This window comes from Canis lupus, chromosome 4, assembly GCF_011100685.1.
Source record: "Canis lupus familiaris isolate Mischka breed German Shepherd chromosome 4, alternate assembly UU_Cfam_GSD_1.0, whole genome shotgun sequence".
NCBI lineage: Eukaryota > Metazoa > Chordata > Mammalia > Carnivora > Canidae > Canis > Canis lupus.
In genome coordinates, this window is record NC_049225.1 from 5,355,072 (window position 1) to 5,498,839 (window position 143,768).

Below are 143,768 nucleotides of genomic sequence, written 5' to 3' on the forward strand. Positions count from 1 at the left end.
TCTGTGCTATGGGTATTATTGAAAATGTGTGTATCATGATCTCTGCCCTCAAGGAGCTCACAATCCAGGTGGGAGTCATGACAAAAAATAATAGAGAGCCACAAAGACAATACAGTATCAAGACCCAAATTTTAAACTGCAGGTTGGAATCCACTGGTGGGTGGGCTGTAAAATTAGTTTACGGGATCACAATCAGCAATAAAAAAATAAAAAGAAAATAGAAAAATAGGAAAGATGAACATGTATATGATGTAGTAGGCTTAAGAAGTTTTTGGCAAAGATTTGGTTCTGTTTTACATATAAATGGTTTCTCATCTAGGTCATGGCCAAATATATTTGGACACTTCTGAAAAGCTATGTGTGAGATGAATAGAGGCAAGTGTCTGAAGGAATGCCACATGAAGAGCAGAAGTTCTTTTTTTTTTAAGATTTATTCATTTATTTCAGAAAGAGAGAGAGAGAGAGAGAGGGAGGGAGGGAGGGAGAGAGAGAGAACACAAATGGGAGGGGCAGATGGAGAGAATCTCAAGCAGACTGGCCTGAGCACAGAGCCTGATGCAGGGCTTGATCTCATGACCTGAGCTGAAACCAAGAGTCAGATGCTTAATCAACTGCACCTTCAAGGTGCCTCAAGAAGTAGTTCTTAACTTGTGTTCAAGTCATGGACTCTTGAGAAACCCTTTGAAAATGATTGGCAACCGCTCCAGAAAACATGCATATGCCTGGCATTTTGCATGTGATCTCAGTGATACATGAACTCTGCAGCCTTTCACACACCTTGGTTAGAGCCCTTTGATTTGAAGATTAAAGCTGGGAAGGAAGGAGAAGAGAGGGGCCGGAGAGATGGTGGGTCTTTGTTTCCCAGGAGAGAAGATCATCTATCTCTCACGGGAAGTCAGTGAAGGCTTCCAAGGAGGAGAAGCTCACGATCCAATTCATGTTTTAGGAAGACTGTTCTGGAAGCATTAGAGACTATTGAAATAATTATATGAGAGGTTAGAGAGGCAGATAGGTAGGAGAACACAACTGTAGAAGTTTTTAGGATAAAAAAAATCATTGGACTTGGTATTTGTTTGGATATGGGGAGAAGGAGTGTGGGGAGGCCTTGGGTTTCAATCTTTGAGCAGACAGCAATGCTAAATGCTGGGTCAGGAAGAAATATAAATTAAAATAAATATATATTAAAATAATATATTAATAAATACATATAAATATAAATAAAAAGGAAAGTTAGTTTGGGGAAGGAGTATGAGTTTACTTCTGTAGTTAAGGGACATGCACATGTATATCCGGGGACCTAATATAGTCTCACAACATTTTCTCTATGAAACTAAAGAGGTGAAAGGTGCCAAGGAGGGCCATGTGGGGTGGGGCTGCGGGGTGGCAGACCTGGAAGAGGAAGGGGCTTCAGACCTTGGGTAAGTGTGTTCTTTGGTGAGACAGTTTGGCAATCCTGGGGCAACAAGAGTGTCCCAAAGGCTCTGAAACCCCCACGGACGACAGAAATAGTGGGCAAGGTGCATTTGATGAACTAAAGCAGCAAGTGAATGACACTGAGGATGAAGCTGGGCCTCTGGAGGCAAAGGGGCCTGTGCCAGTGGACTGGGTTTGGAAATATAGGGGAAGGGGCTTGTCCAGCCCAATAAGGAAGGCCTACCAGGTTGTGGCAAGGGTGTGTGCATGTGTGGCAATGTCTAGCTCCATCTGGAACTAAAGTTGGTGAGTCTGTACAGCCTCATAAGCATCTACGAGGAAGCAGGGCTCTGACCCTGCCTTCCCACCCAGTGTCCTCACTGCATTTTACTGTGCCTCTGGCCTGCTTCAGATTGCTCCAGCCACTGAGCTCCTGCAGGGTACTTAGGGCTATTTAGGTCTTGGCACTAATGCTTCGAATCTAGTGCAAGTGCTGCCCATCCAGGCCTGACTTCTGCTGACCTCCACCCCATTCATTCCCCATTTGCCCTTGAACCCTGGACTGAGTGCCTGCCAGCCTGTCTGGGCTATTGCCCTGTCTCATCTAGTCCTGTGGCCCTGTGCCTGCCAGATTCCACTGACCCTGCTGGTGGGAAACATAGCAGGATCCCCCAGTCTCTTCCAGGCCCAGGAACCTGATCCAACGTGTTTGTGTCTGGTATGGAGGAAGGTGATATAGTCAGGAATTTCATGCTCCTTCACTCTTGATAGGTGCTGCTGGGAATCTGGGTTAGAGTCAAATTTGTATTGGATGCTCTGGGTGAACTTCTTAACTATTTGTTTGTAGCATTGCTAAATATTTCCAGATGTCAGCATAGCACATATACCATGATGCTATGATTAAAGCACTCAGTGCTAAAACTTATTTCTTTTTAAATAAGAAAAATGCATAAGGAGAAACTAAATCTCTTTCTGTCTGGAACACACCATAAAGACCCTGCATTATTTACCAACCACAAGAGTTTTTCCTTGGCTGGTACATGTGTCTCTCCTAGCACTTTTTCCAGCTGCTCAAACATACTTTGGCAAAGTTACTCACTAGCTCCAAATACCAGGGTTACCCCATTCTCATTTAGCAGTTCAGGGATTTGGCACTCAGGGGAAAAGCGAAGGTAATTTCAGAATTCTACTAACTCCCCAAAAAGAACTAGGTAATGGTCCTGAACTTATGGGGTTGTTGTGAAGATGGCAGGGCACAGTGCATGGAAAATATCTAGTACATACTTGATATCTACCGTGGTCTCAGGCAAGGCCAGCTCTCTTTTCCTGAGGAGAGTCATGTAATACCCGACCAAAAGATTTTCACATCAGCTGGATTGGGGACATTGAAGCCTCTGATGTGGGTTTATCTGTAGTTGAGATGTTGATTGGAAGTCTCGAGAATGTCATGGAAGAAAAGAAGCAGGTAAGTAGAATGGTAGTTCCAGAGCTGAAGGTTTGAATCCTAGACTTACCTCTTCTTCCCTGAGTGACCTTAGGCAAGGCATTTACTGTTGAACAACACAAGGGGTGGGGCACTGACCCCCCTTGCAGTTGAATATCTACATATAATTTATGATTCCCCCCAAAATTCACTACTCATGGCCTACTATTGGCCAGAAATCTTACCAATGACATGAACAGTTGATTAACGCCTGTTTTGTATGCGATATGTATTACATACTATATTCTTCCAATAAAGTAAGCTAGAGAAAAGAAAATATTATTAAGAAAATCATAAGGAAGGGCACCTGGGTGGCTCAATCAGTTAAGTGTCAGCCTTCAGCTCAAGTCATGATCTCAGAATCTTAGGATTGAGCCCTGTGTTGAGCTCCCTGCTCAGTGGGGAGTCTGCTTCTCCTTCTCCCTCTGCCCCCCACCTGTGTATGCTCTGTCTCTCTGTCTCTGTCTCTCTTATTAAAAAAGTAAAATAAAATCTTTTTTTTTAAGATTTTATTTATTTATTCAGAGACAGAGACTGAGAGAGAGGCACAGATACAGGCAGAGGGAGAAGCAGGCTCCACGCAGGGAGCCCAATGTGGGACTCGATCCTGCGTCTCCAGGATCATGCCCTGGGCTGAAGACGGTGCTAAACCGCTGAGCCACCAGGGCTCCCCAAAATAAAATCTTAAAAAAAAATAGAGACACACAGAGAGAAGCAGAGACATAGGCAGAGGGAGAAGCAGGCTCCCCGTGGGGAGCCCAATGTGGGACTCGATCCCAGGACCCTGGGATCATAACCTGAGCCAAAGGCAGATGCTCAACCACTGAACCACCCAGGTGCCCCTAAAATAAAATCTTAAAAAAAGAAAATCATAGGGAAAAGAAAATACATTTACAGTTCTGTAGTGTAAGAAATCCACATACAAGCGGACCCCCACAATTCAAGCCCTTGTTTGAGGGACAACCACAGTTTTGCTGAGTCTCAGTGTTTTTGTTTGAAATGTGATAATGCATTTCTCAGAGGGCCGTGGGGCAAAGAAAGAACACTGGCCAATGGTTAATTATTAAGCAGCAATTATTATTATTATTACTGTGACTTCTCTCATTTTTTGCAGCAACTTGTCACCAGAGCGTCACATTCTCAAATGTCTTCTTTGATGTTACAAAGTTGTTTTCCTGTAGGTGCTGATAATATATTCATTCATTCATCTAACAAATACTTATTGAGTACCTGCATTACCTGCTGTGTCCTATGTGCTGGGGTCCCGCAGTCAACAAAGGTCTTACCCTTCTCCATATCATATTCCAGTGAGAGAAGACAGACTGTAAACATATGGTAGGTACATGCTACCTGTACAGGTGATTAATGACATGTTCATCAGGGAGATTCTGCATCTGACTTCACCAAACTTAGGGAGCCAGTGACATAGGAAATCCATGGTCTTTATATCTTCTCAGGCCTTTCCTGGTTGGGATGACTTTGCTGGTGCTCACACTTGGGGACCTTCTTCTAGTCCTGTATTTCCTATTTGGTCCTTGCTTTCTCAGTCTCAGCATCTCTGTTGCTCTGTAGCTCCCCAACTTTGGCTTTGCTCCCTTTTCAGGTGATGAGTTTTCTTGGAGCTTGAAGGGAAAATCCAGCTTCTCTTGAGTAATATAACCCAGGAGACTATATTGTGCTTCTGGCTGTACAGAGCTCATTCTAGAGAGTTCTAATTCTCATTTTTAGGCCAGAGCATCTCCTTTATGTTTTACTCATCCTTCAAACTTGTCAGATGCTCTCACACTGTGGGGTTTTTGTTGATGAGGTTCTTGCAGCCTGGTGTCTCTTGTCCCCACATACTAAATCCTATCCATACTATCCATACTAAATCCTATCCACTCATCCGGGTTCAGCTCAGATAATCCCTTTGTGACAGAGAATGTGAGCAATTTTCCAACATCCATTCTCTTCTGTTTCTGGTGGTCATAGAACCCCTAAGCATAAGCTGGACTCACGGCTAAAAGTTAAACATTCACCGCCTACTTTAAAGCTCAGTGCAGCTGTGTGACCTGGGACTGGCTCCTTCTACCCTTCTTGCTGGCGAGAATGGGGAACTTGGTGTTAGGACTTGGAATCTTGACAGAGCAACAAGCTGGAAGGAAGATGCCTAGGTACTTGACAGGATGCAGCTGCCCCATCAGTCCTGGATTATTAGTGTTCACGCAATAATCAGAGGGAAAACCGAAGTTCTTTCTATCTTTGTGTCTTTCTCAAGCTATTGTTATTTTGGTTTTCATTAGTAAAACAGAAACTGATATCCACAAAACTCGTCTTCTTCTGTGAGGTATTCCCAACATGCCTCTACTTTTGTATCCCCAAAGTGTGAGATTTTGCCTCAGAATTGTCCTTTGGATGTTTGGGAACCCAGTGATTTATATGACTTATAGTCCTTGATGATGCAAGACCCCAGAGAACAGGAACCTGTCTTATTAAATGTAGACACAACCCCCCGCCCCCCATAATCAGCACAGCATTTGGCCTGTGTTCTTCATGTATTTAATGAATGCTCAGTACATTTTTTGGTGAATGGAGAATGATTCCCTGCTTCTCTGGGCTAAAAAATACTCTCTCTCTCTCTCTTTTTGAAAAGATTTTATTTATTTATTTGACAGAGAGAACAAGAGAGCACAAACAGGGAGAGTGACAGAGGTAGAGGGAGCAGGGAGCCTCATATGGGGCTCCATCCAAGGACCCTGGGATCATGACCTGAGCTGAAGGCAGATACTTAACCAACTGGGCTACCCAGGCACCCCTACTCTCTCTTTCTAAAGCATCTTTGCCCAATAGAAATATAATCCATGTATGTAATTTTGAATTTTCTAGTAACTACATTCAAACCAAATCTGGTGGCATCGCAATTCTGAATTTCAAGCTGTATTACACAGTTGTAATCATCAAGACAGTCTGGTACTGACACAAAAACAGACACATAGATCAATGCAAGAGAATAGAGACCCCCAAAAGGGACCCTCAACTCTGTGGTCAACTAATCTTAGATAAAGCAGGAAAGAATATCCAATGGAAAAAAGATAGTCTCTTCAACAAATGGTATTGGGGAAATTGGACAGCCACATGTAGAAGAATGGAATTGGACCATTCTCTTATACCATCCATAAAGATAAACTCAAAATGGATGAAATACCTAAATGTGAGACAGGAATCCATCAAAATCCTAGAGGAGAACACAGGCAGTAACCGCTGTGACCTTAGCTGCAGCAACTTCTTGCTAGACACGTCTCCAAAGTCAAGAGAAACAAAAGCAAAAATGAACTATTGGGACCTCATCAAGATAAAAAGCTTTTGCACAACAAAGGAAACAGTTGATAAAACCAAAAGACAACCTACAGAACGGGAGAAGATATTTGCAAATGTATTATCAGATAAAGGCTAGTATCCAAGATCTATAAAGAACTTACCAAACTCAACACCAAAAAACAAATAATCCTGTCAAGAAATAGGCAGAAGACAGGAACAGACATTTCTCCAAAGAAGACATACAAATGGCCAACAGATACATGAAAAAATGCTCAACATCATTAGGCATCAGGGAAATACAAATCAAAACCACAATGAGATACCACCTCACGCTAGTCAGAATGGCTAAAATTGATTGTCAATTTGTCAGGAAACAACAAATGTGGGTGAGGATGCAGAGAAAGGCGAACCCTCTTCCACTATTGGTGAGAATGCAAGCTGGTGCAGTCACTCTGGAAAAGAGTATGGAAGTTCCTCAAAAAGTTGACAATAAAGCTACCCTATGACCCAGAAATTGCACTACTAGCTATTTACTCAAAGGATAAAAACATTGTGATCTGAAGGGGCATGTGCACCTCAATGTTTATAGCAGCAATGTTCGCAATTGCCAAACTATGGAAAAAACCCAGATGTTTGTCCACAGATGAACGGATAAAGATTATTACCAAGAATGTTTTACATTCTTTTTTTCATACTAAGCCTTTGGAATCTGGTGCATATTTTATACTTTTAGCACATCTCAATTCAAACCAGCCACATTTCAAGTGCTCAGTGGCCACCAGTGGTGAGTGGCTACCATAGCAGGCAGCATAGATCTAAGGGACCCTGAGCCAGACCTAGAAAGGTGGGGACAGTTTGGATGGACTGGAAGGGCATGGGGGGAATGCCATGAAGCAGAAACAAGGAGTCTTTTTCTAGAGGTTTCATAGAACTTGCTCAACACAGGGCTCTGAGATATATGGGGGCACTCAGCGAATCTTAGTAACTGTCAAGTGGCTTTGATGTAGAATGATTAAGACAGGAAGAGAAAGAACCACTGGCAAAACTAAAGAAGAAATGAAATCAGTAGAAGAGGGTGTTTGGAAAAAGCTCTGGGGGTCACTGAAGCCAAACTCTGGGCATATCTAATGATATAATGAATAAGGAAGGACACAGTCTTGGCTGAGAGACATGGTGATGTGGGGCCGTGTTTTCACCATTGCTGCCTGAGTGACCCTAGATGAGCCATTTCAACTCTCTGAGACTCAGTTTTCTCAGGATGCCCACTTGGAAGCACCAGTCTGGTAGGCACAGAGCAATCTCTTCAAAGGAGCCAAATTCCTGGTGGCAGGAAGCTCACCAGACAGCCTCTAGGGCCACCAGGGAAGGCAGGGCTTTTTTCTTGAGTTATTGAAGAAACAAGTGGTTTCCATCCAAGGTATCTGGCCAAGGAAAGACTGATTTTGCGAACAGTGGAAACGGACAGGTGGAACAGGGAGGGAGCAGCCACCACACAGGGTGGGGTGGGGAGGTGCAGACACAGGCAGTTGCCCATAGGGAAGGAAGGAAAAGATGATGCTTTTCCTTTTTCTTATGGAAGCCCCTTCATGGAGCTCTGGAATTATGAGTAGATGGGGCACAAAATACCTCAACAGCCCAGACTGGGAGAAATGGGACCATCATACAGATCATTTAAGGAGGAAGCAGAAAAAGTCCCCAAGAACTCCTTTAAGGTCTCAGCTTTCTAGTATCTCAGACTACAGTGTTATTTTGGCCTGCATTTATCCAGTCACGGCACTAGTTTTTTACAGAACTTTCCACGAACAGATCTGGTCATCAAGGATGTAGACCATTCCCACCAAGAGCATTGTGGGAGGAGGCTGTGGCTCAAGGCTGATTTGGAGTTGATTTTAGGAGGGGGAACATGTCCACAGTCCCAAAGCTCAAGGTTCGAGTCACCAGAATGTATGGATGTCCAGGGAACAATGGAAGTTGTGGTCATGGTGATGGTCTGGGAAATTTGAGTGCTGTATCCACCAGAGAATCTTAGAAACTTATGACTTTGTATTTGGGAAGCTTCCAGTGTTTCTGGAAATGGCTGTGCTTTTGGGTGAGAGCAGCTGAGCAAATAAAAGTGTTAGGTCAGGACCAACATGCTGACACAAAATCACCAGGCCAGCGCTGTGAGTAAGAGGCTGGCCAACCCCAAGGCCAAGTGTATCCTTGATGGAAAACTAAAATTCTCCAGGAGGAAGTCTGTAGTTGGATGAAGTTCCTTCTTGTCTCCCTAGCTTGTAGAAGCAGCCAGATTCCCCTCCCCCCGCTGGTTTTCTGCATGGAATGTTAGTTCTTTAAGAGCTGGCCTGAGCTGCATGTGCTTCAATGTTTCCTCAAGGTGATATTTTCCTTGGATGGTCCCATATGGGATGGAAGGAGAAAGTTTCAGGTGGCACCTGGTACGATCAAGGTGCTCAACCAACGTTTATGTAAAGGATGCATTCATGTGTTCACCTCTGAACAATGAGGGTACAGTGACACGTAGCACCTCCCACTTCTTTCTGCCTTCATTCCTCATGCCTGGTGGCACCGGGGAGCTGGGATCCTGCCTTTCCTACCAGAGACTTCATGCTGCTTTGCTACTCTAATCTTTCTTACTGGGGACAAAATCCAATAAACCTGATGAACATAATCATTCTCGAGTGTTAGGGATTTACTGCTCTCCCTCCATCCTGAGTAGCCAGTGCTAAAGGTTCAGAGCTCAACCAGCTGGATATGAATCAGGATTCTGCCTATTATTGGCGGTGAGGCTGTGGCCAGTTCACTTCACCTCTCTACGCCCTAGTTTTCTTATCTAAAAAACCAGGGATGCTAATAATTTTTATAGCTACTTCCCAGGGTCCATAGAATTACATGAGATGAGGAACATGAAGCTCCTAGCACAATGGTCACACTGCACGCCTTCCAGGGCTGGATACCCGGGCAAGACTCTGAAACTTGTAGACTTTCTCTTCTGCCTCCTAGAATATGTAACCTTTATGTTAAATGACTGGTGCTGGAGAGGAGGAAAGAGAGGGGAGGTTGGGATTTGTTATAGAAAAACTCTCCACCATCCATTTTAGTGACGTCAGTTCAAAACAGGGAGTTGACTGGACAGTTTTCATAAATACAGGGCTCGGGCTTGTATTTTAGACAAGAAGGAGAATGCACACCAGTGACGCGGCCATCCGCAATGGTGCTCTAGTGGGGAGTGGTGGTGGTGGTGGTGATGGTAGAGTCATCTTCTTCTGGTGGAAGCTGAACAGGGCACATGATCTGCCGAGAATTTAAGATGGAAAATAAAATTAAGGCAAAACCGAGTCTACTTTTTATGATCGCCGTGTGTGGGCAATTCTAAACAATCTCAGATAAAATAATCTTCCCCACAAAAAAAAATAATGCTGTTCTAAGTTCTTAACAATTGGCACAGTGGCTGTTGAGTTTTAATAACATATCCATAAGCTTTTGGGCAAACTTTTATTACTTATCCTTTCCTAAATCATTGTATTCTCTGTGAAAGGTAACTTAGAGAACTCTCAGTTAGGCAGTTGGCCTCCTTATCACATGTTTACCCAGCTATGTAGTTTATTTCAGGAGTAAATTCACGATGTTCTGGAAGCATTGAAGCTCACTTACAGTGCTGTCCCTCTCTCCAACCCCTGAGGCGCAACCTCTTTTTAAAAATGGTATATCCAGGGGCGCCTGAGTGGCTCAATCAGTTGAGTGTCTGACTCTTAATTTTGGCTCAGGTCATGATCTCAGGGTCATGAGATCAAGCCCCACATAGGTCTCAGCTTGAGATTCTCTCTCCCTCTCTCCCTCCCTCAAAAAATGGTATATTAATTTAATGGATTATTATGTAATTATGAATGAGAAAAAGGTAGATCTATGCAAAAAACAATCTCCAATATATGGTGTTCAACGATGTAAAATATGCAGAACATTTAAAAATATTTGAAAAGGGGACATGTATGTATGTATGTATGTATGTTTTATATATGAATAGAATGTCTTTCAAGGGACAAATAAGAAATGCTGAATTCAAAAAGAGGAAAGGTAGTACAGTGATCGTAAGGGCAAAGACACATATTTGAGCTACCTCAATTCTGTTGTTCTGTATGTGACTGCTTGGAGATTTCATTTATGCTAAAAATTCAGCACAGTGAAGCAGAGTGTAACGTTTGTCGTCACTGAGTGCAAATGTTCACACATGAAATATTTTACTGAGTCCAAGCAATATTTTTCACAGCGGCATTTATTTCTCTTTTTAAATTGTTAATTGTTCACTCTAAAGCTAACAAACTCATCAAGAGGGTAATGGCTATTACTGTTTATTATGGGATTCTTAGATGAATAATTTGGTGGCAGAGAGAGGGGGGTTTTAAAAAATGATTCATTCTGGGTGCCTGATGCACTGCATGCCTGACTTTTAATCAGGATGTAAAAATGCTTTTTGGGCATTATTTTTATTTTATCTGCACAAGATTTGCTCAGAAGAGCAATTTAATCAACAGTTGTAACTGGTCACCTTTGGGGCCACTCCAAAGACTTGGCTTGGATTTAGGAGCACCCACCTCACTAATCCGATCTTTTTCTTTCTTTACAATAGCTTCCTACTTTCTGATACTATGATTGCTATAAAAATTCCTTTTATTCCAGGGTTGAAAGGCCAAACATATAGGTGCTCATGGGGTCATGTCTCAGGATGGAGGAGCCCCAGCGAGAAAGCGCCACCAACAGGCAGGGGACCCTCATTCTTTTGGTCAAGGAAGAATTTGCAGAGCTCTGCGGAAAATCTGAGAACCTACAGGAGGGCATGGAGTGCCTTCCTGGTGGGTAAAGGAAGTCAAAAGAGGAGGCCAGGAATAAAGCCTCTCCTGGCCTCTCTTATGTCTTCCTACCATGGATCCTGTTTTCCCACAAGGGACAGCACTGCGTTTGGCCATGCACCTGTACAGAAAGGCAGTGGCACCTCACACAATTCAGGGCAGGTCCTTCCTTCTTTGTCTCCTCCTCTCTCTGAGCCTTGCATCCTAGAATGGTAAGGGACCTCCTTCCCTCTACTTTCTGGACTGAGGCACGTGCCAGGTGGATTTCAGTGGTGCCAATATGTCGTGACCCGCCCACCTCCTCAGGGATCAAGAAGGAGCCTGTGCAAACACAGATCCTAAGCCAACCAATCACCTTCTGCTTTCAGTGGCAGCCTCCCATTGACTACAGCGGGCCACACAAATACTATTTTGTATGTGTGCCCTTTTGTGCAAAGATCTCAAGAAGCACTGCCTTGGGGCCAAGACAATGTTGTTCTTGGCTGTTTAGGAGAAATGGATCTGTTCTGTGCAGATAAGAAAAAGTTGGTCTGATCTATTTCATTGCCTGGTGAATATACCTGATAGTTCCATTGCTTCCAGATTAATTTGAGTGAGCAATCAGCAACCTGTGGACAATGTGTGGCTAGCTGAAAATGCATCCTCCTGTGATGTGAAGCTCAGCTACTCTTCTCTGGCTTGGGTTGTCGTGCTGTTTTCTGCTGCCACCCACAGCCTCTTAACATTCTCTCTTTGTGAAGTGCTCAGAGATACAGCAGAGCTGTACACGTGGCAGTTCTTTTTCTTCTTGAAACGAAGGGAAGGCTCTATGGCTCCCATGCCCTGTGATGCATGCCATCTGAGAGATATCATAATAAGATGGTAGGGACCCCCATCTCTGGAAAGATGGCACCAACTGTACCTGTGGGTGACGGTGACAGTTTACATACAGTGGGTGTGATGTGTGAATGAAAATGTAAGCTGACAATCCTTTTGGGGTATTCACAGTCTTCATTCATATTCTGCTGAGGTTTCGTGTTCTCTTCCCACATGTAATGAATGAAGTGCTGGCAGCACAGAGGGGTCGAAGCCGGAGCACAAGCTGTGGTCCGTACAGCGCATTCAGTCAACAAATATGTATGGGATATCTCTGCATCAGGCCCTGGGCTGTGTGCTGGATTTGCTTTATTCAGTAAGACAGTAAGAAAGGCTATTTGTAAAGGCCAAAAGAAATTCCTGTGAACAAAAGCTGGAAGTATTTTGAAGTTACCTAAGGTGGTTATTTGAAGGGAAATGTATGATAGTGTCTTCCATGTTTCTAAGTGTGGGTGGCCTCATTCTCTCCAAACTCGTGGGCTTGCCTCTGACATTGGCAGAGCTCAGGGCAGGAGTACAATTGGGGCCACCATGTGTCACAGTATTTAGGAATATCAATCAAACCTATTAATGTTTAAATAAAATGTGCTCTGTCATCTTACTTAAAAAAAAAAAAACACATTCTTAAAGACAAAATTGAAAAATGTGTAAAGCTATAATTTTTACATGACCAAAAGTTGGCAGATATAAAAAATGGCTTAGTTAATTATTATTGCACGTGTTTAAGTGTTTGAATGACTAACAACATGAACGTATATAATTTCTTTTAAAGATGTATCTGTTTTAGAAATACAGCGTGTGTGCGTAGAGAGAGGGAAGGGAGAGAGAATCTCAAGCAGACTCCAAGAAGCCTGAAGGGGGGACCCAGGATCATGACCTGAGCCAAAACCAAGAGCTGGATGCTTAAGCAACTGAGCCACCCAGGCACCCCAATGAAGGCATATAATCTGCAATTTTTTCATATTTATCTCCTTAAATTTTTGGCTTCATTTCAGCATGATCATGAATTCCGTCATCATGTGAATACGTTCACCTAAGTTTATTCTATCCACAGCAGTGAGCTAAAGGGTTTTAAAAAAATGTAAGTGTATTTATTTACTTGTTAAAGATTTTATTTATTTATTTGTGAGAAAGAGCACACAAGACAGAGAGCATGGGCAGGGAGGAGAGGGAGAAGCAGACTCCTCATTAAGCAGGGAGCCTGATGCGGGGCTCTATCCCAGGACCCTGGGATCAAGATCTGAGCTGAAGGTAGACGCTTAACTGACTGAGCCACCCAGGTGCCCCTGTAAGTGTATTTAAAATATGCAGCATGTGAGTATATTTCATTAAAAGTGTGAAGTACATGTAAAAATACTAAAATTAATTTTTGTATGTATTTTCAAAGAGAGTTACTTTTTCTTACAAAATATTAAACTTAAAATGGGAAAGAGAAAATACAGATTATAATTAATAAATGTAAAAATGTTAAAACAAAATTATTTCAAGAAAGCTGAATTTTATTTTATTTTTAAAGATTTTATTTATTTATTTGGAGAGGCAAGTATAAGCAGGGGGACAGGCAGAGGGAGAGGGAGAAGCAGACTCCCCGCTGAGCAGGGAGCCCAAAGTGGGGCTTGATCTCAGGACCTGGAGATCATGACCCGAGCTGAAGTCAGATGCTTAACTGACTGACCCATCCAAGTGCCCCAAGAAAACTGAAACTTAAGTTTAATTTTCTAAAACTTAAATCTCATTAAATATTCATGTTGACAATGCTTCATATTTTTAGCATTCAACTCTCATCCAGTGGCTTACATAAATGATCTGTATTATGCTTCACACATGTTATATAGATACTGATTTGAGAATAACAGGAATTGTGAAGTATCTTGCCATGTTGCTTAGCTGCTGTATGCAATTGTTGCAAATACCATGTTAATTCTTGAGTACCTCCAGGACCAGGAACTGAAGCAAGGAAAAGGAAGAGGAATGCTCCTGGGAAATGAAGTGTCTGAGGGGAAAGGGCCAACACATTAATTTGCTTGTCTTTCATCTCTCTTGCATGCATCTGCTGGTCAAATCCTCTCTGCACTCTGAAATACCATCCTGCCTCATATAGGGGATCCCAGTGCAATCCACAGACTTGCATGGAACATGGAGGCACTGGGTTTTTCTTTTTTCCCAAGGACATAGGGCAAAAGATACAGAGAAGCTTTAGAGAAGCTGTGTTGGTCACAGGAGTGGATGTTAGGGCAGTGAGTGAGGCTTTGCCAGCCCTGAGTACTGGATCCCCAGTGGCTAAGGGGACCATGTGAGCATTAGCAACATTTTTCTTATGACTGTGGAGCTGTCTAAGCCATCGGTCCCGGGGCAGGATCTCAGGAAGGATTTCCCACTTCAGTGACTCTTCTTAACCTTCTGGTGGCTCTGTCTGCCCACTTCCTGGGGTGGAAGGGTGGGTGCTTTCAAGAGGCCTAGCCTGCCACATGGCTCATTTCTGTTCTGGTTGCTTCCTGGAACAGCGTGTCATTGGAGGTGAAGTAGAGGTTGTAAAACTGGCCGGGAATAAGAGGATCCTTTTGTGGTTTGCATGAAGTTGCAGTATGTGTAGGCCTTGTGCAGAGGCATGCTGTCTCCCTGGGACACTTCTGCCCCACTGCTGTCTCAAGGCAGGGCTGCACTTTGTGGGTTTCCTTGACTGTAGCAGAATATCTGCTCTCACCCTGGTTTAAAGAGAGAGAGAGAGAGAGAGAGAGAGAGAGAATGAGATGCAGGCAGAATGAGAAGGAGAGAGAGAACCCCAGGAAGACTCCATTCAGATCTTGGAGCCTAGTATGGGGCCCAGTCCCAGGACCCTGAGATCATGACCTAAGCTGAAGCTGAGAGTCAGACACTTGACCAACAGAGCCACCCAGGTGCCCCTCTCACCTCAGTTTAGGCCCTCATCCCCAGGTTAGCCCAGCTCTGGCCAGCAGTCAGAAGGGGGTGCTTGGTGCGGACTCCCAATGATGCTTCTGGGGTGAAATTCACAGCTACGGTGATGGTACTGTGTTTTCTTCTGTCTTGTTGCTGATTTCAAAGCTGAACTGGAAAAGTCTGTGTGTATGTGAAAAAGAAGTTACATTCTACTGAAATACAGGGAAATAATAACAGGACTATAGTCACAGCCAAAGGCGTGTATTGGGGGCCTTCATTGTAGCCAGAGGTCCTGCAGAAAGAAGACAGGTTGGAGACGCAGGCTTAACTGGTCAGCTGGGACTATCATGAGAAGGTGGCAGCCTAGGCACATCTAAAACCACCAGGGCCTCTTTTCACACTCAGCCTGCCCCTCACCCTGCCCTAGAACCCGCTCGGTGAGGCTTCCTATTGGCTCTGTCTGGGGCACGGCTGACCTGGCCTTCACCTCTGTGTTCCTGACCTCACTTCCCATTCACTATATATTCTTTCCTCCGGGTCCTGGACTCCATCAGTTCATCCCCACCTGATAACTTCACCTAGACTCCTGAGTCCTCTCCTGGCAGATTATGGTTGTCCCCACAGCCTCCCTGGTTTCCACCCCTCTACCCCCCACTAATCCCCAAGGACATAGGGCAAAGGATAGGGAGAAGACGTTTGAAATCCTTGCTTGTGAGGGTCTGACAGATCGAGACCAACATTCCCACCTAGAGAAAGAGCATGTAAGCAAAGTCTTTTCAAAAGGAAATGCATCGGTTGATGGTAAGGCCCACATGACACTTGGGGCGGGTGTCCACACCACTGAGGCTCACCAGGGAGAGGAGCGGCAGGATGCCATGACCAGCCCCATAGACCCCTGCTGGCCACTGTCCCTCTGATCACTTGGCTGTCTCACACTGCAAGAAGGTTCCAAGACTCTCACAGTGAAAACTCACTACTGTAATGATTCCCCCTTTTTATCTTTCTCCTCCACAAATTGAGCTTTATGCTTAGTGAAATTAGGTATGTCTAACAACACAGTCAGAATATATTTAGGTTGTGCTGTAGTGCAGTTGTTCTCAAGGATGTCCCATTTCTCTGGTTTCACAGATGTTTTGGTTGGGTTTTATTTTTAGACTGCCTTCGCCAAAAACATCTTCTCTGCGAAACAGTAGATTCACTTCAATATTTCACCGTGGACAGTTGCTTGACTTTGTTCAGCACCCCATGCTGGAGCTCAATCTCCCTGGGCCCTGCATGCTTTCCTCCCATTAGCATCAGTGGGAGCCTAGCAGACAGATTGAGGCCAAAGGAAGGTGGGCCCCTACGGCTGCGCTGCGGGGCTGTGAGCATCACAGAGCAGAAAGTTGGTGCATGGAGAGTCGTAAATGGTGTATCGCAAGCCAAATGCTGCCTTAGACTGCATTTACATCCAGACGTACCACCTCTTGTTATCACTCTAGGCAAGACATAATGCTCAGCGATAGGAGATAGCAGCCACAGTGAGCATCAGTCTTCTTCTTCTACCTGCTGTTGCTGGGTGTTTAATTGGGCAGGAATTCTGATCAGGTTGGTATAGGGAAGTGTGACAATGTCTTGTGTTGTGGGCTGATGGACGTAGGGAGGCTCTCTCTCTGCGCCGAAGCTGAATGGTGTTTGGATTTCTGCTGCTTGGCTAGAGTATTCCTCCAGGAACTGGTTGAGGTCCCTGGGCCAAGCCCAATGCACCCTCAAGGGCCTCTCTGGTGAGGGCCTTCCAAAGATGATATCCTGGAGTGGGGGGTGCCACTTCGAGACCCATCTGTGAAAATATGTGGCTTAGACAACAAAGCAGAAACTGATCTGGAGCCCGGTGGGTGTGCAGGGCCTGGCAGCCTGCTCTCCGGGAATAAGCCATCACCTGGTGGGAACCTGACAACCAAATGCACAGTTGTGTTGGCTATTGGGGTGCAGGCGTGATTCTACATTGTTGCTCTACCCAAATCAGGGTTTTGTGACTTTGTGTGTGGGGGTCTCTCTCCTGTGATGAGTTCTGTAGAGCTGAGATCCCAGCTCAGATTCCACTGTGGCCCCCTCTCCTGGCTAGAAGGCAGACAGGCAGAGAAGGGAGGGAGGGTGGGAGAGAGACAAGGAGAGAGGGAGGGGGACCGTTTGCCTGTGGCCTGGCCACATCTCCCTGAAAGTCCCGTGGATTAGGTAGGAGCTTTTATCTTGCCTAATTCCCCATTGGCAGGGAAGAGAGTCAGAGTGTTAAAATGCTCTCTCATGTTAGGGGACAGCCCTTTGGGGGAAGAGGCGAAAATGGAAATTCAGGCTAGAGACTCCATAGAGAGCTTTTCTGGAGTTTCTTAATGGGTGGCGCCTCATGTTTAGGCTGGTTATCCCTGGGCACCGGTGTGGTGGAAATCTAATGAGTTTTAATGCAATTATTTAATGAAGGAGCCAGACTAGAAGGATTTTAGGGCCTACTCTACACCTGAAATTCTGTATGCTCAGTCAAGGGGCGAGTGCAAGCTCTGTCTTCCAGGATGCCTGGGAGTTTAAGTCCCAGCTCCCAGTGTTTCTGCTTGTTGTGCAGCCTGGGGCAAGTTACTTAACCTCTCTGAATTTCAGTTTCTTTATCCCTAAAATGGTCTGAGAAGTAGTCTGGTTCATAGTAGATGCTAGTAAATGCTGGTTGCTTTTCCTTCTTGGAGTTGGGAAAGGCCTTCTCTCAAGCACACTCTACCACAGACCCCAGTCTCTTTCCCACACCAGGAGGGAGGCTTTCCAGATAACTCAGATAGAAGGTGCCGTCTCTCTCTGAGAACAGGTGTTCTTTCTCTGCTGGGCCAGCTCAGAGTCCATGGCTTCTGTAGGTGCCTTATGGACCCCAAGTGCCCAGGACCCTCACACCCCCAAAGGGGCTGGCTCATTTGTGGCTGGTGGAGCAGAGTTTTCTATTGGCTTGCATGCACGTGGCTTTGTCGGCGCACATCACCGTCCACCGCTTGGCACCATGCCCCTGCTTTGCGTGTAGCCTCCTCCTGCCCACCGGATGCCTGCCCCAGGCTCACCAGCTGAGATGGGAAAGGAGCTGGAGAGAAGGAGAGCTTCCAGCCTCTCTGACCTCAGTTAAAATCTCGACTGTGGTGGTGGTTAGCTGTGCAATGTTAGGCATGTCCCTGAACTCCCAAGCCCCAGCATTCTAGTCTGTAAAGGAGGATATTAATTCCTTCTTGGCAGGAGTGTTGTAAATATCAAAGGCAGTGAAGTATCTGGCACATGGGAGGCATTTGATAATAATATCCTTGTTATTCAGAGTGATGTTCTCATGCCCTTAAATCATTCTCTTTAAATAATTAGAACAGCGGTTCTCAAAGTTGTGGCTCCTGGGACAGAGGCCTCAGCATCTCCTGGAGCTTGCTGGAGATGCAGATCCGGGCCCCAGCCGGGACTCCTGGCTCAGAAGCCCCGGGGCAGCCTCAGCAATCTGTGCTCACGTGGCCTCCAGGGGATTCTGATGCATGCCCAAGCGGGAGAACCTCTGAATTTGAAATGTTTTTCAAAACCACGTCTTTTGTGGTCATTCCTTTTGCCTGCTGTTGCTTGCTTGCTCCTGGATGTAGCTCGGGAGGGTTTATAAACGCCAGGACCGTGGAGGCTGGTACAGATAGATACCTGTGGCCTGGGGCTGGGTACAAGCCTGCCCGAATGCAAGAGGAGGGCTCCAGAACCTTCGAGCCCAGCCTCCTGCCGGCACAGACCAGGGCCCCTGCGCAGCGTTCCGGGCATTGTTTTCCTCCACCCCCTTGCGCCGGGAGGGCTGCTCTTCTTCCTTCCTGGGGAGCAGAAGCCAGCAGCCCCGTGCTGGTCTGTTCTCCTCCGGCCCAGCAGAGTCACTTGCTGTCATCTTGGCTCTGCTTCCCAGGGGAAGGGCCGGCGGGCCGAGGCTGGATGGACCTGTGATCACCCAGGTGCGCTGCGGGGACCCACTTCTTGAATGGATGCTGCCAATGCGCCCAGACCGGTACTTCGCCGGAGCCCAGACAGCGTTATTAGTACCGTATGGCGGCTCTAATTTTAGGGGAAACCTGATGCCTTGGTGTTGCTGTGTTCTGTCAAGCAGTCTTCCAGAGGATGTGCTGATGTCTTTCATGTGGTTTGTTATCCTGCTCACTGAATTATTGAATGGGGGCACAATCCGAGCAGCTAACACAAATAGCGCTCGGCTCTGAGTTCTGGGACCCGCCGTCATTCCTGGGGTCTTCCAGGGGCCAGGCATTCCACCAGGGGCCACGAGGCGGTGGCCGTCTGGGATGGCTTCTGTTCTGAGAATGGAACGTTTCCAACAGCTACTCAGAGTTTTTCAAGTACCCAGAGACTTGGTATCATAAATGGACCAGCCTCGGGGTGAGTCCTCAGGGTTTCACTTCCCTTTGCAGACGCAGTGTGGTTTTGCAATGAGGCAGATCTGGGTTTGATTCTGGTTCTGCCACTCACTAGCTGTGTGACCTGAGGAAAGTTACTCAACAACTCTGAGCCTCAATTCCCTTATCTCTCCAATGGCGGTAAGATCCCCTGCAGGGCTGTTGGGGATATCGCAAGAGATCTAGAGTAAAGTGCCTGTACACGGTAGGCAACCCATAAACTATTATTATTATTACTGTTGTTGTTGTTATTATTATTACTACTATGGGTTTTGCCTCTGGGTGAAGCCTTGGAAAAGACAATCTATTTTGTCCTATGGAAAAATAACTTTGGAGGAACTGTTTCAAAATTTTAATGGAAGAAAGATGAAAAAGCTTTCAGAGGTTGAAAACAGAGGTCCTTCTAGTAATGTTCGAGCTTCTTGTTTCATTGTCCCTCACAACGTGGGCCTCTGGTGAGTCCCACAGGACACTCCTGGGCCCCAGGTGAGGGATGTATGCCCTGAGCCATGGTCCAGCCTGCCAGCCGACTGTGGCGCTCAGGATGCTGGCGCGCGTAGGTGCCTGCTTTCCCCTATGAAACATCTGTCTGGACCCACTTGACTGACAACATGGAAAGCTCTGGCTAGCTGAGCAAAGGGTTCGAGGAAGTGGTTCTTGACTTCTCCCTGTGATCTCACAGTCGGGTCACCTGAACTCTGTGGGGTGGATGTAGCTGTCCAGATGAAGGGACAGGTGAGAATCTGTCTAGAGAGTTCCATGCAGGAGGAAGCCACTGGAACAGAGCCACACTGCGGAGGCCGTGGCTCCCACACAGGACTGCCACAACTGGGTGTGTGTTATTCCCTGGGGCGCTCAGCAAAGCAGGTGTTTTGAAGGCAGAGTTAGTAATTAGGTAAATTCATTCAAATAGGCTATTCTTAAATATGGAGCAGAAGAGCAAAATAGACTCGTAAAACCTTTTAGATTCTTTTCAGCATGGTGACAGTTTTTTTTTTTTTTTTTTTTTTTTTTTTTTTTACATTGACACTTTTTTTGCATGATTTTTATTGTGGTAAAATACACTTAATAAAAACTTTACCATTCGAGCCTTTTTTAAGTGTGCAGTTCAGTGGCACTGGGGACGCTCACGCTGCTGTGCAGCCCTCGGCACCATCTGTCTCCCGAACTTCTTTATCTCCCCAAACTGAGACTCTGCCCCTTCCTCCCAATCCCTTGGTAAGCACCATATATTCCACTAAAACTTTTGTAAAGATAAAGACCAAAGGAAGCTTCTAGAAGGTAGTAGAAGGAGCTTCAAATCACCACCTCTGTCAACAAGTCTATTTCGGAACTCTGTCTCCTTCATATAGGAACTCTGACCTCTCAGATGCAGACACAAAACAAAGACTTGAACGTGCACGGAAACGGTGCATATGCCTTTGCTTTGCCCTTGCTGAAAAGAGCAATAGAATGTTTATAGAAGAACACTTGCAAAGAAGAAAGACTTGGAACGAAGCACCATCTTCCTGAGTCGCTGACAGCTGTTCTTCAGTGGAAATCTCAGTGGAAACAAAGAAATCTCACAGCATTGTTTTCAAGTGAACATGTGAAGTGGCTTCCTTCCAAAGCTTGGGCTGATTTAGGTACCTGGGATCTGTGGCCAAAGCCTCCTGCGCGGCCTCCAGTTCTTCCCTGTGCTGATGTTGACGCAGCTGCGGAAAGGTCTGGTGTGCATCCTGACTCTGCGATCACTTCCACTCGCCGAGAGTCACGGGTTTCTAGGCTAGGTCACTGGCTCTTCCTGAAGTGTTGGTGGCTCTGTGTGCAGGCGTCGGGTGTCTTGAGGAAAAGCGAGCTGCTCATTGTTGAGAAGGTTCTCGGGCTTTCTCGGAATCCAGGGGCAACGGCAGGCGACCCAGATTTCAGTGGAAAACCACCGCAGTAGGGAGGGAGGAGGAATCTGGGGGCATTTAAGAGAAGTTGATGTTTTCCCCAACTCCACATCATTGATTTTCCTCTTTGTGAGATTTCTGGCACGTGAGATGGCCCCTTTTGGGCCCTGGGCACCCTGTTGTGGACCTGCTCACCTTGCCTGGATGCTGACTCATCATATGCCCTGCTGAGTCATTTCATGTCTCGTTTTTATCCATGAGTAAAATGGGGTTAATAACACCTGTCCTGGTTTTAAAGTCAAATGAAAAAACATATGTGAAAGTGATGTGAAAATCATGAAGTGCTTTCCAAGTGAGGTGCAGCGGGCCTGGTGGTGAGAAGGGTGTGTGGTGTTAGAGGTGTGGGCAGGGGGCTGTCGAGCCCCTCAGCCCTCTGGCTGTGCATATCTCCTTGGTGAGGGCTCCTGTAATATCCTCACTCTGGTCATCTCGGCTCATATGCCGCTTCCTCCAGGGTGTCTTCCTTAGCCCCCCTGGCACCTGGACTCCCACACTGGCCACATTGCTTTTAGGTTGCTTGTTTCGCTGTCCCCCTGGCAGACTGCAGAGTCCATGAGGGCGGGTGTTCATGCGGATCTCCACAGTAGCACCAATTCCTTGAACACTGGTTGTTCCAGCTGTGTGAACTCACTTTTCCTGTCTGGCGAGTGGGCCTTTACATTCTGCTCTCGAGGTCAGTGTGAGGACCGATGCAGCAGCTGTGCAGCCTGGGAGGTGACAGCCTCCTGGAGGGACTGCCATTATTGTGTTCAATGTTATTTCCCCCATTCCTAACTTATTGCTGTCGTCGGGTGTGTTCTCTGCAAGTCTTTCCACTGCAGCTTCATCCCAGATGCATCCTTGATCACAGTCATGTGCCCAGCCCGAGGAACCTTGGAGCTACGTTTTTTGAACCCATGTTTACTTATGTCACCACATTGATCAATGGGTTTGTGGCATTCTTTTTTGGGACAAGGACATTTGACCGATGGGTTTGGATGTAGAATTTGGGGTGGGTGAATGGCGTGTAATCCTGTGTTTGAGTAAGCATGTTTACACAGAGAGTTTTGTCCCGCAGATAGGGGACTGAGTGCATGACCTACCTGAGGATCGCTGTGAGAAAGTGTCAGGCCAGCCTGGAGGGATCTCAGGAGGTGTGGGGCTTTTGACTTGAGCCGGGGGCTTAAGGGCCCGAGTTCTAGGGGAGGAGTGCTGCTGTTTGGGTAAGGGTGGGCTGGCTCATGCTGTGGGTCCCTCTCTGGGGCAAGGGAAGGCCACAGAGCAAGGGGCATTCTGAAACATTGAGAGGAGGCTTGGGGCCAGCTAGACCTAGGGAAGACTTGGGAAAGAGCTGGGCAAGCAAGCAGCAGGAGATGGTTCTGGAAGCATCACCTGGAGTCACTGTGCCTGTGTGTGTGTGTGTGTGTGTGTGTGTGTGTGTGTGTGTGATTTGGGTGGTGTGGACGGGGAGGGAGCCTTCTACTCAAGACAGTAGCAGAACCCACGGTCCCCAGGAACCCATTGAGAGTCCCAGTTTGGGCAGGTGTTAGTAGGAACTGCGTGAGGATGTGGCGACAGGTGCTTGAAAACTGTGCAGCCCACCCTTCCTCCCAATACTCAAATCCCCCTTCAAATGGCCCAACTGAACAGTGAAAGACCCCATGTCTGGTACTCCTTGGGACAAGATAGCCCTATTCGATCCATTCTTTATCTTTCCAGTGGATTTTATTTGAGACACAACTTACACACAGTACAATGTGCAAATACACACAGCTCAGTCATGGCACAGCTCCATAAGCCATGTTTGCACGCACCCGTGTAACCCCTCCCAGATGGAGATAGAGAGGATTTTCACTGTCGTAGCAAGTTTCTTCAAACTCCTTTCCAGGAAATCTCCACTACCCACTCGAGGGCTGTCACTTCTCTGACTTTGACCATCTTAGACTAGTTTTGCCTGTTCTTGAAATCTGTGCAATTGGGATTCTGTACTCACACTTGTTTGTGCCCAGCTGGTTCATCTGTTCAGATGGCACAGCTCCTCACTTCATTATATTGAGCCTCCTCTGGCGCACGCACCTCTGCCCTGCTCCTGCCTCAACTCACTTCCCAGAGAGCTTCCTCCCTGGCACCCCCTCTCCCCGTGCTCCCCACGCCAGCCCTTTAGTCCTTACCCACCTGTATGGTGGATGTGGCAGCAGCCCTGGTGCCCCTGACCCCTGGGAGGGCTCAGTATTGGTGCACTGCTGATGGCAGCATAGTGACAAGCTCTCCCGCTGAGCACGGCTCGGACAGTTAGGAGAGTTGGCTTTTCTTAGCTCCAGAAAGGGGAAGGCCATGGGCTGGAGTTTGGAGAGGCAAGTTGGCAATGAATGTGAACACTAGCTCTATGACCTTGAGAAAGGCATTTGACCTTCCTGGGTCTCACTTTTCTCTTTTTCCAAATGAAAGGGTCGTTTGGATTAGAGGCTCTCTGAAGTTCCTTATGATCCCGAGTCCATGATCCTGAGTCCTCCCTACACAGGTTCATCCATACATCCTCTGTGAGTATGTGGTTCCCGAGGGAAGTGTCAGCTGAGTGTGTGTGTGTGTGTGTGTGTGTGTGTTTATCCCATCTTGGAGTTCAACGTTCCTGCAGACCTAATTTATTTTACAGTCTGGGTTTGAAAAAAAGACATTCCAACAGCAGGGATTCTAGGCTGGTGGAGGGCTGGCCTCCTTGTACTGATTGATGAGGGGCTTTTTTTCCTCCCAGCTGACCTTGGGGGCTTGCCCCTACCCTCAGGCAAAGGGCTATCTGGTGGTCCTCTTTATAGAGGTTCCAGAAATGGATGAAAGAACAGCTCTGTTTGGAAAGTATTTTGATGTCTTGGTTCAGTAGTTTTTAGAAGGTCTTTAGACTCCAAAAAAATCTGTATTTTGGGATTCAGTTCAAAATGGGGCCCTTGAACTCCATGGTGAGGCAGTCTAAGGGTGATTCAACCATCCGCTGTGGGCCAGCTCCCGGGCTGCTGTGCTCTGTTTCCCATCTGTAAAATGGGTGAATAATCCTTGCTTTATCTTGAGGTATTGTTGTCATTATCCAATAAAACACAGGCCAGAGAAAAGGCATTGTTCCAGTAATTGGAGGCCAAGGGTTTGGGTTTGGCCAAGGGTTCCGCTGGGATGTGAACTGATTCTGGTTGTTATTTCCTGGTTTGATCAGAGCCCAGTTCTTCCTAGCTGTCTTTCTGCCTTTTCCTATCTCTGCTCTATTCTCCCAAACACCACCTCTTTCTCTTACCCCTGGGGCTACAGGGTGCCCTCTCATGAGCCCTCCTCTCTCTCTGGAGAGAGAGAAATGCCCAAGTCCAGACTAGGGGTCTGACTGTGGTTAGCACTTCTTGGTACCAGCGTGTCACTGCCCCAGGAAGTCACGGGTGTGTGGGGGCCTGCTTACCTGGACACAAAGGCTTTTATTGCTACCAGCTGGCTCGGGGTATTTGGAACCGTGGCGTACTATGGTGAGGTAGGACTTTGATTTCTTAAGTGAGAGATGAATGTATTGCAGCCCGGAGAGGGTGAATCTCCTGCCTTGGGGCCCCTGGACAGTGTGCCACTGATTTACCTTTGCTCTTTCAACCTGCTGTATCTGATTGTTCTGCACTCATTTATGTGGGTTTGCTTTGTCTTAGGCTCTTTGAGGACCTGGACTAAGCCCCACACAGGTTCTCAATATTTATTTCTGACCAGATTGGACTGTTAATAAATATTTGTTTCAGTTAATGGAAGTCTGAAGGAATAGATACATCATGGGACGTGTTCTTGCATGTGAATTATTTGTGATTACGCCGAGCCAGTGGTCCCAAGGCTTGGAATCCTCTCAAAAGCAACCCCCTCCACCCCCCACCTTTCTCAGTAGTGCCTTCTGCTGTTATTTGTAGCTGAGAAGGTCCTGGCCAAGATGAGGTGGAGGCAAAGGGGTTCATCTCCAACTTCAGTCTTCTTCCTTTGCCTCTTGTACCCGAACACCCTTGAAACGTTACCTGCAAATTCCTGGAACTTTAAATCAAAATGTCAACCTCCTCTTCATTTCCACTTACTGTGCCGGCCCCTGCAGGACAGAGTGTGCCACCCTCACAGTGGGTGATAGCCTTCCTAACACGTCTTCTGTGGGTGGCTTCACCCGGGCAGCATCTGCTGTGCTCACAGATAATGAGTGCTGGGATCTTACCCTTCCATTATGTCATTTGGTTCCCAGCTTCTGAAACTCAGAATCAGGGCATAACCACAGCATGAGGGGCATTTTTGTGAGTTCTTGGTGAACGTACAGAACCCGATGCCTAGGAGCCTCGTCATGCTGGGTCATTGGTGGAAGCTGAAAGCAAAAGCATATCTGCAGAGGAGCTAGGGCTGTGGGTGACATCCTTTTTCCAGAATACTGAATGCAGAGGGACCCCACTTTCTGTATCCAGCGTGTGGTGGTGTCTGTGTTTCTCTGCTGCGTCTGTGTGAGCAGGGCAGCTTGGCCTGACAGTTCTTGGTGTTGGGCAGCGAGATGGTGTTTTGGGCCCCCCGCCTCCCAATACTCCCGGCAGCTGCATGGCACCAAACCACCGGACTTGTTCATAACTTGAGCCCCATTAACTCCATCTTCATAGATCTAGATTCAACATGCTGCTGTTTGTTTGCTTAAAATAAAGGTACAGTCCTGAACCCAGAGGGAACTGACAAGGGTTATTTCAGAGCCTCCTTTAAAAGATCTAGGGTTACTCTTCAGGTGATAGTGAAGTAAGTGATAAGCATTCCCCCTAAACTAGTTTCCAAAAATAGTGGAGGTTTTTTGGCCAAGATTGCCTCACGGCTGAGGTCCACTGGAGATTTAGACGTGGTGCTTTCCCCACAGAGGAGCAGTCTAACAACTTCCATGGCTCACCAAGGCTCCCTGCCTTCCCTGGCTGCCTCAGGGCCCAGGCTAGAAGGGGGTACATCTCCAGGAACAGTAATAACATTGAACATTCCCGGTAAAGCTGGAGCCCTCCATCTCCTCTGTGCTCCTGGACATCCAAGAGGTCACAGGCAGTGAGAAAGAGAAAGGATCCCTAACTTCAATCAGAGTCCACCTACCCTGCTCTCTGTCTGGGCTGCTGACCCTCAGGAGAGGGCTCCCTGCGTGGTGGCCTGGGGTCCTCAGTGCCATGGAGCCAGTGAAGGCGGTTGGTCATGGGCAGGCTCCACCTTCTCTTCTACATCCCACTTAGCCTGTCCCTTTTCAGGGGCTCCATGTCCCACATCCATGGGACATGGCCCCATGTCCAGAAATGTTGAGTCTGGGGGAGCTCAGGATGTTGAACCAGCTGCTCCAGTCTCCCTCTGCTTCTTAGGAGGGCCTCTCTTGGTCTATTCATCTCCTTTTATTTATAGCTAATAGGATCCTCTTAGGACATTTGCCATTCCATGCATCTCATTCAGTTTGGGCTGCAATAACAAATTATGATAGACTGGGTGGCTTAAAACAACAGATAATTATTTCTTATGGTTCTGAAAGTTGGGAAGTCCAAGATCAAGGCACCAGCAGATTCAGTATCTGGTGAGGACCTGTTTCTGGGTTCACAGATGGCCATCTTCTCGCTGTGTCTTCATATGGCAGAGAAAGGAAGCAAACTCTTGTGTCTTGGGGCATTAATCTTATGCAGGAGGGCTCCACCCTCATGACCTAGACACCTTGCAAAGGCTCCATCTGCTAATACCATCACACTGGGAATTAGGGTTTCAATATATGACCTTTGTGGTTCATAACATCATGGGGCAGGTACATAGGTGTGGAGTCTCTTCCCAAAGCCCCCTATCTCAGAGAGGGTGATTTGGGGCACAGAGTGGCCAGCAATTATTAGGGATTGCCTTTAAGGGAGCCTCTCATGAGGCTCTGACTCTTGAGAGCATAGTCAAGAACACCAGTTCAGTCAAGGAACAGCTAAGTACAATCCCAATGGCATTGCCTGGCCCATTGACTGTTTTGACGGCTGGCCTCACGCTGGTCCAGCCCTGGGTGTGTGGATGTGTGTGTGTCCATGAGGTACCTAATGGATATTCTCTTTAGTCTTTTTTGTGACCATCCTTGGGTTAGAGGTCTCCTGGAAGGCTTGCCTGGTTCCTGGAATAGTCTAGGTGTGCATCTGTACATTTCCCCATATGTTCAAAAGGCACTTACTAAGTAATTGTGGTGTGCTACACTTTGGGAAACAAGACGAAAAATAAATGTGGTCCCAGCCTTCATATAGCATATATAGTCTTAAAGAGATATAGGCAAGGAAACAGGTGTCTTAGCCAGCTAGCACTATGTAACAAATAATTGCAAAAATATCAGTAGCATCTAACAATGACCATTTATCTTCATGGATTTGTGGGTTAACTGGGTTGGTTCCACTTCAGGCTGTAGGCTCTGTGAGGGTTGGTTGGGCTGATTTTATTCCATGGTGGTTCATCCCAGGTCTCAGGCTGAGGGGTCACAATGACCTGTCAGTAGGCTTTTCTTTTGATAATGACAGAGCAACGAAAGAACAAGTGGAAATACACAGAGCTCTCAAGACCCAGGCCTGGAATTGGCACAATGGCCTTTCTGTCCATATACCCATGGCCAACACAAGTCACATGGCCAAGCCTGAAGCCAACGGGTGGGGAAGGGTACTCCTCAATGGCAAGGCTACAGGCATAGGGAGGGAGGAACAGGGCCAATGATGTAATCCACCACACCATGGGCAACTCTCACAGGCACAGACCGTTGGGGGAGCATGATGCGGCCTGGGAGACAGAGCTTAGGATGCTAGCCCAGGGCAGCAGGAGGCCCCAGTTCAGGGTAAGCATGAGTTACTTTAGTATTCTGGGCAGGAGTAGCAGCTTCTCCGTGCAGGGTCTGTGAAGATGCTGGTTCCCTGCTTTGGGCCCTCTGGGCGCCCATGGCATGCCAACTCCAGCATCCAGAGTGTGCACGGGCATGAGCTTGACCATTCTTCAGGGCTCTGGGATGCTGCATGGAGTGGACCACTGAGGCCCTGCCTGTCCTTTTCTTGCTCAGGGAAGGGTGGGCCCATCTCTATGGCCGAGGCCAGCCCACCATTTGATGTCTATGCTTTGGGCATAGCTCAGGACCTGGCAGGGCACAGCCAGCCATGCATCCAAGGAGGTACTTCCCTCAAGTCCTTTGCCAGCATCAGGCCTCTCTGAGTGTGGCACTAAAGGCTTCCCTCCCTTCTGCACGTCTCCCCTTCGGGCCCGGGGAGCCAGGCATCCAGCATTCTCTGGAATCAGCGGTGTCTCTGCCAGCCTCCTGGCTCAGGCCATGCTCATCTCTGCCCTGTCTATTCTGAGAGCCTCCTTGCTGGTCCCTCTGCTTCCACCCTTGTCCCTCCTCTGCACCCACGTGAACTTCCTAACATGTAACTCAGAACACGTTGTTCCCTGCTTCACCCCTTCCATGGCTTCCCATCGTGCCAAGAGTAAAAAAACCCAGTTGTTAGGGTGGCCTCTGGGAAGTCGAAGCTCTTTGAAACCAACATTAAGGCATCATTTGCCTTTCTTGCTCTTGCTCTCCCATGGAGTTTGCGGTGGATTTTCTCACAGGCTTCAGGATTGGGCAAAATAGTGATTTCAGAAGCAGAAATGAAAATTTGGTCCTAAAGCTAGGCACTTAAGAGATTCACAACAACTGTAAAATAATGCCACTATTTCCACTAATTTGTTATAGGGTCATCTTTCATAAAAGTATGGTATTTGTGTTAGCATGTAAGAAGTTTATTTTTGTTATTTTTTAAAAAAGATTTTATTTATTTATTCATGAGAGACCCAGAGAGAGAGGCAGAGACATAGGCAGAGGGAGAAGCAGGTTCCCTGCGGGGAGCCCAGTGTGGGACTTGATCCCAGGACCCTGGGATCACATTCTGAACCTAAGGCCAACGCTCAACCACTAAGCCACCCAGGTGTACCTATTATTGTTGTTTTTAAGCAAAATAATAGATAGTAAATTAAATTAAGTTTAAATAAATTAAGGTTTTTTCAATTTCTAAGACAGTAAATTTGACAGACATAACCCACGTAAGTGGAAGCCCTTTGGGGATTTCCATAATAGAAATTTTTGAGGGCTTTAAAAGGTTCCTAAGACTGAACAGTTTGAAAACCATGGATATAGACTATTTCTGGAATCTACTTGATCCAGAATCCCCATCCCTCACCCCTTTCAGGTCAGATGGCAACTGTCAAAACCTGTTGGTAGTCATATTCCATTTGAGCTACATGGGGACCACTGATGTTCTGGGAGAGGAGGCGCATAATGTGATAGTGGGTAAGGTTTAGGACAGAGTTGGCTAACCTCAGTTCACACCTAGTAGCCATGTGACTCTGGGCACATGACCCAACCTTCTGGGCTGGTCTCCTTATCGGTATAGTGACAATGATAACAGTACTACTACCGGTAGTACCTATACTCTAGGTCTGTTGAGAAGATTATATAGAATCATGAATGCAGGGTACTGGATACATAGCAAGCACCCAGTAAGCACTGGCTAATGTCACTGCTATGTAATAATATTGCTGCTAGAGTTGTATCTGAATTAAAAACAACAGCAACAATAACAAAAGGAATACTGATTCAAAGTCCATGAGGAATGGAGGAAGAATCTACTCTGTAGAGTAGAGGAAAGGGCTGCTCACAATGGTGGGTTTTCACAGGGGGGCCCATGGATGGCAATGAGGGGTTTGCCTTAGCCAGTCTGTGGCAGGTGGGATCTCAAAGGAGAGTGATTTTCGGACTCTTGCTTGCCCAGCCCTGGCCTTTGAGGGACAGGAGCATGTGATGGGCCTGGTCCCCTGGATAGCACACTCTGGCAGCTGCATCCAAAAGGCCAAATAGAAAGCAAATTGTGCCTCTGTCATGGATGGAGCAAATCTGTTGCCTCTTCCTTTGTTGGCTACTCCCTGCTGTCTGCTTTGGAGCAACTGCTTCTTTGGCTGGTGGAGTGAAACTGAGGCAGGTTTGACCTTGATATATTTATAGCCAGGAAGTAGGAAAGTATCATGAGTAAAACCAGAGCTGGGAAATCAAATGAAATCCCCTGGGGAGCGGTAGAGTTTGTATGAAGTGTGAGTGTGTGTGTGTGTATGTGTGTGTGTACAATTTGGCTAAAGGCTTGATTATTTCTAGAAGGATGCCTGATTGGCTAGGTCAACTGAAAGACCAACATCTCTTCCCTTTATTGGAACTTGGTTTCACCAACTGTAAAATGGGACCAGTGCTTGCGTCCTTGATGTACCTCCAAGGCACCCAGCAGTGGGAGGAACAGAATTATAGACTGTTGCCAGCATGAGGTGTTCTAGAAGGCATTTGCTCCCTCTCCAGCCCAATGAGAAAAACCACAGAAGTGCTGGCTGAGGAGAGAAAAAAAAAAGTCCAAATATCGGCAGTTCAACTCTCTGTGGCGTCCTAACACTTCCACCAAGTTTCTCTTGTCATGCTGTGGTAACCGCGGAGGACAATCAGCCTGAGGGATGAGGAGCTTCAATCTGCCTGGCACACGACGACCTTGGCTCCCAGGTGCCTCTCCTCAGAGGGAAGCCACTCCGAGGCCTTAGGAGCCACCACCAGGGGCAGCCCTAGGTGAGCAGGGCTGATATGGTGGAGCTATGTCTTCAGATAAAGGGTTGGGCAATAGAATTGTGGAAAAGGAGGAACGGGGTTCTCCCAGGGGTGCCCAACAGAGTGGAATCCCTCCTCAATGATGACAGTGGACACACCTGGGCCCTGTGCCTTCTGATCTTCTTCTGTTAGATTGACAGCTGTGTTCCCCTTGGCAACAGTGAAATAGAGGGTCACATCCACGTTAGATGATATCTAAAGCGAGGGAGCCACCTTGTAATGGTCTCGGTGCTGAGGTCATGCAGCTTGGTGAGATGGCAGATGTGCGGAGGTGCCCCGTGGCCTGGAGGTAGGGTGACTGTACACCTTCTCATACAAGGAGGGACCCGTTTTTGAGAATGAAAGGAAGTGCTACTAGTAATTACTTTGGGTAGTAGGAATGAACTGGGACCATGTGGGTAAAGGAGACACGTGGTCAGCCTCGGAGGTCGTGAGCGGCTCGTAGAGGAGCTTAGCCCATGGGATTTCCCATGGAAGTATGACCAGGCCACTTCACGAGGGCTTAGTGCACAGGGAGAAAGAGCCCCACCATTTCTGCCTGAAGAGGGGCTGGCCAGCAGGAGGTTGCCGTGAGAAAGGGACTAACGGTTGTTACCCTGCGGGTAGAGGGGCCCTGTCTGGAGGTCCAGTGTGAAGACCCAAACTGGGGTTATCCTAATGCTGCTGTGCATTCTCCTGGGGTTTTACACTTTCCAAAGCTCTTTCACAGGGTCCACAGGATAATCGGGAAACCCCACCCAACCATCCGAAGGGGCCTGGGGCAGATTATCATAGATGGGCCCAAAGCCCTCAGCCTGTGGGGAGTGGATTCGATTCCCAGCATCTGTCTGAGGGAATGTTCCATCCGTGCTACCTAACCAGAAACATGGCTAAGGTCCGAGTTTCTTACAGCGTATTTCTACCCAATTAGTGACCTTCAAGGCAGTGCGGGGAATTAGGAAGGAGAAACCCACTGTGCTGTGGAACAGAGAAGCTTCTCTGGATGGAGAAGGGGAGCTCAAGAGCCTATCTGGATGGAAGGCTAACGGTCCACTCAGGTCCCTGTGTTTCTGTAGTTTTACAGGAGCAGCTGTGCCCAAGGCATGGGGACAGGCTGGATGACAGATGCAGTAGCAACAGGGCCCTCCAAGGAAAGTGACTCACTGCTCCTGGGGTTTCATGGAATGACAGAAAGATGGAGCGAAACTGGCCTTGAGACTCACGTCCTCCAACTCCCTTATCTGAAAGATGGAGAACCTGATGTCCATAGTGGGAGGAGGAGGCAACGTGTGCTACTCCACGCCAAGCGTCTAGCTCACATGCATCTCAGGTAGTCTGCAAAACCCTCCGGGATAGGAAATATAATCTGAGGTTAGCTCTGTCATCTAAACGAGTAGGTGGGGAGGTAGGATCCAAACCCAGTTCTCAGGCTGACTCTGAAACCCACACTCTTCTCACCACACAGTGCCCCCTCTCCCCAGGGCTTTGTCAGGAGGAGGTCAAGCCAAGCTGAAAGTATGCTGACCCCCATCTAAGTCTTTTTTAGGTCAACTCTCATTGTAAATATTTTTTCTTTGATTTTGCAACCCACGGCAGTTAGAGACCAGGGCTGCAAAGGGAAGATAAGCTTGCAAGAGAGGAACCTCCCATCTGGCCCTAGTGAACCAAGGGCAGTTTCTGAGTCACTCTCAGGCTGTCAAATGGAATGACCCCATGAGGTGAACACTGAGGCCACTCTGTAGATATGACTGGGGTTCATTTTTCCATGATCTCAGCAGAACCAGATAAGCCAGAAGCAGATCAGGCTTAGAGATGAGGGAGGACATCGTGTCAGTTCCTGAAAACCTATCCTGCTCCAGCAGAGGGATCCAGGTGGGGAGTGGGAAGAGCTGAGTGGGGTGGAGAGGGTAGGTGGAGGGGAGAGGCAGGTGGATGCACTCCTGGACAGGTGTGCTCTTATGTGGTCACCTCCAATCTGCTCTCTCCAGAGATGCTGGCCAATCCACAGAATGAGGGGCCACAGGAACTGTATTCCCAAGAAGGCAGTGAGTCTCACGCGGGGCTGGTGGTCTCTGTAGAGGGAGCCTGGATCCAGCAGGAGGGGCCATTATGTAAGCAGTGACGAGTGCCAGGGACTGTCCTCGAGGCAAGGGTCAACCCGTTAAGAACAAACAGGTTGTTTTGGAAAATCATCTGGCACCCTCCCCCTCAGCCTGCATTCAAGGGGCAGCATTTTCCGTGTCTTTTGCCTTATTTGTTGATCAGCACTTACCACATCCTTGAGAAACAGGTCAACACGCAGGTGGCCCTTTTTATTTTTATTATTTTTATTTTTTTGTATATTTTTTTATTGGAGTTTGATTTGCCAGCATATAGCATAACACCCGGTGCTCATCCTGTCAAGTGCCCCCCTCAGTGCCCATCACCCAGTCACCCCTTTTTACCCACTGGGCCGATGTTTGGAACTCTGATCCGCATAAGGGCAACCTAGCCACCACCGGCCCTTCCTGCCCCAGGGCCTCTGCTGGGCTGATCCCACACCTCCACCCCATCCCCAAATAATGGTCCTATCCTTTTCCACCCATGAGATCCTGCTCACCTTTCAAGACTCCGCTGAAAATGCCTTTTCTGCTGTCTGCTCCCTTTTCCCTACCCTGATTTTTAACCTTTCTGCATTATGAACGTTTCAAACATTCCCCAAACTGGAGAGCAGAGTACGATGGGCACCACCCGTGTGTCACCTGGAATCAAGACTCTACCACACTCACTTCATCTCTCTGTCTTTGTGAATTTTTTATAGCGGCATGTAATTTCACTTCTGCACACTAGATTTTGCTCTCTAAGCAGTATGGGCATTTTCAGACATAATGATATGGTTATGGGTCTAGAAATTACCAACAGTTCCTTTCCTTGCCATCATCCAATACCCGATCCATACTGAGATTCCAATTGTCCCAATTTTTTTTTTTTTTTTTGCTAACAGTCGATTCTTTTGAATCAAGTCTACCATTTGCTTCGGTGGAGTTTTTGAAGGAATGGGGCCAATTGTTCTGCAGAACTCCCACACGTGGCTTCTGCCTCCTCTTCCCATTTATGCTTGTCTTACAGCCTTTATTATAGGTGCCCTCAATTATGCCACTGCTGCCCTGGCCCTTAGACTCTCCGCAGCACGAGCTTTTTGAGAGCAGGCATGATGTATGCGCTTCATCTCTGTGCCCTCATGCCCAACGTGGTGCTTTGTGCATAATAAGCATGCCATTGATTCTCACACATGTCACCATATCAGAGCGACTTTTCTCTTTGCCACTTAAAACTTCAGTCTTGAGACTTAGAAACCCCCACGCCTGGGAGTGACCGTTGGATCCAGAGAGGTTTGTACCCAGAGCAGAGGGCAGACAGGATTACCTTTACGACTCAGCATGACTCTGCAATTTTGGGATCCAGAATCTGGCAGGTGCTGGACATTGACTTCGTCCTCCAAACTTTGTTCTGGGATTTATCAACATTCTCGTATTTAAATTCCACAAGCTGGTGTGATCTGAGGAGGAAAATTAGGGCATGATTTCTTGCCATCACTTTTTACAGCTTGGCAAGGGACAGAAAGGTTATCCTTCTCTCTCCGTGGGGCTGGGTCATTTTAAGTAAGGTTGCCCAGAGCCGAGGGCCTGGTGCATTTGGGTGATGGCACCTCCTGCCCCTCACCTTGCTTTTTGACCTAATTCCCTGATCTCACAACCTTTGACTTGTTTATTTCTAGAGGGTATAATCTGTATGTCGTATCGAGAGCTAATGAGAAAATAGGGCTTGGATTATGGAATTCAGCTTTATGATTCATTGGTTCAGCAAGCTTTTTTTTTCTGAGAGTCTACCATGTGCCAGGCCTTACCTGCCTCGGTTCTGGGAGTCCAAAGGTGACCAAGGCCCATTTTACCAGCTAGGAGTTCACTGTTTAATGGAATAGGTCATTAGTGCCTTGATAGAAAGAAGTCTGGGCCTTATGAAGACAGAGAAGGACAGCCATTATCAGACTGCTGGAATATGGGAGGGCTTGCTGGAGGAGGCAGCTTCTCAGCTGGGCCTTAAAGGATACATAGGAATTTGCTGGAAAAAGAGGAAGGGGAAGAAGAGGGAAGAACATTGCAGATATAGTCCAAGGATACAGAATAACCTAAGGAAAAGGAAGTTGTATTTACTCTGCATCTTTTTTTACCCTGCATTTTCAGAGACACTTATAGTGTCATTCAAACTTTTCAAATGATTTTTAAAAAATAGGCCTTGGGGAGGTTAAATATTGGCCCAAGGGAAGGAAGAAGAATTAGAATTATGGCCACGGATTCTCTGAAAAGCAGCTCAGCTCCTGGCTTTGTTCTGTGCCCACGTAGGACCCATCCCTCTGTGAAGCAACTCCGAAATTCTCATTTGTGCCAATCAGAGGAGGGCTGGGCCCGGTGCAAGGAGTGCCCGGTTCAGGGAGCACGTGGTTGCTGCCTTCTGGAAGGAGCTCAGGCCTCGTTTACACGTGAGAGGAATCACCTACGGCCTCCCCCCAACATCCCCACAGTCCTCTTTGGGACCGGGAACCAAGGACAACAAGCCTTATCTCAGAGAGAATGGAAAAGTTTCTCTTCCTGAAGCCGACACAGACTGTTGCATGTTGGCTTCCTGACAAGCTAGAAATACCAGACTACTGACCAAATAGGATTATTTGACGGTTTATATATTATATGAAAACCACTGTGTTTTATTACATATACATGAAATGATAGTAAATGCAGTCAATCCAGCCACAATCTCAAGGAAGACCAAGATTTTTCTTCTCTTCTCCTCATCAGATGATTAAAAAAAAAAAAAAAATCTCTGGAAACTTAGAAGTGTTTTTCTAGAACAGTTCAATGAGCTTTTTAAAAAACCCCTTGACCCTGAGGTACTTGGCTCTGAAGTGATCACCATGGCAGCAGGCGCTTTGAAGACTCTCTGAGAGGAAGTGAGGGAAGCAACCCAGCACGTACCAGACACTGTTCTAGACACTTCCACACAGTGTGCTCTGTAATTCTCGTTAACAAGCCCTACCTGATATGGTCACTATTAGTCTAATTTTTACCTGTGAGGGAACCAATATTCTGACAGGTTAAATAACTTGCCAGTTTCACAGAATAAGGAGCAAACTAGAATTCCGACCCCGAAGTCTACTCTTCCCTGATCACCATGATTACATGGTGAGGTGATGGCCAAGACTAAGCCCTGGGATCAGACTCTCTGGGTTTGAACCCGGACTCCAGCAGATTGCTCACTCTGGACGAGTTTCATTGCACCTTTTCCTCAGCGTTCCTATTGTGCATGGGAGCATCGTGGTGCCTTCCTCACAGGAAGGATTCAAGGGGTCAGTCCAGGAAAAATCCATTAGAGAAGCCAGACCTGGAAAAACACCTGGTTTTGGAGACAAAGGCTCCAGAAAATAATTAAAAGCTGGAAACGTCTGTGAATGCCGTGATACCACAGGTTGCTGAAGGTGCTTCCTGGGGGATCAAGCAGGGGCAGGCCTCCACCTGCTGAGACGGGCCAAACCAGCCCCAGCGTGGGCAGAACGAGGCTCGTGTCAAAGCTGACTTGCCCAGAAATCGAAGGCGAGACGGTAATTTCATCCGCTGGGCTGTGAGGTGACCGTGGACCTGCCGCCCGGGGACGACAGACCAAGGCCCAGAGTCAGGCTGGGCTGAGAGAGCCAGGCAGGACCTGCAGGGCAGGCGGGCAAAGGGCCAGGGAGGTGGCTGGTCAGTACAGCGGGAGTGGGCCAGGCCGAGCAGTGGGGGCACTGCGCACGTGGCAGGGTTTGCTGAGCCACATTTTGAGGGTCAGAGTGGACCCAGGGAGAAACCTTCAGAGACCAGCGAAGCCAAGCAGGAGCAAATGAGGGCAGAGCTGGAAACCAGGCTGGTACTGGGGCGGTTGGGCTTTCCAGCTCTGGCGAGTGAAGATGGGGGTCCTGGGGAGAGAGGGGCTGGTGTGGCAGCAACAATACGACACGTGAAGGGCACCATGCTCGCTCGCTCGGGGGAAGAGGGCAGGCCCACGTCCCACTCAGCCACTTGCTGGATGTGCAGTTTTTTTCGGCCCAGTGAAGTCTGTGGTTTCCCCTCTGTTAATGGGCATCACGCTATCTGCTTTACAGGGCCAAGTGCAGGCGTTACAGAAACAACGCCTGTGCGGGTGCCTGACAACCAGCTCTCTCCCTGCACCCCACTCTCTTCTAGCTAGTCCCTTCCCCTCCCCGAATCTCGTTCATCTCATCTGCAAAATGGGATAAAAATGACCACCTTATCTCATCACGCATGCAAAGGCTCTTGGTACCAAAATTGTTAGAGAACCGCAGTCTGATGCAGAGTGAGTGCTCCCCGAGGGCCGGGGGGCCTAGTGGGGACCTAGGCCCTCCAGGATGCTGTGATGGTGGGGCTGGGAGTGGCAGGGTCTGGCATCCTGCCCAGGGACCCGGCAAGGCCACCTCTTCCTGGAGCTTGATTCCCTGGAAGGCAGTGAGCGCTCTGCGTGCGGGTCCCGCCTAGGTCTCTCGGCTGCCCCTCCGGCCTCCACCACACGGAAACGTGGGCGCCTCCATCGGTGCCGAAGCAGCAGGCTTCCTTCTGCCTGGTGCCACCTGCAGGGAGGGTCCCGGGTTCACTTGGTGTCTTCTCAGGTCTCCCCGCTCCTCGGACACAATGGTTGTTAGACAAGGTAATGGTGATATATGCAGACCCCCTGTCAGTGCGTGAGCCAGGTGGCGTTAATGGCTATCTCAGAGGTGACATTCCATTAGGGGTGATTGGACTTAATTTTAATGGCAGGATGACTTATTGCTTCATCATCCTCTCCCAGGCCTGGAGGTCAGTGGGAAAACTTTCCTCCAGGAATTACACTTCAAAATCCCCATAATGCTGTGCCGGTCTTGGTTAATGTTAAAATACTGAACTGTAAGGGAACGCTTATGCACAGACAGGTGTGTTTGTCAACATGGGCATCTTGGTTCAGTGACCCTGGAGCCAGAGATGGCATTCGGTTGAACGCTGACTCTACCCGCTCCCTGGCTGTGTGGCCTCAGGCAACTTACTTAACCTCTCTGTGCCTCATAGTGTTGGTGTGACAATTCCATGACTGAGTGTGTGGAAAGTGGTTAGAGCAGTGCCCGAAACATGGGACTTGCCATGGAGATGTGGGCTCCTGTTATTAGTCCTTTAGGGAAAGGAATAAAAGAAGCAGTTTGAAACCCCAAGTGAACAGGTAGTCGGGCTAAGGTGAGGGGTTCAAGGAGGAGTAGGGAAGTGGAAACGCAGGTTGGGATTGGTTGTTGATGCATCGGGATGGTGGGCTCACGGATTGATATACCTGAATGATATACCTGCAAGTGGAGAACATCTGGAAGCTTCCCAAGAGGGAAGGTGACGGGAAAGGAGTATTTCTGGAGGCTCTTCACTGACAGTGGGAATGGAACGGAAGAAATATATATGAGATCCATTAGGAAGGAAGCCCCCCGCAGGAGCATGCAATAATTGGATGTGGGGTTGGCGGGGAGGGTGGGGTCAAGGAGGGGTGTAGGATGACTTTGAGGTGCTGGAGGAGGTGACTCACAGGGAAGTATCCTCACCAGCGCAAGAGGAGCTGGCTTGGCAGGGAGAGGGCGTGCTGGTGTTCGGGTTCCAGGGAGATGGGGCAGCTGGGGAGCGATGTGGGGGCTGGGCATATAGATGGGGGCATCATCTGCAGAGACAGCTCTTGAGGGAGGAGAGAGAGGGGGAAGCATAGAGGATGGAAGGCAAGTGGATGAAAGGTTTCACTGGGTCGGAAGCTGACAAAGGAGGAGCGGAGTGGGCTCAGGATGGCAGCCGGGAGGGAACCAGCACAGCCCGCAGGAGGGGGCTGGGGGGGTGCTGCCCTGTGTAGCGGGGTGGCTGACAGTGGGCAGAAGGGCGGGATCATCGCTGGGCATCGGTGCAGCTGCCACCCCTGGGAGCTGTGCTGGGATACAGGCACTGACAGGAGGGAAGGCCTCAGGGTACAGGGCAGACCCACAGTGAGATTTAGTTTTTTTTTTTTTTTTTAAGATTTTATTTATTTATTCATGAGAGACACAGAGAGAGAGAGACAGAGACATAAGCAGAGGGAGAAGCAGGCTCCCTGTGGGAAGCCTAATGTGGGGCTTGATCCCAGGATCCCAGGATCATGACCTGAGCTTAAGACAGACAGACATTCAACCACTGAGCCACCCAGGTGTCCCAGTAAGATTTAGTCTTAAGAATTTTTATGAAGTGCCAGAGTGAGAAGCTCTTGTCTTCCCCAGGGAAAGTACCCACATACCTGGTCAGCACCTTGTTCATTGGCTCCCTGGGCTGCCTTCTGGAACGTAGACGAGGAAACAGAGTGCTCAAGAGAAGGCTTGGCCTAGTGGTCATGTAATTTTGAGCAGTCTGGCCCTGGGTTCCCCATCTGTGACAGGGGGTAGGGGCATTTGTACTGATGGTGCCTGGGTCCCTTTCTGCCCCCTCAACCCATGAATTGCCATCGAGTACTTCCTATGCTCCTCCAATCTCTGAGGGCTGAGACCTCCCTGATGCCAGGTCCGAGATGGCACTCACTGGGCCTACAGCCCCGCCTTGTGTGGAGGCCATGTGACCGCTGCCCTCCTAAAAGCCCAGTGTGACAGGAATAACTAAAAATGACATGAAAACATATAGATCGCAGGATATTTATGCAAATATTTAACATGTGAGCTAGCTGTTATCATCCTGTTTGTGCGGTCAAGAAATTCTAGGCTCGGAAACTTGACCAAGTTCACACAGCCAGTTAGTGGCAGAGCTGGAACTGGAACCAGACACTTGTACTCTTGGCTCAAAACTCTTTCCATCACAGCACACTCTTTTAAAATTTAAGTGGAATAAAATAAAAAAAATAAAAAAAGAAGTTTTGATTTGAGTAGTGTGGACAGTTTTGTGTATTTCCTTGAGATGTTTAACAAAAGTGGTTGTGGTCAGATTCGAGGTGGGCTACCCTGCTGGCCATGGGGGCATTGGCTTCTCCAGCAGAAGAACAGCTGCTATTTTTCCCCTTTCTTCCTCTCCGCAGATGGAGAAACTGAGGCGGCTCCAGATCAGCTTTCTATTGCTGCTTCTGGATCTGACACCAGTTTGGACAGTGGCCACGGCAACCTGAGTCTCCCGGGCTGTGGAGGGGTCTATGTTCAGTGAGTGACAGGGCCTTCCTCTAATAGCAGCTTGTGGCTAGAAGTTCTATCCGCATAAGTTCTGGAACCTAAGCCCTACCTTCTTCCCCTGGAAGGTAAGGGTCCCAAGAGGACTCAAAGATTCTCCTTGGCCCTGTAGAGAGTTTGGCACAGCAGCTGCCACTCAGGAGTCCTTTGCTCTGCTGTCCAGGCCTCTGCTGTGCTGTTGAGCTCCTGTCATGCTGGTGAAGGGACCTTGAGATTTGCCACTGCCACACGGAGGTCTCTCCTGCTGTCTTCCTAGTGTTATGTCCTCCACGGTCCCATGCCACCTGATGGGAATAAGGGGCAGCTCCCTCCCCTAAAAGTACCAGCTCCTACTCAGTTACGGAACACAACTAATTCTTAACACTCTTCTCAGGATTACGACCCTGAATTTCACTTATGCCATTTCTTTCAATGTCCCCTGTGCTCCAAGAATTTAGGACAAAGTCCAGAGGGTGTGTGGAAAGACAGCACATACAAAAGCACTCAGCATTGCATCCTAACTTGTCCCTCTCCCTGACAACTGGCCAGTGTCTCTGTATTAAACTCACACACTCCTGCAGGCCCTTGGTGGCGGTGGGGGTGAGGGCGGGCTGGATGCGGCCTGTGCCCTCTCTTTGTGGTGGTGGCGGCTCTACTGCAGAATGGAGCATGCACTGCATTATTCCTGAATGAGTTGCAGTCCCTCTGCCCTCTGCTGAACAGGCTAGGGTGTCTTTTGACACACACTTGATACCCGGTGTGCTGTTACAAAAACAAACCAAAGGGATACGGGAGTAGAGCTGTAGAGAGGTGTTTGGGGAGACAAATGTTGACGGTGGGTCAAACTATTCCTGCTGGTCTGGCTCGCCCATCGCAGTCCTCACACAGCCTCTGAATGACTCCCCACCCTTCCAGAGTTCCACCTCCTGGCAGTCAGGCCCTCAGGAGTCGCCTCCCACACTGAATATTATGGGAATGAACTAGTCTGACCCCTGAAGCTGGGTCATAGAAGACACAGAAGCTTCTCTGCCTTGTTCTCTTGGATAAGTCCCTCTGGGAAGCCAGCTGCCACAAGAGGACACTTGTGGACAGATCCACCAACAGTTCCCCCGTAGTGACGAACTAGGTCTCCTCCCAGCAATGACTTGCCAGCGTGTGACAACGGAGCCGTCTTAGAAGCAGACCCTCCCGTCCTGGTGAAGCGTTCAGAGGACTGTTGCCTCTGCTGACGTTTTAGTGACAATCTGAGGAGAGACCCTTAACCAGAACCAATCAGCTAGGTCACTCCTGGATTTCTGACCCACAGAAATTGTAACTTAAGAAATGCCATTGATGTGTTAAGCTGCTAAGTTTAGGCTAATTTGTTACACAGCAACGGATAACTCATCCATGGTATGCACACATGGACTTATGGGCCCGTCTGGACTCTGGCACAGGTTACATTTTCCTGTGTTTTCTTCCAAGACCGTTGCCTATCTGCCTCTTTCTCCCTGTGCTGTTTCTGTTGTTGTGCAGGCGGCAGAGCGGCATTTGGTCCCTTGTGTTACTGCTATTTGGGCCACTGAGGAGGAGTCCAGGCTCGGGAGCTCATTTCACAGCGGCGCATGGTGGGGGCTGGAGGGCTTACTCTCAAAGGCCTCAGACTGTGGACAGACAGAATGGAGGGGCCGTGAAGTCAGCCAGCAGGTTGGCAGGAGGACGCACACGATAGCAGATGGGCTTCCAGAGCCCCGGCCTCAGTTCTCCCCACCTCCTCCTTGTGAAGTTTCACTTCCCACGGTGCTTCCACGGGCTGCAGGAGGCCACCTCAGGCACACAGAGAGCCTGGTCTCACGGGTACTTTTCAGGGACCAAGAACTCTGAGTTTCAACCTGGAGAAGATGGGGCTGACATATTTTGTCCACAAGTTAGCAGAGACATCCTCCACTAGAAACCCGACTTGACGAGCGTGGGGGGCCCAGCGCTTGGCACATCCAGCTAACTGGTGACTGAGGAGCCACGCTCTCCTAGCCTCTGCCCTGGTCACAGAACACCGCGGAGGGGATGGCACTGTGGGGCCCACACTTACAGAGGGACGTGGGAAAGTTGGAGTGAGTAGGGGTGACTCATGGGGCTGGTGACAAGTGAGGGAGGCTGGTGGAGCTCCGAGGACTCCTACTCTGCAAGGGAGACCCACAGACACACCATAGTCTGGACATCACCCACGGGCCCTCCCGTGCCCTCTCGCGATGGGCGGGAGGGACTCTGAGAGCCACATGTCCCGAAGAAGGACATCACAGATGCTAGGGACACCACAGCCCTCAGGGAGGGATGAACGGCTGCCCCGGAGTCGCCAGGCCCCAGCCAGATGGCTGAGATGGCGAAGCAGCCGAGGACCTCCCGGGAGGGTGGCCCACACTCCGAGAGGTGGGGCGGCCTCGGGCTGGGAGGAGGAAGGTGCTGCCCTCGGGGAGCAATGGCGCGTTCGCCTCGAATGAGGGTCCTTGGTTCCCTGGCGCTTTGGCAGAGAGCGGGGAAGACGTCGCGGTGCCCACCCCAGCGAGCCCGGCAGCTTCTTTCTGCCGCTGAGCTCGGGAACCAGGCCCGAGTCCTCCCTCCCGTGCGGTTTTTAATTAGGGAAACCGAGTGGCCTGGCCGAGGCCTGGGTGGGGGACGTGGTCGTGGACGTGGACGTGGGCGTGGACGTGAGGGACCGCTCGAGGCTCCCAGCCTGCGGCCCTCTGTCTCCAGGGCGGCCGGCGCCGGGTGGCCAGTGTCCTCGTGTCCCGCAGCCCCGGGTGGGCGGGGCGAATCTGTCCCCTGGGCTAGCCACGGAGCAAATGCAGCCTCTGCAGCCTGCCCCAGGAGCCCGAGGATGGGGCCTCCCCAGGCTCGTGCCCAGGCCCCCCGGGCTCGTCCACCCGGCAGCGGTCAGGCTGGTGGGAGCTGCAGAAACGGCGTCTCCCCTCTCCCTGCGCCCCCGCACCCCTCAGTGCTTTCCCTTGAAGTTCCAAAGGGGGAAGGAGCACATTCTTTCCTGGGGCAGCTGCTCTACTAATTTCCAGCCTGTTGTGCTCTGAGCTCATAAAGTCAGAGGAATCAAAGGGGGAGCTGCAAGTGCTCAGGCCTGCGGGGACCAGCAATGTCAGAGACGCCAGTTTGCTTTTTCCTTTCCGTGTGCGTCAGATGTGCTGGCTCATCTTGCAGAGCCTTGGCTGGCTCTTGTTCTTCCGCAAAGGAAGGTAAAACAAAGCTGTGGCCGGGGGTCCCTCAGGCGGGGAAAATATTTAAAGCTGGGGGTGACAGGCTGCCATTCCGGGTGCTCCAAGAGAAATGCAGATTCCTGAGCCAAGCTTGAGAGCCGTTGCACATTTGTAATCCGGGCAAAGCTCTCAGCACAACGGGGAAGTCAGGTCAGGTCTGGGTCTAGCTGCAGCACAGAAGGCTGGAGAGGAAATATTCTGGGATCGAGAGCCTTCTCTTTGGCTGGCGGCAGGAACATGCTGTCCATGGTTGAAGTTGCTTTGCCTGGATGCCCCAACTCAGCGGCCCATTTCTTCCCAAAGCAGGCACTGTTCCCCTTGTGGCAAAAATAGCCCCACTGCTGACTTCATCTTCTACAAATGGGCAGGAGTCCATTCACATGGGGCGATCCGTATGGGTCTCGCGGGCACCCCCGCTGCCTGTTCACCCTTGACCTTGCCCCGTCCTCCAAAGTCAGATTTAGAGGTGGGAAAAATACTTGGCAGATGGGAACATGAGAGGCTTAGCGGGAGCCTGAGGAATTGGTAGGGAAAGATTTAATTTAGTTTGCGTTTATATTTGAATGGATAATTCATTTTCTCGCTTCAAAAATCAAAACTGTGAAAAGCTTGTCTTCTAGCCCTGCTCCCATCAACCCAATCCAAGTGAACGCTTAGAGCAATTTCTTGGGCATGTTTATTGTGCCTCTGTGTGTGTGTGTGTGTGTGTGTGTGTGTGCGCGTGTAGTTTTTTTCTTTTTCTTTCCTGCCTTTACAGAAAAGGAAATGAAAATGGCTCATGAAAGAATGGAGGGATCCTCAGTCTCACTTAAGGAAGGAGAAATGCAAATTGAAACTCCAGCGGAATACCCTGGTGGCAAGGCTGCCGAAAGTTAGCATTCTACACAAACGAGCTTGGAATTTCTTCTCTTTGCTTAATTATATATCTTGGAGACCTTTCAAATCAGTGCCTAAAGAGTGTCTCCATTCATTTTTACAGCTTTATAGTGTCTTATTTATGGACACGCCATAAATTTATTTAACTAGTTTCCTATCGAGGGACCCTTGGGTTGATTCCAATCTTTTGCTACTATGAACAGTGCCAGCCCGGGACATTTCCTGCTTGTGCAGGTATGTCTGTAGGATAAATTCCAGTGAGTAGGATGGTTGGGTCAAAAAGAAGTGTGTTTTTGATATTTACAGGGCTTTCTAGATGCTCTGGATGGGGTTGTACAATATACACAGACTCTGGTAACCGAGGAGGGAACTCTTTCCCCACAGCCTCGCCACATGGACATTTCATTGCAGTTTTTTTTTTTTTTAAAGGTTTACTTACTTACTTATTTTAGAGAAAGAGCAAGAGAGAGTGAGAGAGCTCACTGAGAGAGGTGAGGGGCAGAGGGAAAGAATCTTTCAAGCCGACTCCCTGCTGAACACGGAGTCCACCTGGGGCTCCACCCTGAGATCATGACCTGAGCCAAAATCAAGAGTTGTCGCTTAACTGACTGAGCCACCCAGGTGCCCCTCATTGCAATTTTAATCTGCATTCTTCTTATAACAGTGAGACAGCATCATTCCACTCATTTAAGAGCCACTTTGCATTTCCTTTTCCATGAACTGCCTCTGCGTATCTTGTGCCCATCTAAGCAAAAATTGTCTTGTTGTCTTGATCTTTTTCCTTAATCATTTCTAGGAACTCTTTTCCTGGCAAGAAAAGATCAGCTCTCTGTGTAAGAGTTGCAAATATTTACCCCACATTGTTGTTTTTTATTTTGCTTATGTTGTGTATGTCTAAGTTTAAAAAATTAGGTGGTAGGATACTGTAATCTTTAAAAAAATTTTTTTCATGGATTCTGGATAAAGGAAAGGCTCTCCGTTCTTTAGGGTTCTATAAGAATTTGCCACGTTTCCTTCTAGTACTTTTATGGTTTCATTTTTTAAAAATCTTTCTCTCTTTCATCCATTTGGAGTTGATGCTGTGTCAAAATAGGAGGTAAGGTATGGTGTGCTTAATTCTTTTTCAGTTGTGTTGATACCATTTACTGGCCTATTGCTCAATGATTAGACATGTCATCTTTGTAATTTACTAAATTTCTGACCAGAACTGGGTCTATTTCTAGTTTGTTCTACTGACTGGACTGTCTGTCCATTAGCTGGTACAGTGCTATTTTCCTTATTGAGACTTTATGGCATGCTTCGACATGGGAGGTGGTTGTTCCTTCTCCTTCCTTTTTTCCTTTTTTGTTCTCTTTTTTCTTTTCCTGTGTATTCTTGATTGCTTAATTTGCCATATGAACTTTAAAATCTGCTTATTTAGTTAAAACAAAGCAGATATTTGCATTGAAATCACATTGTTTATATATTAACATAAGTGACACGATAATGTTAATTATGAAGATATTGACATGATTGTGAATTGACATGGTAATGAATTTTCCTGAACGTAGTGTGTTTCCATTGGTTCTACTCTCCTTTGGCTTTTTAAAAAACTATTTATTATAATAATAATAATAATTATTATTATTATTACTATTTTTATTTGACAGAGAGCAAGAGCGAGAAAGAGAGAGCACAAGCAGGTGGAGCAGCAGGCAGAGGGAGAAGCAGACTCCTCTTGGAGCAGGAAGCCTGATGTGGGGCTCCATCCCAGGACCCTGGGACCTGAGCCAAAGGCAGATGCTTAATATACTGAGCCACCCAGATGCCCCTGCATTTTTTTAAAGCAGACTCCACACCCAGCACGGAGCCCAATGCAGGGCTCAAACTCACAACTGTGAGATCAAAACCTAAGCCCAGATCAAGAGTTGGACACTCAACCAACTGAACCCTCCAGGCACCCTTCTTCTTTAGCATTTATTAAAGGTCTTTTTCTGAAACATTTTGCAGAAATTATTAAGTTTTTTGCAGATATTTTGTTGTGTTGCTATTGTAAAAAAAAAGCCAACTCTTGAAGGATATCCAATTTTTCTGTTATTTAGTATGTTAGTTGTATACCAAGCTACATTAATGAACTCATTGTTTGTAGTTTCTTTTTCCAGAAAACCTTTAATTTAAAGAATAACAATGTTATTTGGGAAATTATCCAAAATGGATGTTTTAGCAATCACAAGAAGGCAGCCACAAATGGGTTTGGGGAAAGCCATAATTGGGGTGGGAATGCTAAAGAGTGTGTCTCTTGAGACTTACTGAATTCCCTTCAGTAAGGTGGAACTGGGGGAATGAAATCCAATTTCAGAACTCCATTTTAGACCAAGATTTAAAAGATGTAAAAGCAGAACCAGTTACCTGGAAATAAATTTGTGATGAACTCGTATGTGGCGATATTCCTTCAAGCCTCAAAGCACAGAAGGAGAATGCCCAAGGCTGATTGCAGTGAGATGCAAGGTTCTTACCTGCTACAAAACTGGTGACTACAGAAGAACTGCAGGGGCATTGGCCACTGATGCATCCTTAGCTTTCAGAACCACTCACCAGAGCCCATCAGCGGAAGGACCTTAGAACACAGGGGATAGAATAGAGCTCCATCACGCACCTGTTCCCTTGGAGATGGAAGGACAGTGGAATTAACAGGTGGCCTGTGAAATGACCTGGTGAGGGACAGTTACCACCTTACACTCTATCTTGGTTGCGGTCTAGGGCAGGCCCAGCCCCAACACCCTAATGCCTCTGCAGTCTCCCATATAGTTTATCCGGCCAAGGGCTTAGAGATTCATCTGGGACTCTGGAACCTTTTAGGGAACAAAGCTTAGCTGCTTCTTCACTTTCACCCACCGTAAGTAAGAGAAGGGAGAGGAGGGGTGCCTGGGTGTCTCAGCAGTTGAGCATCTGCCTTAGGCTCTGGGTGTGATCCCCAATCCGGGGATTGAGTCCTGCGTCAGGCTTCCTGTGGGGAGCCTGCTTCTCCCTCTGCCTGTGTGTGTGTGTCTCTCTCTGTGTCTCTCATGAATGAATGAATGAATGAATGAATGAATGAATAAATAATCTTAAAAAAAGAGAGAAGGGAAAGGAGCTGTTAGCAAGTACTTGTGCATAATGCTTGGTGCCATTTGTATGTCATTTTATGTAATCCTCTAAACAAGTCCTCTGAAACCTCTCTGTTCTACTGGTAGGAATGAAGGCTCGGAGGGGCAATCACCGTGCCTAAGGCCATTTGGCTGGTAAGTGACTGATGCTGGGTCCAGGGAGGAGAACAAGAGCGGAGCTCTGGAGTCCCTCTTCCCCTTGCTTTAATGAAAACAGCTCTGCCTTCACCTATGTTGCTCCCATTACATTTTGGTTTGAAGAATGAATTCTACTGTGAAAGAGTCTGTGTTGTCTGGACAGGTCCATTCTGTTTCTCATTATCCCCCATCCTGGGGGTGTTGAATTGGCAGCACCTCCTGACTCCCTGCCCTGCCCCCACCTCACTCCTGCTACTTTTGCTCCTACTGGATCCTAGTGGATCTGAGGGGTCCCACTGAAGGGTGTTATTGGGAATTGAAAGCTCAGAGGAGCTCAAGACTGAGAGAGAGCTAAGGCAGTTGCAAAGGTGATTCTATAACCTGCCCAGCCCAGTCTGGTCCTCCAACCCATTGCCACAACCAGCGCCGTGTTGGAGGGCCCAGCAGTGGAGCAAAGCTGACATTTTCCCCAAGGGGTATAATAGGGAGACATTGTTGTGGGCACTCTCTCCCTTCTTCTTCCACATCACAACCAAAGGGTCCTCCAGCCAGCTGTGTCAGTTACTCAGCAGTGTCTTTGGAAGAACTAGAAACTCAGGAATCACTCAAATCAAGTTGAGGGAATTTTAAAGGTACTTGAGCTCATTGTATACTTTTAGAGTTTGAATTTCCTTTTGCATCTAATAACCAAGGGTCCTTGGTGCTCTGTTATCATCCTACTCAAAGGTGTTTTAGAATACTAGAAATAAAAACATTTTTAATATCATCCTCCTCATCATCATTATTATCACGATGATACCCCCTTTGGCTTCTAAGCTGGGTTGAATCTAATGTGGATGGGGGAAGCCAGCCCCATTATTCTCACCACCATTACTAATAAAATCATGCTGAATTAAATATTCAGCCTCTATAGGAGAAGCTCAATAGGCTAGGTCCAACACCACCCTTCAGAAAATTCAAATTTTGGAGATAGGGAAAATGGCCATCCAGAGAGGAGCTCATTTATTCTACATTCCTTGCAAAGATAAAGGAAATCTTTAGAAAACACTGTGCTCTGCTCTCTCCAGTGATTGGAAGCAGTTACAGCTTGTGAGGATCTTGTGTCTGGGCAGAATTCCATAGCAGCATGGCAGCATTTTGTGACCAACACCTGGGCTGTGTGTGAGCAAGCAGGTGTGCTCAGAACCAAGCAGCCATGTGTTGCACCCTTATACTCTTGTTGTGGATTAGGGGATGCAAGGACCTTCCATCAAGCTTGATGGGAATAGGCTCAAACTGGTGAGGATTGCAACAAAATAAGCAATGATGTATCATCTGTGGTCCACAGCTGGAGAAGAGTTGTATTCTATTAACAAATACCTAGGGGCAGCTCAGGTGGCTCAGCGGTTTAGCGCCGCCTTCAGCCCAGGGCCTGATCCTGGAGTCCTGGGATCAAGTCGCACATCAGGCTCCCTGCATGGAGACTGCTTCTCCCTCTGCCTGTGTGTCTGCCTTTCTCTCTGTGTCTCAAATAAATAAATAAATAAATAAATAAATAAATAAATAAATAAATAAATCTTTAAAAAAAAAACCCAACCCAAACACCTAGATATTGGTGCAAGCATTTTACAAATACTAATTTATTTTTAATCCTCATACCAATTATTGTTCTCACTTTATTATTCCTATTTTCACATAAGAAAATGAGGCACAGAGAGGTTAAATAACCAGAACAAGATCACACAGCCAGTCTATTGGAGAGCTGGAATGGGGTCCAGGCCATTTGGATCTAGAGTCTAGGATGTACTTACTATTCATGAAACATCTCTCAGGTGCCCTGGGCTTGGCAGTGGAGATGAGAATCCAATCCAGCATGGCTCTTCCTTTCTAGTAACTTACAGTCAATGAGGGCTTAGGTTTTATTATTTTATTTTTATTTTTAAATATTTTATTTATCCGAGAGAGAGAGAGGCAGAGACACAGGAGAGGGAGAAGCAGGCTCCATGCAGGGAGCCCGATGTGGGACTCAATCCCGGGACTCCAGGATCACGCCCTGGGCTGAAGGCAGGTGCCAAACCACTGAGCCACCCAGGAATCCCAAGGGCTTATGTTTTAAAAGAAGTCTTGCCCTATAAGGTTCTATACCTCATCTCCTACACTTCATTCCTCTGTACAGCTACATCAACCTCACTCAGCTACAGGGATTACAAACAAATACTACAGGGATGTAGTGGCTAATTTTATGTATGAGCCAGGGTAGGCTATGGTACCCCAGTACTAGTTTAGATGTCACTGTGAAGATATTTTTTAGGTATAAATAACATTTAAGTCAGTGATTTTGAAGAAAACAGATTACCCATCATAATGTTGGGGGGCCTCATCTAATCAGTTGAAGGCCTTAGGAGGAAAACCTGAGGCTCCCAAGGAAGAAGGACTTCTGCCTCCAGGCTTGAGACTGCAAAAGTAACTCTTCCCTGGGTCTTCAGCTTGTCAGTCCGCCCTGCAGGTTTCAGATTTGCCTGCAATTGTGTGAGCCCCCTCCCTAAAATAAATCACTTTCTTTATGCACATGCCCTGTTGGTCTATTCCTCTGGAGAACCCTGTCGAATGCAAGGGGGAAAAGTTGTATTTCTGAGCCTCGGTAATGAAATTCTTCAGTGGCAAATGAGTTCTGTAAACAGGTGGCCAGAACATAAACAAAGGTGTTTGAGAACAGTAGAATCTTCTGTAGGATTTCTGTAATGCAGATACCTCTTATGTGATCCTCATGGCATGTGAGAAAGGAGTTGAATCTGAGAATTCAGAAATTCTGACCCTGGTCCTGGGCTCGGATCTCTACATGCTCATGGTTGGTAAGTTGGAAAGGATAAGGTCCCTCCTTCCAGCAGGAAGGTTCATCCATCCTACCGCATGCCACCACTTCCAGTGTATAATACAAAACACGTCATGCCAGGAGTTGGGCTGGAAATTTGCACGTGATGATTCTTGCAACAGCTCTGAATGGTAGGCATAGCATTTCTAATTTGCTATTCACAGAGAAACATTTTCTGAAGTGTCATGGCCAGGAGTTGGCACTTACCCATTTCATCTGCGGAGATGGTGCCCCCATCTGCAGGGATGGTGAGGGCGTCCTATCCCAGTCCTCTGGTGAGACACAGAAAAAGCTGCTATGGGAATGGTGTAAGGACTGGTGGACAAGCAAGGACACAAGGGAGTAGCTGAAAGTACTTCCAGGGACAGGAGAGCCTCTGACGGGCTCTGCTGGTATCTGAGAGTGCCCTGTGAGAGGAGCCTACAAATGGCCTTGGCTATAATTTACCCACCCCAATTAGCTACAACAACAGCCTTTACAAGCAAATCAAAGGGGAAAAATAGCTTTTCCAAACTGGGGACAGTTGCCTCAGTGCCACATTATGGTGATAAGCACTTGGACCTTATTCCAGGCGAGAGTCAAATGAAACCCAAAGTTTTCCTCTGAACAAGGCTGCTCCATGAAACAGATTTGTCACTCAGCGAGTCTGGCTGTCTCTCTAGGCCCCTTGCTAAACCTCAGGGATACCTTCACAGAAAGCTTGAAGCTTTGCCAATTCAAAACACAGCATTTCCTTCTGCTCAAGCCTTGGCCAGGAAAAGTCAGGTAGGGACCCATATTTTAAGCAAGTCTGCTATGTGTGAATGCACGCTCCCAGAGTTCGTTTGAGAGGAACATGTTAAACAGGAGCATTGGAATGGACCAGTTATTCCCAGCTGCACCTCTGCTGTGTTAATGGTAGAATCAGGGTGTGGGACTGCCTTGAGGATACTCACCTGGCAGTGAGCAACACCTGGGCTGTGTGTGGGCAAGCAGGCAACCCCCCATGCTGTTTCTTTGGGAAAAATGCACTCCAAGTATCTTTGTTGGTTGGTAGGTTGACTGGCCAATGAACCGATGGATTCATTCATTTATTAAGTCAGTCATTGCCTGCTATACACCAGGAAGTCACCACGGATGCCAAGACTGTTCTCTTGATCTGAACAGCAACAGTGAGGGGGGTGCCTGGGTGGGAGGGAGGGGACAGTGCTACAAGATACTCAGGGAGGACTGTGCTTCAGCCAGGCATTTCTACATGTTGTCTCAGGAGTCAAGAAACAAAGGGCAAAGGGCAGAAGTGATTCCTTATTCACATGTCACTTGACACATACAGGTCATCCAAAAATCAAGTCTTTGCAAGTCTGAGAAAAGTTGGGCTTCCCTGACTCGGTTGGATGAACCAATGAACTTCTTGATGGCTGGGCTGGGTCTTAGATATTCTGGTTTCCTTAGATACCTCACATAGAGCAAGGACCAATCCGGTCAATCAATACACATTTGATAAAGTCAAACCAAGTTCTGCTGTCCTGAAGCCTGCTTTTGTTTGTTAGGCTTTAAGTGGTTAAGCATGTCTTGATTTGGTTGGAGTCTCGGCTCTCACTGGGGTTTTGTGATTGAATGTGTATTTTAGGGATATACTCTCCAGGGAATGGAGAATTTTCTAAAGCACAAATAGTATGTGGGTGTTCTTTACATAATGGCTCAATCCCAGTATCCCACCTTGGCTTAGAGAAGTCTAAGGTGCTGGAGAGGAAGGCCAATCATGGCTTTTGGGAAATTCTTGTGTGGGAAAATGTAGGATTTCAAATAAGATGTCTGCTTAAGTTGTAATGTTGACAGGAGTGTGGGTGACAATAAAGAGAATGCTAATCACTGAATGTTCTCTTCCAACCACCTCTGCTATCCATGGTGGCCATGCATTCATCTCTGCTTCAGCAGAACTTACGGGGTTGATGACACTTTGCAATTCTAGAAGGATCTTGTCAAGAAATCTCATCATAAACATAATTCATTTTGGCCAAGGAAGCTAGGGCTGTGAGCACCCTTATGTTGGATTCACTCTGTTCTAATTATTTTGTCAAAGAGACTTCTCTTGCTTCCATTTTCAGATGCCTCTGTCTTTGTCAAATCCTAGCGATCAAACTTGAACCACAGGCTCAGGTGTGGGATTCAGAGCTGGGGAAAGAGGGAACAGGCAGGATTCTACATACTCATAGTTGCTTTGTGAAGGCAAGGGCACTTACTTTTGTTGGTCATTATAGTAAAAATGCTGTTAGCTAGTTAGTGTTCATGGAGCATGCGTGATGCCCGACATGGTGCTAAGCACTTTTCATGCATTATCTCACATGCTTCTCCAGCACTCAACAAGACACTGTTTTCCTCCCACTTTTACAGATGGAGGAAACTGAAGTTTCAACGTAGCATGTCCAAGGCCCTGTCTTGGATCAGGGTCCCAGAAGTGGACCTTCAGATGAGGATTTGTGGGCAGGTGACATGTTGGACAAGTGATTCCTGGAGAAACTCGTTTGGAGGGGGTGGGGTGAGCCAGACTGGGAGGCCAGTGAAGTTAGGGGAGCATCTCAGGTAATTCCCTGGGCGAGTGGCTTCTGTGAGGTCCCACAGGCCAGCCTGGCTTCATGGGTGTGCATCCTGTGCCTGCAGGCTCCATGCTCAGAAGAGCCCCATGCTCAGAAGGGCCCTTGATGCTCTGCTGTTGCTGTCTTGAAATTCTTAATAACTTTGGAAAAAAGGACCTGCATTTTCATTTTGCATTTGGCTCTGCAAGGGGAAAGTGGATGCCCCCTTCATGGATGCCCTCACTGGGGGCAAGGGGATGGGGGGTTTATACTTCTTCCATTGCGTATACTTGATCATTGGGTGAGGCCCGCATCTTAACCATTCCCACATTTTTCTAGTTCTTTATATATGCAAGTAAAGCTGTCTAATGGCAGGCAGGCAATACTCTGCCTCTTGCATTGGCATGCATTTTCAGATAATGAGTCCTAAGAGCAGGGACTGCCCATTTAAAAAAAACAAACAAACTATCATTCCTCTTACAGGCCCATGGACTGTAATGCAAGAGGCACATTCAATAAATATACTAAATATAAATAAGGAATCAATGTTAGGGTGAACTTGCTATTTGATCTGTACTACGAGCAATGTTCTGGAAGTGTTCAAATATCTCCTGTATACCTGTACCGTGTTCTGAAAAAATGTCCTCTGTGCACTGTGCATCAGATCTTTAAAAGATATTGACTTGGAAACTTTGGCTGCTTGTTCTGAGCTATGCTTTAGTCCTTGGTTTGCTGTCCTCACAGCAGGACCTGTAGGGGAGAAGGGGGTTAGACAGAGACCCTTCTAGACTGTACCTCCAGTAAAATCTTCCTTCCTCCTTCCCTTTGTCTTCATTGTCTTAATGGCCCATTGTACCCAGTCATGTTCTCTTTCTCTTCCTCTTAGCATTTTTGCTGTGTGTTCACCTTGTATTTTAATCAGGTCTGATTCACTGGACTAGCAAAGGTGGTGTGCTCATCCTGATGAAAGGACCCATCCGTGTGATTCATCAGGGCCATCGGGCTAGAAATCAACAAGCAAACCACTGCCAAACCTTCGACTTCCTTGCATGGGAAACCAGCAGGGACAGGTTCTCTCTTTTTTATTTCCACAAAATGTACATCCCCAAAGCATACAGAGAAGCACATGCTGGATCATAGTGTCGTTGTTTACTCAAGATGCCTGCAAAGGCTGAAAGAGGAAGGAGTGGACATTTGGCCATCAAAGCCAACTGGAGGAATTTTTAAAGGAAGAGGCGGCTTAAAAATCTAGGCGGAAGCTGTGGTGAGAAGGCCATTCTTTGTGTCTTCAGGCAAGTCCCGATCTCAGGCATCTCTGTTTAAACTCTTATGTGTGAACATCCCCACCTCCCCCCATAGCTTGTCCTGGGAGGGAAAGAAACCTGTCAAGAGAGCCATTCCTCAGAAGGAATGAGAAGGAAGGAGAAACACAGATGTGTGTGGACTCTGGGATGCTTGGGTGCGGCCAGTTGGGAGCCTTCCTTCTGGACTCATCCCTCCCATCCACCCCCACAAAGATTCCATCTGGGAGGGAGTGTCTTGGACCAGCAAAGAGTTAAATTTTTGTGAAAGGCTTCCAAAGGGCCCTCTGCACTCCCCCCTTCCAGTGGGAGGACAGCTGGCTGAAGATCAGCATTTATATCCAATTAGGTTCTTTACCAGTGCTTGGTAGTTTCATATCCTAGAAAATTTTCACTTTCTGCCTCCACAAGGACTGTCGTAAGCCATTCCCCAAAAAACTATCTCCAGATGAAAAACTATAGACATGGCCCCCAGGACCCAGTATAGACTTGCAGCCATCATTCTCTCTCTGTCTCCGTGTCTGTCTGCATGTGTGTGTCTCTCTCCCATCTACCACTTCACCGTGGCTCACCATCGTTCTCCATCCCACCCACATAACCTCAGAAACTACAGAAGAAGAGTTTCCATTTTAATTCTGACATTACGAGGCTATCTATTTTGTGACTCTGAATTGTTAGTCCAAAAATGGTACTTTCTATTAGAGGTTTGATACTTTTTTTTTTTTTTTTTGGTCTAAGGGAACAAGATGGCTGAATATACAAAGCATGTGGTTTAATTAACTCTGCATTTCTTCAGAAGTCAGGGTAATAGTGAAAACCTATTTTAATGGAGAGAGCCCACTATCATTTGAGGCTTTAAACTTGAGCCTTTGAAAAAATAATGAATCAGGTAGCTTCATACCAGTATTGCTACATTTTCCTGCCTTTTAAAGCACTTTCTGATATTACCAGAATCTTCTGATAATGAAAGAATTAAATCATGAGATTCATCATGACAATTTTTAAAGCAGCCTTTCCTCGTCATTACCTATTACAATCTGAAGGAGCAGAGGAGAGACTTCCTCTAGATTGTTTTGATTAGGATTACTGTGTCTGATTGGACTAATATCTAGACTTCACCAGTGAGGCTGTGGAGTGCTTCTATGGATGTGTTCGAGAAAGATATATTTCTTTCCACCACCATAGGCTCTATCCCTCTATCCACTCTTTTTTGTTCAGCTCCTGGGTGCATTGTGCAAGTCACCAGGCTTAACAGGTGTTTGCTTATTGGTGATTTATCATACTCTTTTCTGATGCCATCACTGACAGAGCTTGGTTTCCCCTTTTGTCCCCATGTACAAAGGACTTAAATGCTTGCAATTGAAAAACTGTCAAATCTATTTGCATAAATCCTTTTTTTTTTCTGTCTTTCAAACTACAAGACTTAGATTTTCTCTCATGATGTTTGCTTTGTTTTAATGAACTTGACCACACATTGGATAGGATGTTTCCTGCTTGCTTCTGAGTGCAATCCTGTATGCAGTCTTCAGGGCCTGCATACAGGAGCAGCTGTATAATTTGTAGGGTCCAGTGGAAACTAGAACTGCAGGAGTCCTTCCCTGTTTGATATGAGGAATTTCAAGCTGGTGACAGCAGAACATTGGGCCACCAATGGGGACTCTGCAACTGTACAGATCACACTCCCATGAAGTCTGTCATTCCTACAGAGGAACTTTTTATGACTAACCCTAAGCGTGATCTATGACTTAGCCTGACTTTGTTCCTTTGCTATTTTTAGCTTGTAAATGGGGTAAGATCATCCTGTATCTCTCAGTGCTTTGAAAAGATTCCACCGACTACTGGCTTCTATTGGCACTACTGAAAAGTCTACTGTCAAAGTCTACCCCCACCCTTGGTTTCACCCTTTGGCACACTTTTTCCTTACAATGTGTCTGGTTTTTTTTTTTTTTTTTGTATTTTATTTTATTTTTTATTTTTATTTTTTTAATTTATTTTTTATTGGTGTTCAATCTACCAACATACAGAATAACACCCAGTGCCCGTCACCCATTCACTCCCACCCCCCGCCCTCCTCCCCTTCCACCACCCCTAGTTCATTTCCCAGAGTTAGCAGTCTTTACGTTCTGTCTCCCTTTCTGATATTTCCCACACATTTCTTCTCCCTTCCCTTATATTCCCTTTCACTATTATTTATATTCCCCAAATGAATGAGAACATATAATGTTTGTCCTTCTCCGACTGACTTACTTCACTCAGCATAATACCCTCCAGTTCCATCCACGTTGAAGCAAATGGTGGGTATTTGTCATTTCTAATAGCTGAGTAATATTCCATTGTATACATAAACCTCATCTTCTTTATCCATTCATCTTTCGTTGGACACCGAGGCTCCTTCCACAGTTTGGCTATCGTGGCCATTGCTGCTATAAACATCGGGGTGCAGGTGTCCTGGCGTTTCATTGCATTTGTATCTTTGGGGTAAATCCCCAAAAGTGCAATTGCTGGGTCGTAGGGCAGGTATATTTTTAACTGTTTGAGGAACCTCCACACAGTTTTCCAGAGTGGCTGCACCAGTTCACATTCCCACCAACAGTGTAAGAGGGTTCCCTTTTCTCCGCATCCTCTCCAACATTTGTTGTTTCCTGCCTTGTTAATTTTCCCCATTCTCACTGGTGTGAGGTGGTATCTCATTGTAGTTTTGATTTGTATTTCCCTGATGGCAAGTGATGCAGAACATTTTCTCATATGCATTATGGCCATGTCTATGTCTTCCTCTGTGAGATTTCTGTTCATGTCTTTTGCCCATTTCATGATTGGATTGTTTGTTTCTTTGGTGTTGAGTTTAATAAGTTCTTTATAGATCTTGGAAACTAGCCCTTTATCTGATATGTCATTTGCAAATATCTTCTCCCATTCTGTAGGTTGTCTTTGAGTTTTGTTGACTGTATCCTTTGCTGTGTAAAAGCTTCTTATCTTGATGAAGTCCCAATAGTTCATTTTTGCTTTTGTTTCTTTTGTCTTCGTGGATGTATCTTGCAAGAAGTTACTATGGCCGAGTTCAAAAAGGGTGTTGCCTGTGTTCTTCTCTAGGATTTTGATGGAATCTTGTCTCACATTTAGATCTTTCATCCATTTTGAGTTTATCTTTGTGTATGGTGAAAGAGAGTGGTCTAGTTTCATTCTTCTGCATGTGGATGTCCAATTTTCCCAGCACCATTTATTGAAGAGACTGTCTTTCTTCCAATGGATAGTCTTTCCTCCTTTATCGAATATTAGTTGCCCATAAAGTTCAGGGTCCACTTCTGGATTCTCTATTCTGTTCCACTGATCTATGTGTCTGTTTTTGTGCCAGTACCACACTGTCTTGATGACCACAGCTTTGTAGTACAACCTGAAATCTGGCATTGTGATGCCCCCAGATATGGTTTTCTTTTTTAAAATTCCCCTGGCTATTCGGGGTCTTTTCTGATTCCACACAAATCTTAAAATAATTTGTTCTAACTCTCTGAAGAAAGTCCATGGTATTTTGATAGGGATTGCATTAAACGTGTATATTGCCCTGGGTAACATTGACATTTTCACAATATTAATTCTGCCAATCCATGAGCATGGAATATTTTTCCATCTCTTTGTGTCTTCCTCAATTTCTTTCAGAAGTGTTCTATAGTTTTGAGGGTATAGATCCTTTACATCTTTGGTTAGGTTTATTCCTAGGTATCTTATGCTTTTGGGTGCAATTGTAAATGGGATTGACTCCTTAATTTCTCTTTCTTCAGTCTCATTGTTAGTGTATAGAAATGCCACTGACTTCTGGGCATTGATTTTGTATCCTGCCACGCTACCGAATTGCTCTATGAGTTCTAGCAATAATGTGTCTGGTTTTGTGTATCTTATTTCAAGTCAATTTTGCTTCCTCGGTCTGATTTTCATCCTAGAGAGTTTTCAGCCCCTATCTTTAAAATATTGCCTCTTGTTCCAGTCTTTCCAGAGCTCCTGTGTGATGCACATTAGAGCTTCTTGTTTATCTTCCGTGTCTTTAACTTCTCTTTCACTTTGAAAATCACTTTGTCTTTTTGTGCTGTCCTCCAGGTGATCTCCTTCCAAACCATTTTCTGGGTCACAGGTCTCTCTTTAGCTGTCTAATCTTATTGTAAAACCCACTCATTAGATTTCTGTTTTTAATGATATACATTTCATTTCTAGAACTTATATTTGGTCCTTTTTCAAATAGGCCTTGTCTTTTTTTTTTTTTTAGCAGAGTCTGATTATTTGCTCATAATTTTGATTCTCCCTTTCACATTTTTAAATTATCTTAACCAAAATTTTTAGCCCCTTCTGATAGTTTAATTATCCAATGTTTTTGATATGACCCATGCCGTCTACTGTGTCTGTTGACTCTGATTCTTTGTGCTCATGTCCCTTGAAGCATTTTGTAGTTTTTGATTGTGAGCTTCTATTTCCAAGAACATTCATGATGGGAATCTTGAGTGGCCAGGGTTAAGGATCTGTCACCACAGAGAAACTTCTCATTTGCTGCATCAAGTGCCCCTGTGGTATTACTAGATTGGGACTGTTTTCATGTTAATTAATTGGCTGAGAGTTCTCAGACCATACAGGTGTGTCAGTTTAAACCCCAGGGCTGTGTGCAGTGTGGCCTGAGGTTATGAAACTCAAGGTGACTTTTTTTTTCCCTGCCAGAGCTCCCACTGCACCAGCAGCCAAAGTGTCAGCACCTGCTCTGGTGCTCAGCCTGCTAGTTGCCCTCAGGGATTTCCTTTACTGATCTCAGCTGTGCTTTTAAACCATGTTTGTTATTTTTGTACAGCATATCTAGGTATTTTGTGGCCGGAGGTTTTTCAGATTCTCCTCCATGATAATGCCACAAATGGTAGTTTCTGTCATTCTGAATGTCATTCTGAATTTCTGAGCCCAGAAAAAGCTTTCTCACTATGATTACATATTTTGAGATCTCCCTAGTTGTTAGAGATGGATAGTGGTAAGGGTTGCACAATAGGGTGAATGTACCTAATGTCACCAAAAAAAATGGCTAAGTTGGCCAGGAACCCTGGCCAAACTCATGGCAATTCTGCTGCACTAACCAGAAGATTCCCTTATTTTCATATGCAGCTTTTAATTTAGATGAGGTTTTGGTTTTGTTCTGCAGAGAAAACAGCTAATGTACGCTTTGCTAAAAATGACTAGAGTGCACAAATGGTTGGATTTATTTAGTACCAAAATGTGACATGTTTCAAAAAAAAAAGAATCTTAGGAATTTGAGGACACTGGGAGGGTTGCTCAGCATTGAAAAGCGAACCGAGGAAAAAGGTATTTTGGTTTCCCTGTGCCATGCATGCTCTCTGGTTTTGAATAATGCAAACATCTCTTTCTGTTGTTCCTTCCTGTTGAGTTTCCCGCGCCTTAGAGATCTACTTTACCAGAAAATGAGAAACTCTTTGCCCAGGGAAGCACCAGAGCCATGAAGTCAGATTACTGTAAAGGTTTCATGGCTGAGTCAGCGGGAGGGCAGCTGGTGATCACTTCCTGTCTTACCCAGAGGAAGGAGCTGCCCCGGAAAGGGACATTGACACCAGACAAACTTTAGATGGTTCCTTTACCTCTCTAGGGGCGAATAAGGCTCTCTGCATGGAAGGTTCTGCTATCTGGATGGGGACAATCTAGCCCCCTGGACCAGGAAGGAAAGTCATTCATTTATTCATTCATTCATCAGTCCTCCCTCTTCTTAGAGTGGAGTGAGGAGGGCTTTGTGGGAAATGTAGGCAGGAAACTTTCAATATGACTACAGATGTGTACTTAACGTTGCTGTTTTTTTTTTTTTTTTTGGTTTGGAAATCTTAATTACTCTGAATGAAAAATACTCAGTAATGTCCACAGTTTTTGTTGTGGTTACTATTCTGCGAACATGCTTTTAGGAAAAACACAGTGCAGGGGCCTGGCCTTTGCTGATGAGGCAATTCTGGGTCCCTGTGTTCACTCTTTGTTTTTTTTCTTTCAAATAACACTCATCCGGCATTATGTATTAGGGCTTTGAACGGGTGCTGTGGGGCTCAAATGATAAATGATAAATAGTCCCTGTCTTTAAGAATCTCTGTTTAATGCCTTGTAGAAAGGCCAGCACATATACAGAAGGAAAATGCTAAATGGAATGCAATTAATCTTCAAATGATCTAATTAAAGAATCAGAATGAGTAGTCCTACCACTTTTTTTTTTATTGTGATAAAACATACATAATAGAAATTTACCTTCTTACCCATTTTTTAGTGGCTTTGAGTACATTTGCACTGTTGTGCCGCCCTCATTCCCATCCATCTCCAGGACTTTTTCATCTTCCCAAACTGAAACTCTGCTTTATTCAACACTAAATCCCCACGCCCCTCTCTCCCTCAGCCCCTGGTAGCCACTGGTCTACTCTCTGTCTCTATGAATTTAATGCCTCTAGGGACCTCATATAAGTGGAATCCTACAGCATTTGTCGTTTTGTGTCTGGTTTATCCATTACCTTTTTAATCGAAGGAAATACGACTTACTGAAGAGAAAATGTCCACCCTGTCATTGACTGACTCATCACTTGGCTTGGCCCAGAGTAAGACGGTTAACTTTCCATTATGGGCTCAGCTCTACAATAACACGACCATTTTAGTATCTTTTCTTGAAGACTCCATCACAATGTTGTGATATTAGTTAATTCAAGTTGATTGACATGATTATAGCCTTAAGAGGTTGCCACTGCCTGAAAACATGTCCTAGCCTCCCTTCTCAGGGGGTGGTGGGGTGAAGTTAGCAGCTTGCAGGTGGATAGCGTGTGGTGGCTCTGTGGAAAGACCTGCTGGCTTCCACAGGTTGCATGTCTCACAATGCTTCACATGTGAGCACATAGCAAGCCCTGTAAGTCTCTCAGCTCAGATGCCTGCCAGAAGCCCAGGCCCTGGGGACTCCTCTCCAGACATGTGCTCTGAACCGGACTGTCTAAAATCTTTCCTCTGGAAACAATCAGGCACTCGTCAAAGGGTCAATATCTCACCGACTGCTTCTGAGCACATGTTACATTTGAGATCTGCCCTATGTTGGGAGCTGAAACATTTTGGCTTGTCTCACTGGAGTTAGGGAAAGGCCTGAAGTCATGAGGATGGCTGGTTCAGGTTTCCCACTGTGTTTCTGGGGCACCTGGATAGTCAGCAGCCTGAATTTTATACCTTACAGCAAGTCTGGTCTATTGAGTAGGAGTCAACATGGCAGCTTCATGCCATGAACAAGGGGCTCAGTTTCTTGGGGTTCACTTCTTTATTCCACCAGGATATAAGCTCTACAAGGGCTGATCTGATCAGTCCTGGATCCTCAGCGCCTACAAAAGAGCCTGGAACAAAATGTGAATATCTCCTACAAACTGGAGGAGATATCCGTTGTCAGGATATTTAGTCAATCAACATACTGAAAATTATGTTGCTAGAAACCAGAAAATAATACCACTATTAAATGCATCCATGCAAGCTACTTAATCAAGAAATATCCCCAACTACCTAGTTCTTTAAGAAACTAGAATGGGGGAAGCCTGGGTGGCTCAGTTGGATAAGCATCTGCCTTTGGCTTGCATGATTCCAGGGTCCTGGGATGGAGCCCCATGTCAGATTCCCTGCTCAGCAGGGAGTCTGCTTCTCCCTCACCCTCTGTAGCTCCCCCCCTACTTCTGTGGTCTCACTCTTTCTCACTTAAATAAATAAGTAAAATCTTTTAAAAATATTAAAAAAAATTTTTAAAAACTAGAAAGGTGGGCAGCCTGAGTAGCTCAGCTGTTTAGCGCTGCCTTCAGCCCAAGGCGTGATTCTGGAGACCCGGGATCCAGTCCCATGTTGGGCTCCCTGCATGGAGCCTGCTTCTCCCTCTGCCTGTGTCTCTGTCTCTCTCTCTCTCTGTGTCTCTGTGTCTCTCATGAATAAATAAAAAAAATCTTAAAAAAAAACTAGAAAGGAAAAATAAATGTTTTTCTTCTTTTAAAAAAATTAGTTGTTTTCTCCTAAAATAACATCACTTTGTTCTTAACAAATGTTGTGGAGTCTTCTGGATGTATCAGTGAAACACTTAGCATTGAAAGAGGAAATTAACTACGTGAATTTTCAGGATATTTGTTATCTATTGGTTCTCTAATATGGTTAAATGCTAATATTGTCTCTGAGAATGTGATGCTGCGCTTGTGAAGCAATTGTTATAACAGGGCCTCTGTGTAACATTTTCTTGCGTAGGATTATATTAAAAAAAACACACACACGCACAACAACAATAACAAAACCCCTAATAAGCTGAGGTCTTGGAAAACATTAGAAAATAGACTCTCTACAGGCTTACCACATAAGCATGCTGTTTCATTCCCCAACGGACTCTGATTGGTTTTGAGTGGGCAGTTCTTCCTTTGTCTCTGGGGCTTGGGCCTCACTTCTGTTTTCTGACCACCAGCCAGCCATGCTGTCTTCATGGAAGTCATGCAGTGGAAGGTGACGTGATTCTCCATGACTCCTCTGGGGCCTTGCACAGATGTGAAGTCCATCACCAGCGCACTGCTCTCAGAGAGGGTGCAGGGAAGCCGTGCGGTCCGCCAGAGCAGGGGCTTATGAACAGAGCAGGGGTTGATACTTCCTGTCTGGATGCCCACAAATGTCATCAAGGAATCCTCGCAGTTCTTCTTTCTTCTTTCCTTTTATTTGTATGGTTATCAGTGCACGTTGCTTTTGTACTTGCAGGGATCATGTCTGGACAAATAAGCCAAAGACTAAGCCTATAATTGAAGCAGCATTCCATGTTCCTCAAAGATGTTGGCTTTCCAGCTCCCCACAGCTCAGTACAAGGCCCCGCCCTGGACAACAGATCTTTCTGGGCCACCCGTCATGCTGGGGATAAGACATCTTCAAAAATGTAGAATATTTTTGGAGCTCTGATCCTGACCGCCACATCCCCAGTCGCTTTTGGACTAGACAGCCACCTCCTCAGATTCTTGGGGCCTCATCACACCCCTTCACCTGTGACTAGACAAGGACTAAGGGATCGGGGCAGTGTGGGAAGGGGTTGTCAAGAAGGCTGTCACTGACCAGGCCCCACAGCCTCCTGGAGGCAGACTGGCTGGAAGCGCAGTGCTTTCTGTGTCAGCCGATGCAGAGCAGGTGCTGAGGCAGGTGATGGGAAGGGAACCTGGGATCAGAGCCTTCCCTGGAGTAATGATTCCTGATGACACTGCTGATGTACTGCTGGCTGTGGCAGCCTGTCTGGGAGGTCATCCCCACCCTCAGGTCATCCTTCGTGTAGAGAAAGATCACTGGGAGGTATTGCATGGTTGGGGTGCTACCTGCACTGACCACTTTTGTTTGTCCACTTGGCTTGGGTCCCTGGACCCCACTTTGAGCAGGTGACTGGCTGACATCACAGAACACTGAGTACATAGGATGGTTTGGGAGTACTTCAGCATGGTGGCAAGGGAGGGTACTTCGAAAGCGAATGGCCTTGGTGCCCTGGCCCTCCCCTCTATTCTTTGAAATCTAACGGCATTCTAGCACTTCCTTTTGCTTGTTGCATTACTTAGGGGAACGGTAGCAGCAGTAGCAAATAAAGCCTCCAGCACCAGAGCCTTAACACTGATGGTTACGTCCTGTTCAGGTTCATGGGTGACCGTCCTCAGGTGATGATGCAGGAACCCAGGCTCCTTCCAGCTTGTGGCTCTGCGGTCTCCTAGGCCCTTGAAGATCTCTGCACTGAAGGTGAGAGAAAGTTAAGCTTACATTAGCCTGAAGTGACACATTCCATTGACTGGAGAACAGGGAGATGTAATCCCAGTGAGAATTCTGTGCTATGGCCGGGACGGTGCCAGTGTTGATGGACAGTTAGTTTCCCTGTCACAGTAGTGGGATAAACTTCCAAAGCTTCAATTTCCTCATCTGTAAACAGAAATTGAACCTACATCTGAGAGTCACCATGAGGACAAGTGCTAACATACGTGATGTGGCTAAGCTGGAGCCTGACATGGACAGGGCCCTCCACCTGGGGCTGCAATTACAGCCAGTGGGAGAGGGCCTGTCTCATCTGCTGGAGCCAGGGTGGTTCAGGCTCACGTGTGCCCCAACTACTGCAAGGGCTCCCTGTCTATCCTGTGCTTCTGTGCAAAGAGGTTTCATACATAAGACGGTTATGCAATATGCATTCTGTATCATGATTATTATGTAAATGTGAGTCTATGTCATAATGATTATTAGGTAATATGTATTAGGTATTGTGATCATTTTGTAAGTGCCAGTGAATGGCTTACTCTAACATATGTCCCATGGACTAATATTCCTGGGGCATTGGCATAAGCTTTGGAATATTTTCCCATTGTTTGCTACCTCTCAAAAGACTTTTGTTTATCAAAGCAATATAGATCACTGCAAAAATTGCCAACACACAGACAGCTAGAAAGTGGAGCTTAAAAGTCTCCTTCCCACACTTAGTGCCTCTTCTCCTACCATTGTTGGGTAAGCAACCATCGTTAACACTTTCGGCAAATCCTTCCAGAAATACTCTGTGTTTATATGCAAGTATATTTAAATCCTCTCTTTTTACACAAAAGCAAATCATGCTAAAATGTTATTCCGCAACTCCTTTTTCTGCTTCCTTGTCTGCTCTACTCGCTGCTTTTAACAGCCACACAGTATTCCATCATGGCCTGAGCCCCAGTTTATTTTATTTAACCAGAGGCAAGAGCTTTATTTGTCAGTAAAAAGGCATCAAACTCTCCTTTTGTCCATGTGAGTTGATGGCTAACTCCCCAAGCTGACCTCCCCAGCAAATTGCAGGTGCCCCCTGAAATCACAATCCCATATGGGTGCCTCTGGGATTCACGTGCCTCCTACCAGGGCATCCCTCAACATCCCAGGACTTGAACAAGTGTAGTTTAAAAGCTCCTGCTTATTCTCTCAGGGATGAAGTCACAGGGGTGGGGGGAGGAGTGTGGGATGGGGGGCGGGGTGAAATAAACTGTCAGAAGTCTGCAGGAACTCCTTCCCTGTGCCTGTAACCTCAAGCTGGCTCAAAATAGCAAAGCAATCTTTATTGTCTCCTCCAGGGCACTGGGCACACTTGGTTCAACCTTCAGAGATCTGGGCCCAGAGAAAGGTAGATCAGAAAAGGAATCCTCTTCTGCTGCTCCATTCATTTGGATTAAGACTTTTTAATGTAGTGAGGAAACCAGGAGGTTCTTGCAACCGTGCTCAAGTCCCAGATGGGCGATAGTGGTTCTGCGTTCAATGATTATGCACCATGTCACTCATCCACATCACAGGAACCCATCTGACTTCGGCCCTAGGATATTGTTTTCACACATCCATGTGCCACCTTCTGATTTCCTTTTTCCCATCTTTGCATACAGCCTTTACTAATTTATTTAACATTTATATACCGAACAATTTCACTTCTAAACCTACAAACCATTTTAGGTCTGTCTTAATCCTGAGCAATGTCTCAGAGTTGGGTTGGGTATGTGTTCAGTTATATTTTTTTGAATAAACACATCATGATAAATCAACTCTTTAAAAAATCGCTCTTCATACCTCAGTGCCACACCAAGCTTTGGCAATTGCTGCCCAAGGAACTCCCACATCTCTTTAAAGGAGATGTATCTCTTTGAACAATTTAAGAGGAGACCATTCCGAGATCTTTGAATCACGTAGGATTTGCACAATAAGAAGACAATGTCCATTTATTCTCCTGCATCAGCACAGCATGGTATTTTTGGCCACAGTGATCCTCATGGAATATTTTTTGCTTTTTCTGGAAAGCGAATAAATGACTCCCTTCCCAATTACCACTGAGGATAAGTAGTAAAGAGTGAGGGAGCGCCCAGGGACTCCAGCTCTAGCAGATGTAGACATCTTTTTATTGCTTTGCATGCACTGGGCCAGGCTCACATTAGTTCTATTTTTAGATTTTCGGATTGACTTGGTGAATCTGGCCTCCTTTTCAACAGATCATATTAATGAACTGCAGATGGTCCATAATTGATTCCTCTCGATCACGATTTATTTTGCATGCAGGCAAATGTCCTTAATGTCTCCTCGGGGAATAGTCACCTAGTTTCTAAAGCCCCTGCTCTGTCTGGGAACAGGTTTTCTCTTTGGTTTCAACATCAGAGGAGAGACTATTCTAGATGGATTCAGTGAAGCGCTTGGATGTATGCTTGGCATCCCTGGGAATTTGTAGGGAGTTTGGAATCCTGGCAGTTAGTTTTGCATTCAGTTACATGAGATGCTGATCCCTATCAGCTTGGTGGATGAGGCAGGGGCTGCGTTACTGGATGACATTCAGGAACATTTCCCCTACCTACTAACATACTTGTGAGCTCCAGTATTCTAGCAGTCTGCCCAAATCATTCCTCTCCTCCCCTGGCCACACCTTGAAGTATCAATGTAGGTCTAGGTCTCCAAAGGCATTTTTTATTTTGGGTTCAACAGACTTTTCCTTAAGAGGCTCTCATTTTCCCCTTTGGCTCCATGTGAGATCTCACTTGGGGTGACCAAGCACCGGCAGGGCGTCTGGGTGTTCGCATGAGTTTGCGCACATGACAGCGCAAGATGCTGTCCAACCCCACTGAGAGGAGCCACAGATGGTGCTGACAGGACTGCTGCTGGCTCAGGCTGGGCGTTTACTCAACTGAAACAGAGAACCAAGAGGAGTGATGGAAAGAGAAGACAAAGTTTCATCCATGTTCATGCTCCAAACAAACATCTATCGATTTCCTGGTGAGTCACTAACTCAAGTTGGGTAACTAAATCTCACTAATCAGACAGCTGGATTTATCCCTGTAATATCCCGCTTGGCGCTTTACCCAGGATGCCCATTTTTCATCTGGAGGAAGGGTCTCACTGTCACCCAGGAGGCATGTGGTCACATCCATTCTGCATCGGATGCTTTGTACCAAGAGACAATTTACATGTTCATCTGGATAAACACATAATTTGAAAGCTGAAGCTTCTGTATAAACATCATAACTTCATTTTCAGGTCAGACAACTTTTGCTCTATTATTATCTGCCCTTTGGATTATTTGAGCTCCTATTCACCATAGAAATCACAGAGAGTTACCTTTCTTATATTAAGCTATAACTGACATCTTACCTTATTTTAGTTTCAGGTGTACAGCATAATGATTCAATATTTGTATGTATTGTGAAATGATCACCACAAAAAAACCTCATTCACATCTGTCACCACCCATAATTACAGAATTTTTTTTCTTGTGATGAGAACATTTAAGATTTACTCTCTTAACAACTTCCAAATATGAAGTACAGTGTAGTACTGTAGGCTGTACATGACACCCCATGGACTTATAATAATTTTAACTTTTGGAATTGAGAACTCATGTTGTCCAAATATGTTCTGGGACAGCCTTCAAAAGGACCAAACCTCAGCTGTCCTACAGTTGACTTGATCTTTTAGAACATCTCCAAGCTGATGGGTTGGACAAAGCACATCAGTAATGAATCTTGTTGGCTTTGAGATGGACAGCAGCTCATACTTGTCTTTCCAGATGTTGCTCTGGTCTGTGGACAGTTCAGTCTGCTCTCTTCGGGAGGATGCACATGGTGTGAGTGGAAGGCTCTGCCATTCTCCCCAGTTCTTCCTTGTGGCTTCCAAGCCTACTTCTGATGGCCTTGATTATGACAGAGTCTATTATCTAAGGAAATGCAGGGTTCTAGCAAAAAGTGAATAGTTACTTTCATTCGTCCTGAATTGAATTATCAAGGTGCCTGACAGTTGTGTGTTACAAGACTTTTGGACAGGTGGCCATCAGAAAGCATTGTTTGCTTAGCTTAATTCTCTTTAGGCACCAACATCTCTGAAATCCAGCAACAAGACTCTGGGAAGTCACTTGACTCCCATTGTCACCTCTAATGGGCAACATTTAATGGACTAACATTTTGTGGTTTGGTATAGTTAGGAAATTTCCGATCTCTGCTGATAAAGGAGTTTATTATTTTTCTAGCACATAATTCTGAGGGATTACTGGCTTGAGAATTTTAATTGACCTCAGTAGATCCCAGTTAGGAGGAAGACGGGGTGATTGTGGAGTGGAGTTTGATCACAGATTTATAAATACTGAATGATAGGCTCAATGCCTATCATTTATCCTTCAATGATTTTTTTTAAAAGACTCTATTTATTTATTTGAGAGAGAGTGCGTGAATGCACAAGCAGGGGGAGGGGCAGAGGGAGAGAGAGAAGCAAACTCCTTGCTGAGCAGGGAGCCTGATGTGGGGCTCGATCCCAGGACTCTGAAATCATGACCTGAGCTGAAGACAGATGCTTTTTTTTTTTTTTTTTTTTGAAGACAGATGCTCAACCGACTGAGCCACTTCTATCCTTCAAAGCTTTTTTAAAGTTCACAATTGGCTAGCATTTATTTGAAATAAATCCCTCATCCTTCTTTCTGAAAAAGCCTGTCTTGGGCACCTGTGCTTCCTTCAATTTGCTCTTGGAATTAAATGGGGAGAAGACTTAACTGGAGAAGACTAAGTGGAGCTTTTCATGCACATTACCTTTTGACTAAAGAATGTCTCATACTGACCCAGGGCCTCCGCACCCCCAGAGAAATTTGCTGTTTTGGCAGGTCATTCGTCTTTGTCATTCAGAGGATAAAGATGCTGAAGAAGAAAGGAGCAAAATGCCTGATGCCTCAGGATTTGTGGACTCTTCCATGTGAAGCCTGGAAGGGGCTTTGCAGATTAGGATCAGCATTTAGAGTGACCTCACCACGTATGTATGTGGAATTAGGACGAAGGTGTGTAGGATGCTGAATTAACTGGACCAAGGTTAAAAATCCCAGCGTGGCCTCTTACAAACTGCTTGACTCTGGGAAAATTCCTTATACCTTCCAATCCTTAGGTCCTTCATCTGAAAAATGGGATGCTACCACGCCTGTCTCATGGAGCTGCTGTTAGCTAAAATGAAACAAAGGAGGAAAAAGCCCTTTGCACAGTCTGGAGCATTACCAGAGTCCTGGAATATTTCCAGCAAATGTTGGTTCATGTCCTCTTCACATGCAAAGGGAAAGCGACTTGTCACAAAAGCCGGGTCCCCTTGAGCAGGCCTACAGGGCAAGCTTTGTTTGGGTTGAGGCTGCCAGGACTCAAACGGCACCCTGACTCTGAAAATGATTATTCAGAGTGCTGCATTTTTGCCTCTGTGAAGCCAATATCCTGACTATGTTGGTGTTAGGAGCCTAACCTGTGATTTCGCTTTCTTGTGGTTGGGAGATGGACTGGACGGTCCCTGACAGACCCATGGGGAGCTGTCCAAACAAAGTTGAGAGAGTGGACTGTGATCCATGGGCAGTATCTCTGTGCTCCTGTGCCAACAGCAGTAATGATCGATCAGTCAATCAGCAAACCAAAAAATAAAATCATGGATGTTTTCTACATGCCGGACACTGTGGTAAGTGATTTCCATTCTGATTCCACAGCAGGACCTCTGCAGAAATACCAGGACTCACACATTCATTCCTACAGCAGCCCTAGGAGTTCTGTGCTGTTTTCATCCCTGCCTCACAGATGAGGAAACAGTCATAGAGAAAGCACTTAATGGTTTACAAAGCATTTGAATATAGCATATACTTTTTTGAGTACCAAGCCGTACATAACAGTAGTCAGAAATATGGACAATATAGAATTAAAGAAGAAAACTCAGTCACTCTTCATCCTATTACTCGGGGAAGTTGCTACACAGATGTTTTTTGGATGGTTAACAGGGATGGAGGTAAGGGTGATGAGGATACATTTTGTAGACACAGAAACGAGGGCTTAAAGACAGTGGCCCATAGTCTGTAGCAGAGCCAGGCCTCACTCACATTTTCCTGCATTTCTCTACCTCTTTAATTAGCCAGAGATTTTTTGGAGGTCTAAATCTCTGTTGGATTTGCCAGTTCCCCTTCTGCCTTGGAGAAGGCCCCAAAGGATTCTTTGCAGGTGACTGGAACCGAGGTGGGTTGATCTGTGAGGGTACTTCTGTCACTCTCAGGTTTCTAACCTGTGAGCTTCAGGTCCCTGGAGGAAGGGGTCCGCCAGAGTCATTGCAGGGACTTGAGGTACCTGTGCTGGCCAAACCTGCAGAGGCTAACTATTGCCTCCCACTCGTGTGAGCTATTATTTGTCAAATTATATGTAGATGATTATGGTTAATAAAATATATATTTGCTTGTAAGCATACCTGAATTATTTTTAAAAAATATTTGATTTACTTATTTGAGAGAGAGAGAGAGAGAGAGAGAGAGAGAGAGAGAAAAGCATGAGCAGGGGGAGGGGCAGGGGAAGAGGAAGAAGCAGATTTCTCACTGAGCAGGGAGCCTGACATGGGGCTCAGTCCCAGGACTCTGGGATCATGACCTGAGCCTAAGGCAGATGTTTAACCCACTGAGCCACCCGGCTGTCCTGGGATACCTGAATTCTTTATGAGCTTTTGTCATTATGTATTTTCTTAATCAAGAAATATTAGGGGCACCTGGGTGGCTCCGTGGTTGAGTGTTCAGCTTTTGGTTCAGGTCGTGATCCCTGGCACGTGATTTGGGCTCCTGGCAGGGAAACTGCTTCTCCCTCTGCCTATGTCTCTGTGTCTCTCTCTGTGTCTCTCATGAATAAATGGATAAAAATCTTAAAAAAAAATTAAACACACAACCATTATCATGTGAGAGTCTGCCATATTTTGGGGGTTTACAAAGCCATGTACAAAGGGGTTCCCATATAGAGATATAGTAGCTGTTAATACAGAGGAGAACCAAGGTCAATATGGTGACAAACCATTGAAACCCCAGGCCCAGCAAGGCAGACGTCTGCATCCTGCATGGGGGAGCCCAGCAAGAGGACAGCAGGAATTAGGAGAGACTTCTATGTAATGAGGTCTGGGAAAAGCTCACTCATTTGTGGGGTTTGTGGCATCATGTTTATGAAACACCCACTTGATTTGGTGATTTTTTTTTATTTTAAAGATTTTATTTATTTATTCATGAGAGACACCGAGAGAGAGAGAGAGAGAGAGAGAGAGAGAGACAGAGAGAGAGAGAGACAGGCAGAGGGAGAAGCAGGCTCCATGCAAGGATCCCGACGTGGGACTTGATCCTGGGTCTCCAGGATCAGGCCCTGGGCCAAAGGCAGGCGCTAAGCCACTAAGCCACCGGGGCTGCCCGATTTGGTGATTTTTAAAATGAGCTTTTAGGTGCACCTGGGTGGCTCAGTTGGTTAAGTATCTGCCTTTGGCTCAGGTCATGATCTCAGGGATCATGGCCTGGGATCGAGGCCCATGTCAGGCTCCCTGCTTAGTGAAGAGTCTGCTTCTCCCTCTCCCTCTGCCCCGTCCCACTTTATTGGTCTCAAACAAATTTTTAAAAATCTTTTAAAAAGATTTTTTAAAAAATGAGATTTTATCTAAACTCATTTTCATGCCATGTGAACCCAGTCTGTTGGGACAGCTAATCCAATAGAAATGGAGATGCTGACTTACTTTGTGCCTCTGACCTTTCAGAGGGAAAAAATGGTATTATCTACTGTGATGGTGGGAAGCAGCCCCCCATGTCCTTTCTCAGGGCAAGGAAAGATGCCACCAAGTTGCTTGTCCCACACTGCTACATGTCTCCTGGTGGGGTGGAGCCTCTCAGCACCCTCTGGCCTGTCACCTGGGGCCCTTCCCTTCTGTCATATAGTTGCAGGTTCCATGCCTATTTCCTCTGCCAGATTTTAGGCTTTGTACATGCAGGCTGTGTCTGCTGAGCCTTCTTTCCTGGGTCCAGCACAAGATATATTCAAAAATATTTGTTGAGTGAATAAATCAGTGAATGGATGAGTATATGAATAGTTAAGTATGACTTTGACTTGACAAGTTAGAGATTGAAAAAGTTTTAAGGAGATTTTAAAGTCTGGATCACTATTTATTAAATGTGCCTATTCAGTTTTTTTTTTCCTTTTTACTGCCCATATGGATTTATAGAAGCTCAGAGTGTTAAATGAAAAATCCTATTTCCACCCCCGCCTTGATTATAGAAACAACACATGCTCATTGTAAAAAAATTTAATTAACGAGGTGAAGAAAAGGCTGACTGTCCTTATCACCACACCTCCATGTCTCTGTGAGCACACCTACCTCTCCAGAGCACCCTGGGTGTACTCGGCAAGGTTTCCTCAGAGCCCCCAGACCCTTTCTCTGCCATGCTCTGTGCCCAGGAGACTGACCTATCATGGCAGATAGCAGGCTTCTATGCACACCCTACTCCCCTTCCTGTTATGGTGGGGAAGGCACTGGCCAGAACGAAGCCTGTGGCAGGAACAGAAGTCAGTACACTGCTCCTTCGCCATGACCTCCCAGAGGTCAACTGTCCTGCCTGACCTCTGGCCCCTCCTGCATGGCTCCAGTCCTAGCCAGGACCAGGACACACTATCTCCTCCTTGTTCTTCATGCTCATGGGGTCATGATGGCTTCCCACCATTGCTGGTCTCGGTATCACCATCCCTCTTGCTGGGGGATACCCCTGCTGTCCACAGCTCTTGAATTGGTCCCTTCACAAAAGCTCCTTTATAGGAACCATATGGGATGGAGTCTGCTTCTGGCCCGATTAAAACCATACATACCTGTATGTACATACATGGCGTGTTGTACCATACTTTCTAGCCGGTTACCAGCTTTTATTTTTATTTTTTATTTGTTTAATTAATTTTTTTTTGGAGTTCGATTTGCCAGCATATAGCGTAACAGCCAGTGCTCATCCCGTCAAGTGCCCCCCTCAGTGCCTGTCACCCAGTCACCCCGTCCCCCCGCCCACCTCCCCTTCTACTACCTTCCACTTCGTTTCCCAGAGTTAGGAGTCTCTCATGTTCTGTCTCCCTCTCTGATATTTCCCACTCATTTTCTCTCCTTTCCCCTTTATTCCCTTTCACTATTTTTTATATTCCCCGAATGAATGAGACCATATAATGTTTGTCCTTCTCCAATTGACTTACTCCACTCAGCATAATACCCTCCAGTTCCATTCACGTCGAAGCAAATGGTGAGTATTTGTCGTTTCTAATGGCTGAGGAATATTCCATTGTATACATAAACCACATCTTCTTTATCCATTCTTCTTTCGATGGACACCGAGGCTCCTTCCACAGTTTGGCTATTGTGGACATTGCTGCTAGAAACATCGGGGTGCAGGTGTCCCGGCGTTTCACTGCATCTGTATCTTTGGGGTAAATCCCCAACAGTGCAATTGCTGGGTTATAGGGCAGGTTTATTTTTAACTCTTTGAGGAACCTCCACACAGTTTTCCAGAGTGGCTGCACCAGTTCACATTCCCACCAACAGTGCAAGAGGGTTCCCCTTTCTCCACATCCTCCCAACACTTGTTGTTTCCTGTCTTGTTAATTTTCCCCATTCTCACTGGTGTGAGGTGGTATCTCATTGAGGTTTTGATTTGTATTTCCCTGATGGCAAGTGATGCAGAGCATTTTCTCATGTGCTTGTTGGCCATGGTGTATGTCTTCCTCTGTAAAATTTCTGTTCATGTGATCTGCCCATTTCATGATGGATTGTTTGTTTCTTTGCTGTTGAGTTTAATAGGTTCTTTATAGATCTTGGATACTAGCCCTTTATCTGATAGATAATTTGCAAATATCTTCTCCCATTCTGTAGGTTGTCTTTTAGTTTTGTTGACTGTATCCTTTGCTGTGCAAAAGCTTCTTATCTTGATGAAGTCCCAATAGTTCATTTTCGCTTTTGTTTCCCTTGCTTTCATAGATGTATCTTGCAAGAAGTTGCTGTGACCAAGTTCAAAAAGGGTGTTGTCTGTGTTCTCCTCTAGGATTTTGATGGAATCTTGTCTCACATTTAGATATTTCATCCATTTTGAGTTTATCTTTGTGTCTGGTGTAAGAGAATGGTCTAGTTTCATTCTTCTGCATGTGGATGTCCAATTTTCCCAGCACCATTTATTGAAGAGACTGTCTTTCTTTCCAGTGGATAGTCTTTCCTGCTTTGTCGAATATTAGTTGACCATAGAGTTGAGGGCCCATTTCTGGGTTCTCTATTCTGTTCCATTGATCTATGTGTCTGTTTTTGTGCCTGTACCACACTGTCTTGATGATCACAGCTTTGTAGTACAACCTGAAATCCGGCATTGTGATGTCCCTGGCTCTGGTTTTCTTTTTCAATATTCCCCAGGCTATTCGGGGCCTTTTCTGATTCCACACAAGTCTTAATATTATTTGTTCCAACTCTCTGAAGAAAACCCATGGTATTTTGATAGGGATTGCATTAAACGTGTAAATTGCCCTGGGTAGCATTGACATTTTCACAATATTAATTCTTCCAATCCATGAGCATGGAATGTTTTTCTATCTCTTTGTGTCTTCCTCAATGTCTTTCAGAAGTGTTCTGTAGTTTTTAGGGTATAGATCCTTTACCTCTTTGGTTAGGTTTATTCCTAGGTATCTTATGCTTTTGGGTGCAATTGTAAATGGGATTGACTCCTTAATTGGTTACCAGCTTTTAAAGTTAACAGTGCTCTGTGATAGGAATCTCTTAATGCCAGTAGATATAATTATGTTCCCTCATTATTCTATTTGTTAGGATTTTCAATAGGATCTAATTAAATCCCACAAATATTTATTGAGTTTCTACCCTGTGTAAGATATAGTCCCTGCCCTTAAGGGGGTGGTGCTATGTGGGCCTTAAGACAAGATAAATTAGTGGAAAATAAGAGGTGTCATAAAGGAGATGCTAGCTAAAAGTCATAAGAATTCAAAGGAGAGAGTGTGGGTCATGCAGAAGGCTTGTTGGAGGAGGCAGTGCTGTGATAAGCTAGGGTGTGTGTGTGTGTGTGTGTGTGTGTGTGAAGACTTAAACCAAAGGGAGCCTGGAAGACACCCCAGGCAGGGAGGGTGGCAAGACCCAAGGCTCAGAGCTGTGAACTTATAAGGTTTTGAGCTGTGAAGAGTCTGGTTCAGCTGAGCAGAATGGAATGTTCTTCCAGGGTACTTTATTCATCTTACCTTTTTTCCTTTTTTAAAAAAGATTTATTTATTTACATTAGAGACAGCGCATGTGCAGTGGGGAGGGGCATATATAGAGAGAAACTTAAGCAGACTCTGCAGTCAGCATGGAGCCTGATTCGGGGCTTGATCTCACAACCCTGAGATCAAGAGTCAGACACTTTAGTGACTGCACCACCTTTAAGGTAATTCATCTCACCTTTAAAGGAGTTTTCTGGAGTGGATTTCATTTTTCTTTCTCCCTTCGAGATTATCATCTTCTCGAGACCAGGGACCATCCTTCACATCATTTTATAGACTATATACTTCGAATAAGGTAGGGGTTCCAAGTAAAGGCTTGCTGAGTGAATCTGAACAGATAACCTTATGATGGGAACTGAAATTCCTTGTCAGATCATGATGGGTTGTGACAGCCAGGCTGGGTGGTTTGTGGGAACTACCCTGGACTTGCAATCCTTCTGGTCAGTGTCTTCTCTTTCTTTTCAGAGACTTCTCGCTCTTTTAGGCTTCATTGGAATCATAGATATGAAAATGCTTTTTGGACAGGGACACTATCTTCTGAGAAGATAGGTCCCTATTTCCCATCTATTCTTTCTTCTACATGTAGGTCCGGGGGTAGGAAGCCCTGACTCATGTTCACCAGAGAAACAGATTGCAGATGATTCTGCTGAATCAAGCTGATCTTTGGAGTGGAGGGCAAAACGAGAGCTGAATTTGGCTTTTCTACCAATATGAAAAGTCCCAAGAATATCTCTTTTCCTATCCCCTTCTCCTCTGGCCAACTCCAGAAAAGCCAGAGAGCGCCAACTTTTGCACAAGCATCCCGTTTCTTCCCCTGCTCCTCCACATCCTGCCTCTGTGGCTTGGTGGCTGAAGGTATTGATTGTTGGGCAGGGAACACGACAAAGTTTGGGACATTCGTACAGCCATTGTGTATGCAGTGACGGGTGATGAGGGTGTGCAGCAACCACAGTAACGAAACAGAAGAAGAGATGGCGTGTGTGGGCATGAACATGAACTCTGTCATGCACTGGCTGGTTGTGTGTGACTTGCCTGTGAGGCAGCTCACCCCCTTAGCTGTAGTTTCCATAAGTAAAATGGAGATAAAATGGAGACAGTAATATCTACCCTCACAAAGTTGTGCAAACAAGGGAGGTAAAGGGCAGAGAGAAGCACAAAGCTTTGTGCAGGGACTTTCCGTACTTTATGCTTTTTCTCCCTGCACATTGGTACTTTACCTTTTCTATTCCAAACTCTACTGGGATACAAATGTATATTTTTTTTGGTGAAGGATTATCTAATAATATCATATTCATTTCAAATTCCCTTGGAGGTGTGTAGGACGTTGGATGTAGTTGGGGAGAATTATCCATTGCCTCTTCATCTCCAATCCCTGAAACAAAACAAACAACACAAAACGAGCATCTGGCTTCCATTCTGAAACCAGTTGTTCTGTTAGCTCATCTGTCACAAAATGCACATGACGTAGATAAATGGCCCTCCCGAAGCATGTAATATGCTGCTCGGGGAGGAGAAGTGCTTCGACGAAACCAGTTTGCATCCTGGAGGCTCCGGGTCTTGTAAATATCTAGGAAAACCTGTTGACTGTTGAAAATCCAGAGTCTAAATACTGTTTACTCCGGAATAATTTGTAATTCCTTTCCCAGCTCAAATAACTATAAACTCCTACAAAGTGGTTTATAAACACTCATTAGAGTATTACAAAAGTCCTTTGAGCTCCACGTGATTATCTCCATTTGGCAGTTGAGTAAACTGAGTCACAAAAGTTGAAAGATCTGCTCAAAGTTATGCCAGGAGCAAAGACAGGGCAGGGCCAGAGCTCAGACACCCTGGCTCCTGATCTGGTGAGCGGTTCCACAGAATGTGCTGGGGTTGGCCACGTCCAGGCTCCTGACCTCTCAGGGTCCCACAGGGCCACAGTCTTCTGTTAACCCATTGTCCACGACTGGCTGAGGTCCCCTGGCTCCTGAAATACCACCGTCCAGGGGCAAAAGCTCTGCTTTGAAAAAGCCATCAAAACATGTGTCCAACAGCCACCTATGTCCTTCCAGCCATCTCACTGATTCTTGATGCCTGCTTATAAGGGCCCACAGATGGATCAGCAGGTAGAACAGTCAGACATTGGTCTTCTGCTTTTCTGCCTGAAAATAGCCAAGATTTGAGGGGTGTAGTAAACATTTCCTGGTTTTTGGCTGCCCGGCATTTTGATTCCACTTATATTTAGGCTCCACCAACCCAACCACCAGGGTCAACAGAAAATGCTGACTATGCACTCTTCTAGAACCCTGGCACCAGGGTGCGGGCACAGGACCTAAGCCTGGCCAGCTGGCAGTGCTGCTTGGGACTCAAGTGAGTGGGAAGGAGAGCGGGATTTGCCTGGCAGCGGGTGGAGATCCCCGCATTCCATGCCTGTCAGTGGTGGTGCTGTGGGGCCAGCAGGGTGGTCTGGGTCCCAAGGAGGCAGCTCTACCATCAGATTGCTGTTGTCTATGACCTTGGCTGTGGTTAAAACTGTTGTCTTGGGTGCGTTTGGCTTCCTGCTCATTTCTGGAAACCTCTGGATTGTTTGTGAGTTAGCAGTTTTCCTTCCAACAAATTCCTTCCTGAAGTACACCAGAGTCAAGAGTTTTGTTTGTATCTGGCTAGGAATAAGTTGCAGGATGAGAGAGGTATTTTTTTTTTCCTTTCTCCCTCACATTACTGAGAGATGGGTTCTAAGAAACCAGTGAGACAGCAGATAGTAAATGTGCCATGAAACAGAAAAAAAGGCTCAAAAATTTAGGAGCTGGTGTTTGAGGATGATCTGGCTCATTCTTCTCCAACAACACTGAACCCACATCAGTGATGTTGGTTGGCACATTGCTATCACATCACATTGTGAGTGAGAGTTCACTGCCATCAGCATGACCAGTGTCATCACCAGCACCACAGCCCCTGACATTCTAACCATAATGGTGGTGCCTTAGACCAGCTTCAATGTGTACTCATCTCCGGTCTTCCTCTAGACTCCTGTCAGCAGGTTGCCGCCCAACCAGGGTCCTGACACAGCTTGCATGTGGAGTTGGGGAAAGGCTGCCCGCAGCAGGGGAGAGTGGGGAGAAAAGGACACGTGTGCCCCAGAGCCCTGCATGCTTTTGCCTTTCCCACTACTGGGGGTATGAGGATGCTGTCCAGGGAGTCTGGAAATCTTAGGAAACAGTGTTTTCACCTATACCAGTGGCAGTGGGCAACATGCCTCTTACAGACTCACAGAAGAAGGTAACAGAATAAAAGATAATATTTGTTGAGTGCTTCTTATGGAGAATCTCATTTGGTCTTCCTACTAACCCTATGAGGAAGGTGCTATTGTTATCTCTAATTTACAGGTAAGATGACTGAGGCACAGAGGTGAGGTGACTTGCCAGGGAGTCTACTACTAGGCTACAGTGAATTGGGTAGGTGCCTGCATGCTACGGGAGGCTTACAAAGTTAACTCTCACAACTCCATGGAAATATTATTTAAAAATACAGATTTCCAGGGTCCACACCCAGGTTTTAATTCAGCAAATCTTGGGAGGGTGAGGGATACAACATGGAGATTGAGCTGCTACCATGCATCCCGAATGATTCTGAAGGAATCCGTCCATGGGCAGGTATTGGGCAGCCATTGGCCCACACAAGAGCATATGTAGCCACTCCCTTTTCCATGTGCTTGGCAGAGGATGCTTCTAGATCATTGTACTCTTTCCTGACTTGGCCCCAGAATCCTTCTCAATGCAGGTAGTGACTCACAATCACAAAGAGATGGCTTCAAGACAAAATCAATTTGTCATCTTCCTTCAGTATGCAGGAGGGGAACTGAAGAAGCTGGGTGTTATCACAGGCCAGTAACTCAACAAAGGAATAAAATAATGGGCTCTTCCTGTGCCCCAAGTTTTTTCTGTTCTGTCACAGGGAGATGTTATAGAACCTTTCATTTTTAGCCTGGAGAGGGTGGATTCTTATCTCTAAATTGCTCTATTGGTTTAAGGTTATGCTAGCTACTTTAACATTTTATGACATTTTATAACATATTATAACTGTGGTTGAAACTGTTCTGAGTTCGATTTTTTTTTTTAAGTCATCCAAATGACCAGCTTCTACCCCATGAATTGGATTAGTTTGCATATGTTGGGTCTATTTGTTAGGATGGCTCTAAACACCAAATCAACTGCGTTTGATCAGTAGCAGGATTCGGGGAAGGAGTTCTGTTCTACCCATTCCTTAAGGCTCCAGGCTGATGGAAGCTCTGCCATCCTCAGTGCATGGCTTCCAAGACCAGTCACCCTAGCTGTTTACACCCAGGAGATTGACAGTAATGAAAGACAGTGGCGAATTGCCCAGGAACATTAAAAGAGCATTTGTTGGAAGCCACAGTCCATTGGCCAGAACCAACCAGTCACATGGCTTTACTCGACCACAAGGGAGTCTGGGAAATGGAGGCTAGTGTGTCCAGAGGAGAGGGAAATGAGTTGGTGCTCAGCTAGCTGGAGTCCCATGGGGAGACACTAGGGGCTATAGTTGTGCCCAGCAGGTGACTGAGGACCACACAATCCAGAGTGGCTGGTGCTTGGGCCAGTGGTATCTAAATTTGTAACTGCTGAGTTGTCCCTCTGTTGAACAATTAAAATACATTCAATGGGACAATTTTAAATGGTAGAAAACCCCACACCAAACAGAAAACAAGAACAATGTGTATTTTAGAATTTTCCCCAACATTTTAACAATCTTTCATGACTTTTTTTTTAAGATTTTATTTATTTATTCATGAGAGACACACACACACACACACACAGAGAGAGAGAGAGAGAGAGAGAGAGAGAGACAGGCAGAGGGAGAAGCAGGCTCCATGCAGGGAGCCCGACGTGGGACTCGATCCCGGGTCTCCAGGATCGCACCCTGGGCTGCAGGCGGCGCTAAACCGCTGAGTCACCTGGGCTGCCCATGACTTTGTTTTTGAGTGCTTTATACCTGTATAATTTTAGAAATGCTTGTCTGGCTCACCTTGTGGTTTTGCTCATTAGCTGTTTGTCTCCCAAACTGTTTCCTTGGACTCTGAGGGAAACCTATCTAGTTCTGTCCCAGCCTTCTCCATATTCTGAAATATTCCTCCAAGACTAGAGTAATGCATTAGCATTTCTGACTCTGAACAAAAATGCTGCCCTGGTCCTCTTTCTTGAAAGTCAGTGTCCCTGGTCCTCATAGTGGTAGGCTCTGAGCTTAGACCCCAGCACTGCCCCCTTCAGTAGTGAGTCCTTTGCAAATGTACCAATAGCCTCATGCCTCATCATCCCATTTACACATGAAACTAGCAATCCCCACCTCACAGGACAGTGGCAAGTTGCGGGGGAGCAGGTGTCTGATGTACAATAAGCATGAAAACTGCTATTGTTAACTCCAGAATCAATGAACCACCCACTGGAGTTCAGCTATGTCAGGCTCTGTGGGTAAAATTGACACTTATGGATAAGAATCTAAACACTGAAGCTCAGAACAAAGACGTGGTCAGAGGGTGCTCTCCCATTGGCCCAACTCAGAGGTGTCTCCCAAAGTTCTCTCTTGAAACAAAACTTGCGCTCTCAAGCCCTCACTGCGCTGTGACTCAGTTTCCCTGATAAAAGGGGGATACAATGACAGTTCTAAACTTGTTTGCAAAACACACCGAGCACCTTGAAATAAAGGTGGTATTTAGTGGGAGTTCAAAGAGTTACGTGATTATTTTATTGCTCCTTTTATTCCTGAGATTTTTCTGTTTGCTTGGCTTACAAACCCAAGCCAGGGCCATAAAATCACTTTTATGCAAGCGCCTTTCACACACATCATGTACCAACTGCACATTTCAGTCAATGCATAAAGTGCTCAGGAGGATGAGGGTGGAGACAAGCAGAACAAGAATACCAGCCGTCTCTGCCTAATTGAGGCCATTACTATACACTGCCACTGAAACTGTGCCACGGTCGATTTTTTTTAGCTGTCCAAATGACCCATGAATTGGATTAGCTTGCACACGTTGGATCTGTTAGGATGGCTCCAAACACCAAATCAATTGTGTTTTTCAACCTATTGTTCTTTCTTGTGGGGTCAGTCTATGACTCACCACATTCTTTCCAGAGGCCCCATGACCCCAACCCAGAAGATGAAAGAAGCTTCAGACTGGTGTAACTGACCCAGGGTGGGAATCCCTCTTACAATGCCTTGGGCATGCGGTGGCATAGACTTTGTAGGCAAATATGGGGCCCACCCTCCCTGTTTTGGGAGGCATCTCATTGTGTGGTTGGGTGGATCTGGTCATAAAATGGTCTTAAAGGTGAACAGATGTGTTGGCTATGCTCAAGAGAGGAGTCCCAGGGAACACTGGTTTCCCACGTTGGCCACAGAAGCTGGTAGCCTGAGAGGTTCAGAATGCTCTGGTGGTCCCGAGCCTCTCTGAGCTCCTGAGCAGAAAGAGGTGCGGCACAGGACCCAAGAGTTATTTCTGTTTGGGTTCTTCCTCTACTCAGTTTTACAAACCAGGACGAGTGGCTGCCCCTTTAGTTGAGTCAAAGTTTAGGATTGATTTACAGGGATTGGCTCTTCAAGGACGGCATTTTTGCAGCTGTTCTTCTGTGCCTTTCACTTTTGGTCAAGGTAAGGAACTATAGGCCGCCATATTGCACAAGAACAGGGAAGACTCTTCGGCATCTGTCTACGTCAGCAGGAGCTTAAAGTGAATGATCTATTCCTCAAATTCACTGAGTCAATCATTTATTCAATTGCCATTCAATAAACCCCTACTGTGTAAACAGCCCTTCCTAAGACAAGGGAATTCAGATCCTTATGCTTGAGACACTTATATACTCTTTAGGGAGATGGGAAATTTTACCTGGACAGGCTCACTGTACACCTCACCCTAGGAAATCCCATCTTACGATACCAGAGCAGTGGTCTTTGGTGACTCTATTCTATTTCCCTCCGTTGGTCTCTCCATCTCTGTCTCTCTGCTTTCTTTCTTACACATACACACACACACACACACACACACACACACACACACACACCAGAAAACAACTTCTTTTTACCTGGCAGCCACCTTGCCCCATGGACCATGGGGAATGAGAGCAAAATGTGAGCAAGTCTGAGGGTGCCAGGCAAACAACCTGATTCTGTGGGAGATCTAAGTCAGGGACAGCTGGTTCTGGAGTCAAACAGTGGTGACCAAACCTTGGGCTTGGTGGTTGGATGCTTTGTAGAGAGCCCATGATAAATGCTCTGTAAATTTTTATTGAATAAATGAATAAGTGAATGAGTGCATGAATGTGGAATCTACCTCTGTCTATACATGGTCCCAAAACATTACTCATCTTCATTTTCATTCTTCTGTGCTGAATGCTCTAGTCTAGATGGTTCAGGGAAAGGGATTTTAAAAAACAAACAATTCCAGAGATAGTTCTTTCCATCTGCCCTGCGTATACCCTTAGACCTTTTTCTTCAATGAGATTTTACATAGCAGAGAATTCTAGAACCAAGGTCTTGTGGGATTCGTGCTCTTTTAATCTCTCAGCAAAGATAGAAAAATTTATTATTATTAGCACTTAAATTGATAGGTGTCCACAAAAAAACAGTGGTGAGTGCACTTATGTCTAGTTAGTTCCTTTTACTGTGAACCCGGAGCACTTGGGAAAAAATTTATATTCATACCGTCCAAGTAAGGCAAGCTGATGTCAAGAATTACTATCCAATTTAACAGATGGAAAATCTAAGGCTTTCATTCATGGAGCAAGTCAGAAACACAGAGCTCAGGAGAGAAGCCATCTCTCTTTGTCCACACCAGGAGATGAGTCCACTGTCACATGCTCTTGGGATATGCCTCCTGAAGTCAGCGCTCCTGGTCAGTGCTCCTGCAGGAAGTGTATGGAGGGGTTGGGTCCAAAGGCTTTCATATCTTTGTCCATGTCTTTCTAAGTGTCTGGGAGGGGAGGAGGGTGGCTCTCTCTTCAGTGGGGCCTCCACAGTATCATGCCACCACTGTCCAAAGTGTCTTGATCATCCATGATTATCACACAATCTTTGTCCTTGCTGTCATCCTCTGGGGCCACCACATCATACCCCCAGTGAGGGCCATATCTAGGACACTCTTCCTCTCTGGGTGTCCTGGGCAGGCTTAGTGCCAATCATAGTTCAACCACTCACTTTCCTCCTGCCCTTTCTTGGTCATACAGGTGGCTACGTCTTGGTCACTCAGAATCGTCTCACTTCAAAAATTCTGGACTCAGAGGACTCCCTCTCTGACTACAGACTTCCATCACTGCCACCACTTGCCAGAAACTCTTTCTGACCTTGTTCACCTCACTCTCCACTCTAGATGATGTTCAGTCCATTTAATAGTGCTCCTTGAACACATGGAACGCCTTCCCACGTCTCCTGATTCTTTGCTGAACATCATCCTGCCTTGGCTCTAATTGTTCCAAAACATATCTGCAACCAGTCATATTTCCTGAGCTTCAAACCCTGATGTCCAACTGCCCACCGGGACACTCAGTTCCACCAGGACATCTCATGAGCACTGAAAACTCAACACATTGAGACTGAATTCATCATTCCCTCTCCAAAATTTTTTTTTGTAGGATTTCTCTATTTCTTTATTTGAGAGAGAAAGAAAGAGAGCAAGTGGAGGGGAGCAGAAAGAGAGGGGAGAGAGAGAATCTCAAGTAAACTCTGCTGAGTGTAGAACACGATGCGGGGCTTGAACTCATGACCTTGAGATCATGCATGACCAGAGCAGAAATCAGAAGTCAGTCACTCAATCTACTGAGCCACCCAGGCACCCCCCATACTTGCTCTTCTTCCATGTTCCCTTTCTCACCGTGATGGTACTGCCATCAGGATGCCCAGCCTGGGCATCAACCTTGGTCAGCTTGTCTCTCTCATTCCTACGTCCAATCAGCTGTCCAGGGACATCTCAGTTTGCCCATTTTTGTCCCCCCCACTGTCTTCTGTGGTTTTTCAGGGTCCAGGCCACTGGTCTCCCTCACTGGGATCATGTCAACCTCCCCCCCCGCCCCCCAAGCTCGCCTCATTCTCTAGGCTTTTCCCTTCTAACTCCACATTCAAACTGCGGCAAGAGAGATGCTTCTAAAACATAGATCATTCTCCTGCTCAAACCATGCAGATGCTCCCTGGCGGCCTCAGGATAAAATTCACATGTTGCTGGTCCCCGTCCTCCTCCCGCTCCCTCTGCAGTCCGGCCTCTCCCTGGACTCTGGTCTCACCAAACTACTTCCTGTCCCTTCTGTGCTTTTGGCTTTGCTTCCTGGAAACTCTGTACATGCTGTTCCCTCTGCCTGAAATGTGACCCCCTTCCCCATCTCACCCTCATCCACTCTGGCTTGGCTAACCTCTTACTCTCGGAGTGTCTCAGCCCAAAAGTCACCTTCCCCAGAAAGTCTTTCCTGACTGTCAGGCCTTGGGCAGATTCCCCATCTGAGTTTCCCCAGCACTGTGTCACCCACAACCATCACCGCAGCATTGCCATCTAGCTGACAGCCAACATGTACTAAGCACTTGCTCTGTGTTAGGCTGCTTTTCAAGGTTTTATATGAATGATTATGTTCAATTGTCACTATAACCCTATGAAAAAGATGCTGTTATTATCCCATTTTGCAGATGAGGAAATGGAGTCAAGAGTGGCCACACACATATACTTTGTAAGGGGCAGGAACAGAAATCGAGGCAGTTGGACTCATGATGATGCTATGCTGTAGGGATGCTCAAGTCTGGCTGCACATTCGAATCAGCCTGCAAAAAACACACTTGCTCGTGCCCTGTCCTAAGAGGTTCCTTTGGTGGCATGGGTGGCGGGTTGTTGGGCAGTTGGCAGGAGTCTGTCATGCTGCAAGTCTCCAGGGGTCAGTCTGACGCGCAGAACCGAGATGGCAGCCACCTGTTTTGTTGTCTCGGGTCTGCCATGAGCTCAGCAAGGACAGGGAACATTATCTCTGACTCGCCAGTTCCCTGCACTTCCTAGAATAGCCCTCGGCCCACAGTCAACCCTTCAAGAAGTGAAGTAAATAAATGGCTTTTACTCTGGGCTGTCTGGACTTCTGGGATGCTAGAAAGAGCCAGATAATCTGGCCCACTGGGCCCATAGGTCCACAGCTGCTGTCCTTGGCCCCTCTTGTGACTTGACTCCTTCCCAGGAGTTGTGGAAGTTTTTTCCTGACCTGTGAGCCCTCTCCCTTCCCTGCCACACTCCTGGCAGATGGCCTGGCCCCCGTGCTCCTGACACCACCATCACACTCTCAAGATCTCCTGGCTGGCGTCCCCCCTGCCCCTGTTGCTCCCAAAGGTCTGTGATCTTCACTCTTTGATCCTTTCCCTTCAAGGGGACAGAAGGCAGAAGCCTTGGGCTCCCCTCCCCAGCCTGAGTCCCCGAGATGACATAGTCCCAATTCCCAGCTGGCACCCTCCATCACTTGCTGTCTTGGAAACCTGTGCGCTCTCTCCTTTCTGACTTCCCAGCCATCACCTGACACCGAATGCATCTGCCTTCCAGGCCCCTCGATCATGGTCTGGGCCACCCTGGTGGCCTCCCAGCTGACCCGCTTGTTCTCATCTTTCAGCCTTGCCTCCCTCACCATGTCCACTTTGGTGATTCCATACCCTTCTCCAACGTTCCAGTGAGCAAGGTAGATGGAGTGGAGCATGCGAGCTTTCTCACAGATGAGGCCTCAACTTCACTTTAAAACATCATCTCTTTTCTTCTCGCCTCTCTGCTCCAGTTAGATCTCTTCCCTAAAAATGTCCTGCCATTCTTCTGTCTCTCCCATTTTTTCCCTGTCAAAGTCTCATCCAGCCTCAGAGCTCAGCTCAATGCAGCTCCATGAGCTCCAGGACCAGCCTAGCAATAAAGGGGGGGGGGGCTCCTCTCTTTGAATTTGTTCTGCAGCATAGCAGTGTGTCCTGCTCTTCCAAGACTTGCCAAAGATTTTCTCACCTTAATGGACTATAAGCCCTTTGAGGGCAGGATCTGGCTTTTATCATGCAAGTACCTTATGCTAGCTTTGCACAGAGAGAAGGGTCCATTCTGCATGGTGGTCCCAGAAGAACACCATATCTCTAAAGCTCCTCTTCATCCCTCACAGAGTCACCCCGCTGTCAGCGGTGCCTGGAAGCTGTCTGTGCAAAGCAGAATTTTGTCCCTATGTCTTCCCGATTCCCAGGCAAGCTGGCTGTGAAAGCATTCATGGATGCTGGGACATCGCTGCAAGAAGCTGAGGCTACTGCTGCTCATCTCCAGGGCAGGGAATGGGCAGCCTCTCCTCCAGGTGAGGTCACTCTAGGGCCCAGTGGGGTGATTTGGGTCAGGGACCACGGCACTGGCCAATGGCCCCTTTCAGCCTGGGCCTCCTGGACACCCTTACTTTCTTCCAGCACGAGAGCCTGGGTTCCGCTCCTTCCTCCCGAAGGGACTTAAAGAAGAAATCACACAGGGGAAGGCCTCAGCTGTGGGAGGCTGGAGCAGCAAAGCCAATAAACCCAGCTTTATTTGTAATGTGCCTGTGCTTGTTATTTTGTTAGCCTCTACTCTGCTTCTTTGGAGCAATGAAACAAGGAAAAGAAAAGAAAAAAAAGAAAGAGCCCCGCTCTAAGTATGCATGAACTTTATGGCCTCACTCTGCTCTCTGTCCTCCTCCTTCCCACCAGGGTTGCCTGTGAATTCTTCTCCCAGACTTTGTGTTTTCCATCCTAACTTTTATGACATTTCCCTCGATTAATGGCTAACACATTCATTTTCTCCCCTCCACCCTCATTATCAAAGAGCGCTTGAATAACTATTAACTCTCTGGTTAACAGAAACATGTTAATCATCTACAAGCCCTTGGGCAGGAAAATGATTCTTTGTAACCTTCTCCCAAAGGCGGGAGAGCCCTTGTCCCCTGGGAGCTGACCTTCAGACCAACCCCGGTCTAGAGGTTGGCAGAACCCAGACTGCGATGGTGTTACTAGGGCTGTTAGCCAAGGTCACAAGGCCCAGAGTGGGAGTGACGCTGGTGTTCTGCTGTCCAGGCCGTCAGGGTGCTTTCAATCCAGCCACCCTTGCTCCAGGACCCTATAAAGAGACCAGGCTGCACCTCTTTAAAAAAAAAAAAAAAAACTGTTTTGCAAGCCAGGACTAATCTATTGCACATTCCTTGTTGCTGGGAGACCCAGAGTGGCTGTACAGGCTGTTCCTTCTTGGAGCCATAGTTCAAAAGTGCTCCTGACCCAAACACACACGTGTTGTAACCCTGCCCTCCCTTGTGTGGGGTTGAGACAGCCGCTAGGAAGCACCTCCCCGCCGCAGCTCGGGTCCCCAGGATCCGCCAGCCAGACCCACTGGCTGGGGGTGGGGGTGGGGGTGGGGGTGACCTCCTTCTGAAATTAGGTGGGTGGCGCCCTTCCCGGGCTGGGGTAGGCAGGAACTGGAGGAGAGGAGGAGGAAGAAGGATGTGGGGAGGCCCACCCCCAACCCACGGGCTGAAGCAGCTGAGCCCAGCTTAACATCTGGAGCGTGCCCCGCGTGCCCAAGGGTTAGAGAGCCACCTTGGAGAAAACGCTCCCTTCATTCACAAAGCCGATCTGCTGCAGAGAGGGGAGGCCAGGGGAAAGGAGGGCCATGCTCCAAGTTCTCGCCGGCTTGGCTGCTCTCCCTCTCCTCGGCACCCCACCCCCTCTTCTTAAATCAGGGCGAGGGAGAGGCCGAGCTGCAGCGAGAGGACACGGGCCGGGCCAGACTTATTAGGAAAGATGTAGCGGGGTCTTGGCAAGCTCCCAGGGGCTCCCAGGGGCTCCCAGGGGCTCCCAGCGGCGCCCCCCGGCGCCCAGCCCCGTCTGCTTAGTCAGGCGCTGCGCTCCCGGCCCTGCGCGGCCTGTGCTGGGCCCCGCCCCGCCGCCCCCCGGCCCCCGCCCCCCGGCCCCCGGCCCCCGCCCCGCCCGCGCCGCGCCGCTCCGCATCCAAGCATTTCCACATTAGGCAGCCCCGGCGCTCGCTCCGCGGCCTGGCAGTGACCTCGGGTGACCTCGGCGGCCGGCTCCCGGCCAAGCCGCCCCCACAGGTGCACTGGCTGTTTTCTGGGTCACCCTTGTGATCCGGTGTCCAGGCACTTGGCAAAATGTAGCAAACGTTCCTGGGCGCTCGGTTTCGCCTCTACGCTCTTTGCACAGCCGCCCGGGAACGTGGGAGAGGAGCTCGCTGCTCGCAGGCCGCACCAGTGACAGCGCCCGGCCCAGGCTCGCCCTCCCGGAAAACACGCGTGACTTCAACTCCCTCTCAGCCCCAGCTCCCTCCTTTGAAGCTGCCCTGACTTCCCTTGTGGACCCAAAACTCGCAGCAGAAGCTCGTATTCCTTACACACACACCCACGCGCAGGGGCGCAGCCACAGAAGGTACCACCAGCCGCCAGTGGCGCGGGCGCCGACAAAGGGCTGCTCCAAACCGGGAGGGGCTGTAAGTTACATTAGGCCAGAGCATTGGGGCTTACCTAACAAAGAAGGTAGAGGCCACCCGGGGGCTCAGTGGTTGAGCGTCTGCCTTCAGCTCAGGGCGTCATCCCGGGGTCCTGGGATCGAGTCCCACATCCGGCTCCCTGCATGGGGCCTGCTTCTTCCTCTGCCTGTGTGTCTGCCTCTCTCTCTCTCTCTCTCTCTCATGAATAAAAAATAAACTCTTTTTTTTTTAAGGTAGAATATGACACGTGTGGAAACAATAATTTCTATAAAGTGGTTAGATAAAATGTTATTAAAATTCACATACCCATTTCTTTTTAGTGTTTAAGGTAACTACTATAAATTGTCACGTGTGGCTTGTGCTGTGTTGCAGTGAGACAGCGAGGCTCTAGACTGTCCCTTCTACAAACTGCTCTGTCTGTGCTTCCTAGTCCTGCACTTTCCTGACTGCAGGGTGGCTCCAGGCTCAGTATCTCCTCCTACCTTCCTGTCCTCCTCCTTCCTGCCTTCCTCCTGGCAGAACTTCTAAGTCACGCTTTAGGATCCAGACCCAGGGATCCCTGGGTGGCGCAGCGGTTTAGCGCCTGCCTTTGGCCCAGGGCGCGATCCTGGAGACCCGGGATCGAATCCCATATCGGGCTCCTGGTGCATGGAGCCTGCTTCTCCCTCTGCCTATGTCTCTGCCTCTCTCTCTCTCTCTGTGTGACTATCATAAATAAATAAAAATTAAAAAAAAAAAAAAAAAAAGGATCCAGACCCAGAGTCTTATATCCCTGCAGACTCTCACCTCCTTGAGCGCAGTCTCCGTGCCCAGGGTCCCAGGCAGACAGCACATGTACTCAACCAAACGCGGGTGAACAGCCCTAAGGGATCACGCAGTTGGAACCTGGTTTTATTTATTTCACTATTGCAAGAGACACACAATGATTAGCTTAAGTCATGATGATTTGACTGCAATTATCAGCACTTGAAAGAAAGTGCTCACCAAGTCTGGGCTTCAGACCTACTTGGTACTAGTCAAAAGAAGCTTCACAATTCTTATTTTATTAAGAGCACTAGGATTTTATTTATATATTTATTTTTTAGAAAGACTTTGTTTATTTATTTACAAGAGACTCACAGAGAGAGGCAGAGACACAGGCAGAGGGAGAAGCAGGCTCCCTGCAGGCAGCCGGATGTGGGACTCCATCCCAGGACCTGGGATCATGACCTGAGCCCATGGCAGACAGTCAACCACAGAGCCACCTGGGCATCCTGAGCACTAGGACTTTAAATCAAATAAAATGTCATGTGATCACAATTTCTTTTTTCTATATGAAACATTCACAGGAAGTCAAAATTTTGTAAGGTAGAAATATCACCGTGTGAGACTATTGTGTGACACAGTACATGTGTCCCTTGTGGCTGGCTATTTGAACTTGATATGTGGCTAGCCCAAATTCAGATGTGACATAAATATAACATGCCCTTGGATTTAAACAAAAAAAAAAGGAATAAAAAAAGGATAAAAATATCTCACAAATGATTTTTAAATATTTATATTAAATATTTTTATGTTTTGTCGATAGAGTTACATCATTTCAAATTAGTCTTGTTCCTTTTTTTAAAAAGATATTTATTTATTTATTTATTTACTTACTTACTTATTCACGAGAGAGGCAGAGACACAGGCAGAGGGAGAAGCAGGCTCCTTGCATGGAGCCCAATGCGGGACTCGATCCCAGGACCCCGTGATCAAGGCCTGAGCCAAAGGCAGATGTTCAACTACTGAGCCACCCAGGTGTCCCTGGCTTGTTCCTTTTTTTTTTTTTTTTTTAACATAGGTACCAGAAAATTTAAAATGACTTCTGTGGCTTACATTATATTTCTGTGGGACAGTGCTGCTTTAAGGGAATTATGCATTATTTATTTTGAGATATTTACAGGTAGAGGTGAGCATCTCAGTCAGGTTTATCACAGCTTACAAGCCTGGGAACTTCGACGCTGAGTCTTCCAGCCATGTAACAAAACATACATCCAGTTCTGTAAGTTTGAATTCTGGTACCTGCAGCCAGATGTTGCCTGGAGGACCCACCTTGACTTCCCATTTCCAGAAACAGCCCCGCTGTACCTCTGGGAAACTCCCAGGTTGTGCAGAGACTTGTCGGGTAGTAATTACAGGTGTGCAAAGACCCTCCTGCTTCATACACTTAGTCATAATGATTTACCTTTACCAGGCACCAAAGGTGTGCTGGGAGATTAGCTGAGCAGAGGGAAGATGTGGCAGGCAGATCACCTTGAAGTTGACCTATCAGACAGATTTCATAGCACCTGCCTGTTCTAGCCTGGGGGGCTGTGATTTATTCTTTGGGAAATTGCAAATTCTGCCTGTAGGCCACAACCCAAATCCTCGCTATGCTCTCCCAGGTTCTGAAAGACAGGATGGAGGCATCTGTAGAGCAGGAGAATTCTTTTCCAGGGAGTTTCCCACCTGAATTAGCTTTTATGACACCTTCAAGCAGTCTCTAAGATTTTGGCCTTTTAACACACGCACACGCACATACGCACACATACCTATATAAACATTCAAATCCACATCAGAATGTACTTGTTGTTTGGCCCCCTGGAGATGGGTGCTGAGTCATCTGCTCCCCTTCCCAAGCCCTCCAGAGCGGGGGACCCCTGGATTGAAGGCAGTAAGAGGAATCCTGGAGAATCAGGTGTTCCTGCCCATTTGCATGACCTGGCCACCGGGCCTGTCCGCCCCACACGCTGAATGCTGCCGGGAAGAAGAGAAGCAACATTCATTAAAGGGGAGGAAAAATCGGGCCCTTTTCATTAAGGTCAGAAGATTTTTGAGGTTGGATCAGCTGGCCAGGTGCATGACCAATTTTCTTGGCTCCTTGGAAGCAGCAAAGTGAAAAATAATGGAGCCCTTAGTCTTATAAGTAAAAACTCATTTATCTTGGAAACTTTTTAAAAAAGTGCTAGCGATGGAAATTTTCCGAGGAGATGAATTTCTTCGCGCCTGAGTGTCTTGAATGCCTGCTGGATTAGTCTCCCTGCTAAGCTACTCACACTTGCAAATCTGTGCTTTTCAAGGTGAGGAGCTGCAAGTAAAAAGAGCCGTAAGATGTATTTCTGGGAGGGCCAAAAACAGGAAGCAAATTGGAACCAGGCATGTGGGACAAGGATTCTGGGTTCAGGGAGGAAGTTTGCTTATTTGGACAGAGGGTTAGTGTCCCGTCCCACCCACTGCTAGGAGCTTGACACTTTGTTAACATCTCCTGGAAACCAAGGTTCTCTTTGGGACTGGGTGGGAGTGTGCTATTTTTTTTCAGTTTAAGTTGTTTTTATATGGTTACCCTCACTACTCCTTTCTGTTTGGGGATATTTTCTTATTTAAAAAGCCCAGAACATCTTGATTTTTGAAAAGGCGCATTCAGCCACATAAGGTGCCAAGAGCATAAACAAGGTGGCCTTAATATTTCATGTGTCAACAGCCAGTCTTCCCAGTATACATAGACGAGTTTGAGAGCAAGGAAGGAAGGGGAAAGCTCAGTCCTTGCCCCCTAGGTGTTTAAACACCTTCAGTCCCCTCCTCTGACCTTTACTGGCTTTCACTTCTGTGGTTTTGAAGGCAGAGGACACAGGTTGTAGAGGAAAGAGGACAGTGGGTGTGCAGGTTGTGGAGGGAGCGCTCAGGGTGCACTTGGGGAGGAGAAAGGAATGGGGGGGGGTGGGGAGTCATCTGTGGGGGCAGACAGGTCCAGTGACCTGGAGGTCACAGAGGTCACAGAGCCGTGTTGGTCTATCTCATAGGAGGGGTACTGGAAGACATTCTAGGAGGTTCTTCATCGCCTCTGACAGTCATTGACAGTTTCACTGTCCAGAGAAATCCAAAAGGTGCTCACACAGTCTACACGGGAAACTATTTTGCTGGCTCAACCTTGAGAGCCACCTTAGAGTGCTTACTTGTCTCCATTTCCCAGGCTCACCTGGTCACCAAACCTGGCTATCCTTCCCTAAGCTGGCTATCTTTTCTCCCTTCCCGTCCCCATAGCCCTTCCCTGGGTCCCAGAGTACATGTCAAGGGGGAAGGGACACCTGTAGGAGCCAGCTCTAGTCAATACTCATGGCCACTGGCCCAGAAGGTTGTGCTTATCAATCTTCTCCAGCCTCTCAGGCCCCAGATGCCTGGGTCAGGAGCAGATTCTCCAGGAAACCTGGCAATGTGGAGTCCACAGACATCTTCTACCTCTCATTTTGCAGTCATGGAGGCTGAGACTCACCTAGGTTAAGTGACTTGTCTGGAGTTGTTTAGCCAACTGGCAGTAGAGCCAGAGCCAGCACCCAGATTTCCTGACTCTGTGTACTGCCCTAAACTTACCCATGGGGGATGTTCTCCTAGGCCAATCTCTTCACTGTCAGTGGAAAGACGTCACCTTGAGTAACAGGTGTGGTTTTGTAGCGAACTTATACAGACACACTTGAGCATGAGAGGAGTTACTGGGTGTTCCCTGGCCTGCATGGACTGCATGTCACCATGTTTCCTGGAAACTCTGCTTCTGGTCTGGGTAGCCATGCATGCTGAGAGCAGAGGAGATTGCTTGGTGGAGTCTTCTGGACCAGGAGTCATGCAGTATTGCACAGAGCCAGCTGCTGCAGGCTGGCCAGAACCAACTGTCAACTATTCAGGCATCCTATGAGTCCCTTAACTGTTGATAGCATGAAAGTGGCCCCAGTAAGAGTATTTGCACCACAGAAATTGGTAAATCTACAAACCAGGGATTCATTTTCCCTCACCAATTAGCTGGTTCAGCAGCTCACCACTGATTTGGAGGTAGGACCCTGCTCAGGGCGGGGAGCTACTCTCAGGCAAGATTTTTAGTGCCAATTAAAACAATGGAAGGTGGCTCTATTGTGTACAAGGAGTCCATCTCATCTGAAGAGCTAGTGTCTATCCTGTGGGACATAAATATTCCTGATGCGTCCTGTACCAGACTGGAACTCTAGAATAGTAGAGCTATCCGACCTGATGAATGACAGTGAGGCTTGGGTGGGACTCTGACAGCCGGCTCAGGACAGCTTACCCAGGGTCACCTACTAGCTGGTGTGCTGGATGTGCCACTCTGCCCGGGACACAGCAAATGCTATCAATCCATCGCTGGCCCACACCTGACTGTGCTCTCTGCTGCTTACTGGGGCCACTGCCCAAGTGCAGGGCCCTGTGCCATCTCCCCTAAGATGTCCCCTTTCCTGCATTCTTGCCCACTTCTAGTTACCCTCAGCACAGCAGAAAAAGTGATGAGGGCAAGAGGAGGAGGAGGAGGAGGAGGGGGAGGAGGAGAAGGGGAAGAAGAGGCAGAGGAGAAGAGGAAGAGGAGGAGAAGAAGAAAGAGGAGGAGAAGAAGGAGGAGAGGAAGGAGGAGTAGGAGAAGAAGAGGAAGAGAAAGAGGAGGAAGAGGAGGAAGAGAGGGGATGAGGAGGTGGAGGAGGGGGAAGGGGAGGGGGAGGGGAAAAGAGGAAGAAGAGAAGGAGGAGGGCAAAAAGGAGAAGGAAAATTTATTATGTCATCCCTCTCTGGGCCTCATCAAAACCCTTCAATAGCTTCCCATTGTACTTAGAGCAAAGCTGTGCATGACCTGGCCCCTGCCCCCTTCTCCAGCCCCTCTTGCTCCATGCTCCTGCATGCTCACATCACTCTTGCCACACTGGTCTTCTTTCAGTTTCTTAAACACTGGCCAATCTTTATGCTGCCTCAGGACCTTTGCATACACTCTTCCTGCTTCCGGGACTATTTCCTGAGTCAACCCATGGCTCCTCTATTTCCTTTAGGTCTCAACTTGGGTGCATTCTTCTTAGAAGGAGAGTTCTTGTTCACCTGATGGAACCTCTGAAGGGCTAGCAAGAGGCTTTGCACACAGAACTGGAGAGAACCAAACAGTGTGGGATTTCTGGGTGAAAGGAACCATCTGAGTTCAAAATGTTCCCGTCAAATTTGCAAACGTAAACCTTACAGCAATACTGCTTGAAAATTCTTGCTTGCTGACTATGCAGTTCTGTGTCCATTTGGGCAGAAACCTAGGAAGGAGGCCAGTGAAGAGGGGGTGTGTAGGACGATGGGGGTGCAGGAGCCCTGCTCAAGCCATGCACACTCCCAGACGCTCCAGTCTTGTCCTAAAGCTCCAACCAGCCTCTGGTTTGTTATTGGAACTAGCACTGATGATTCACGTTAGACAGATCCGAAGCATAACTCACAATTTGTTTTTCTTGAAATGGTCCTGAGAGGTGCTTTCCAAGAAACAAGAAAAAAAAAAATGAACTTGAAGTGATGACTTTGAGTCTGCTGAGGGGCAGTCAGTGGTTCATTCCTAACTGCAGAGCCTTTCCTTGCTGCCCAGTATATGGGCAGTGAAGAAATGGGCCATAGTCTGGGGGGTAGAAGTGATTTGCAGTTGTTCTAGCAGGGTCTTCGGGGAGTACTTATTGGGCCCTAAGGGAGGGCTGGGGAAGGGGTGCGTTCCGTTTCCACAGCTGCCGTAACAAATGACCACACACCGTGTGGCTTAAAACAGTGGAAACACCTTCTCTGACAGTTCTGGAGCCCAGCAATCTGAAATCAGTGTTACAGAGCCACGCTCCTTGCATAAGCTCTAGGGGGGAATCTTTCCTTGTCTCTTTCAGCTTATAGAGGTGGCTGGAGATCTCCACATTCCTTGGCTTGTCGCTCCACCTGTCCAATCTCTGCCTTCACCGTCACATGGCATTTGTCCCTCTGTCCCAGTCTCTGTGTCCAAATCTCACTGCTTCATAAAGATCCCAGTCCCTGGGTTTAGGGCCCCACCCTACTCCAGCAGGAGCAGCTCATCTTAACTTGCTCACATCTGCAAAGACCCCATTGCCACATAAGATCTCATTCATAGGTAGTGGGGTAAGGACTTCCACCTCTCTGGGGGACACAATTCAACCCATGCAGGAGGGGTCCTCTTGCTCCTCTGTGGGTAGTCATATCACATGCACATTTCACAAACATGCAGAGCTGGTGAGAAAGCATCACCTCTAGCTTGAGTATGACGGGACTTCCAAGTATGGGACACACAATTTACAAAAGCATTTTGAGGTTTGGAGTGACAGCCTGCTGGAATTTAGGAAGACTCCTTCCTTCAAAGATTTCCAAATACATGTTATACACGTCCCTGTGGCAGGTTGAATAATGGCCCCTCACGACATGTCTACGTCCTAATCCCTGGAACCTGAGAATATGTCACTTGACATGGTGAAAGGGACTTTGCAGATGCGATTAAGTTAAGGATTTTGAAATGAGGCAATTATCCTGGATTATCCAAGTGAGCCCAATGTCATCACGAGGGTCCTTATAAGAGGGAGTTCAGAATCCAAGGAGACATGACCACGGGTCATGTGCAGAGTTTAGAGACAGAGGGGCTTGGAAGATGGAGAGAGGGACAAATAGCCCGGAATGGGGTCAGCCTTCAGAAACTGAAAATGCAAGGAAGTGGATTCTCCCCTCAGAGCCTCCAGAAGGAACCTGCCTTGCTGATGCCTCGATCCTACCCCAGCAAGACTGATTTTTCACTTCTGATAAATACATTTATCTTGACTTAAGCCACGAAGTTTGTAGGAATTTGTCACAGCAGCAACAGGAAGCTAATGCAGTCACACAGCCCAGTTCCCTGTCTTGTATTAATTTAACGAAGTATCCATTTGTCTATTGTTTCTGTTGATTAACATCTAGAATAGGATGTTGCATGTGGAAGACGTGAGTACACTGAGAGCTTATTATAGACCGCGTAGTACCCGAGCCTCTTCGATCGCCGCCAGTCCCTACCTATGGGAGCGGAGGAGAGCTGGGCACTAAACAGACACTTCACACAGCGAAGCATAACCGGGTCCTACAGTGGGTGCTATGGCATTAGAAGTCCAGGGAGTGATGACAGAGGAGAACGGGGACCTAGCTGAGCCTCGGGGGCAGGCAGAGCCATGGGGAGAGGCACAGCTGGAATGAGGACAAGACGTCCCTTCTCTTGGTTCCGCTCTCGAAGACACAAACGTTCCCTGGACAAGGAGGTGGCCTGGTTTGAGCTTTCACGATGCCCACCGTTTTTCTGGCCTGGTCTGAGGTTGTCGCGTGGTGACAGAAAAAGTGTGGTGCGGGTTCAGCCTGGCCCTGAGGCGGATCTTCATCTTCGTTCTGCCCCCATCAGCCTCCTGCGCCCTCCGCTGAGGAGCCACGTCTGAGGCTGCTCGCCTGGCTCCTGGGGCTGCTGGCGTCTCCCGAGGCGGAGCTGACGCTCGGGGTGGAGTTGGGAGCCTCCGGGCCAGGGAAGGGGTAGGACCCGGGGAGGCAACGCTGAAAGACTCAGAGGCCCTAGAGCCCAAGGGATGGAGGCACATGGCAGAGGCAGAGGCAGAGGCAGAGGCAGAGGCAGAGGCCCGAATGCAGAGCTAGAGCTCTGTGCTGCACTAGAAGTGAGGCGCCACCAGCTCTGCCTGTGGAATTCTGGGGAACCCAGGGGAGACCTTGAAGATGCTGGAGTTTGGGAGGCTGAAGAAGTCGCAAAGCACATTCTGGACAGGAGCAGCAAGGGCGAAGGTTCTCCGCACTTCAGGGCTCTGGGTGGTTGGGGACTAGCCTCATGCCGCCTCGCTGTGTCCTCACACCAGTGAGGGTGGCGGCCACGGTTTCTCCAGCACTTTCCCAGTGCCCGCCACTATGTGAACAGCTGGACACAGCCCCACTCCTTCGTTCTCGCCACAGCACTGTCACCTCGCTGTCAGCACCCCTGTGCTTTCAGATGAGTCTCAGGGAAGTGCAGTCACTCATCCCATCCCCAGCAGCTGCTGAGAGCTGAGTGCTGTCTACGTGCAACCCAAACCCGGACTCTTACCACTGTGTGGATGCTGGATCTGCGCGACAGCTCCTGGCCCCCAGCCTACAAGGGCCCCCCAAACATTTTCTGGAGGTGCATTTCCTGGTGCGGAAGGGAGCTCAGTGCTGGTGAAGGCAGACCTGGCCCCAGGTGTAACTGGGCGCCCTGGGTTCGGGTTCCAGAGGCCGTGCATCTCAGAATGGCCAGTCATTTTAGGGAGCACCTGGAGAAGCTTCTGAGGTTAAGCTGGGCTCTGCTGACCGCACAGAGCTCTCTGTTCCCCTACTGAGGAGGAGGATTTGTCATGGGGCCAGACACACGTTCTCTGGATGTGCTCATTGAGACCTGCTCTGGGAGGAAAGCCACTCACGCATGGCAGCCAGAGGGCCTGGGGCACCAAAATCTTGTGCAGGCTGCCACTTGCCACCTGCCAACCAGAATCCCTGTGTTTCCCTTCCCACCCCACACTTCCAGTCCTGCCTTATCAAGTGGAATCTTGTAGGAACTGCTGGTACCTCAGCAACAATGAGGAAAACACCTTCATCAAACAGAGACTTTCCCGAACAGAGAAGGGTTAGCCCTCGGCTATGGCCTCATGACAGCACTCCTTGCTCAAGCGTTTACAGGGGAGCCAAGTGCCCTCCTACTGAAGGCCCTCCCATATCTTTTGGGTGAATCATTCCCCCCTGACCCCCACCCCCACCCTAGGCACCCATTTGAGGAAAGACCTTGGCCCCACAGGCAAAATGGCAGCTGAGAAGTGAAGGGGTGGGGGCCTGCTTTGGAGCAGAACCAAGGAATGTGGGGGTGGGCACCTGCCCCCCAACCTGTACTCCCCCATCATCCTAAACAACTTTTCTGTGGAACTAGGCAGGAAGTTCTGTGAAGAGGGGAAGAGAGTTGTGTCCAAAAAGAGCCAGAATGCATGGCACTTTCCCCATTCAGCTAGGGGAAACCAGGAGCTAGGCTCCTTTCCCCTGGAGCTAGGCTAACCAGGACCTTCCCTGGCCTTCATTTAAGCTCCCTTAGGTTTTTGGATTGGCCCAGAGAGGCACATACAATCTCTTTCTTTGTGGACCATCGTTCTTTTCTAGACTAACTTACCTCAGTGCAAGGCTGTGGCCATTGTGATGAAGCCCTGATGAGCTGAGACACTCAGCTCTCGGCATCTAGAAGAATTCTCAAGAGTTTGTGGTATTGCTGCTGTGGCTACTGCTGTAGGATTACTGTACTGTAGGATTGTCTGCCACTGGGACATGACAGCGTATGTTCAGTCTTTGTTTTGTTTCATTTATGATTGTTTGGAACCTTGAACATATTCTGTGTGTGTGAGGGTGTGAGATGGAGATGGAATAGGGGATGTTGGGCAGGCCATAGACTGGCCCTAGTACTTCCTAGAGCTTACCACGCTCTCTGACATCAGTTGTCCATTTGCTCATCTCCTGAAGGACAATGAGCTCCATGAGGAGAGGGGCAAAATCTTATTTTTCTCTGGATATTTATCTTCTGAGATACTGTACGTTTCAAGAAATACTGTCGATGGCATGATGGAGGTACAACAATGAAGTTGTTGAACAGAGTAGTGATAGGGGCTCCATACTAGCTGGGACTCCTCTCCCCTGGCAGGGAGATTACCGTGGTAATGGTAACCAAGCTGAGGATCAACCAGGTCAAGGAGGTTTTGAGATCTACTGGAAAATGTTCATCGACTGGATTATATAGGATTGTGTGTTTCAAGCAGCTCCATTTTCCTCTAAAATAGTAACAGCAGTACAGGTGAATTACTGCATGCCAGGCTTTTTACACATACTATTTCTAATCCTTATAAGGACATTGTAGGGTTGGCATTATCATCTTCATTTCACAGATGTAGAAATGAACACTCAGTGAGATCGGGCATCCTGCTTAAGGCTAAAAAGTGGCACAGCCATTCGTTCAATTCACTTATTCAGCCAATATTTATTGTGTGCCTACTATATGGCAAGACCCAAGTACCACTCTGGGTGCTGAGAGAATGGCCATAAAGACCAGACAGAAATTCCTGCTTTCCTGGACCTTTGGTCCTAGTGGAGGGAAATAAAATGGTAATTAAGAGAATTAACAAAATATATGATATGTTGGAGGTTGATAAGTATAAGGAGAAAAATAAGATAGAGAAGGGGAAGGGCTGGTAGGGACTGCTAGGGGTTGCTGCAATTTGTGTGTGTGTGTGTGTGTGTGTGTGTGTGTGTGTGTAGGGGGCAAGGAAGCCCTCACCCAAATGGTAATATATGACTACAAACCTGAAGGAGGTTCGAGAAGCAGCAGAGAGCTCTGGGAGGAGGGGCCCAGGCAGAGAGAGAAGTGAATTCCAAGGTCCAGAGGCATGAATGTGCCCAGCATGTTCCAGAAACAGCAAGGTGAGATGAGGTGAAGTCAGAGTGAGGGTGTGCAAAGGCATAGGCCACAAAGGGCCCTGTAAATTGTCCTGAGGATCCTACTGTACTCCCACGGAGACAGGAGCCATGGAGGTTTTCGAGCAGAGCAGCAACATGATCCAGTTGGGGTTTTAACAGCATCCTTCTGGCTGCTGGGTTGAGGACAGACTGAGGGGACCTGGGTAGACCAGGGAGATTGATCAGGAGGATGGGGAAACACTCCAGGCCAGGGAGATGGTGGCTCGCATCATGGCTGTAGGGGGGTGGTGCAATTAGAGTCAATGGGATTTGCTGATAGATTTGATGCGAGGTGTTAGAGAAGGAGATGTCCTGAGCAACTGGCAAAATGAGATTTCCATTCCTTGAAATGGGATCTAGGGGAGAGAATACTTGGGAGCAAAATGCAAGAGCTCTGTTTTGGATGTGTTACATTGGAGATGCCAGTCAGACATTCAAGTGGAGATGCCAAGCAGATGGTTGGATCTCTGAGCCTGGAGTGGTGGGGAGAAATAGGGGCTGGAGGTAAGACACTTACTTATATCACTGTGTAAGTAAGGCATTTGAAATCCTGATGCTGGGTGAGCTCATTGATGGAGACCGGGAATGTAGAAAAGAAGAGATTCAAAGACTGAGTTCTGAGGCACTTGTGGCGGGGAGGTGGGGAGGAGGGACCAGCAAAGGAAGTGGGAAAGATCAAACAGAAAGGCAGGCAGGTAGGCCCCGCAGCCAAGGGGAGGAGGAGAAAAAGGTGGAGGGGAAGGAGGAGAGGGGGCAGAGGAGAAAGAAGGATGGAGAAATCAACCGGACCAAATGTTGCTAGCAGATCACATAATGTAAAATGAGAACTGAGATTGAGCCCAGCCCCATGCAGCCCCAAAACTACTGTGCACTGTTCACTCCCTTAGTATTTGACTGATGACAGATGCCAAAAACTGTTAGCAGAAAAAATCCCAAGTCCCAAAGCACAGTGTACTTAACATTTGACTTCACTAAACCACTCAGTGCCATAGTGCTGCCTTCAAGTTCTCTGATTGGTGTGCTTCCTTCCGACAGCAGGTGCATTTCTGAAAGCAGAACGGAAAAGGAATCATTCTAGAGTATATGATATAATTGCCCTATTGCTATTGCAAATCACCCTTTTTTAAAGAAAATTGTCACCCTCTAATTTCTCTGTTTTATAAATTAGAGTTTATAGATGATGAGTGGAATATACCTGCTCTGGGATTTGACCTACATTAGAAAATCACTGTGTAGTAGCGGACCAAATGGTACTGGAGAGGAAATCCCAAAATAAACTGGCAAGAACAAGAGACTGATCCAGTGGAAGTGACAGAGGGAGAGGAGGGGATCTGTTCAGGCTTGGCTATGGGTTCACCACATGATCTTAAGTAAATCACCAATCACATTTCCCTCATCTATTAAATGGGAATAGCTGATCCCCAATATGCTTACCCTACAGAGGAAGGACCAATGAGGATGTTGTGAAAGCATTTTGTAAAGCAGAAAACCCACAGGAAATGCTAATGAGTACTGAGCACACTGCTCGGCACATAGTAGGACACAGTAACTGGGAGCTGTTCTTGACTATTGCTGTGCTTCTTATATGAAAATGTAAAAAGCAAGATAAATCTGAAATCCACTGGGGACCGAGTGAGGTCAGGTGAGCATGTTTTGGGAGTCTGGTCTTGTCCACAGTCAGACTGACTGCTATAGGTCCAGCTCCTGATTTCCAGAGAAGGGCTTAAGTTTGCTGTGGACAGTGTCCACAAATGTGACTTTCTCCCTTCTTTACCAGCATCATTCCAGTTAAGGTTTCTACTTCACTGCACCTTTTAGCCAAGGATGCTAAGCGAATTCACCACTACTCCAGAGAGACATAGAGTTCATCCAGTATCAACATTGTCACCATAACTAGCATCGTGATGACCATTAGAACTGCTGGTAAGGCAACGAGTTGACACTACCAGTGGGCAGCACCACTATTTCTGATCAATTTTTCATAATGGGCAGTTCTGGAACTAGAAGGGTCAGCCCTTGAGGAGTTTATTTCATCCTGCCTCTGACGTCACCCCATCCTCATCACTTTCCCTCCTGCACTGTTGTGTGGGGTGATGTCGTCTCAGAAGGAAATATAGATGGAGTTCTTAGATATTCTAAAGGCTTGACTAAGAGTCAATGTGTTCTCTTTGTCTTTTGATATAACCCCTCCTTTCACAGGAACTATTTCCTGTGCATCTGTAGGTTCTTCGTTTTCTGCTCTGCTTTGGACCACTCATGTGCTTTGTCTTGGAGAGCTGTGTCCTCTTACTACTTACCTCCCTGCTTAATTAGAGATGACCACTTGTCTCCATATCCACTCCTGCCCTCCTCAACAACAATTCAAAGTGTGGCTAGGCATGTGGCCATTAGAGACTATTTTTCTTAGTATCCCTTGCAGCAGGGTCATGTGACTAACTTCTTAAATAGAGTTTGTGCTAACATGGTGTGTGCAATTTCTGAGCCTTTAAGGAGAGAGGTTTGTGCCCATTATTCTTCTACCTTTCTTCTTGCTACTCTCAGAACGTGGATCTAGTGGTGAGCCAATTGGACTAAATGGACAAGGGCAATATACTCAAGATGGCAGAGCAACAAGATGGAAGACACTTGGGTCTTGACATGAGCTCTGGACTCCTTACCCTCAAACTGAAATATGAGAGAGAAATAAAGTTCTTTCTTAAGCCCTATTGTTTTGAGGTCTGTTAGGACTGATGAACCTACATTCTAGGAAATGAATTCTCCAGGCTCTTTGACTTAGTGGATTGTGGGTTACATGAGACAGAGAACATGGTTTGCTCACCATTGAGTCACTGTTACAGAGAACTGGACACATGGTATATAGTCAATAAATATTTGTTGAAAGTATGAATGAGCTACTGTTTTACTCTGGCATCTTGACCTCTGCTTTCCAAAGAGTGAGTGGCTCTTGATCCATTGCTCACTTGGACTACTATGGTCTCTGTCATGGGCCAAGTATGGAATGTTCTAAGGAAATGAAAATTCAGAGAAAGAGAGTCCCTGTCCAGCTGAAGGACCCTTTGGGAATGTAAGCCTCAAATTAGGTTAGACGATGTAATCTTCCCATCTGTTGAATAAATAGAAAGTTATCTAAGGATTCACATGACTTCCCAGCTCCATGGAGATAATGTCTTCACTCATATGTGAGCTCCATTTGATAGAGTGCCAGCAGAGGCAGGAGGTCCATCAGCTACACCTGGAGCTCTGAGGATAGAAGAAACCACCAGGGCCTTGTAGATTTTTCAGACCTGTGACTCTCCCAGGGAACAATGATCCAGAGTTCTGGCCTATTTGGCCTACAATTCTGTTCGATCCACTGAATGAGAGTGTTCGCCAATTGCCTGCTTTGCAGTGTCTTCCTGTCTTGGACTTTACTCCTGACTAGGATAGTCCATAGACACTAGTCATAATGCCCTGATTCCTGAATTGGCGAGTTAATTTTCCAGCCTCTACAGAATAACTTAATAACTTGGTTTAAGGGTGATAGTTTTGTAACTTCTTATCTCAGAGCTATGTGATCCTGCTTCCCCTGCATGAATCCTGCTATCCCTCCATCTCACACTTATCCATTGGGTCTCAGCTTCCATGTCACTTCCTTGTATTATCTGATTACCCAACACTGGAATGAGTGTTCTTCCAATGTGATCCCAAGTACTCTTGCTCTTCTTTTTTTCTTTATTATATAATGTACTTGTGACCAGGAGACAGACCTGGTCACTTGCCTTGATGTCTGGTGTGTGGGAATTTCTCACTAAATATTTGTTAAATGAAGGAGATGAATGAGTGAATAGCTTTTCTTGCCTAACATAGTCTTAACTCTTCCCTTGTTGCTTGGTAAAGCCATGGTCTTGGGCCTCCAGTGCGGTTCCCAGTCCTTATATTTGGTAAAAAATACTTTCAGATTTCTGATTATTATTTTCTTGTTTGTGGATTTATCCCCTAACCCTGTCCTTTGATCTCTCTGCTGATTCTTGGTATCATATGGTAGCTTCTTGTTCTAATTCTACACCTCATGGCTGCTATAACTACACAGAACCCCATGACAGCAAATCCTACCACATGATGTATTGCCACTTTGGTACAATTCCCGTCACAGCCTCCCCTACTCCTATGTGTATACTGTTTCGATCCAAGGAGTACAACAGGCAACATATTATGAAGGTTAGAGTAAGCCCAGATCATGGTGCTCCAAACAGATCAGAATCCTTGGGTGTATAATACCTCCCTTCAGCATTGGCAGACAAGTGGTAATGATTTTTTATTTGAACTTCTTGTTCTGAAAAGTTCACGTACAGTCATAAGAAATAATTTAGAGAGATTTGTCTACTTTTTATTCAGTTTCCCTCCAATCATAACATCTCTCAAACTACTGTACAATGTCACAACCAGGGTACTGACATTGATACATTCAAAATATGGAACATTCTCATCACTACAAAAGTCTCTTGTATTGGTCTTTTATAGCCACACATACCCATCCCCCATCCTTAATTCCTAACTGCTGGTGACTTGCTCTCCCTTTCTATAATTTTGTAATTTTAAGAATTTTATCTAAATGGAATCATACAGCATGTAACTGTGGCTTTTTTTTCACTTAACATAACTATCTGGAGATTCATCTATGTTTTTGCATGTATCAGTAGTTTGTTTCCTTTTGATGCATGTGTTCCATGATATAGATGTACCACAATTCGTTTAACCATCCACCTGTTAAAAGACTTCTGGGTTGTTAACAGTTTGGGATTATTACAAATAAAGCTGCTATCAACATTCATGTGCATATTTTTGTGTGAACATAAATTTTTATTTATCCCACAGAAATAAGCACATGTTGGGTCATATGGTAGCTACATGTTTAGTTTTATAAGAAACTATTAAGCTGTTTTCCAGAGTGACTACTATTTTAAATTCCCATTAACAATGAGTGATTCTGTTTCTCTACATCCTCACCAGCATTGGATGTTGTCACTATTGGTTATTTTAGCCTTTCTGATAGATGTGTAGCAGTATCTCATTGTGATTTTAATTTGTATTTTCCTAATGCTAATGATTTTGAAAATCTTTCCATGAGCTTATTTGCCATCTGTATATTCTCTTCAGTTAAATGCTTTTGAAAAAACATGATCTAACTGGATTTTTTTCCTGTTCGGTTTTGAGAATTCTTTGTCAATTCTAGATATTAGTCTTTATCAGATGGATGGATTGCAAATACTTTTTTTTACCAGTTGTAGTTTATATTTTCATCCTTTTAACAGGAAATTTCAAAGAGTAAAAGTTTTTCATTTAATAAAGTCCAACTTATTGATTTTTCCTTTATTAGAATATGTTTTTGGTATTAAGTCTAAGAACTCTTTGCTTAGCCCTAAATCTCAAATATTTTATCCTCTTCCCCACTTTAAGTTTTATAGTTTTACATATAAATCCATGACCCATTTTGAATTAATATTGGTTTAAGGTGTGAGACTTTAGATTAAGTTTCTTTTGTTTTGTTTTGGCCTATGGATGTCAATGGCTCTGCAATTTCTGTTAAAAAAGCGATCTTTCCTCCACTGAATTGCTTTTGCACTTTTAACTAAAATCAACATATTTGTATAGCTACAGTTCTGGATTCTCCATTCTGTTCTATTGGCTTATGTACCCATCCCTTCACTAATGTCACATAGCCTTGATTACTATAGCTATATAATCAGTTTTGAAATTGGGTAGACTGGTTCCTTCCACCTCATTCTTTTTCTTTCTTTCTTTCTTTCTTCCTTCCTTCCTTCCTTTCTTTCTTTCTTTCTTTCTTTCTTTCTTTCTTTCTTTCTTTCTTTCTTTCTTTCTTTCAAGACCCCACTTATCTATTCATGAGAGACAGAGAGAGGCAGAGACGCAGGCAGAGGGAGGAGCAGTCTCCCTTTGGGGAGCCCAATGAGGGACTTGATCCCAGGACTGTGGGATCATGCCTGGCCAAAGGCAGATGCTCAATTGCTAAGCCACCCAGGTGTCCCCTCTTTCTTTGTCAAAATTGTTTTAGCTATTCTAGGTTCTTTGCCATTCATATAAACTTTATAATAATATTGTCTATAATTTAAAAAAATGTTGCTGAGATTTTGATAGGAACTGTATTAAACTATATATCTATTTGAGAAGACAGTTTTCTTATGCTAAGTCTTCCAGTCCATGAATATGGTATGTCTCTTCATTTATTCAGATCGTCTTTCATCAGCATTTTAAGCATAAAAGTACTATACATCTTTTGTCTGATTTACACCTAAGTAATTTTTTTCAAGTGTAAATAGTATTGCATTTAAAATGTTGTGTCCACTTGTTCATTTCTGGTATGTTAAATACAATGTAGCTTGTATGTGTATCTCTGTTCTTGCAACCTTGCTGGACTCAGTTATTAATTCTAGGTGATTCTTTTTTTTTTTTTATTATTTGGGATTGACTCTATGCAATCATGCCATCTGCAAATAGGAAAAGTTTTATTTCTTTCTTTCCAAACTATGTGTTTTTATTTTTTTGCTGACTGGAACTTCCAGTATAATATTGAATTGGAGTGGTGAGAGTGGATATTCTTTCCTTTTTCTTTTACTGTTAAAATAATTGTTTTGTTAGCTCTAGGGCTTTTTTAAATCTTTTTTTTTATTTTTTTAATTTTTATTTATTTATGATAGTCACAGAGAGAGAGAGAGAGAGAGAGGCAGAGACACAGGCAGAGGGAGAAGCAGGCTCCATGCACCGTGAGCCTGACGTGGGATTCGATCCCGGGTCTCCAGGATCGCGCCCTGGGCCAAAGGCAGGCGCCAAACCGCTGCGCCACCCAGGGATCCCTCTAGGGCTTTATAGCAAGTTGAAGAAGTTCTCCATTTCTATTTTTCTGAGAGTTTTTTTCTAATGAATGGGAAAACTTGGGAAAGGGCAATAATTCTTTCACTATTCCAAATTCCTTAGTGAAATCAATCCCTCAATGGGTGTGTTATTGATTGAGCACACACTGTATGCTATGCTAGGCCTGTGAGATCTAGGAGCTTGAAACTTGACCCTTGCCCTCAAGCATTAAGGAGACATGATTTTCTATTCTGCTATTGAGCATATATTGTAAATCTGCAGAAGATCCAAAGTAGAAAAGGCTAGTAGCAACCTGGCCAGAGGTGGTACTTAGACTGGCTTCTGGGAATGAATAGAACCTGACAGAGAAAGTATATGAGAAAGAATTAGGGAAATCTAGATGACCTGAAATTCTATTTTCCAACAAGGATAATGGTAAGTCAATAATTAGGAGGATACAACTAGCTTTTGATTTAAGGAGATGGATTGTCTCTGTTTTGCGGATTATCCCTGACAAATGCTTAATCCTGGGCTTCCTCCCTTTCTTCATCCAGCTGGGCATTTGGGCTCTCTTTTCTGCCATCAGTCAGCATGCTCAGGGAATGCAAGCTAATACTACTATTAGCTAAAGAAAAACATAATTAAGAAGGGCAATCTGTTGTCCCTAAATTATATCATTTATTCCAAACTAAATAGGGGTGATATTTGTATTTTTTTTGTAGATACCCACACCACTTCTCTCTCTCTTAAAGGTAAACAAAGATCATCTGTGTAACTATCATATACATGTTGCATTTATTAAGTTGGCTTGGGAGCTAAGAGTCATGCCACAGAGATCATGGACCATAGGACATCTGATTCATTGGACCCATCCATATTTTTGTGTGTTTACTCTGACATAAAGTAATAATGAATAGTGCTCTCATCTGCAAAATTAAAAATCCTGGCACATTACCCACAGGTCATGCCTTGGGTTGTCTTCCTACAGCATTGATGGATTTGCATGGATCTGGCCCTTCTATCTCACTTTGTCCTGCTGGTGACCAGTGGCTCATCTTTGAGGCAGATGGCCAGGGTTAAGGGTGGAATCTGAGGCCATGAGGCAGAGTGAAATTAACTGCTCCCTTCACATAGGGATTGAACCCCTGACCTTCACCTCATTAGCACAGCACTCTAACACTGCAATTCCCAGCTTCAATTTTATATCACCCCAGGGTGTTTCCACTTATCACAAGAGAGAGCTGTGGAATTCCCCAAACAAAATTAATTTTAATTCACTTTAATTTAAACATTAAATATGGGCTATGCAGGCAGTACTTTGTAGGAGTGGAAGAGAATGGCTAATGTTGTAAGATGAACCCACCATATTGCACTGTTACCCAAGCACTCTGAAACTGCCTCTCTAACCCACTGAGCCAGTCCAGGGAGAAAGGAGTCTATATGTTAGTAGCAGCATGGAAGGCTTTTAGATTATGGGGGAAAACAGCTCAATCTTACCAAACATCTGCATTTCATAGGACTGTTTCATGTGGTCAGCTGGGTGTACTCTAAGTTTGCCTGTGCCTGATGGGCAAGCAGTTCAGCTCTGGTTCACTTAGGCCCTCCCTTTTTCATCCCAGGGACTGTAATGCTTTGCATAGTCTCAGGAATTTGCTGCAGGAACAATTTGTGATTTATTAAGATAATAAATTGGGCTTTGTTGTTAGGGCTTTTTCCTGGGTCAATACACAAGATTTATCACCACCATGCTGGCCCGGGAAGTGTGTGGCTCCAAGGGTTCCAGGGCACTCTGGCCACTGGCTTATTTTGGAGGCAGGCAGGGTCTCAGCAGGCCAGCAGCTGATGTGTAATGAAGGGAAGGGAACAGTAGGAATCAGTTATTTAATGAACATCTTCAAAACCTTTCATTGTAGTTTACTAATAATAGCCATATGCGTTTATTACAGGATGATAAGTGTACCTCCTTATTCTGGCAGCGCCCTTTATAATTTGTAAAGGACTTTTACATACATTATCTCATTTGTTCTTTACACACCTGTCAAGAATGGCTATCTTCATTTTATTGATGAGCAACCAGACTCAGAAAAATTAAGTGACTTGCCCAAGGTCACACAGCTAGTAAATAATGGATGCAATACCAGTTCCCATGTCTTTTCATATCCTAGGCCTTTTCCATTATACTTCTCTTATCTCAATTTATCATCCCCATCCATTTGCTTTTAGCAGGGAAGTGTCTAGTACCTCATTTTACAGAAGAACAAATTGACACAAAGATGTAATTAAACTTTTTGGCTCCTGCCTTTTGCAAACTCCCTCTTTTTGATGGTATTACATCCCTTTCTCATTGAAGAGCAAGGAATCCTTTTGCAGGGTAATTTCTGCTCTCAAGGTCCAGAATCTCCACTGTTACTGTCAGTGCCATGATGGTTGTTTAGCTCCAACATGCCCTCTGCATCCAACGGGGCTCACGCCAGTTACTTCTGGGTTGAAAGGTGGTCTCATATAAATGGTTTTTTCACATCTACTTGAAACTGCTTTATGAAACCCATGACCTCAAGCAGCTGTTGGCAAAACACTCCCCCTTCCAGTCCTTCAAGATAGGCACTTTGTTCTAGATCTTTTTTACAGTTACATTCTATGAATTTCTTCTAATGCAGTGAGCTTGGAGTACACATTCCCAATTGGTCCCTTAAGCACACTCCTTCCCCACAAAATGACAAACTCCCCCAAGGCCCATTCTAGATGCATGGCCACACTATGCTATCCCACCTGGAGGAGAGCTTGACCTCTCCTGAATCCCTCTACGTTCACTATCTAGATTTGGATTGCAACTTAAGGCATAGTAGAAAATGGTTGTATCTGCATCCTCTTCTGGGTTGAAGGAAGCCATTGTGGGGCACAGAGAAGCCAAAGCAACAGTGTATGACAGAGCTTGGCCAAGCCTGAGAGAGTGAGAAGATGACTCAACTAGGATGTAAGCTCCATGTGGGCAGATCTTTGTCTCTATTGGTTCACGCTTGAATCCCCAGGTCTAGAACACTGCCAGCCTCTTACTAAATTATTTACTCAGTGAATGAACTAATGATGCAGAGATGATGAGATTAAAATTGATAGCAGCCCAGCTATCATGGCTGTGCCCATTAATGGCATAAGGTCGCTTCTATCTCCTGGCTCTCTTGGCTTATACCCCATTTACTAAGCCTGGTCCTTTAGCCTTGCCAATGATTCCATTTCCTGCTTAAATTATCCAGAATTGGTTTCTAAGGCATGCAACCAAGAAACGTGACACAAATGGAATAGGGTTGATTATCCATGTATATATGTTTTATCCACCTACCTTAGACTGTAAACTTCTGAAGGCCACGGAAGGTCCCATATCTTGCACATTTCTCATCACATCTGGAACAGTGCTTTGCAAATAATGCATGCTCAAGGCATGTTTGCAGATGATTTAACAACATTTTAAAGGCCAGGCGTCTATGAGGTTTGATGTTCCGAGGACCATCTTCCCTACTTGTGCATACGTGCGCACACACACACACACACACACACACATTTTTTCATTTGTGAGACACCATTTGCAAGAGGCCATTTAGGTAATGCAGCGGGCCCATTGAAACCGGAAGAAATTCAAGGCCGTGGGCCAGCTACACCATGGGAGCCTCATACCCGGCCAAATGTTCTCATTGGCAAATCAAACCCAAAAGCTGTCACCAAATTCTGCTCCCTGATGGTCCCAATGCAATAATGTGCTGGGAGACAAAAGAAGTTGAAACCCAAGTGAAGATTGCCAACGTGTCTTTTTGGGCAGCCAGCAGATTGCACAGAGGGTCAGCACAGACACCGCCAGAGAAGAGCGTTCTCCTGGCAGGACTCCATCTCTAAATTAGGCACCACTTCAGAGGATCTCAGCCTCATACCTTATGGGATTTATTATTGTTTTTAAAGATACAACATTTGTTCTTAATTATTCTTAATAAAACTTTCTTAACCTAGCACTATTCACTCACTCTCCCACTCATTCATTTATTCAATTAGATCTTTGTGGTCCATAGGCTGAGACCCTTGGTCCCACTTGATGATAAAGACTCTGGAAAGCAGGTAAACCATTCTCACCTGTGCATGTTAGTGATGAAGAAACCCAATTAGGTCAAAGATATCTCCCATAGCTCATTGATATAAAAACTTAGGTTAAGACTCAGATAGTTTGACTCTTAAAATCTGAGCAGTAGACCCTGGAGAAATGCTTAGTGAGAAATACTGAACAGGAAAAGTATGCACACCTGGTATATTGCAATGTTTTAGAGAAAGATTAGTAGTAGTGTTGGTAGCTCCCAAAATGCTGTTTTGGAAGTTTGCAATGATTTCGTAGGATGGCTTTGAGTTACCTCATGTTGTTGCCAACCATCCTAAAATCCTCAAAAGAAATCAACTTTAGTTTGAGTTCTAATACATTGTTTAGCCAGATTTCCCCAGTGTAGGAGTGCAAAGCACCATGGGAATGCAAGTAGGGGCCACAGCTCCTAAGTCTGAGGCTCTAGATCTAAATAGAAGGGAAGAGCTTGGAACTACCATCAGGAGAGACTATTTCATAGAAAAAGAGAGAGTTGGTTTAAAAAAAAGAGAGAGAGAGAGAGAGAGAGAAGTGATCCCAAATGAGAAGAGTTGCCAGAGAAAGTTCCTGGGAATTTGAAGGAATTGGAGTGTGAGTCTCCCAATTTGAATGATTATCAGAGTTACCTGGGGCTCTTTTTAAAATTATAGTTTCCTGGACACTCCCTTCCTTAAAGATTCTATTAGGCATTTCTAGGTTGATGTCCAGAAATCTGTATTTTTATCAGGCCTCTAGGTGATTTTGTTATAATCAGGAAAGGTGTGGGCAAGTTCTGCATTTGAGAATGGTGCCTCTCAAGGTGAAGAAGTAGCTTGACAAGTGAAGTCCAAGGGAGGGGCTCTGGGTCAAAAAGGCAGGAATGAAAACATGAACCTTTAAAAAAAAAAAAAAAAAAAAAGAATTGGCAAAAGCAGCTGTAGCCTGCATTTAATGATTTCCCATGACTTCCAGAAAAGAGCTGAGTCTGCAGATGCCTGTTCAAATGCAGGATGAATGGAGTCTGTGTGCTCCTCTGGATGCCATCACAATGTACACATTATTACTGAGGTGCTCCAATGAGCCATTCCTTATGATCTCCCCTGTCACCCAAAGTCCCAGGTTGGTTTTCCTTGGATGATCTCCCTTCTGCCTTCCCAGGAGTTGACAGACTGCAAGGGCTGCCGTCTGCACTCCCTCCATCTTTCACTAAAATCTACACTTTGCGGACTTGCTCCGGATCAAATGACCACATTTCCCCCATCCTGGGGCCTCCTGAAGCCTTGGCGCTGACTCCCATGCAGAGGCCAGAGGCCTGCAGTCATCTGGGATGACAGAAGCTTCATTTCCAGCCCCATCCTGATCACACGTCCAAGCAGCTGATCCCAGCATAGGTGTGAGAACCTGGGGCCCGCAAACATTTTGGGGGTGATATCCCAGAAGGCCTTGAAAATCCTAGGTTTGCTGCCAGTCTGTGTGCCTGTGAAGGGAACTGGCTGCTGTTATAGCAGCCCAGCCCAGATAACCTCGGAAGGAGACAATGAAGTAGCTGAAATCCTGACAGTGATAACAATGCAGGTATCATTTATTCAGCCACTCCTGTATTGTCCTCTTCACTTATATCCCTTTGTTTGTATGTGTGTGTGTGTTTTTAAGATTTTATTTATTTATTCATGAGAGACACACACAGAGAGAGAGAGAGAGAGAGAGAGGCAGAAACACAGGCAGAGGGAGAAGCAGGCTCAGGCTCCATGTAGGGAGCCCAGTGTGGAACTTAATCCTGGAGTCTCCAGGATCATGCCCTGGGCCGAAGGCGGCGCTAAACTGCTGAGCCACCCGGGCTGCTCTGTTTGTGTTTTAGAGCAATCTCTTGGGGGTAGTTACTATTATACTGATTTTACAGATGAGAACAGAATCTCAACGTAGTTAAGGCACTTGCTACTGCCACACAGCTAGTAAAGAAACTCTTTAACATTGAAATACAATCTGCATAAAGAGAAATGCATAGTGTGTTACTTAGGGGATTACCACAAGTGTGAACACATTGCCCAAATCAAGAGCTAGAGTATACCAGCATGAGAAAAATCTCCCCATGTCCTCTCCAATAATCACCTCCTCTCCATGGTAAGCATTTTTCTCACCAAAGATTGATTTCTTGTTTGTGAATTGTATAGAAATGGAATCATACATGCTGTATTTTTTTTATCTGGCCTTTTCTCTGCTCAGTATTATGTATGTAAAGTTGAACTAATATTGTTAAGGGTGCAAGAAGTTTTCTCATTTCTAATGCTGTAAAAATGTCCATAGTATGAATTTGCCATGACTTATTTATATATTCATGGACTGCTTGTCACTTGGGCAGCTTTTCATTTGAGCCTGTTGCAAATAATGGTGCTTGGAACATTCCCATATATGTCTTGTGCGGTATATACATTTCTGTGGGATATATACTGAGGAATGGAATTGCTGGATTATAGGATATGCATGCTTTGTTTTAGTAGATACTGCTACATAGTTTTGCAAAGTGGTTGTACCAGTTCATACTCCTAACAGATAGTTATGAGAGTCTGGGAGGATCCATATCCTCACCAACACTTAATATTGTTGGACTTTTAAAAATGTTTACCATTCTGGTCAATGTATTTTAGTTTGCAATTCTCTGATGATTCACGAAACTGGACACTCTTTTAAATGTTATTGGTCACTTGGATATCTATTGGCTTGTTTGGGTTCTTTGCCTATTTTTCTATTGGGTTGTCTGTTTTCCTTGGTGATGTAGTGGTTCTTTATAGCATCTGGATATGAATCCTTTGTCAGTTATATGGATTGCAAATATCTTCTTCTCTGTGGCATCCCTTCTCATTTTTAATAGTTTCCTTTGATGAGATGAAGATTCAAGTTTTAATATAGTCCAATTTATCAATATTTTCTTTGGGGATTCGCCTTTTTTCCTGTTATATGTGATTGACTCTTGTGTACTGTTTTTATCCAACAAGCTTGCCTGATTTCCTCATTAATTCTGATAGTTTTTCTACAAAATATTTTATACTTTCTATGTATTCAATTACATAGTCTGTGAATAATGTCAGTTTTAGTCTTTCATTCCAATTCTTCAAATTTTATTTCTTTGTCTTACCTTATTGCAAAGTCTAGGACCATAAGTATAATGATGACAAGAAGTAGAGAAAGGGAGCCTCCTACTTTAATTCCCAATATTGAGGGGAAAGTATCACTGTTTGGACATTAAGTATGATATACACTAGAGGTGATTTTATAGATACTCCATTATATTAAGATATTTCCCCGCTCTTCCTACTTTCCTAAAAGTTCTTTTTTCTTTTTATTATCACTAGGGGTTTATTTATTTATTTATTTAAAAAATATTTTATTTATTTATTCATGAGAGACACAGAGAGGAGAGAGGGAAGCAGAGGCACAGGCAGAGGGAGAAGCAGGCTCCATGCAGGGAGCCTGACATGGGACTCAGTCTCGGGTCTCCAGGATCACACCCTGGGCTGAAGGCGGCACTAAACCACTGAGCCACCCGGGCTGCCCTCACTAGGGTTGTAATTTGACCAAGCACTTTTTCTGATTCTGTTGAGTTGATCTTGATTTTCTTCTTCATTCTGCTACTGTGGTAAATTCTATCAACTGATTTTGGAACATTGAGACAATCTCATATTCTTAGAATAAAACCCATTTTGTTTGTTGAATCCAGTTTGATAATGTTTTGTTTAGGATTAGCCTTCATGTTTAGGAGAAAGAAATTGCCTGTAATTTTCTCTCCCAGGCATATTTTGATATTCAGGTAGTATAGCTCTCAAAAATGAGTTCACAGATCACTCATTTTCTGTTCTTTGGAATAGTTTGTATAAGATTAATTAGTATTTGGAAGAATTCACTGGTGAAGTCAGGAATTTTTCCTTGTGGAATGATTTTTCATTATGGATTTAATTTATTTAATAGATTAAAGACTATAAATTGGTTCACAACAGCCTCTTATTTAATAGCTGTAGGCTATATTGATATGCCTTTTTTTCATTCCTGATATTAATTATTTGTGCCTCATCCTTTCTAAAAGATATCAGCCTTGTCAGGAGCTTATCAATTTTATTAGTTTTTTCAAAAGATAATTTTTGGCTTTGTCTGTTTTCTTTGTTGTATTATTTTCTCCTTCATTAAGTCCAGCTGTTTATTGTTTCCATTATTGTATTATCTCAAAGTTTAATTTGTTATTCTTTTACTAAAAATCTTAAGATGGAAACTTGGTTCATTGTTTCTTGATCCTTTCTTCTTTTCTAATGATGCATTTAAGGCTATAAATTTCTCTTAAGCATGCTTTGGCTGCATCTCATAAGTTTTGATATGTTACAGTTTTATTATCTTTTCATTAAAATATTTCCTAATTTCCACTGTGATTTCTATGTTGACTCACGGGTTGTTTAGAAATGTATTGCTTCATTTTACATAACATTAATCCAGTCAAGCACTGAGCTCTTTAAAAATGATTCAGGATTTCTGCCGCCAGCTAATTCTCTTTCTGGATCACCCCTGTGGGGGAGTCTCAACTGTAAGCCAGAGGTGTCTAACCTGCTCCTTCTTCTTTGCTGGGTCCTGAGTTCTCTTTTTGCCATCTCAGCTGCCCAAGACTCCTGGAAATTCTGCTCAGCTTCTCAGCCACTGCTTGGGAAGTGCCAAATGCCAAGGAGAAACATGGATGACACTCATTCTCTGCTCACTCCTTGTTTCTGGGATCTTAGCTTTTTAGTTTCTCATCACATTGGTAGTTTTTTGATGACTTCCACTAGATTTTTTAAAAAATATCATATCTTGTCCACATTACCCAACATTCTTGCCAGGAGGGTGTCCAAGATGAACCAATCTGCCATTGCCTTTAGGGAAGATGCCCTGGAGCCAGAATTCAGACCCAGGTCTGTGCGTGCTCAGACCCCAGAGCCAAGGCTCAGAGGAGACCAAACATAGGGTTCAAAGGCAATGTTAAGCCATCCTTGCTACTCAACTCTCTGCTTTACCTTCCACGTTATTCTCGATCTAGTCCTTCAGGTAAAGCATTGTCATTTATCAAACCTCAGTTTTAAAATGTGCCAAACACAATTTTCCTAATTTCTTAATAAAATTAGTCTTTTTGGATCACTTACTTTCCAATGGTTGTTTACAGGGCCTCTGGGACCTCTGCTGCCTCTTTCCCAAGTTCATCCTTCCAAGGTCTGACACCAATTTCAAACTCTAGAGGATGCAAAAGCAGAATCACACTGTCCTGTAATTCTTTATCTCCCTCGGTAGACGTGAGGGCCCCTGAGGGGAATATTCTGTGGGGTTCACAAGGACCCATTCTTAAGGCTTTTTCCCACAGTGGCTTCCTTTCTGTTCTTGTGAATGCCCTGACTGGGCACATCTTTCTTTTCCTTTTGGCTGCCAGGAAGCTCAGAGTGTAGAGCAATATTTATAGGTCACCTCTGGCAGCTATATCTATGGGTAGAGACTGGATGTGACTTTTGCTCCCTGGGTAGACTTCTACTTATTTCTCTTTTCCTTAGTTCTGAATTTTCTTTATTTTTATATATTTTAACGTGTTATTCTGTCTCTCTCTGTGACTTTACATGACACTGAAGTTACTTCAATTTTGTCAATCTATGCAAACACTTGGAGTTTTTATTTATTTAAAAATTTTCCTCTCTGGAGACATTTGACCAACAACAGAACGGATCCTGGAGAAACAAAGATGTGAGCAGAATTATAATTTATAGAATTTATTGTGAAATTAGATTTGCATGAATCTTTGCCCTACATATTCTGTCATTCAAGATCATTCATAACTAGATATGGCTTTCTATGGAAAACATATTTCAAAATCAAAATTAATAAGCAGTGTTCTCTAATTAACCAGGAATAAGGGTAGACGGACAAACCTGGCTGTGCTGGCCACCGAGCACAAAAATATGAGATTAATTTTACAAAGTCATACAGAATGGAAAGAAATTAAATATCAAAGACAGAAACTATAAATATTATTCATTATTGCAATACACCAACATGTAAGTGTACGCGTTTTTCCTTTTCCCTAAAAACGTTCATCAATGTACTAAATAAAATGTAATTAATGGAATTAGAAGTTCAAATCCATTATATATGATATGGTACTGTACTCTTTATTGTATTTTTTTGTGGGTTTTCTTTGACAAGCATGACCATCTATAGAAGGGTGAGAAAAAGAAAAAAAATCGCTATCTGCTTTTCTTTTCAATCCATTATTAATATCGCCGTAGTTACCATTATTGCTAAAAACAAGGTCATATGGAAGCAGGGTCATAACGTGTCCTCTCTGGGGGCCAATCCTGAAGCAGGCTGTGGGCGTCTGCTAGAGGCTGAGGACATGTCCCCCGACCCTGAGTTCCGGCGTCCGGATGTTCTCTCCTGGCCATCCCCCTTCTTCCAGGGTAAAGGTATCCTTTGCACACCTTTTCCTGAAGCCAGAGCTTTCTAGTCTCATCTACACTGGGCTCTGTTGCTAAGTTCAGGCTCCTCCCGGGAGGGCAGCTTTTGTTTGTCTTCTTCCTGCCAAGGAGCTACATCATTCAACTGCTGGGGGGGCCCCATCTGTGGCCCAGCCCCTTCTTACTGTGTGGTCTTAAAGCAGGTCAGCTCACCTCTCCCTATCTCTCTCTCTCTGTAAAACCCGGATAATAATACCTCCCGAATAAAGAAAGGGTTTTCTTTAAGCCCTTTGAGCTTCAGATGGAGCACACCACAGCAGTGCCCAGGGCTGCGCTGGGGCGCCATGTGATTAAGTAACGTGAGATGCTGCTCATTATGCTTTGTCTGCAATGAATGCGCCGGCCACAAAGCGCTGGAGCTCTCGGTGACATCGAATCCCCATGGTACGTGGGGATTGCCTTACACTCTCACAGAGCACACCAGAAAAGAGCAGTAGTTTTGACTCACCCAGTCCTCAATGAACACTCTCATCTGACTTCTTCTGCTGAGGATAAGACAGCTAAGTAAGACACGACCCACTTACAGGTGGAGGGGGCACGGCCAGCGGCCCCAGCAGCCCCCAGCCCACGGAGTCAGGCCACACCCGGCAGAGCAGGACCCTGCCCCAGGTCGAGACGGGGGAAATTAATAGCTACCATACAGTGAGTGCCTACCGGGGGCCAAGAACTATGCTAGGTATGCTTTTCTATTCCAAACCCTCAAGACAACTGTGTTAAATCCTATCTATATTCTAAAAACAAAAGCAAACAAAAACCACCCGCTGAACTTTGCATTTTCCACCATAATGAAAGCCTACCCATTTGGGCCTGTAGATCTGAGCCTGAAATTTTGGCCTGAGGCCTCCTTACCCCAATCCTGAGGCTTTAGGACCACACAGCACGGGTTAGCAAGCCGTAAAGGGAAGGCTGACTTTTCTCTTTCTGACCCAGACCTCTGGAAGCTTCCAGAGGCCCTGTAGTTATGCAAAGCCTGCTTCCTTATGGGGCCTTGGCTTGGCCTCACGTAGCTTGACAAACTCTTACCCAGACCCCTCTGATCTCATTTTGGTGAATGGAACCCAAGTCCCAGGGGGTTCACAACTCTAGCTGTTATATCAGAGCCTGTCAAAGGTAAGGTGTTGGTTGGGTTTCCCTGTGAGCTGGTTATGAACTGGGGTGGTGATGAGAGGGGTAGGCTGGAAGGAACCCCGGGACTGGGGAAGATAAGGCCAAGTATCCTTCTGGCTGGGGCTTCTCTGATGAAGCCAAGTACCATCTACATGGGAGAAAACAGGCTGGGGAGGAGATTGGTGAAAAATGTCCCTTGGTAAGAGAAGAGAAGGTCCCAGGATTAGCTGCTTGTGCCATGTCCTTCAGTGGTGCTTAGAGGCAGGGGCTTCCAGAGATCCCAGTAAGGAGACAGCTCTGCTCCTGGGGAGGGGTGGATTGTGTTGATTTCTGGGAAACATGCTTAGTTGAACTGATTATTGCCCGTGTGTATGTGTGTGTGTGTGCGTGTACGTGGGCATGTGCGCACATGTGTGTATGGTCTGTTGTTAGGGAAACCATGGAGAGGAAGGGAATGAACTCTCTGGATGGGTGCTGCATTCCCCTGGGGTCCGTCTGCTGAGTGCTGATTGGACAGGAGCTCCAGAAGGGCTTACATGTTATTCAGGCAACTGTTGTTGCCCAGAGAGCCCTGGGCCGACTTGCTCCCTCCGGAGCTGATGTTCAGGGAACAGTGGAAGCAGCTGGTTTATGGAAGCATCAAACAACATGAGCAGCGGGATCTGCCAAATCCCAAACATCGCTTGCCAAGGACCCTTTCTTCTAGATTTCGAACTCATCTGTATTCCAAAAGTAGTTTTGTTTAAATGGCTTATTCCCCTTACTCCCAATCTGTGGGAGGCTGTAATTCACGGGCAGGAAAGGCACTTCCCAAGATTCAGGCTGACACTGCATGCCACCAAGGGTGGGGTAGAGCAGAAGTTGGGGACCTGCATTCTCAGAGGGGGGCTGGCTCCCTGCAAGCATGTACCATGGGCAGGTATGTGCCCATGGGCAGTCCATTGGCTTAGGTCTCAAGGCAGATAACTTGGCAAGTTTCCCTTCCTAACCCAGGAAGTCATTCGATTGTGGGGACTGGGACTGTGTTGGTATTATCTTAATATCTCTAAGAAGGTAAATGCCCTTTGAATGAATGCTTTAATGAATGAATGAATGAGCTCATTATTTGGCTGCTAGCAAATTCCATAGCTCCCTGCCACCCCGAAAACTTCTGTGAGGAGCCTCTGGAGGTTCCTTATAGAGAACTTGGTACTGAGGACATGCTTATAACTTAATCCTCCATCATCCTGTCTTGCCCAGACTCTAGGAGTTCTGTGAGAGAAGGAGGGAAAAAAAACCCCACAACCCCCCAAAACTCAGAAAAAAAGCAGAAGCTTCTATTGTAGGAAGATTCTGCTGCCTCTAGACATTAGGGAAACCACTGGTCTAATTCATTCACTCTGGCGACTTTTTCATCCATGGGCCTGGCGCTGCCTGTGTAGCTCAGTCTGTGAAAGGTTTGCTTTCAAGTAGGCCAGCTGCTTGGCATTCTGGGCTTACAGTGTGGAGGGCACATGTGGCCTCCTCTTGGAACATACTTGTTGAGCAACAAAATCCAAAGGCAAACCCCTACAAAATCTAACTTCTTCTTCTTCTCCTTCTTCTTCTTCTTCTTCTTCTTCTTCTTCTTCTTCTTCTTCTTCTTCTTCTTCTTCTTCTTCTTCTTCTTCTTTTTTCTTTTTTTTTTTAACTTTCCAGATCTCAGGACCCATCTGGATACTTCATTAAGATCCTAAGACATCTGGGGACCAGCAATGGAAGAATCGTGCTTATGTTGAGTGTCTATTGTGTGCCTGCATTATGCTAAACCCTTTCCCATATGTTATCTCCGATAATCCCCCTCAAAAACCCTGCCAGAGTGGAATCATTCCCATTTTACAAGTGAGAAAACAGTCTCAGAGAGCTGAGTTACTTGTTCAAGGTCACATAGATGGGAAATAGTAGTTTCTGAATTTGATCCAAGACAGTGGCCTCATGGAAGGGTGGGTTGGGAGGCTTTCCCTGCAGGTGTCATCTCCAGCAGCTCCCTTCCCCGCAACATTCACTTCCCCAAATACGTACACAATCTGAGTAAGGATATGCAAGGGACAACATGAATCTTTGTATGTTCCCCGCCACCTCCCTTTCAGAGAGATGGCTGCCCAAGCCCTGTCTACATAGGCATCCCAGAGTCCACACTACATCACAATTCATTTGGCTTTAAAGGCCATGTTCTTCCCAACACAACTGGTTCTCTTAGATTCCTACCAAGAAGACTTTTGCTTTTTAAAAAAACTTTACCCAGAAGAGCCAATCAATCAGTGTAGACTTCCCCTAACGGAGCCTGGCACCATAGATTCCAATATTTCACCAGCCTGCCCAAGGTCAGCAGCCCATTAAATGCGCCACACTTCTCAGGATTCACTGATGCATTGTCCATCCCAGTGGGTAAGCATCACTGACATGAAGATGCACAGCACTCACGATGTAGATGAGAACTTCAATCTACTTTGAAACATCCACTGGCCAAGGTTCAGTTCATTTGGGGTTCTGGCTAATTTTCTTTAGCCCCTGAATGTAGAGACCAGGGGTGTTTACTGTGGTTGCCCAGACACAAAATCTACCACTCCAGCCTCCACCCTGGAAGTGTGAAAGGGACCTAGGGCTGAGGTCGGCCATGGTCTTGTATTCTAGACAGGAATTTGCTTTCTGACTGAACGTTCACAAGTGAAGAGCTTGTCATGGGCTAGCTGGGAAATGCAAAAACAAGCTAAGATTCCGGAATTCAGAAATATAAATGAATAGGTGTAAGTACCTTTTACCTGCCCCCCTCATGTCCTTGGGAAGGCTATACCAATACTACCACTATTTTACGCTCCTAGATCTTCTTACTATCACAAAGCATTTTTATACCCAGGGGTTGGCTTTGATCTGCAACCATTATTATTGCCCATTTTATAGATGAGGAATTGGAGACCCCAGGGGGTGAATGGCTTTGCCCAAAGTCACAGGGCCAGTAAGTCTGGGAGAGGAGAGGCTCAGATCAGGTGATTTCATGCCTGGCACTCTCTGCATCAGATCTGGAGTGTTCTCCTTAAAAGGGCAAAGGGCTAATGTGACCTTTGGGGAGCCTAGTTAGCTTCACTCTCCTGGAAAGCTGCCTTAGCCCAAGACCTGGTGCTTAGGAGCTTAGCTTGATGCTCTTTGGCAGGCATGTGGCCATCTCCTGCAGGCCCAGCCTCTACCTCCAGGTGTGGGCATAATCTCTAGGGAAGAGGTGGCCTCTTCTGTGAGCCACATGCCGGGCCACTTGAAGATGCTTCCCTGGCCACCACTTGATGGGGCTGACCAAGGTTGGGATGAAGGAGATGGCGTGTGGGGTCAGTCATTGTCTCTAGCAGCTTCTGAATTCCCAAAGTCCTAGAAAGCCCATCAGTCCAGGGATGGGGGAACTGAGAAGGTGGTGGTCTCTGAGGTGGTGTTTGGGCAAGCAGGTAGTTCCCCAGGCCTGATCCTTTTCCACCGAGGCTGTCTTGGGTCAATAGCTACCTGGAGCACCACCTGAGGAGCATAAGGCATATGGATATGGCTGTGGCTCCTGGGGCAGGAGCACAATCAGGCTGCACGCTGGCTGGGGCAGTGTTCCTCTCCTGCTTGCACGCTGGTCCTGCCCAGGCTGGCTCAGAGGCTGCTCCCAGGGATAGGGTGCAGTCCGTCACCTCAGGCGCTGACCAGAGGAAGGTGCCTGAAGGCCAGGGAAGCAGTGGCCCCATTGGCAGAAACCACCTGGCACCACAAAAATGTGGGAGACACCCAATTCCTGCCCCCTTGCTGTGTGGGCAGGTGCCCCTACTTACCCTTCACCTCAGGGGCTCTGCTCCTTGAAATAAGCACCCCTCCTCCTTCCAGCCAATGATTTTAAAGTCCTACCACCTCGGGCTCTACATACAGTGGGAGCTCAAATATTCAGTGGAAAGGAACAAGCATCTCCTGTTACATCCATACAATTCTGCAGGGTAGGGATTACTACCCTCCTTTCCTGAAGATGAGTGATGAGCCCCCCGTCTCACGGTGAGACTTCTGCTGTCAGCTCCTTCCGGGCTGCCTCATCTACCTGGGAGTCAGCCCCAAGTGTTGTTGGGCCCACAAGGACCCACCCGTGACGTGCCCTTGCTGTAGTCAAGATGCACAGCAGATCCAAGAGGCTGTGAACAGGCCCCAGAGGCTGGAGGGAATTGCAGGGAATGTTCCTGGATATCTGGTGTGCATAAACCCTGGCCCACCTAGTTATAGCTGGGACCGAATGTCACTCACTAAGGGGATGACTATTGCAGCCCTGCTGTGTGTTGGAGGAAACCCATTGAGAGGGCCTGAAACATGCCCTCAGAACTGCCCCAGGGGCCAGGGGCCAGGGGTCAGAGACCAGCTCCTAGGAAGCGCCCTTGTCTTTAGAGCGAGGTTCAACTTCTAGAGTCGTGTCCCTCAGCACTGGCTTCCCGTCCTTGCTCCTGGCCCGGCCAGCCCCCAGGCCATCCTCTGCCTGCAGTCCCCCCTCATCTGTAGCAGGCTCTCCTGCGCACCTGAACGCAGCGTCGGCTTCTTCCTGAAGTGGTTTCCTCTTTTATTTGCAGTTGAAAACCATGACCGCGAAAGTGACTTCCACAGGCCACTGAAATAGGCACTTGCATAATGGCATTGGGGGCAGTGTTTTGGGGAACGGGAGGGGGTGGCTGTGCTTCACTGGTTGTGAGATGCACTTTGGTGGCAGTGAGACAGTCTCTCCAGGTCCTCTCAAGCTTGGGGACAAGAAGGTATCTTCTGGGTGGGAAGTGCCTTTAAAAACCTGCCCTGGCTCATTCACCTCATGCTGCTGACCATGTGCTCCTTCCCTCTGCCCAAGGGAGGGTTTTGACATCTTCAGGTGCCTCTTTATATGCAAGATAGAAAGGAAAAGAAAGTTCGTGTATTTGGCTGACTCACTGTCAAGGTGAAGCATATGGACGCTGGAGTCAAAAGTCAGACCCAGTGTACAAATCCCAGCACCTGCAGCACCTGCTAGCTTTATAACCTGGGGTGTGTTCTTTGACCTGCCTCCGTTTCCCCATGGTAAACGCGATTGCCACGAGGAGCAAATGGGTTAAGACACGTACAGCCTTTGAGACCATGCCCAGCCCCGTACTGCTCATGCTGCTGTCTCTCGGCTTCTCTTTCCTGTAGAGACTACTTTGACAACCGCTGGCTGACATTTGTACTTGTCCCCTTCTCAGTAGCCAGCCAGGCTGATTCCCCGGCAACAGGTGTGCCCTGTGCCTTTTCCCCTCCCTGGCACTGAGCAATATCTCTCAAGTTTGCCCACCGCAGGGGTGAACACGGTATCATAACTGGGGCTGGTGGACAGGCATTTAGCAAACAGCCATCTCGCAGTCACGTGCACTTGGCAGTCGGCTTGTGGGGAGCGGGTGCCAGCGCTTGTGATTTACTGTAGCCCCAAATCACACTCCCCTCCAGCCATCCCACCTGCTGCCTGGCTGAGAAGTCAGGGCTCCAGGTAGGAAGTGACTCAGTATCCCGTGGGACACCGAGAGCTCACGGACTTCCCACCTGTGGCCGCTGTGTAGCAGCCAGTGTTGCCGGGTCCCTGCACGCAGCTCGCCACTCGGCGAGCCACAGCAATTCAGGCCACGGAGATTCAAATGATGTTAGGCAGCCAAAGCCATTGAAATACGTTGAAAGCAACTCAGTCAACACCGCGAGCTGATGTTAAACTACAAAATATGGGGCCAGGTTATGTGCCGTGTGCATTTCATCCAAACGAGGTGGCTGGAAAGGAACGCCCCTGGCACATGTCCCCCAGGGTGCCCGTGGTGGCAGCGGCCAGCATCCGCTCCCGGCTCACAAAGCGCAAATGCCAACCTTCCTATCATGGAGTGGGCGCCCCTACCTTGGGCACCTGGGGAGACCTGCTGCAGGTGCAGCTATGATGTCTGTCTATACCCGCAGGCCTGGGGACCAGTTCCCTGAGCCCAAGCCACCTTGTGCCCCCTCCTAGGCCTGCACAGAGCTGCCTGCGCAGCGCTTCACTCAGCTAGGGCCCATAGCCCCTGGAGGCGTCACAATGGCAGGAGCAGAGTGAGAGGTCAAAACGGCCCTGACCTGTGGATGACCTCTGCGGTAGGAAGGCCATCCTGCTGGCAGTATGCAAAGAAACAGCAATAGTGGCGACCACCACCGTCCAGGCCCCAGAGAGCACGAGCTCCTGTGCTGTCACGCGCCTCCCAGCACAGCTGTCTCAGCCTAGCCCCCCAGGGGTTCAGGGTAGGTGTTGTATCCCTTCGACTGGGCAGCTGTCAGCTAAGGGAACTGTCGGAGGTATGAAGGGAGGAAGAGGCGGCGCTGGGATTCAGACCCAGGCCCATCTGATGTCAGAGCTCAGCCCTCTCTCCACCACGACAAGAGGCCTCCTCTCCACTCATGGTGTGCAATGTTCCGATGAGAATCACACAGAATCCTAGGCAAACCTGGAGAAGGTGACCATTCTGGTTACATAATGGGAGGGTTGGCTCCACCATGGGAGCAGACGCCTTGTGCCCCAGGTGTCAGAACTCCGAGTTTCCTACAGCTTCAACACGGGGGTGCTTCTCTCTGCCTACTTGCCCCCTTCCCTGGAGAAGAGACACCCTTCATTCCCCCAGAGCCACTGTTTTTCAACACCCGTTTTAAAGTGAGGCACCCTCTCTCTGGGAGATTGCAAAAATTAAATCGTTTTTAAGCAACCAAACAACACTTCTGGGGTTTGTAATAAACTTGTGAAATTTGCGGAACTTGGCGGTTGAGGTTCCCTCTGTCCTGCTTCCCTGGGGCCCCGAGGAGCTTTGAGTTGGCTCCCCGTTCTCTCCAGTTTACCGTTGATCTTGCCAACAGGGGCCAGGCCATTGCATGTTGGACCAAGGAGGCAATGAGTTCTAAAACAATCAAGGGGCTCTAGGAGGCCACGTCTGGTCTGAATTTCTGGCTCTGCCTCCCCTCTGTTATTGTGGGAAAGTCATGCAAGCCATAGGTGGGGGGTGGGGGCTTCCCTCTGCAGAGGCCAACCTGCTGTCTCTGCGGGGTTCCACCGTTGAGGGGGGCACACAGATGGCAGCCAACTTCCCCTGTGTGACCATGCTCTGTCCCCATCAACCAAATGACCCCAGGGAGCCCTGAAGGGTGGCACACACTTCATTTTATGACACTCTGCTTCCTCTCCCATGCGGAGGCCCTCTCCATTCATGGAAAATGGCAGCAAAGCGATTTCCATGCATCAGCTCTTCCTGGGCCTTGTATCTCCTGGTTGAAGCAGAGTGCACAAGGCTGGGTATGTTTCTGGCTCCTCCAAACTCTCAGCTGGAAACTCAGCTCCGTGTGGTCAGGACTTGGACAGTGTCAAGGGCAGTAGGATGAACATAACTTTATAACTAACCTTCCCGTGCTGTGTAAGGGCCTTTGACACAACAGAGGGAGCCCCCTCTCTCTGCAAGAGGACTTACGGGGAGCAAGGAGCCAAGAAGGTAATGCCCTTATGTGTATCTCTTCAGAGAAAACCCCCTGGAGTCTGGGCCAGAGGGCTGGGTGCTGGCCCTATCTGGACCCTTTACCAGCCATGGGTGTTGTACTTTCTCATCATTTATACAGTGGGGAGACTAACGGCACCTGCCTCGTGGAGCTGTCAGGAAGATTAGAAGCACAGGCGCTTAAAGCAGTGGCTGGCACATGCTAAGTGTGTGTTATTTGTATTATGTTATTACAAACAAGAAATGATCTCATGCCCCGTGAGAATCACCGATAAAGGATACCACGGTTTCTCACCGAGTAATGGCCCCCAGAGCTGGCCACATCCTTCCCCAGGACCTGGGAATGTGTTACACTACATGGCTAAGGGGAATGAAGGTTGGGGAAGGAATTCAGGCTGTAAACCAGCTGACTTTAGGAGTGGGAGGCTGTCTTGGATTCTCCAGGTGGACCCAGTGGGGGGGACCCCACAAGGGTCCTTACCAGGGGAGGGGGGCAGAAGAGGAGAGAGCCAGAGGAGGCATGGCCATAGAAGAAAAGTGCAGCAAGGAGTAAGGAGGCCACGAGCCACGGCATGTAGGTGACCTCAAAAAGATGGGAGGGGAGGACACAGGTTCTCCCTAGAGCTCTGAGGAGGAACCCAGCCCCGCCATCCCGCCTCAAATCTAGCCCAGTGAGCCCCGAGTCAGACCTCTATCCTACAGGACTTGTAAGATGACGGATGTATGTTATTTAAGCCGCTAAATACATGGTGATTTGTTTCAGCTGCAGCGGGGAGAGGACACACCAAGCTATTCCTTGTGTGTCCCACGTGCTGCCTTGGTGACTGATCCCAGGTGCTCAGAACTGCCCGTGCTGTGCTTGGACACCCCACGAGCCCGCACTGTGCTAACCCGAGGAGTGTGCGTTTCTCCATCAGCTTGTCCAGGACTGCATGACGCCACCAGCCATCTCACCTCTCCCGGAGCTGCTGGTTAAGACTCCAGGGATGTTTTTCATCAATGAAGACTTTAGGTTCTCTTAGGATTGGGAGGCAGCTGGCCTTCGTGGCCTGCAGCATTCGGGCTGCTCCTGTGGCGGACACAGCTCCAGTGGGTTCGGGATTCTTCCCACGTTCCTGGACCACCACCAGTGCTCAAGGCTGGGCTTCTGCCTCCCACACGATTCCTTCGCTTTCAGACAACCATCAGTAGCAACACAAGCGTAAACGCAAAGTGGATGGTCCCGTGAATCCACCACCCTCCAGATCACTCCCTCTGGTGATATCAGACGCTGATGTTCTGGAAAGACTTCCATCCACACGGGGGACGCCAAGGTCTCCCTCTGGGGGCTCATCATCCTCAGAAACTCATCCTTCCCTGGGACTCCTTCCTTTCCCCAAACAAGGTTAGGATTTAAGAACTTCTTTCATGGCAACATCTGGCTCATTTCCACCAAGTTCTTGTTTTCTTTCTTTTTTAAATCTCTCATCTAAAGTCCTTTCAGTTTAGTTCAGTTGTATCCCCCCAGCCCCCCACCCCTACCCCATCCCCTTTCTTGTTCTTCTGGCCTTTGGAGATAGTGAAGCAGAGGCGTGGGGACTCATTACCCACAGCTGATGAGTCGGGTTAGAAGTGAAAGCACTGGCTGGGACCCGACTTCTTTATTTCTTTTTGGCCACAGAGCCACAAGGCTGGGTCCCCAGCGAGCCGCCTGGGGACATCTTGTTGCACCATCTGCCTGCCCCCACCCGCCCTACCAACCGCCAGGCTCTGATTGTTGTCATTGCCGATTTTTTTTTTTTTTAATGTTTTTGTTGGTTTTATAAATTCGCTAGCTCTGTACTTAACAGACCTGGCTTGCTAGCAGAAAAGCAAAACCAGGGCAAGGAGAACAAAGGAAGAGAGGCTGGCGGAAGGCTGGTCCACACTTAGCAAGGCCACTGCACGCTCGTGCTTGGGAGGGGTTGCTGGCCAATCCTTAAAACGCATCTGAAAACTTCTCATGGCCTAAGGGTTTCAAATACCCACACTTCCTGCTCCTTGGAGAGGGTATGCACAGAATGTGAGTGACTCACCAGCGGTGGTTTTCAAACGTGTCTGTCATAAGGAGGTAGCATCAAAAGCCCATCCTGTTTCAGATGTTATTTTTTCCACTCTCAGCTATGCAGAGTATAAAAGCTCAACGCTGAAAACCAGTGTTTGTTTTGAGTGCAGAAGGTGAAGGGCGAATTAATTGTACTGCAGCAAGTAAGAACCCAACTCTCAAGCAAAAAAAAAAAAAAAAAAGAAAAAAAGAAAAAAGACATGTAAACAGTGTGTAGATGGAGTTTCAAAGCCCTTGTCTTAGAAAAGTTTAATTATATTTCAACTAAAGCCAAACTGTCAAAACATGGGAGGGCGATCTGCCTGCTTTGAAAACGCATTAGCCTTCTTATGTAAAAGCCTATAATTGATCTCCTCGCCCGAAACTAGAGATGTGCAAAGAGGGGATGGCCTCTTAGAGCTGCTCAGACGGCACTTCCCTATCGACCACGTGCGACTCTTCAGAGCCCCGCTGGTGAAGTAGGAAATTGGAGAGCAGAACAAAGCCAAGCATAAAATGCTCCGTGAACGGAAAGGGTTTAAAATATCAGGCCTGGTCTGTGCAATGTGTAGGCCCAGGGCACTGTTGATGATCGTTTACATAGAGGAAACCCCCGGGGGCAGGGGCGCCCGGGCGGCTCAGTGGTGGAACGGCCGACTCTTGGTTTCGGCTGCGGTTTATGATATCAGGGTCATGGGATCGAGTCCCCCATTGGGCTCCTTGCGGGATGTGGAGCCTGCTTGAGACTCTCTCTCTCCCTCTGGCCCTCCCCCACTCCCCTCTATAAAAACAACAACAATAAAACACACAGAAGAAACCGTGGGAGAGCTCCTCACAGTCCAGAAAGCAAATTAGAGGTAAGAGCAGGCTGCACCTTCTTCCTCCTGAGAAGCAGGGATGTGTCGGCACTGCCCGGGGCCTGAGGCCTCTCTCCTCCATACGGACCACTCCCAGCCCAGCCAGGGCTGGTTTGGGGGTTGCTTCTCTTCTTCTAGACTCCACTTGGCCTCTTACCCCAGGAAGGAACTCCGGAGGGTTGAGGCTTTGCCCTCCTCATCTCACTTCCCATTCCCAGATCTCCTTCAGTGATCTTCTAGAACTTTCTGGTTGCCCTGGCAGACATTTTTTTTCTTTTCTTTTCAGAAAGTCTCAGCAATTTTTTTTTAATTTATTATTTTTTAATTTTTATTTTATTTTTATTTATTTATGATAGTCACAGAGAGAGAGAGAGAGGCAGAGACATAGTCAGAGGGAGAAGCAGGCTCCATGCACCGGGAGCCCGATGTGGGATTCGATCCCGGGTCTCCAGAATCGCGCCCTGGGCCAATGGCAGGCGCCAAACCGCTGCGCCACCCAGGGATCCCTTGTTTTTAATTTAAACATTTTTTTTTTTGACAACCTTTAGGGGCAGCTCAGTCGATCAAGCGTCCAACTCTCACTGTCAGCTCAGGTCATGATCTCAGAGTCGTGGGTTGGAGCCCCGCGGCAGGCTCCACGCTCAGCAGACATTCTGATCTTACTCTTTTGATGTCAGAGAGTTCTCTATATTCAGAAACCATTCTCAAACAGAATCACACTTGCGCTAAGGGAAAGTTAACGATGTCAGCCATAGGACACATATTTCGGGTTGGGCTGGATTACGCATCAAAATAGACCATGATAGGAACAGCAGTAGCAAAACGGCTGGGAATTACTGGACTAAGGCTTGCATTCTCGTAAGTAGCCACCATCCTTCCTCCTCCTCCTTCTCCTCCTCCTCCTCCTCCTCCTCCTGGTGAGCAGCAGGCCTGGCCTGCGATCATCTCTGTCACTTTCCCCTTGGATATTGATGGTTTCAAACAAGCCTCGGTACCTACAATGTGGATGCTTCTGTGATTAGAACCCTGTTTTTTTTTCATCCTGCTGATACATGGAGGCCACTTGTCCCTTTCTTTCTCCTGGTTTTGCTGCTCTTCCCCCAAGTGTGATGCATCCCATGTAACCCACTGCCGGATAGAGTGGACTTCTTTGGTTTATGGTCTGGGACTCTCTGTTGACCTGGGAAAAGAGTTGCCAGATAAAACACAGGATGCCCAGTTAAATGTGAATTTCAGATCAACAATGAATCATTTTCAGTGCAAATAGGCCCTAAATACTATGTTAAGATAAGTATGTCCCATGAAATATTTAGGACATATTTATGCTGAACAATTATGTACCGCTTGTTTGAAGCCCACATTTAACTGGGCACACTGTATTTTTGTTTGCTAAATCTGGTAGCTCTCCCAGAATCCCTTGTGTGCTAAGTGAATGTGGCCTCCACCAGCTATGTGAGGGGGCAGGTTCTAATCCAGATCAGAGCCTGGTGGGGCTGTGTTTTCCCTGTGAGGCCCTAGGGAAGACAACCCACTGGGCCAGATATTCTCTTGTTGCTTTCTCCTTGGCCCTGCTCTGTGCCGAGGGGAGCACGGTCTATACCTCTGTCGTGGCATGAGTGCAATTAGTCAAGTTTCTAGACCTAAGAGCTTCTGGTTGAGACCATGTTGGTTTATCTGTAGGCCTGGCACATAGCAGGTACTCAATATGGGCAAACAGAGCTGGTGGCCTGGGAAGGAGAAGGTGGTACTAAGCTCCCCAGGCCATGCCTGGACACTAGAGTCATCTTTTTGACCACCTCCAAATGACCGGGAAGCCAGCAGAAGCCACCATGCAGCTCACATAATGATAGCTTTCTCTTTTCTTACTCCAAACAGTTTGGATTCTTTTTTTTTTTTTTTTTTTTTTTAGTTTGGATTCTTTAAAAAAAAAAAAAAAATGCTTTCGGGAAGCAACAGAGGGTGTGCAGGAAACTCAGAAAGCAGCCGCCAATGGAAAACAGGAAAAGAGTGTCTCTAATTAAAAGCAACTCCCAGCTCCATCTGCAGCAATGGGAGCCCAGCTGAGGAAGAAGGCTGTGGCCCTCGCCAGCCAGCACTGGGGGCAGGTAGCCTGGACAGACTCTGAGAAGGAGCACTTGGGGGCCCCTCAGAGAGGAGTGTCTACACATGACGTCTTCACCCCTAGACCTACACAAGTTCCTTCCTTCCCCCACCCCTCCCTGAAGCCGACGCTGGGCTCCAGGCTGGGTGCTCAGACACAGAGTATACATAGCTTAGGACGGCTCAGAGCCACCCTCTGTTTCTTTCATCTTAGATAGAAAAGTCCCCTTTCAAGAACTCCAAGAAATGCTCTCAGCACAAGGCATTTACTGTTGAGGACCATAGTCAGGTTCTGTATTTCCAAGATATTTGCACAATAACATACATATCAGAGCATGGCCATGCTATGTGCCAGGTTAGCAGCATCATATTTATTTTTTAGATCCAAGAGAAAGCCCAGAGATGGTGAACAATTGGCCTATGGTCACACAGCAAGTTGTTCATTCACATAATATATGAGTGGTAGGTATCATTGAAGCATTAGAGGAAGGAAAATGAAAAAGATATCATTCCTGGTAAAATGGGCAGGAAGGCAGGTACATCTCAAGCCAACAGGAATCCAGTGGGGAAAGGGACAGGGTGTCAGTGGGCCAGGGGGATGAATCACACCAAGAGGAGGCAGAGAGTAATTTTGCTGGGCAGGGAGCCATGAAGGAGTATGGACAACCATGGTGCCAAGGTTACAGGCCAGAGCTGGGGTGTCTGGTGCTGAGCCTGAGCCTCTGGATCACAGTTCTGAGACATCAGGTGAGTCATGGTGTCAGAGAGCCAGCTGGCCTGTGGCCACGTGGTGTGGACAGAGGAGCAGTCGGGAGGCCCAAGCCTAGTATTGCCTCTGACATTAGTGAGATTGGACAGGTCACTTCACCTCTTGGGGCCCTCACCTGGCTTTCTTACCTGAAACCAATGAGGGGACTGGATTTGATCATTTTTTCCACTAAGCTCTTTCTCTAAGAGCGCTGATGTTGCAGAATTTTCTGTGAAGCCCCAGACCACAGCATTGACCCAACAAATCCAGGCCCATGGAGATGATTGGGCAATAGCTCTGGAGATGTTTACTGAGCACCTACTATGTGCTGGGCTGCGGTGGGATCGGTCCATTGACAGAGGCTGTAGAAAACGAGCTGCGGAAGGTGTTCCTTGGGGCTTGCTGCTCCTTGAACACTTACTTGCTCACCATCTCTGCTGATCACCGGGGAACACAAAAAGGATTTCTGGGTAGTTGCAGACATAAAGCCTCAGCAAGTTCTAACTTTGATCTTAGCCAAGTTGTATTCAGCAGCCCCAGTGCGCTCAGCAACTCCTTAGGGTGTGGGAACCAATTTTAAACAGATCAGTGTAAGTAGTTCCCTCCTGAAGAGGTTTGTTCAAAGACTGTGGCCAAGGACTTAGAGCAACACCAGAAAAGACAGAAAAGACAGGCTCCACCGCCAGACTGTCAAGCCATTTCTCAGGACTAGTGAGTATACACAACCCCCCAAAGAGGTCCTCATGAAGGGGAGCACCCAGGAAAACCAATGGTGGTCAGGAAAGAGTAGGTGAAACAGGCTTTCCTATGCTGATAGGTGATGCTAGAGACCCAGGGGAGAACTTAGGCCTCTAGGGAAAATGCAAGGGTTAGACCCAGGGTCATGGGCAGAACAGGGGAGGCCAGGAGGCCAGTGCCCATGGCGAGGCTGAACCCTGCAGGAGAGGCTGGGGACTCTTCTTATTTGGTACATTAAAATGCTAGATCATGACTCAATCCCTCATGGTCAGAAGAGATGACTAGGGGACTTGGCCTCCTGTTGGCCTGGACAATCCCGCCCCTGCCATTATTCTAGCATAACTAAATACTCTGCCTTCTACTCTCAAAAGCACACTTGTTTGAGCAACATAGTCTATATAGAGCTGAACCAAATGACCACTTTGAAAGGCCAGGTGACTAGAATAGGGGAGATGAGCTTCTGGAAGAATAAACCGAGGTGCCACTACATGACCAAGAACTGGCCCTCTTCAATGCAACCATTTCTTTCCAAAATGCTCCAAGTGCTTCTCAGTTAGGGCTATTTGTCATCAGGCCATAGCACTTCCCAATGCCAGGTTTACACCAAAGTGCTGGCCCTCAGAACAAAGATTATTTAGGCCCAAAGCAGCCAGGTAGCAATTTGGAGGCCGTCCTTGATTCTGTCTCTCCAGACATGACCCTCTGTCCCTCCTTAAGCATCCATTCCCTTCATTCCATAGCTTGAAAACTGAGCATTATGAAGAATACATCGTATTAGGACAGAGCTGTGCAGAGCTGTTTCAGAATAATCACATTCAGGGGGAGGTCAGGGGGCAGAGCTCAGACAGAGCTCCAGCCCTGCTACACAGGCTGGATGACTGAATGCCTGGGTTTCTCATGAGTCAAATGGATTTAAGGTTTGTGTAAGCAAATAAAATAATTACTAATGGCAAAACTTAAGCTGTGACAGTAGGTTAGTTAGTGATGAAGCTGTTTGTGCACCTGAGGCCTTCCTAAGGCACTTAAAGTCACCTCTATGTGCTCTCCCCCCTCTGCTGACAGGGCTGGCTCTGACCCCACAAGTTCAGAGTCACTAGACACAGACGCCCAGAATCCCAAAGCACTGACTAAATCTGCCCATGTGTCTCAGCAGTGGATTTCAGCACTTTCTCTTCTCCCTGTGTCCACAGATCTGAACCAGCCTGGAGAAAAAGATGTGCCCGTGAGCCTCATGATTGGAAGGGCCTTTGTCACGCGGAGTTCTAAGCTCGGTGGCCAATACTATTCCATGCCCTGGGGTTACAGCCGTCTGACCTCTCGCTGCCCTAATTATACTCTAGAAGAACGACAGCTCCTTCTAGACATCCAGCCACTAAACAATCAGATAATGTAAGTTGGGGAGTCCTGAGTGTGTGAGCAGAAGGGAAGCAGAATCAGCAGACTGCAGGCTGGAGCATCTGTCTTAGACATGATTGTTGGGTGATCCCTCTTGATTTAGTCTGATGATTTGTGAGAAGCACCTTGCAGGGTAAAGGCCCCAAGGCAGGACCCAGTGGATGTTTGAAGAAGAGTCAAGGCCAGTGGGGCCAGATGTGAGCCAGAGGGGTAGGACGGGAGGCCATGGAATGGGTCGTCTCATCATGGTCATGACTTGGGACTTTTGTGGGACTCTTTCTCTAATTATGATGAGAAGCCATTGGAAGCTTTGATTAGAGGAGTGAAGTCATCTAGTTGACATTCTGAACGAATGCCCATAGCAACTGCGTGAAGCTAGATGGTGGAAGGACAAAAAGTGGAGATGTTTTAGGAGGCTGTTGCACAGTCAGGGTAATGATGCATGGGGTCCAATGATGGCAGTGGGATCCCTTGCCAGAAGGGATTTGGTCCCAGCTCTATTTTGAGAGTAGAGCTTCTAGGATCTTCTGGAAGGTTAGATGTGGGGAGTGAGAGAAAGTGAGAACCACTGGTGATGCCAAGGGTTTTAGCCTTGCCTGTGTGGTGAGTCCATCCATAGAAGTGGGGAGCACTGGGGCAAATTAAGATTTTGGTTTCGGGGATCTTGACTTTGAGATGCTGACTAGACACCCAAGTGGAGATGTTGAGTAGCAATTGTATCTATTTTATAACAAGTGTGATATTAAAAATATTCAACAGTTTCTCAAAAAGTCAAACACAGAATTATCATATGATCTAGCAACTCTACTTCTAAGCATATGCCCCAAAGATCGGAAAGCAGGGACTCAAAGAGATGTTTGTACAACCATGTTCATACCAGTACTATTCACAACAGCCAAGGGATGGAAACACCCAAGTGTCCATCAATAGATGAATGGATCGGGATGCCTGGGTGGCTCAGCAGTTGAGTGTCTATCTCTAGCTCAGAGCGTGATCCCGGGACCCGGGATCAAGTCCCGCATCGGGCTCCCCACAGGGAGCCTGCTTCTCCCTCTGCCTGTGTCTCTGCCTCTCACTCTCTGTCCCTCTCATGAATAAATAAATAAAATCTTAAAAAAATAGGTGAATGGTTCAACAAAATGTGGTACGTATATATAATGGGATATTATTCAATCTTAAGAAGGAAGGAAATTCTGGCCCATGCTGCATCATGGTAGAATCAATGTGATGCTAAGCGAAATAAGCCGGTCACAAGAAGACAAATACTGTATGATTCCACTTATGTGAGGGACCTAGAATAGGCAAATTCATAGAGACAGGAAGTAGAATGGTGGTTGCCAGGGGCCGGTGAAGAGGGAATGGGGAATTTACATTTCATGGATGTAGTTTCAGCTTGGGAATATGAAAAAGTTCTAGAGAAACCTGATGGTGATGGTTGCCCAGCAATGTGAATATCCTTAATGGCACCAAAATGTACTGTTAAAAATGGTTAAAATGGTCAATTTTAAGTTATATGCATTTTCCGCAATAAAAAAAAATTCACTGTGGACAGGGATACCAGCCAGTCGGAATGGGCGCTGGCCACAAAGAATACCCAACGATAGCGGGTGCCCTGCCAGTGCCAGCCCCTGTTAATGAGTATATAGTTGATAGCAGAGGCCCAGGCCTCTGTGTAAACCTGGTGTTAAAACCAGAGCACATGTCAGATCACCTGGGAAGAAAGTGTAGGTGGCGGGACAGGGGAGCAGCGCCAAAACCTAAAGGAGACACCCCAACTTCTCCATGATCAAAGCTCAAGAACATAAAGCTCTAAAACGAAGCTGCTGGCTGGCAAATAGGAGATGCTACTCTCCTCTAATGGGACACATTCACGATGAAGTGCATTGATTCCCACACCATGTGCTGCTCCTTCAGCTAAACGCACATTCTTCCTTCCACCTGTGTGCACTGGCATCCTCTTTGAGCCATCCCCCCTCCTTGCCATCTGCACAGTTGGTTGCCAATATACTCAGTTGCTACAACTGAAAGAAGCCACAGCCTCCTCTTGCCTCCTGGTCTCAGAAGGTTGGCAGAAATGGTACCCCGCGGAGGCGAGGTCAGGGCAGGACCGTGTTCCTGAGACTCAGTGCCCTGGGAGGACCATGAGGAGGTGCAGAGTGCAATTCCAGAGATGGGGACCCGCAGAGTGAGGACAGATCCGAGCGGTCAGGATTCAGAGAGAAGAGCTCATGTCACATGTAATGGGGAACCAGGGCAGGGCAGGAAGAGGAGTGGGCACTGCCTCAGAGCTGGCGAGTCGGTGAGCGTGTGTTTCTGCCCAACACCCTTCTGTTCCTGTCCCAGAGAATTCTGAAATACAGAACAGAGCAGCCGATGCTCCTGGGCTGGCCTCCCTGTCTCCCATCCACCCACCCCAACCCAGGCACTGAGAGGGACAGTCCCTGCCCTCGGCCTTGGGTGCGCGAGTCAAACCTTCCTGCTATATAGTTGACGTTATGACGTCCTACTCCCACATTTGCCACCTCTGTGCTTTGCGCTTGGCCTGCCTTTTAGATCTCCCTCCTCTGCCTCATATCTTGCCCACAACTCTCCTGCCAAATGAGCTTTTTCCTGCTCAACACTCACAATCCTGAGCTTTCCACGTCTTTGCTCAAGCTCTGCCTTGCAGTGGGAACACTTGATTTCCTTCATCCCTTGTATCAACGGCGGCCAAGTCCTACTTGTGGTGGTGGCTTGACTGTGAGGTTAATAAATTTGAAGGGTCAGGACCCCCCACACGTGCAACATCCCTTCTGCGGACTTGGAGGCGCTGAAGCTATCAGGTCACTTGGGTGTATGTTTTGCAAAATTGGCAAAAGCAGGGTAAGTAGGTTAAGGTTTTTGTCTTTTTTTTCCACCTTAACTTTCCCTCCACGTGCTTCATTAGTTTCTTAGGGTGTTGAAGTGGTTTTGAGCATCTTGCGGATCTGGCTAAGGGAACAGTGAGTTGGGGAGACACTTAATTTGGCTTTAGTAAGATATTTATGCAGTTTGCAGTCTCCTCAGCATACATTAAGGTATTACTCACTGTTCTGGTATAGAAATGGCTCCCACGAATACCCCTACAGGCCCTGTGCTGGCTCCTGTGGCATTGCCATGTGGAGGTGCAGGGCCTGGGCGCATACCCAGTGTATGTAGATCCTGCGGCATCCGCATCCAGAACCAGATCGATAGCACAGCAGAAGCAGAATTTGCAATGTGTGAAGCCAGAATCTGGACTGCAGAGAGTTCTTTCAGTTATCAGATGTGTAAAATCATATGGAGAAAATTCTGGTTTTGCTGACACCTAGTCAAAAGGAAAGCATTCTCCTGTCAGGAATATATCCGGGGTTGCAGCAAATACAATTATGAATGCACACAGCTGACGTATGGAGGCAAGGGGGGCATTTGGGAGCCAGTGATGATTGACACATGTGGGGCTATGGAGCCCTTAGGGGATGGTGGTTGTGTGTGTGGGGGGGGTATGGGGGAGGTCTCTGTTGCTTAATATATATATGTAAAGTACATGTATGTGTGTGAGCTCCGTAACAGGTAAACCTATATTTTCTATATGTCTAGATGAGGAGATCTAGATGTATATATGCTACAAACTTTATTTCCCAACAATGAGGAAGTCAAGGGGTACCTGATGGTTTGGTTGTCACAGGGGTTACAGAATTTGGGATTCTTGGGTCAATCCATTAACAAGCAGAGTTTCCCGTGTCCCTACCCCGGGCAGTTTCCAGGGATAGTTGGATCTTTCCTAGGTCTTCAGAAGGGGCTTACAAGTGAGGATAAGAGGGAGTCACTGTCATTGTCCCAGGCAACAGCCCCTTGCCTGCCCCAGGAAGGTCTGGTGAGCAGTGAGGGTGGAAGAAAAGAATGGACTTGGCCTAGAGCTCTGTGAATGGGGTCACGGGACCCGGAGCACACTGAAAGAGGCAAGAAGCAAGCAGCACCCCATACACATGGACTCAAAGGCAGATCTGCTGCCATGTTCAGGAGCATCTCGCCCTTGTGGGGGCTGGCTGTGAGGCAGGAAGCCACAGAAAATGATGAGGGAGGAGCACGCATGTTGGGAGGCCATCAAGCCTGAGCCCCAGCATCCCAAGCCTCTATAAGTAGGGAGAAGATTGGAAAGATTTTAGCTTTCGAAAGCTGTCAATCTGGCCAAATGCTGGTCTGGCGGAACGGTTGAAAAATTATGTTAAAATTCAAATAAGAATGAAGCATTGGAGTCACAAGTCTAGTTTTTATTGAAATTATGCTCCCAGATCTCTGTGAATCAATCCAAAACATAATTAATACTGTTTTTATTTTACTTGTTTTAACGACAGAGGATACGTTTTGATTGTAAGGGTACACACACATACATGCTCACATGCACACGCCTTGAGTGCTCGCATAGTACAATATATCCACCTATATTTGCCATCCAGGAGTAACGGGAAAGGGGAGAAATAGCCCCAAGTTGGTGCTGTCAGGTGAAGGTAGTGAGTGACTGTACTCCAGCTGTGAGGAGCCTCTGAGCCCTGGCCCCACAGTGCCCTGGCCTGGGGGATGTGCGGGGACCCCAGCCCACCTCTCCACTACCTTATAAACCCGGCACACCTCTTCTCCCCCCTCCCTTAGAGTATGTAAGCTCCAGCCCTAGAGTGTCATCCGTCTCTCCCTCCCCCTCTCCCTCTCTCTCATCAGCCCTCCCAGACATGTATCCCACCTTCCTGTTGGTTTTGACAAATGCAGGCCCAGCATTTATACCTGCTTCTCATTTGGAAGGAAGGAGGGGACATGCGAGAGAAGGCTATTAAGATCTAAGTGGTCATGGAATAGGAGCAGAGCTTCAAAAGAGTGACATGGATGAGGCGGAAAGAAAGAGAGCATGTTGGGGGTCTGAGCAGCTAGGGTGTCAATCTCTGGGAGTCCTGGAGCACTGCAGGCCCTGGGGAGTGACAGGGAGTTTGCTTGTGGCGTAGTTGCCTTTCATCAACTTCTTCAGGGCAGTGATCTGTGAATGCTGCTCTGTCCAGCCTGGCAAAGAGCTGGCAGGGACTGTGTTTCCGATTATGCTAACACATGCGGCTTCGGACTGGACTCAGGGCGGAACCCCAGGAAGGAGGACCCAGGGACCCAATGACCCTGGGATACCATCCGGAGCTGTAGTGTCCTGGAACTGTCTCTCCCTGGGTCTGGGATTCCTAATCTGAGCCTAGAGAATATCCTTCTCTTAGGCCTGGCTTTGTCCTGGGTGAACTTCTGTACCTCATCCTTGGTAAATTAAGACCAAGGGGCACCTGGGTGGCTCAGTTAAGTGTCTGCCTTTGGCTCAGGTCATGATCCTCAGGCCCTGGAATCGAGCAGGGAGCCTGCTTCTCCCTTTCCTTCCTGCTTGAGCTATCTTGACCCATAGCTCGCTCTCTCTCTCTCAAATAAATAAATAAAATCTTTAAAAAAACCCAGGACCAAAGTGGGTCACCCCTGACCCCTCCATAGCCTGACTCCTTAGCCACCCAAGCAAGAACCCAAGAATAGTGGTGGGGAGCATCCTTGCAGGGGAGTGGGGGACACTCTTAGAACACCAACTTATGGTTAGATGTATGGGGTTTTTGTCATGTGCTCCCAGGATCCATTTTCAGGGCTCATGAGAAGACGATCTGCAGTTAACATAGCAGGTCCTTAGCAGAAGTTCCTGTACATTTGGCCCCTGTGCATTTTTTCTTAAGCTTTTAAAAATGAAAATCACAGCTTTCAGCTCGGCTGTGCTATGAGCTGCCATCCTACTTGTCGGGGCTGGGAGGGCAGCCTCTCTGAGCCGCATAAGCCTGGGGCGCTTCCCTGGGGCTGACTGGGTTCCCAGGAAGAGCCAGGGTGCCCCGGGTCACCTTCATATTGAGGTCAGTGACCTTGGACACCATCTAGGCAAAGGCTTTCAAGCTTTTCCTGGTGGCCGAGCTCTTCCTGACATGAAATCCAACGAGGAACTCCAATACCTAAAGCAGATGAAAGAGGATCTGCTGTCCTTGGAGATGAGGAGGGTTCTCAGAAGTGAAGGGTGAACCACGCCCCCTCAGGGGCTCCCGAGGTGACTCTGCCAAGTCCAGGGCTCTGTGGAATGTGGTTTGCGGGAAATACTTAGAGCCCTGCTCTTGGAGTGCCCCCAACGCCGCCGTCAAGGTCTGCAAGTTCAGCCTAACGTCAGAAAGAATCCGCCGACGATTCCAGGGCGTGGCCTGGAAAACCAGAGAGATGCCACCACCCCGGCCACCACCCCGCAGGCAGAGCTCTTGTCCCCAAGTCTCCTTCCGGCCCTCCAGAACCCTCCCGGCCTGGCCGCCTGCAAGGCCCCACCGGCTCCCCCGTCCGGGGCTCTCAGCCTCCTCCTGCTTCTCACGGTCCAGGCGGGAAGGCCCGTTCCCATGGGTCTGCGCAGTCTACCAAGGAACAGCCAAGTACCCGGATGGCCGTCTTTGTGACATGGAACTTGCTGTCACCCATGAGGAGGTCGCAAAGTGCCAGGGAATGGGAGTGGAGGTGGGGGGCTGAGAGCCCACTTGTCCCCCAAGCATGCGGTTCCCAAGGATGCAGTGGGGATGAGGGAAGAGCCGTGCGGTGCAACTGGATGAAACCTTTCCAGAAATGGGGACTGCGACGTTTTTTTTAGGAGGTGGGCAGAGAAAGAGAGAGAATCCCAAGCAGGCTCCACAGTCAGTGCAGAGCCCCACATGGGGTTTGATCTCACGACCCTGAGATCATGACCTGAGTTGAAATCAGGAGTCCACCAACCGAGCTACCCAGGCACCTGGGAAACTGCTACTTTTGAGGCAGTTCCTTGCACTGTGCTGATTTGCTTCACCTCCCTTCCCAGTGGCATCTGAGAAAGATGTGCTCTTGGAAGCTACTTTCCAATTCAAAATATAAAATTATTTTAGAAGATAGTTTCGAATTTTTACCTGTTTACGTCATGCAGCTAGACCAAGTTTAGCACCCAGATAGCAAGATGCATTACTTACAAAGAGAAGGTGCCAGATGGTGGTCATGGTTCGTGTCCACTGACCTTGACTCATGACATCACAGAAGTGATTGGAAGATCCAGGGGGTCGAAAATTGCCATTGTGGTCCACTGTCCAGAGAAGGGGAGGAGAATATAAAGTGGAGAGAGAAGGAAAGAGAAAGAGTAGAACACCCACATTTTCTGATCACCTGCTACGTGCCAGACACATCACACTTACTATTATTATTATTTGTACCACAGTTAATTCACACAACCACTCTAAGGGGGTAGGAATTACTCTGCTCATTTTACAAACCAAACGAAGAAGTAGATGCAGAATGGTACGGTTTGTCAAGGTCACACAGCAAAGCCCTGTCCTTGAAGCGTCACAAAGGGGAGGGGCGTGAAGAGGCCAATGGGAAGAATGGAAGGGAGAGAATGTGGCTGTAAGCATTTACTGGAAACATTTCAGAGGGGCCATATACTCAGGCCTGAGGAGAGTCATCGAATCCCAGCCCTTCTAGAGAGGAGGGCTGCTGGGACGTGCCTGCTCATGGTCAGGCTACGTGTGAGTGACCAAGTATGAGGAGTTTTGAGATTTTTGACCCTCTACTGATGCCACCAATCTTCTGTTGCCTATGTGTTTCCCTGCCTCTGTGTCTTCCAGGCTTTTCTGCTACTGGTACCTAGGATTGAATGCAAGAGGTTTGGAACTTTCCAGAAAAGAATATTGTTGTGTATCACAGAGAGGGTACAAGAGGAAGCTCTCGGATCGGACAGACTCAGGTAAGCCCCGGCTCTGTCATGACTGTGTGACTTTCGGGCAAATTACTGAACTCCTAGCTTCGATTTTTCTCAACCATGAAATGGGGATAATAATAGTATCTCACTCATAGGGCTGTTTTAAGGACAAATGAGGTAATGTATGTAAAACACTTAGCACCAAATCTGGCACATATTAAATGCTCAGTGTCCACTGGCTTTTATTATTTTTAGTATGTCCCAGTTAAACAGCCATGATCTAAGAAGCATCACAACAATAGAAGTTTCTAGAAAAGCAGCTCCAGTTTGGGAGGTTTTTTTTGCTCAAATGTGTGCCCTGTCCTTGGCCAGTCTCCACATATAGCATATGGGGGTGGTGGCAGGGGAAGAGCTGGTTTGGGGAAGCCAGCAGGGCTGGCTCCAAGAGGAAACAGTACTTAAGTGGTACCATCTAAAATCCTGGGGTACAGAGAGATTTTAGGCAAGCTCTTCTGGAACTCGGCTGTCCCCTTCCTACAAAAGAGTGTTATACTCCCTGGCGCAAGACGGTGCCTCAGATTTCAGCGAGATCCATTTGTTTGGAGCTTCAAAGTCTTTGGAGGCTTCAAGAAGGTCTGGGAAGTAATGCCTTAAGCCATTGTCACCTGCATCAGATAGCTCACATGTAGCTGCCCCCCCCCACCCATCCTATGGCCTATATAAACAGTGAGCACCTGCTTATAAATGGAAACTTTTTTTTAAAGATTTATTTATTTATTCATGAGAGACACAGAGAGAGACAGAGACATAGGCAGAGGGAGAAGCAGGCTCCCTGCGGGGACCCCGATGTGGGACTCGATCCCAGGGCTCCAGGATCACACCCTGAGCCGAAGGCAGACTCTCAGCCACTGAGCCACCCAGACGCCTCTTGGAACTCTTGGTTTTAGTGAAGGAAGCCTATGGCCCTTGCCCCCTGCTCTGGTGGTTTGCACACATGCGTGCTCCACACCCTGTTCTCTCTCTCCCTTAAACACACACACACACACACACACACCCCTACATGGAGCACAGAGCAGGAATAGGTGTACAGAACCAATGACCAGACTCACCTGGCGGTCCCCACCCAGCTTCATCTCACGAAGACCCATCTACCTGGATCACGTGCTTGAGAAGGAAGCTGATGGATCAGCCAATGTTTGGGCAGAAAATGCCATGGGAAGCATCGGGAGAAACCGATGTGTGTGAGTCGCAAGGCTGGGCTCCGGGCACATTACAACACACCCCAGTGTGGTGGCTCTACTCCATCCCTAGATTTTCGTACCCCGAGGGGTCAGTGGGGTTTGGCTACTCTCACAAAATGGAACTGGTGGAAGCAAAGTGGGCTCCAATTTGGACCTGAGGACTTTTTGATTCTCCTCTATGTAGATGGAAGCTGCTACCAAGCGTCTTCCTTGCCTTCTTCTCCTATTGGCCTTAGCTTCCCTTAATTTACTTCATCTTTGTGGGAAGGATAGAAGGGGACTTGCCAGAGACACCCAAGTGCACCTTCTTCCCAACCAAGCTCTGCCCCATCCTGTATCTTTCTTGTGTATTTAAGTGGTATTTTCTTATGTAACTGTCCTGATCTGCAAATACTCTCGGTATCCTGGATGCACACTTGGCTATATTAAAGCTTCATGTTTCCTGGAGAGTTTGAGACATCAGCTTTTCTGGAATGTCTTTAGACCCACCCCGATCCCCCTCCTTTTTGCCCTTTGTCCCCAAATGTTCTACCTTCAGTAACTTGGATTTGTGTCCTTTTTCTGTCTAGGTGTCTCCAAACCTAGAGGAATCTGCGGATCTGTGAAGGGGTTTTTGTGGTGTTCATGACTCTCCTGCTGTCAGATTTGCAGAAGATAAAACAGAAAAAGGAAAGCGACTCCTCCCTTATATTAAAAATAAATAAGATTTTAAATTTCTATTTAAGAGAGCTTTCCTCTCTTCTCTGAAAATAAGTGCACAATTGTCTTGAAAGCCCTCCAAGCCAAAAATACACAGTACTGATGTTCCCACTCCATTAGGCTCCTTCCCAGAACAAGGATCACTAACCTGGAACGAGCCA

General features: G+C 46.9%; 3 long non-coding RNA genes across 11 annotated transcripts; 2 read left to right on the forward strand and 1 right to left on the reverse strand.

Moving 5' to 3' along the window:
- Positions 1-32,221: 32,221 nt before the first annotated feature.
- LOC111095433 lies at positions 32,222-46,727 on the reverse strand. 2 transcript variants are annotated; one of them, XR_005357763.1, is made up of 4 exons: positions 46,622-46,727; positions 34,660-37,425; positions 34,179-34,311; positions 32,222-32,908 (listed from the first exon to the last, which is right to left on the reverse strand). It is a non-coding gene; the product is annotated as an uncharacterized LOC111095433 (long non-coding RNA). The 2 variants fall into 2 exon arrangements; XR_005357764.1 differs by having other exon boundaries at positions 32,222-32,913.
- Positions 46,728-46,758: 31 nt separating this feature from the next.
- Positions 46,759-86,709, forward strand: LOC102155344. 6 transcript variants are annotated; one of them, XR_005357756.1, is made up of 8 exons: positions 46,759-47,001; positions 47,339-47,386; positions 63,755-63,855; positions 66,788-66,867; positions 66,958-67,128; positions 68,738-69,561; positions 86,300-86,482; positions 86,555-86,709. It is a non-coding gene; the product is annotated as an uncharacterized LOC102155344 (long non-coding RNA). The 6 variants fall into 6 exon arrangements; XR_005357757.1 differs by lacking the exon at positions 68,738-69,561 and having other exon boundaries at positions 46,763-47,001; XR_005357759.1 differs by lacking the exons at positions 66,788-66,867; positions 66,958-67,128; positions 68,738-69,561 and adding an exon at positions 78,527-78,595 and having other exon boundaries at positions 46,764-47,001.
- A 25,361-nt stretch (positions 86,710-112,070) lies between these two features.
- LOC111095432 lies at positions 112,071-143,632 on the forward strand. 3 transcript variants are annotated; one of them, XR_005357760.1, is made up of 6 exons: positions 117,231-117,345; positions 120,187-120,369; positions 126,781-127,401; positions 133,713-133,911; positions 141,594-141,712; positions 143,478-143,632. It is a non-coding gene; the product is annotated as an uncharacterized LOC111095432 (long non-coding RNA). The 3 variants fall into 3 exon arrangements; XR_005357761.1 differs by lacking the exons at positions 117,231-117,345; positions 120,187-120,369 and adding an exon at positions 112,071-112,465; XR_005357762.1 differs by lacking the exons at positions 117,231-117,345; positions 120,187-120,369 and adding an exon at positions 124,190-126,223.
- Positions 143,633-143,768: the final 136 nt, after the last annotated feature.